We start from the raw sequence: 144,179 nt of genomic DNA on the forward strand, positions 1-144,179 counted from the left end.
TCTCTGTACTTGGCTACACTTGCTTTTTGTGGTCATGGGTTCAATTAGCATAATTTCTGCACATAATACATGTTCAATACCATTTTGGAAGACTAAATGAAGTGATTAGAAAGCATAAAGGCTTATAGGATGTGAACCTGATTTGTTAAAAGTCAATTGAGAACAACAACAAAGCAACTATTTTTAAATGTAAAGGACTAAAGTAGGAAAAGGCAAAGAGAGATGGAGCTGAGGCCATTACCCTTTTTGTTAGCCAATCTTAATGAACATTTGTGTTCATCAGACTTGAGGCAGAAAATCAAAGCAACTCCGAGTCTTGTAACAAAAGTCATTTAAGGAAGAAAGTTGGCTACAAAAGTGTTGAGGACGATGAGAAGGTAAATCAACGTAGAGAATCAAGGCAAGGTTAGCTAAAACTGGAAGCCGATCACCCTGAGGGCAGGAGGCACACTGTGAGGAGGTGCTGTTACCAGAACCAAGAAGCTGAAGCTCTTTGGAGGAAACCATAGTGAGAGCTTCCTGGCGGAAAACGAAACTGCTGGGGGTGATGGGGGAGGGCTGCCAGATGGAAACTGTAGCCACGGAGGCATAGTTGTTTCTAGAAGTCAAGGCCAAGGGAGTGAGAGAGAGCAGACATACCCTAGGATGTCTGCACTCTAGCCCTGCAATATCTAGCCAGTATTTCCCATTGTCCAGACCAAGGCATAAACCAGTGAAGTGGGGAGTCTGGAAAACACAGTCTGCAGGGATGGGCATTCCTGTGAAATAGATCAGAATTGGATGAAAGCCTGAGGAACAGATCTGGAGGCAAAACTGTTACTCCCCGTTCCATAACCCCTTGTTTTCCCCACTCCTTACATTCCAACCTCTCTGGTCTTTGTTCCATTCCTAAACACAGGATTAATGTTCATGCTGCTAGGTGCAGTGGCTCATGCCTGTAATCCCAACACTTTGGGAGGTCAAGGTGGATGAATCACTTGAGCTTAGGAGTTTGAGACCAGTCTGGGCAACATAGAGAGACACTAGTGTCCAAATAATAAATAAATAAATAAATTTATTTAAAAAATATGTCCATTCCTCTGAACCTTTCCCTATACTACTCCTGTATTCTGGAATGCAATCTATATTCTTTCATATTAGAATTTAACAAACTGTTCAGAACCCAAATGGAACGCCATCTCATGATATAACTTTTTTCATACTACTAACATATTCCATTGGCATTCCCTGTACTTAGTACTTTGATGATACTTCTCTTGTAGCAATAATTTCTGCTTTACAATATGGTGATTTATGTATATGTCTTTCTTTGCTAATATTAGAGGACATATTTAGCTACTGTTTTGACTGAAAATCCCCAAAGATTCAACACTTTCATTAGTATCAAAATGTCTGAAGTTCTTGTATTGTTATAACAAAAAGTGGGATTCTGAAAAAAATAAATAAATAAAGATCACCAAAACCACAGGAGTTGGAAAATGATTTTCCTCAATGATTCTCGAATTAATATTTTTTTTCGGTTTTTAATATAAAGTCATCCCATCAAATTATGATATTTTAAAATATTTGAGGTATACAGTCTAATTTTCTTTATTTCAGTAGTCTATTACTTATAATAAACTTAAGTCTCTTAAGTTTCTTTCCAAGAGTTTTAAATCACTCAGCCTGAGTTTTTAGAAATCTTGCCTTTTTATTTTCAATTTGAAAATAAAATATGAGATATCTATTAAGATTCCATTAAAAATAACGGGAGCTTAAAAATTGTGGGAGGAAGTATGTCTAACTGTACGAGGAAAAATAAAAGCCATGTTTTCCCACCTGAGAAATTTTACTCATAGAAAAGACACACTACCCATGTGGAAATTAAGTATTCAAGCATCTATAATTAATAGGCTGGATAATTAGGATGCTGGATATTTTCAATTAATCTAGGTATTATAGATATTCCCCCAGGCCTTACTAGCTTGAGTAGATAAAGAAGCAAAGAATATATGTTGAAATAATAATGCTAACACACACACACAAATAGAAACACACACACACATGCACACACATATGCATTCTCATCTTTGTCAGAACTTATGTACAACACAGTCAACTTTTCCTTTAAAACTATGAGTTCCAGATAAATTCTCTGGGTGCCTCAGAATTTGAATTGTTGAAACTGTTGCCCATTGGGTTCCTGCTTGCATATGTAGAGAAAGCTGCTCCCTAACTCCGAGAAAGCTGCTCCCTAACTCCAGTACCCAACAAGTGACTCCTTCTCTCTCACAAATCCTGATAATACTCAGGGTGGCAGTTGCCAGATTCAGTCCCAAAGTGCCATACCTCAAACAGTCCCATTCTCAGGAAAGCCCCTCTTTAGTTATCATCCCTGATGATACTCTGCTCCCCTGACAGCACTGCATCCTGAAGAGTCATCACAGAGAGCAGGTGTGCCCCTTTGTGTAAGGCTATGAGCCACTTCCATAAGACCTTACCTGATGTGCTCTGCCCCCACTCACAGTCCAGGGACTATGGCATATATTTTATCTTCTTGGGCACCATGGAGGACTTCTTTCAGATCAGAGATGGTAGGAAAAAGACTTTCTCCCTTAGGCATGGAGAAGTTGAAGCTGCAATAGATGTCAAGATTTTGCCTTCACTGTTTTTGGAGAATCCATCATCACTGGTGCAAGTCAAAGTTGTTTACAAAAATAAGTGCATTGATTTTTTTTGGAAAATTGTTTTCTTCTAAATACAGAGACGATTTTGTCTCATCTTCAAGACCAGACTACAGAGGATCAGAAAGGTGTAGCCAGTGCAGTTTTCTTTAATAAGAATGGAGGCTGTATATGTACCACATTTTCTGAATTCAGTCTATCATTGAAGGACATTTGGGTTGGTTCCAAGTCTTTGCTATTGTAAATAGTGCCACAATAAACATATGTGTGCATGTGTCTTTACAGTAGCATGATTTATAATCCTTTGGAATACTATGCAGTCATAAAAAAGGATGAGTTCATGTCCTTTGTAGGGACATGGATGAAGCTGGAAACCATCATTCTGAGCAAACTATCTCAAGGACAGAAAACTAAACACCGCATGTTCTCACTCACAGGTGGGAATTGAACAATGAGAACACTTGGAGACAGGAAGGGGAACATCACACACCGGGGCCTGTCATGGGGTGGGGGCAGGGAGGAGGGATGGCATTAGGAGAAATGCCTAATGTAAATGACAAGCTAATGGGAGCAGCAAACCAGCATGGCACATGTATACATATGTAACAAACCTGCACGTTGTGTACATGTACCCTAGAACTTAAGTGTAACTAAAAAAAAAAAAAAAAAAAAAAAAATGGAGGCTGATTCATTAGCACAAATGTTAGGGTTGGTTGGTATCTGCAGATGTAGCTTCAAAGTACATATTTCTCAGTATGTCAAATAAAAATGTTCTCAGTACTCTTGGAAGAGATAATTCACCTGTTCCACAACATTCTTTATTGAAAATCCATGTTCCGTGGCCTGTGTAAATACCTTAGGAAGGTCAGTTCTGTAGAAAGCTTGATCCTAATGATCACTGGGATGGTGAGGCTATACCTTTAGAGATGTGTGTTGGAGCTTTGAGTGCCCAGCTTGGATTAAAATGATACAGTCTGATTTCATCATAGCGATGCCAAGGACATGTACTTCAGCATTCATGTCTCTGTCAGTCATTCCAATATCACAATATCTAGAAACTTGCAATTACTCTGTAGTCTCCACAAACTTAAGATATTCTTTCAGAGTCTCAGTCTCTGGGTTTTGGAGGCTCACTGATTTACTGTTCTTATTTTGCTTCTTTTCCAGGTATATTTTGTTTTTAAAACATTTAGCTCTCATTTAAGATACATTTTCTATGTACTCCATATGCAATGAAAATATGCTTATCCTGAAAATCATGTAAGTGGTAAGTTACAAGGATGAACAACTATTCATATTCAAGAAAATTTATTCCTTCCATTCTTCATAATTATTATTCATGAGATTCTCCACTGTGCAGGGCATTGTTCCAGATTCCAGAGTCTGAAGAGTGTAGCATTAAAATGTGACTTTGGAAGCCTAGATTCAGCATTTTTCTCTATTGTTAAGTAGCCCTGTGATTCGAGGTTAGTTTCTTAACTTCTATAAGATTTGGGCTTCTTATTTGTAAAATAAAGGGGTTGAACTTTACAAGATTAATTCTAGGCTCCTTTCCAGGTCTGAAATTCTATGATATTACAACTATAAAAATCCTCATGTAAATATTTGCAAATACAGGATAAACAGTTAAAACTCTGTAATGTATAAACTTCTAACACATGAAGTTCTAAGTGATATAACTTGATTTGGAAAGTATCTTTGATGAGCTGGAGATAAAAAGAAGTACTGAAAAAAAGACTGGCAACCTATAAGTTGCAAATCATCTTTCTCTGACTTTTATCTCACCTTTCTCTGGTTTTGTATTCAAAACAAGTTTTATCACAATTTGTAGCTAAGTAGAATCAAAGTAGGATATAAAATCAATCATGTTTATTCTGTTTTCATACATCATTTAAAATTACCAAATGTACTAAGTGTCTGTAATTGGTCCCAGTTTATCATATTTGGGCTCAAACGACAAGACTGTATGTCCAGAGGCGTGAGAATACCATTTCATTCCTTCAACTTGGTTAGGTCTGTGTGACCAAGAAGAGGCAAGCTTGTAATTGGCGGTGACACCTGACAGTGGGAAGGAAAGGAGAATGATAGACCAAGCAGATAGTAAAAAAATGGACGAGCTGTAGGTGAGAGAAGGGCTGGTTGGGCTGGGAACATAACTGTACTGAGAAAGAATCATCTTAGTGCAACATCTTAGTGCAGGCCTGGGAACTTACATTAGCCATTGTTGATCTGGATGATGGCTAGGTGGCTCTGTTCAGCTGCTAATTTTATCTTTTATCTTTTTTGCTATTAGTCACAAAATGAATCAGTTGCATTAACAGCCAGTATAAGTCATAAAACAACAATACATTAACTATGTTATTTTCCCTGTACAACATTTATTATTGTTGTTTTCCCTCAATGCCAGTTATTATGAATACATTGCAGAAATTTAGAATAATATACAGGATTATGAGACAAAGACTCACAAGGGCTAATTGTATCCCATGTTCTCTTTTTAATTGTTACTTATTAATTTATACGATGCTTCAGGGTAGTCAAATCCCCTCACCAAAATCAAAGACAAGGAAAGCCATCAACCCATACTGAAATGAAATTTAAAATATCTAAAGAAATACATTGTTTACTTCATTCTTCCCAAGTGCCTGCCAAAAATACCTGGATATTCTAACATGTAGAGAATTAGGTAGAATCTTAGGTGTACAAGTCTCCAGTGAAAACAGCCTCCATCACTGGAATCTTTCCTAAAAATGACTCATTAGGAGGAGTTTTATCAAGTGTTAAAGGGGTGACCTGCTGTCTTCATGTGCTACTTCCTGGCTGGAGCTCTGAAGGTACATCAGAAAGAGCCCAATCAAAGCAAAACCATAAAGTCAGGTTTTTATTTGAAATGTTTTCATTTCATATTTCCTCATCTCTCTCTTCCTCCTGCCTTGTTATGGTCACTCCATCTTTTAGCACCTAGCACTTATGCCATATCATTTCCTTTTAGATCTCTGAAAATAATAATACCAATAGTAGCACTTTTATGTGATAAATGCTATAACAAATATTATCTTTATTATCCCTCCCAAGAGCTCTTGAGATGGGAACTATCATTGTTCCTACTTTTCAAATGAAGACTTAAAATCAGGAAGAGTTTTGTCCAAGGTCAGCTAGCTGATACCCAGGAAAGCCAGAACTTGAACACAAATTTGTATGATATTGTTGTTGGAGCATTATTCTCACACTGCGTTCCAGCCTTATTTGTGTGTCTTTCCCTCTGGATCAAGAATATGAGGTGTTTCCCCCCCCCCCACCAAGTGCTTGTTTTGAATAGAGTATTTTTACTAAGGAAATGCCCTTAACCAGATAAATATATCCCCAAATAGTTGAGATTGGAAGAAATAGTTTTGGCTGAAATTTTCTAAGAACTCCTCAAATCATATCCCCAATTCCACTGCTTTTCAAGCTAGCCCGTCTTCAAGTGTGAGACAGAGATAAGCCAAGAAACTAGAAAAAGCATGACTGCTAGATAACAAGACCAGTTCTCTCCAGTCAGTATATCTATATGACAGAGCAAGGTCATAAGCTACCTTTACCTTCTGGACACTTGAGCACAGTGGCTTTGCCTCCTGTAATTCACATGCTGCACATCACTCTGAGTTCTGCTGAGCTGGGCCCAGGACATGAGCAGTGCTACACGTGGCCAGAGCCCTGGCACTTTATTCCTGCTGACCTCATTTAGCCTAATTACTTTGTCCGCTGCTTTTGGAATAAGGTGTTTTAGAGACCCATATATGGTGTGTGTCAGAATTCTACCAGACAGCAGGGATGAGAGTTTTGGGAACTGATCAATGCATTCTACCCTTCCCCTGGAAAGAAATGAATCTAAATAAATGGAAAATCAAGGCTGAAAAAATTTGACATCTCTAGAAAAAACGGAAAGCATGAGACTCATCCATGTCTGAAAAATGCTGATACTGTGCTAGGAAATGGAGACATCAAGGTAAATAAGATCTGGTCCTTGATGGCATTCACATAAGGCATAAATTAAAGTTGTCAAAAAAGCATGGTCTATAGATATGTACATTTTCAGAACACATGAGTTTGTATTTTTCCTGCAGAACAATGATAATCATTTGTATGACATTTTCCTATTATTTGCTATTGATACTAAAAAAGAAAACTTAAAAATTCACTATCCCAGGTGTAAAACAACGATTAAATATAGTGTACTTACAGAGCTGTTCAAAAATCATAATTGTACAGAGCAGTGATTTTTTTCAAAGTCAAACTCATATAATTATTACCCCTGAGAAGTCTCTGTTTCGTCATCTCCTCTCACCCCATCCCCCTCAGTATTATGATTTCTATACCCTAGATTAATTAAAATTTTTACACTTTATATGAGTAGAGTCATGTTTGCATGCTTCTGTGTCTGGCTTTTTTTCACTCAACAGTATTTTAATTTATGTTATTATAAACCGGTACAACATTGAACAATTAATATTCATTTAAATTTAGTCTAATTACTCTGTCCACTGCCACTTTACTTCTACTGAAGCTCTTCAAAATAGCGACTTCATTCATTTTTACAATATCTTATCCATGATGCACTGTCTCCCTGTACGTTTACTTGATTCTATGGGACATAGTATCACACTTAACAGTGATTATTGAATTCATTTAAATGATTGAAATTAAAGAACATCTAGAGAGAGGAAAATAAAATAAGAAAGTGGTAAGGGCACACTGAAAGCAAAATCCTGAAAAGTAAAGTGAAGAGCCATAGCAATTAGATTCTCAGCATCAGGAGAATTTTCTCTGTTTATGCTTTGAATCTTGTCAATGTTCCCATCTCGTTAATTATATTCTGCAAGATTTTGTTTGAGGATTCCTTTTTCTCTATGAACCAGCAAAATCTTGCCAAATTGCCCTTTGTGTTTCATTAGCCATTCTTTGTTGGTTGACTTTCTTTTTTTCACACTCTAATCAATGTTCAGCCTTGTGATTTCTTCAAAAAATGTTCATCATGTGCAAGCCTATTGCTCTATTAGAATATTATGAGCTCTATTCAATCTATGAAACTATTATTTATTGCAGAATCTATTTCAAGTTAACAATCTCTCTATATGTTTAATTAAAGAATTTCTAAATTTTTTGCCTTATTCATGAGTCAGAACACTGTACTGCCTATGGCTTGCTCACAGCAAGGCCTGCTTTTAAGAAATCAATGACTCTCACACTGGGGTGTGCCACTTTTCCAATTTGGGAAAACGAGCATTCTATGGTTAGTAGAAGAAAACAATAAAAAGTGAAAGATGGAGGCAATTTGGTTTTGAGTACTTTGTCTGAAGCAAAACTCTATCTGCAATGGAAGCATGATAGAAAGGAAAATGGGGGGTATCCAATGGCAGTTCAGACCTAAGTAGTCATGGCACATTCACACAGTCTCTCAAAGACATTTCATCTTTTAAAGATCTCCTTGGAACACAATTCTCTTCCTATGTAGGTCATACTTTGGACTCTTCCGGGGCACACAGTTGTATTATCTCCAGAATTGTAAAATGCATCCTTTTGACATTCAGTGAAAATATTCTTTATACTATAAAGACCTCTCCCAGGATTTCCAGGCTAAGGTCACTTTTTGTTGGAATGAAGTAGATAGAGTTATTATTTGGCAATTCTAGTAGAAAAAATACTTGAGGCTATTTACTTTTTAAAAGAGAGAAAACATTTTCCACTTCTGATTTTAAAAGAGTAGTTTACCTCAGAATGAATTTCCTGTCTTGGGATAAACAACAAAAACTCTATACAATTTTTTTTTTAAATAAATAAAATAGCTATTTAAAAGCACTGGAGAAGAACCAAGGCAACTAGAAATAAGAAAAAATACACCAAGTTGGCCTGGCACCGTGGCTCACCCCTGTAATCTCAGCACTTTGGGAGGTCCAGGTGGGCAGATCAGGAGGTCAGGAGATGGTGACCATCCTAGCTAACACCGTGAAACCCCGTCTCTACTAAAAATACAAAAATTAGCTGATTAGCTGGGTGTGGTGGCACGTGCCTGTAATCCCAGCTACTCTGGAGGCTGAAGCAGGAGAATCGCTTGAACCCAGGAGTTGGAGATTGCAGTGTGCTGAGATCACGCCACTGCACTCCAGCCTGGTGACAGAGTGATACTTCGTCTCAAAACAAAAACAAAACAAAAACAAAACAACAAAAAACAAAAAGAAAAAATACACCAAGTTGAGTTCCTCTTTCTCTGCAACTTTTACTCCTTGAGGCATTTGCTGATTAACAGTTTTCAAAGTCAACAGCTAAACAAAAGCAGAGACTTAAAGCTTGCTCTAGTCTCATTTGGCTAGTGATATAAAAATAAGAATTCAGAGTCACTAAGGAACTCACAACTTCATGAGCAAGGTTTTGGAGAAAAGGCAGCCATAGAGAACAGAATCCATTGTTCTGCTAGCCTCTTGCCCTCATTACAGTACAAAATGAATAAGGATCCCCTTTGAAGATTCTCAGCTTGTTTTCTGTGGATATGCTTGGAGCTTTCTAACTCATTGTTATTAGGTTGGTGCAAAAGTAATTGCGATTTTTGTCATTGAACGTAAGGGCAAAAATTGCAATTAGTTTTGCACCAGCCTAATAGAATTAGCTTTCACAGACTGCCAGAAACCAGTCAAGACTTGCATGTGAAATGTCTAGTATAAGCCTGTTAATCTTTTTGTGTGGTTCAAGGTGAGTCTTGGAAAAGCAATAAGGGAACCTCAAGATTCTTGAGACCAGCATCTGTTGAAGAAAGGATTAAATGTATGAGAAAAGAGCAATGGGTTTTCCAGGGTGACAGGCTGCATTTGTTCTCATGTTTTCCCTGTAAACCCATTCACTGGGGTCTCTTGCTATAATTCTACCAAGGACTTCGTAGCACCTCACCTCTCTTTCATTAGTTTTTACCTAGGGCAGAGGTTAGCAATTTTTTTCTATGAGGTCTAGTTAGTAAATGTCTGCAGCTTTGTGAGCCAGGTAATCTCTGTTGCAACTACTTAGTGCTACAGTTGTATTATAAAAGCAGCCAGAGATAAAAAGTAAATAAATGGGCATGGCTGTGTTCCAATAAAACTTTATGAGCACTGAAATTTAAATTTAATATTTTCATGCATCATGAAATAATATTCTTCTTTTGAGTTTTCACCATTTAAAATGTAAAATCCACTCTTTGCTCTTAGGTTCTGTGAGAACAGGTGGTAGGGTAGATTTGGCCTAGGGCTCTGGATTTCTGACCCCTGCCTTGGAGCTTCAAGTCTTTCCTGATATTCAGGGTCCTCAGAAGAGTCAGTACTATTTTCCTTTAAAAAAGGCATTGTGGTTATATAGGGTTTGGCAGAAATATTCTGAGGACAATCTGTTTTTGGAATTAACTTCAGCTGCTTAATAACTACCTCGTCAAGAAAGGATGGCTTGTCAGTTTAGTGGTTATTCTCAGTGTTTGTTCCAGAAATAGCTTGCTTGATTTTTCTCCTTCAGAGTAATAGATTCTAAACATGAATGAGAAATTATTCCATATGACTCACGATTCTGTCAAGAAGGCAATGTGGAACGAGACAGGATTCTTTTGTTCTTGTTGAAGTTTTACATTTGTTAATGAATGACTTCTCTTTATGAATAGGTGTAAAACTTGACTGGATTCCTGCACACATTCAGTTGGATCATCAGTAAGAAAGTAAGTGACTGGCTGTCTGGTTGAAACAGCATGAAAATACTGACATTTGTCATCTCTTGACGAGTCAAATCAAAGAATAGTCTGATTAATGAGGAAATTAAACAAGAAAGGCAGGAGAAATGGCAATAAAATAATAAAAACATACGATAATACACATCCAACTGTGAGTCAGATTGTTATAGTACAGAAATGTACACTAGAGTTAAACAGATCCTTACAAATTCCTCCCCCAAATAATCACCAATTTATGCAAATGTTTTAAACTCAAGTGAGAATGTGTTACAAATGCATTTGAGGTGGACATAAAGATACCATCCCAAGGCAAGTTTCCAGCTTTGGAGAAGGAAAATCAGCACTGACATTTATAGCAGATTGGGAGATGGTTTTCTCTTTCAGAAACCGTATCCTCTTTTTCACTGAAAGAGTACTTCTAACAAAGGAATTAATTCAGCAGAGTTTCACTAACAAAGAAAAAACTTAGAACATACCAGTATGAGGGCAAAACGTTGCTTCAGTGCAGATATCTTTAGCAAGAAATTCAGTACTTGAGTGAAAAGACTTTCTGTACTTGCTTCCCACCAAAACTGTAAAATTGCTCATGTCAAACAGCAGGAGTGAGTTTTGGAAAAACAAGTAATTGAAAGGACCAGTAGATGGCATAAATAAGTCAGGATAGACTTGTTGGTTTGGTGAAAGAAACAAGGACAATTTGGCATCTCCTTACTTTTGTGTCTCCTTGTCTGTTTAAGCTTGCACTATTTGCCTCTGTGATCCTAGCACACTGAGCTACTACTATGACTTTAGTTCACACTTAAGAAGGATTCCCTGAGCACAAAGCCCAAAACTTAAAGAAATGGTGAGGTCAGAAGAGAGTTATACTTACTATCATTATTTTCCTACTTCCATCCTCATGCCTTTTTTTTCTTTCTCCCTCCTTTTCTTCTTTCTTTTCATTCTACCTCAAATGCAAATATCTGGGCCACATATACTCCTGGTTTGCTGATGTCATTGGTTGCTAATCCATCTCTGGTTTTTATTTCTCCCCTTTTCTGAGTCTGCAGCACTCATCTCCTTCACAGGTATTGACACTCATGCGTTTGATGTTTACCCTTGACAGTATATGTATGTACACTTATCAAATATGTAGTGTTTTGTGAAGGTGTGTATTTTTAGTTTTCATACATGGTGTTATGTTATTGATTTCTTTGTTTCTTTTTTTTTCACTCAATACCAGGTTTCTAAGAAACATTGAAGTTGCTGTTACTTCCAACTACTGCCTACTATTATTCTATAGGTGTACCTACTGCATTTTAATTGGCTATTCCTTTAGAGATGAATAACATAGGCCTTGGTTATTAGAGAGTAATCTTTTATTTTTTCTTTCCATTTCTTAGAATGTTTTAAGACTTTAGAAATACATTTTGTAAAATGGCTTTTAAAAAATTGATTAGCAGTAAATAAGGCGGAGAAAATAAGGGGGTGTGTGTGTGTGCTTGTTTGTGTGTGTGAAAAAGCCGCCTTACTCCCCCACTACAAATCTGCTCTCTTCCTTCAAGCCTTCTAAAAGAGTTTTCTGATTCTTATTACTACTAATTTTTACATTTTTATCTAGCATAAGTATGAAACACAAGGAAATATGTTTATTTCACCCTTATATTTTTGTCCTTCTTGTTCTAACAATGTATTTGAAGAAAGAACAAAAGTGAGAATGTTATAAAATTTAAAAACTGGTGTTTTGTAGCCCACATAATGACTATTCCTAATATGAATCTTCTCCACTTGTGTAATACATTTTATGGAAAATGAATATATACCCTGTAGCATTAAGCATCAGTAAAATACCTTTGTCAGATAGACAGGCAATAATGGGGTGGAAAGACCATATTCTTTATTAGAGACTAGGCATGGTGAAGTGTTTCTGTCAGGGCTGCTATCAGCTGCATTGTGTCCCCTCAAAATTTATGTGGAAGCCCTAACGTCCCATGTGACTATATTGGACATGGGGCTTTTAAGGAGACAGTTATGGTTAAATAAAGTCATAGGGTCCTGATTCAATAGAACTCATGTCCTTAAAAGAAGATGAAGAGACATCAGTGCGTGTTCTTTCTCTCTCTCTCTCTCTGCCATGTGACCACACAGCAAGAAGGAGACTCTCTACAAGCCAGGGAGGGAGTGTCCACCACAGCATGACCATGTTGTCACCCCACACAATATCTGCATAAAGGCCCAGGTAATAAATATTTTAGACTTATGTACATGACAGCATTGCAAGACTTATTCTGGAAAACCTCTCTAAAGAGTTGACAGTTGGTTGAGAAATCAATCACGAGCAGGAACCGGTTACCCAAAATTCAAGGTGTTCTTGGCAGAGTACACAGCAAGTGGAAAGGCTTTGAGGTGTGGGCGTGGCATCCAGCTTGTGGGGGCAGTGAGGTGCTCAGGACAATGATAGGGCCAGCGTGTCTGGTGTAGAGTGTGAGTGAAACAGATGAGATACGGAAGGAGAATGAGCACGGTGAGGTCATGATGAAGACACAGAAAAGAATGTGGATTTTATCATAAGGATTATGAGAAGATTTTGGAGCATATGTGTGTGTGTGTGTGTGTAGTAACTTTACATTTATTTGGGGGCATTTTAAAGCCTGAAAGTAACTTGATCTGACTTATTATTATTATTATTTAATAATGTTGTCTACTAAATGGAGTAGAAACTGGGAGCTGTGGTAGGAGGCAATTGCAAACCTGGAACACTGATGCTAGAAGGAACAGGTAGATTTCAGATATTATTTAGATACAGAATCATCAAGTCTTGTTGCTGGATTATAAGTGGAAGGCAAGGGAAAGGGAGGAATGAAACATTGTGTTTTGGTTTCAACAATTATAATAAGGGTGGTGTATTTCAAATGGGATAAATAGGGAAGGAATAGTGGTTTTTTTTCTGATGAGAAGGCAGTGAGAATTTATTCTGGACATGTTGTGGAATTAATGATTAGGCAGTTATACGTACAAGTCCACATGTCAGTAGAGAATGTGGGTTGTAGTGTGGTCAGAAGCAGAGAGATGGATGAAAAGCTATAGTACTATATGGGATGCCCCAAGAAAGGAATGAGCAGGGAAAAGAAAAGGAGGGACTTGTAGAAGCTGAGCGATGAAGGAGAAGCCATCAAAGGGCACCAAGAAGAAGCTGTCAGTGAGTCTGGAAGAACCCTTACAACAGAATAGCATACAATATGAAAGTGAAGAGCAGAGAGGATTTCAAGATGGAAAAAGAGGCCAATGCCTTTGGATGCTGCTGAGATGCTGCTGAGAGGTTATGAAGGATGAGGACAGAACGGTGATCACAGGATTTGGCAGTGGAGGTTGTTGGTGGACCTGACTAGAGTAGTTTCTCTGAAAGACAGGGATCAAAGTCCTAATGAGAAGAGAATGAGTGTATGGATTTGGAGGTGAGGAAGAAAATAGGATGAATTTCGAATTTGTCTGATAAGCCTGAGAGTGAAGTTGATCTCTACCACTTAATAACTGAATGATCTGGAAAAAAAAGCACTTAATCTCTTCATCTCTTTGAATTTCATCTTGCTTCTCTGTAAATTGTGAATAAAATACCACACACAAATGGTGTTATGAGGATTGAATGAGATAACGTAAGTATCTTAGTCCATTTGTACTGCTATAAGAAAATACTGTAGACTGGGCAATCCACAAAATCAAATTTATTTCCCACAGTTCTGAGGACTGGGAAGTCCAAGACCAGGGAGTTGGCAGATTTTGCATCTGGTGGGGGCTGCTCTTTGATTCCAAGATGGTGCCTTGTTGCTGCATCCTCCAGCGGGGAGAAACACTGTGTTGAAAGGAATGGAATGTGCAAAAAGGGGCAAATTTCCTCCATCAAGTCCTTTCCTAAGGGCACCTAATCCCATTCATGAAGGTAGAGTCTTTACGACTCAATCACTCCCTAAAGGTCACACCTCTTTACACTGTTGCACTGGGGATTAAGTTTCAACATTTTCAACATGAATTTTGGAGGGGATACCATCATTCAAAACATAGCAGTAGGTTAAGTACACAATGCACATAATAGGCACTTTACAAGTGTTATTTTCGTTTTCCTCTCACATTCGATTTATTTGATCCACCCACTCTCCAGGTAATGAATATTTCCAAAGTGCCACAGGTGGCCTTGGCATTTGCCAGAAAACTCTAGCATTGAGTACAAAAACAGCAAACAAAACAAAACAAACAAACAAAAACAGCCAAACAAACCAACAAACAAAAGAAGACTTTGCTTTATCTGTGCATCATGTGCAATAAGCATCGTCATTATTGATCCCTGGGTACCACAAACATGGGTGAGTAAGAGGACAGTCACAACATAGTCATAAAAACTCTTTGGGCTCTATCAAAAAGATCTGATGTAAGGTTTTTCACAACTAAGGCATACATTTGTACAGACTGAGTAACAATAGAACATGTAGAAGCCAAGGATGATGCACTTTCATTTGGTAAAGCGAGACTGGCATTGTCAAGTGGGTCCTGAGAAGTTCTAGGAACCTTGTGGTATGTTGCTATTTAATTGCATTGCACATGAACATAGAATAATTTAATGGCATTGTACATGCAGTAGAAAAACAGATTGGGAGGAGCCAGTGCATGTCCTTGCCTGAGTCTTCCACAGCATTGCTTTTCCAGGAGATTCTATTACGTAGCAGGCCCCATTGGTGCCTACAATCAAAGGAAAATGAGTTATTCCAATTGAGGAACTTGCCAAATTCAATTTACCTTCTTTTAAGCATGTCTCCTTATTTCTCTTTCTTCCCACTCCTGCACCTGCTACTAAGAAAAAAACATTCTCTTTAAGCTTTATAATTAAAAAATACTTTACTGATTAAAATATTTGTTTATGTAATAACAATAATAATAACTAATTACATCCAGCCCGATGAGTTTTATATCACATTTCAGCCAAGTAGGACTCGAAGCAGCTGAGCTATTAAATCCTGACAAGTGATAATGGAAAAGACTGCTCAGCCTTAACTATAGTGATGCTACCAGCAGCGCTATAATTATAATTTCCTCTTTCATTAAGGACCATAATTTGCCATTGATTTTTATGTAAAACCCCATTGACTTCGATAGAAATTCCTATGCATAGTAAAGGGAAAATATGGCCTTTGTTACTTACTTGAATGTTTCTAAAACATTTAAACATTTATTCTTTCTTTCTTTTTTCTTTTTTTTTTCTTGAGTCAGAGTCTCACTCTGTCACCCAGACTGGAGTGCAGTGGCGTGGTCTCGGCTCACTGCAACCTTCACCTCCTGGGTTCAAGTGATCCTCCCACCTCAGCCTCCTGAGTAGCTGAGATTATAGGTATCTTCCACCATGCTCGGCTAATTTTTGTATTTTTAGTAGAGATGGGGTTTCTCCATATTGGCCAGGCTGGTCTTGAACTCCTGACCTCAGTTGATCTGCCTGCCTCATCCTCCCAAAGTGCTGGGATTACAGGCAGGAGCCACAGTGCCCGGCCTGAACTTTTATTCTTTACAAGCATGCACAGTATGATTGGGGGCCATGCCACATAAATTTTCACCCTGTTCTTCCACATTTTTTTTTCTGTTAGAAAGTATACATCAAATTCCTGCAATTTTTCTTGAAATGTTTATTACTTTTTGAAATAAGTTTGTGTAGAATCATATTCCCAAAAGAAATACAGCATAGGTAACATCTGTTTGAAGATAGGCAAGTTCAAGAGAATAATCTTTTCTCACATTTCATGCCACGTTTTGCTCTGTTTTGTTTTTTTTGTGTATGTATGTTTGCATGTTTGATAATGTCTGAAGTCTATTAATTTCTTGAAGATGTTGAAACATGCTAGAAAAGAGACAAATTACCTTTTATCCCAACTATCCACTGACCATTCCAGTCACACACCTATCCCCACTCCACCTTCTTGCTCCCCTGCCAGATACAGACTCGGGCACTTACACCCCTTCTATTACACAGGAACAACTACATTTATTATGAGACAAGCATAGTGCTACAAATTCCATAATAACCAGCATGTAACCATCATGCTTTTGGTCCATTTTCACTTGCCATCAAAGTAGTAGAGCTTAGATCTCTTGTCAGTATTCCTTATATCTCTCTTTTCTATCTTTTTTTCCTGGTAAGAGCCTGACGCTTGAGAGAATTGGACCCCTGCCACCTTGCTAAGTAAAAGCGATTGCTTGGACAATCTTCATTGTCCTTCAATGGGAGGGAGGACCTGTCTCTATCACCTACTGAGCATCATGGAAGAAGGTCCTGGGGATTGTGCTTGACTGTGGATTCCACCTTTAGGAGAGGAGTTGATTCCAGGCCCATGCAGTCTTGTGAAAAAATGAAATATGATCCCCTGCTCTTTATGAGTTTTTTTTTTAAAGCAAAGTATGCCCAAGTTGTTAGAATTCACTGTGGTTTCAGGAGTATCAATCTACATGTGAATGGGGAGTTCTAGTTCCATTACAATCTTTCCTGGTAAATGTAGTAACCCAACACTCTGGGAAAAGTCACTAACTATTACAAGCTGAAGGCTGAGAATCACTATGTCTGCTATCAAGCCAACTCCAAATTTAAGTGCCAAACAATAGCTTATGCTTGCCCACTTGTCCATGGATAGCCTGGGGGTTATAGGCAGATCTAGGGTGAATGCAATTGTGTGACTCTGCTTCAACCTGCAGCTCCAGTTGGAATTGGCTACTTTTATCTTTCAAACTGTCATTGGAAGTTCAGGGGTACATGTGCAGGTTTGCTATATAGGTAAACCACGTGTTGCAGGAGTTTGAGGTACAAATTATTTTGTCACCCAGTTAATAAGCATAGTACCCAATAGGTCGTTTTTCAATCTTCAACCTCCTCCACACTACACCCTCAGGTAGGCCCTGGTGTCTGTTGTTCCCTTCTTTGTGTCCATATGTTTTGAATGTTTAGCTTCCAATTACAAGTGAGAATGTGTGATATTTGGTTTTCTGTGCCAGCATTAGTTTTCTTAGGATAATGGCTTCTAGTTCCATCCCCATTGCTGCAATGGACATGATCTCATTCTTTTGTTTTGGTGCATGTGTACCATATTTTCTTTATTCAGTCTACCATTGATGGGCATTTAGGTTGAGTCCATATCTTTGCTCTTACTAATAGTGCTGCAATTAACATATGCATGCATATGCCTTTATGGTAGAATAATTTATATTCCTTCAGTCTAATGTCCTCCCAACTGAACCATTTCAGCTTACTGCGAATAATTTATATTCCTTTGGGTATATGCCCAATAATGGAATTGCTAGGTCAAATGGTAATTCTGTTTTAAGTTATTTGATAAATTGCCTAACTTCTTTCCAGAATGGCTGAACCAGTTTACATTCCCACCAGCAATGCACAAGCATTGCATTTTCTCCACAACCTCACCAGTATCTGGTATTTTTTGACTTTTAGTGATAGTCATTCTGAAGGGTGTGAGATGTTATCTCACTGTGGTTTTTTGATTTGCATTTTTCTGATTAGCAATATTGAACATTTTTTCATATGCTCGTGGCTGCATGTATGTCTTCTTTTGAGAAGTGTCTGTTCATGTCCTTTGCCCACTTTTTAATGGGTTTGTTTGGTTTTTGCTTAACTTGTTTAAGTTTCTTATAGATTCTGGATGTTAGATCTTTATAATGTATAGTTTGCAAATATTTTCTCCCATTCTGTAGATTCTCTGTTTACTCTGTTGATAGTTTCTCTTGCTGTGCAGAAGGTCTTTAGTTTAACTGGCTCTCATTTGCCAATTTTTGTTTTTGTTTTGCTTTTGGCATCTTTGTCATGAAGTCTTTACTGGGTCCTATGTCCAGAATGGTACTAGGTTATCTTCTGGAATTTGTATAGTTTTTGGTTTAAGTTTTTAATGTATCTTGAGTTAATTTTTGTAGGTGGTGTAAAGAAGAGGTCTACTTTCAATCTTCTGCATATGGCTAGTCAATTATCCAAGTACCATTTATTGAATAGTGAGTCCTTTCCTCTTTGCTTATTTTTGTGGATTTTGTCAAATTTCAGATGGTTGTAGGTGTGTGGCACTTATTTTTGGTGTGGCACACCATTCTGTCCCCATTGGTCTATGTGTCTTTTTTTTTTTGTACCAGTAACATGTTGTTTTTGTTACTGTAGCCTTGTAGTGTAGTATGAAGTCAGGTAACATAATGTCCCCAGCTTTGTTCTTGTCTAGGATTTCCTTGCTAGGCAAGCTCTTTTTTGGTTCCGTATAAATTTTAAAATAGTTTTTTTCTAGTTTATGAAGAATTGGCAGTTTAATTGGAATAACATTTAATCTAAATTGCTTTGGGCAGTGTGGTCATTTTGATAATATTGATTCTTCCAATCCATGAGCATGAAATGTTCTTTCATTTGTTTGTGTCATCTCTGATTTCTTTCAGCAGTGTCTTGTAATTCTCACTGTAGAGGTCTTTCATCTCTTTGGTTAGCTGCATTCCCGGGTATTTTATTCTTTTTGTGTCTATTGTGAATGGGATTGCATTCTTTATTTGACTCTCAGTTCGGATATTGTTGGTGTATAGAAATGCTACTGACTTTTGTACATTGATATGTATCCTGAAATGTTGTCGATCGTACATTGATATGTATCCTGAAATGTTGTCGATCGTACATTGATATGTATCCTGAAATGTTGTTGAAGTTGTGTATCAGATCAAGGAGCTTTTGGGCAGAGACTACAGGGTTTTCTAGGCATAGTATCATATCAACCACAAACAGAGATAATTTGACTTCCTGTCTTCCTACTTGGCTGTCTTATATTTCTTTCTCTTGCCTGAATGATCAAGCCAGAACTTCCAGTACTATGTTGAATAGGAGTGGTGACAGAGGGCACTCTTGTCTTGTTCTGGTTTTCAAGGGACTGCCTCCAGCTTTTGTCTATTCAGTATGATGTTAGTTGTGGGTTTCTCATAAATGACCCTTATTATTTGGAAGTATGTTCCTTCAATGCCTAGTTTTTTGAGGGCTTTTAACAAGAAGGGATGCTGAATTTTATCAGAGGTCTGTTGTGTATCTATTGTGATAGTCATGTGATTTTTGCTTTTAGTTCTGTTTATGTGGGGAATAAGATTTACTGATTTACATATGTTGAACCAACCTTGTATCCCAGGGATAAAGCCTACTTGATCACGGCAGATTAGCTTTTTGATGTGTTGCTGGATTTGGTGTACTAGTATTTTGTTGAGGAGTTATGCAGCTATGTTCATCAAGGATACTGGCATGAAGTTTCCTTTTTTGTTATATCTCTGCCAGATTTTGATATCAGGTTGATGCTTGCCTCATATAATGAGTTAGGGAGCAGTTCTTCCTCCTCAATGTTTTGGATTAGTTACACTAGGGATAGTTCCAACTCTTCCTTATACATCTGGTAGAATTTTGCTATGAATCCATCTGGTCCTGAAATTTTACTAGTAGGCTATTTTTACTGATTCAATTTTGAAACCCATTATTCATCTGTTCAAGAATTCAGTCTCTTCCTGATTAAATCTTGGGAGGTTGTATGTTTCCAGGAACTTAGTCATTTCTTCTAGGATCTCTAACTTGAGTGTACAGAGGTGTTTTTTAATAGTCTCTGAGAGATTTTTTATTTCTGTGGGGTCAGTGGTAACATCCCCTTTGTCATTTCTGATTGTGTTTATTTGTATCTTCTCTCTCTCTCTTTTAAATTAGTCTAGCTAGTGGTCTAGCTATCTTACTAATTCCTTCAAAGAACCAGCTCCTGGATTAATTGATTTTTCATATTTTTTTTCATGTTTCAATTTCCTTTAATTCAGCTCTGATTTTGGTTATTTCTTGTCTTCTGTTAGCTTTGGGGTTATTTTATTCTTGTTTCTCTAGTTCCTCTAGATATGACGTTAGATTATTAATTTCAGATCTTTCTGACTTTTTGTTGTGACCATATAGTGCTATAAACTTTCCTCTTAACACTGCTTTGGCTATATTACAGAGATTCTAGCATGTTGTATCTTTTTTTTTTTCTTATTAGTTTTAAAGGATTTCTTGATTTCTGCCTTAATTTCATTATTTATCTAGAAGTCACTCAGGAGCATGTTGGTTAATTTCCATTTAATTGTATGGCTTTGAGTGATTTTCTTAGCATTGATTTCTATTTTTATTGCACTTTAGTCTGAGGGTGTAGTTGGTACAATTTTTTAAAATATTTGTTGAGAGTTGTTTTATGCCCAATTGTGTGGTCTACTTTAGAGTACGTGCTATGTGCAGATGAGGAGAATGTATACTCTGTTGTTTTGGGGTGGAGAGTTCTGTACATGTCTATTAGGTCCATTTCCTCAAGTGTTGTGTTAAGGTCCCAAATATCTTTGTAGTTTTCTGCCTCAATGATTTCTCTAATACTGTCAGTGGGGAGTTAAGGTCTCCCACTATTATTATGTGGTTATCTAAATATCTTCATAAATCTCTAAAAACTTGCTTTATGTATCTAGGTGTTCCTGTGTTGGGTGTGTATATAGTTAAGATAGTTGGGTTTTATTGCTGAATTGAGCCCTTTACCATTATGTACTTCCTTTCTTTGTCTTTTTTGATCTTTGTTAATTCAAAGTCCATGTTGTCTGAAATTAGAATAGCAACACCCGCTTTTCCTTTTTTTCCATTTGCATGGTAGATTTTTCTCCACCCCTTTATTTTGAGCCTGTGAGTGTCACTGTATGTGACATGGGTCTCTTGAAGACAGCATACCATTGGGTTTTGCTTCTTTATCCAACTTTCCATTCTGTGCCTTAAATTGGGGCATTTAGCCCATTTGCACCAAAGGTTAGTATTGGTATGTGTGTATGTGATACTGACATCATGATATTAGCTGGTTATTATGAGACTTATTTGGGTGGTTGCTTTATAGTGTCACTGATCTATATACTCGTGTATGTTTGTAGTGGCTGGTAAAAGTCTTTCCTTTCCATATTTAGCACTCTTCTCAGGACCTCTTGTAAGGCAACTCTGATGGTAATGAATTCCTTTAGCATTTGCTTATCTGAAAAGGATCTTATGTCTTCTTTGCTTGTAAAGCTTAGTTTCACCCGATATGAAATTCTTAGTTGAAAATTCTTCCTTTAAGAATGCTGAATATAGGCCCCAAATCTCTTCTGGTTTGTAGGATTTATGCCAACAGGTCTGCGGTCAGCCTGATGTGGTTGTCTTTGTAGGTGACCTGCCCCCTTGTCTTTAGCTGCCTTTAACATTTTTTCTTTTATTAAGATGATGGAGAATCTGATGACTATGTCAGATTCTTCTATCTCAGATGGTCTTCTTATATAGTATTTTGCAGGGGTTCTCTACGTTTCCTGAATTTGAATGTTGGTCTTTCTAGCAAGGTTGGAAAAATTTTCATGATGATATCCTGAAATATATTTTCCAAGTTTCTTCATTTCTTTTTCTGTCTCAGAGGCATGCCAATGAGTCATAGATTGTGTGTTTTTACATAATCACTTATTTCTCAAAGGTTTTGTTCATTCTTCTTTGTTGTTTTTCTTTATTTTTTTCTAGCCAAGTTATTTCAGAGAGCCAGTCTTCAAGCTTTGAGATTCCTTGCTCAGCTTGGTCAACTCTGCTGTTAATATTTGCAGTTGCATTTTGAAATTCTTGTAGAATTTTTCAGCTCTATCAGATCAGTTTGGCTCTTTCTTACAACAGCCATTTCATTTATCAGCTCTTGTATTGTTTTATTGTAATTCTTAGATTCCTTGGATTGGATTTCAACTTTCTCCTGTATGTTGATCATCTTCCTTCATATCCATATTCTGAATTCTATTTCTGTCATTTTGGCCATCTCATCCTGGTTAGGAACCTTTGATGAGGAACTTGTGTGATTGTTTAGGGGTAAGAAGACACTTTGGCTTTTTGAGTTGCCAGAATTCTTGTGTTAGTTCTTTCTCATCTTTGTGAGCTGATGTTCCTTCAATATTTGAAGTTGGCGACACTTGCATTTTATTTTCTTCTATCCTATTAAACATCCTTGAGGACTTGATCACTATATAAACTGGGTTCAACAGCCTGGCTTTACTTCTGGAGGATTTTAGGGGGCCAAGACTCAGCTCAGAACTGCTGAACTATATGCTCTAACTCTGGGTGGCTGGTATAGGGCCCCTGGCTTTGTTCCGTGGTCCCTGGAGGTTAGAAACCTGGGTGGTAGAGGTTGATCTGACTGCTGATCATAACACTCTGATGGGTGGCACCAGTCATACTGCTTCATAGCATGGTGGCAGTAGGATCCATCCTCTATTGCACATGCCAACAGCAGCTGCAGTGCCACAGAATGCATGCTCATTGGCATGCATGCTGCAGAGGGGTGCTGGAGGGTATTCCCAGAGGTGGTGGCAGCACAGTGCAGTGGGACAGGGAGCCAGGGGTGGCAGGGAGTCCCACTGACATCAGTACATGCATTCAAGAGGGCAGCAGTGTTAGCAAGAGGGCTGGCAGGGTACTGGTGGCATGGAACTGTGTGTGCCCTCTGTGCCTGGCTTCACAAGGGTAACAGCTGTCTCTGGGGGTGGGGGCAGATTTGCTGGTCTTCCTTCCTAGTTTCCCATACAAGGCAGTGTCAGTCAGGGCAGGGGTGCTGGTGGGTAATGGGCTTGTGGTTTCCATGGCTGTGAACTCCTCCAACAACAATGGTCGGGTGGAAGGGTTGGAGTTGGGAGGGGCATTGGAAGGGGAATTTGGGAGGGTTGGAGAGGTGGGGTGCACTCAGGCCAGCAGCTGTGGCATGATGGGGTGCATGGGCACATGAGTGCTGGTGGGAAAGGGAGACAAAGTCCACCTGTGGGAACTGCCTGCAGCAAAGCAGTGTCAGGTTGGCCACGGGTGAGGCAGGCAAAGAGGTTCTGGGGAGGCTGTGGTGGCGGGAAGGTGTGGTAGGCTTGTGTCTGTCATCAGGTGCATGCTACTGGAGCTCTCTGCTGGTCAAGTAAGGTCACCAGAGCAGGAGCTATGATATGGACCCCTAGGAGGACCCCTACCTGGGCATCCGAGGCTGCACTACAAGCAGGCACTGTCAGGCTGCTCTCACGGACCCCTGCATGACTGAAGAGGCCAGTGGACCCCGGGGTGCTTAGGTCGAACTGACCTCCACTCATAGGCAATACTACCCTGCAGTGTTCAAGTCCAACAGCTTCCTTGGGGCTAAAGTCTAGGGAAGAAAGGGGAGCCTTGGGCTATGGACATCCCCAGCAGTGCTCCACTACCGACACTCCTGCACCAACCTCACTGGGCTCCACCCTGGCTGAAGTTCTGCCCCCATCAGTTCTCTAAGCAGCTCTCCTTGCCAGCCCAGGGGACCACAGTGTCTCCTGCTGGCAGGACTCCAGAGGCCTGTGGCCAGAGCAGGTTACTCTCCTTGCCTTCTCAACTCACCCCTTGCCCAGGAGTCCTTGGGGGCTAGGAACCAATCCCGGTGTATTACAGCCCCACACAGGATTTCCACCTTCCTCCCACTTTAGCTTGGCATCTGTGTCCTCACTCTGTCCACTCTCAGTGCCTTCTGTCTGAAGATTTGCTTGGAGTGTACCAGTCTTCCCAGTGTCACAGTATCTTGGTGGCAGATGTTCCTCCTAGCTGCATCTGTTTGACCACTTGCCTCTTACCTCTGGAATTGGCTCCTTTTGAGAGTTGAGCTCACATCTGCTTCACTTGTGTTTATTCTGGGCCCAGGTTGAAGGGATACAGATGCTCTGGGGATGCTCTTGTTATGGTGATATCAGAGGCACAGGAATGCAAGACCAATTCTTGCTCCCAAGCATCTGGCAAGTGTCTTATTGTGTGTCACATCTGGTAATAACTTGTTTATCAAAACAAGGTGTGTGGTTTATTCTGAAGTTAAGGTCAGGAGAGAAGTGTATCACTTCCACTGAGGTGGGGAAGGGGAGAGGAGTAATTATTTGTGAACAATAAGAATAAAAGCAGATTTTTTTCTAGATGTTTACATTTCCATTTTATACATTGGTACATCCAGAAAGGAGGGTTTCAATATAATAAATTTTGTAGGGAATATTTTGAATTGTGAAAATGGGGTGGTAAGGAAAAATGAAAATCAAGGTTTCAAAGTGATAATTAAGTGAATATCATGGAAAACATTCTTACATTGATTTAATTGTTTCTTTCTTTCTCATCTAATGTCTTGATAATATTTATTGATGAGGTAAAGCATTATAGGCATTACTGCTGGGGTCCAGACAGGCTAGATGCATGCAAAAAATCAGAAGTAGAATCTCTGAGTGAAAAAACTCTATCTCATTTTATGTAATGTCTTATCAAAAAGAGGAGCATAGCAGATAATGATTTTTATAGAATAAAAAGCCATTTGTGCAAAAATATAACTTATTTTCCTATAACCAGTCTCAATTTCCATCTCAAGCCATATTCCCATCTGATGGAAGGGAAGGTGTTTTGTTTTCCTTTTACACTTGCAGTTAATTCAGTCAAATTTGGAGATTTTTTTTTTTTCATTTCAAATTTAGACTAAAATGAAATCGCTGTTTTCACTCTCTTCTTTCTTCCCTTTGATTATAATTCTCAGTCCTGGGGCAATGACCTGATGTTGTAGTGTCAATGGACAGAAGGACTTTCCCTGTGCTGGAATCTGTTGAGATGTTTAAACCATCTGTTGGGCCCTTTACGTCATTTGGAATTCAAGTGTACAACAAGGATCTGCAGACAAATTCTTCCATCCTAACTCTGAGAATCTTTATTTTGGCACAGCTCATTTCTATAAACTCATGCAATACAAGAGAAATACAAAGCAGGAAAAACATTCTGCAAACCTCAGACTCCTGTTGGGCTGGGCTGGTATTCTATGAGGATGCACTCTTCATGGGCATTTCTATGCAGTTGCTCTTGATACTCCCCTCTGCTGTCCCCCATGACCCCAGAAGGGCAACAAGAAATATAGCTCTCTGCTCACAGGTCCCCAACTTATCTTGGCTTTAAATCATTCCTCCCCAGGGACTCAAGATAGAAGGCAGGGCACAAGACACTTGGGCCAGTGACTAAGGCCCCTTCTCATCCAGCTCTTCTTCCTTTCAAGTTTTGATGATCTTTATTAAGTAGGGTATGGAGGCAATGTTACCTTATTATTATTTTAAATAATTCTATTCTTACACAGGGATTTACCAAAGGATTGGTTTGACCTTTAAAAGCAAGAATTTTACATATTTCTTAAAATGACTTGCCCCTACGGTAATGAGCTACCCTAAGGAAAGATGATCACAAGGCAAAAAGCAAGGAAGAGAAAAACATGCCAGTTAATATGTTACCATATCAACCAATCTTAGCACTTTTAGGAGATGAGAAAAATAATATTTCGACAATAATGGTTTACAGTAATAAGACTCTTGTTTTCAAGTATTTTCACATCATCTCATTTAATTCTCACAATGGCTTTCTGGGGCTGGACTCATTTGCTGATGTGGAAGTGTGGTTATATTTTCATTTAATATGCTGTGTCTCCTGAGACTGTTTCTTTAGCAGGGTTAGAAAATACAAGTATACATGTTGCTGAAGTTTCCTTGGAGAAAATCTTCCATCTTTTTACAAATTTTTTTTTCTTAATTTTAAATTTTAAATTGTTAGATGGCATTGTACATTTCATGAGGCTTTGCCAGGTATACAGAAAGATATAGATATTTAGCTTTGCTCAAAGAATCAACACCAAAGGCTATTTAAGTTCACAAGAATACCATTCTTTCTTCTCTACTTTGTGTTTGCTCACAATATTAGCTTATACAATGGGGTGCTCCAGCTGAGCTTAAACCTAGATTCAGAGCTGCTGGTCAGCTGACATATTGGCCCAGGGCTCCGCAGCTCCATTTTGCCTGAATTGATGTAGGATAAATAAGGTACTTACACCTTACACAGCACTTATGAAACTTCTCAGAAGGAAGCTTCTACAAAGAAGCTTTATAAGAGCTGGGGGATAGAAGTAGGAGAGACAGGAAAATGGAATAGGATGAAGCAGTAAGATGAAAGGGATTAATTACAAGGTGCTGTGTCTATTACCCAGTCCTGCCCTTTTGAGTAGTTCTGAGCCTTAGAGAAAGAGAGCTGTCATTAAATAATGGAAGGAGCTTCTGTCAGGAGGGACTTTATAAGATTCTGCTCCAGGTCTCAGGTGATAAAATATATGGAATGAGGAGAGGGTGTTCCCTCAGTATCTGCCTGTAGCAGCCTGGCTTTCTCTTAGATAACACTCAGAAGATGCAATTGTGAGCGCAGCTTAATAGTTTTCGTCGAAGTCCATCCTGGGTTCAGCCTCTTGCATAGTTATAGAGGCTGAAAAGGCTGTGAGGAAAAACAGGAAGAAAGGCTCATCATAGTTTCACAGAAAGGGAAGCAAGTCATTTTCTTTTCTTAAAAACTGAGTGGATCATTTGAGGTCAGGAGTTCGAGACTAGCCTGGCCAACATGGTGAGATCCCGTCTTTACTAACAATCCAAAAAATATCCAGGCATGGTGGCAGGTGCCTGTAATCCCAGCTACTCAGGAGACTGAGGCAGGGAATCACTTGAACCCAGGAGGTGGAGGTGGCAGTGAGCCGATATCACGCCACTGCACTCCGGCCTGGGCAACAGAACGAGACTCTGTCTCAAAACAAAAGAAAACAACAACAACAACAACAAAACTGTTGTTTAATAGAGCCTAGTTCAAATCCTGTCCCAACAGTATGTTAACCATATGACCTTAGTCATTAACCATGTGATCACTTTCTGTGACTCAATTAATATTTATTTCTAAATTGTAATAAGGTAACTTCAGCAAGATGACTGACTAGAGGTGTCTAATGCACATCCCCTCCACAAAAGGTGACCAAAATAATGAATAAACAACTACATTTTGACTAGAGTAACTAAAGGAGACTGCTAAAGTACACCAAGGGAATGGAAGAAAGTCTTTGGAGCACAGAAACTCAGGATGGCTCTCCTGGTACCAGAATTGCCGCTATGCACCAACAGTCAAATTGTAGCAGTGCCCCACTCTCCAAGGGACTGAGCCTCTGGAACACTCTTTCTTTCCTGGAACCTCGCCAGTGTTGTGCCCAGATTTCCAGGATTAAAATCTTAGCTACAGCCCTGCCCTCTGGGTTTGAACTACTTACAAGTGCCTCAGAGTCACAGTCTTCAGACTTTTAGAGGGGCTGTCTCCACTCATGCCTCAGAGAGTTAGCCTGTGCTGATGTCAAAGGTGCCACAGTAGTTCACAAGACACTGAGCCCAGATCCAAAGCCACTCTGAGCACCTGTGTCCTGAAACACAGTACTGCTGTGGCTGCCTGGGCCTGTGTCAGACCCAACACCAACTGGGATCCCTTCAGCTATGTATTCCTACTGTGCGGAAAATGAGAACAGGAGGATTCTTAAAGCCCTTGCTACCAAGGACCCTAAGAACCTACTCTACCACCAATACTGCCATAAACTCCTGCGGCCTCGGCCACTGAGTCATTCAGAAATTGGAAATTTGGAAATTGAACAACATGCTCCCGAAAAACCAATGGGTTGAATACAAAGTTACAGTTAGATAGGAGGAATAATTTCTAGCCTTCTATACCACTGTAGGATGACTATAGTCAACAATAATATATTACATAGTTTCAAATAGCTAGGAGGAAGATATTGAATATTCTCAATGTAAAGAAATGATAAATGTTTAAGATTATCTATATGCTAATTATCATGATCTGATCACTACATGTATTGAAACATCACTACATATGCCATAAATACATGTTAATTAAAAATAAAAATATATTGAGATAAGCAACAATAAAAGCACAACACATTGAAAACTATGGAATGCAGCAAAAGCAGTTTTAAGAGGGACGTTTATAGCAATAAGTGCTATAAAATTTGGAATGTTTCCATTTTAATGTATTTATAATATGTTATATTATAATGTGTTATATTATATAGTAATACATGATTATTATGTATTAGTATATTATTTATGTATTGATATAATTATATATTAATATTCTATATCGTTGATATATATTATCATACAATAAATATATAATACGTTAAAGAAGAAATATTCCAAATAGATAGAATAACAGTACATCTCAAGGGACTAAAATAAACCAAATTAAACACAAAGTTAGCAGAAGGAAGAATATAATGAAGATCAGAACATAAGTAAATCAAATAGAAAACTGAAAAAAAATCAAAAAAATCAGTAAAACCTATAGTTGGTGATTTGAAAAATTTAAAAACATCTACTAACCCCTAGCTAAAATAATCAAGAAAGAGAAAATACTCAAATAAATAAAATCAGAAATGAAAGTGGAAACATTACAAAGGATGCCCCAGAAATAAAAATTATTTTAAGAAACTATTATGAGAAATTCTATGCCAACAAATTGGATAACAGAGGAAATAGTTAAATTCTTAGAAAAATATATAATGTATTATAGCATGAGTCATTAAGAAATAGAAAGCATGACCAAATCAATAACAAATAAAGAAATTGGAGGATTAATTATAAACCTCCCAACAAAGACAACACAGGAGCAGATAGCATCATGGCTGAATTCTACCCATCATTCAGAGAATTATTACCAATACCTCTTAAACTCTTTTAGAAATTGGGATATAGGGAATACTATAAAACACATTTTATGAGGCCAGCATTGCCTTGATACCTAAACCAGACAAAACACCACAAGAAAACTACAAGCCAATATCTCTGATGACATTGGCAGAAAAATTCTCAAAAATATTAGCAAACCAAATTCAATAGTACGTCGAAAAGATTATATATCATGACCAAGTAGGATTTATTCCTGACATGCAAGCCTGGTTTCCTATATGCAAATCAATCCATGTGACACATTACATTAACAGAAAGAAAGATAAAAACCATGCGATCATCTTAATTAACACAGAAAAAAGCATTTGACAAAGTTCAGCATTCTTTCTTGATAAAAATTCCTAATAGTTTATGTATAGAAGGAAAGTTCCATATAATACAAGCCATTTATGAAAAACCTACAGCTAGCATAATCAACAGGGAACAACTGAAAGCTTTTTCACTGAAATCTAGTACAAGGCAAGGCTGCCTACTTTCAACACTTCTATTCAACATAATACTGGAAGTGCTGGAAAGAGCAATTAGACCAGAAAAAGAAAAAGAAAAAAAGGCATCCAATTCAGAAAGAAAGTAAAATTATCTCTGTTTGTAAATGACATGATCGTATATGTAGAATCCCCAACCCCCAAAGATTTCTTTAAAAACCTTAGAACTAGTGAATGAATTAAGTAAAGTTAAAGGATATGAAATCAATATCCAAAGAATTAGTAGCATTTCTATACATGAATAATGAACTAGCTAGAAGAGAAATCAAGAAAACTATTCATTTATAACACAATAAAAAAACTTAAATACTTGGGAATAAATTTAATCAAGGAAGTGAAAGATTTCTATACTGAAAACTACGAAACATTGATAAAAGAAATGGAAACAGATACAAATAAATGGAAAGATATGTTCATGGATGGAAATAATTAATGTTGCTAAAATGTGCATTCTACTCAAAGCAATATACAGAGTTAATGCACTGAATTTGTTGATCACTTTGGATATTATGGACATTTAATTCCAATGGTGTACTTCACAGAAATATAAAAACAATCCTAAATTTATATAGAACCATAAAAAACCCAAATAGTGAAAGCAATATTTACAAAGAAAAAGTTGGAGGAAATACATTTTTAACTTTATTAGAAAATGCAAAGCTATAGTAATCAAAACAATATGGTCCTGTATACAAACAGAAATACAGAGTAATGGAATATGTTAGAAAGTCCAGAAATGAATTCAAACATATATGCTCTACTACTTTTCAGCAGGGTCACCAAGAGAACACAATGCAGAAACTATAGTCTCTTCAATAATTTGTGTTGGTAAAACTGGATTTCTGTATGGAAAAAAATGAAATTGGCTACTTATCTTACACCCTAGACAAAAATCAACTCAAAAGGGATAGAAGACCTAAATGTATGACCTGTAATCACAAAACTCCTAGAAAAGAACACAGGAGAAAAGCTCCTTGACATTGGCCTTGGCAACAATTTTTCGAATATCACACCTAACCTCAGATTACAAAGACAAAATAAATAAATGGGACTACATGAAACTCAAAAGCAAAGCAAACAATTAATAAAATGAAAAGGCAACCCACAGACTGGGGAAAAGGTATTTTCAAATCACATACTTAGTAATGTGTTAATATTCAAAATTTGTAAGGAACTCCTAACAACTCAATAAAAGACAAATGACCCAATTTAAAAATGAGCCAAGAGCCTGAACAAATATTTCTCTAAATAAAACATAAAAATGGCCAACAGATGTGTGAAAAGGTGATCAACATCCTAATTATATGAGAAATGCAAATTAAAACCACTATGAGATATCACCCTACACCTGTTAAGATGACCATTATAAAAAAGACAAGATTGGTATAACCATTACAGAAAATAGTATGAAGTTTCATTAAAAAAAATTAAAAATAGACCTGCCATATGACCTAGCCATCCCTTTTCTGGGTATATATTCAAAGGAAATAAGATCACCACCTAGTAAGGATATCTGCACTCCCAAGTTCACTGCAGCATTATTCAGAATTATCCAAGGTAGGAAATTAATATAAGTGCCTGTTCATGGATGAATAGATAAGAAAAATGTAATACACACACACACACACACACACACACACACACGAAAATTAATCAGCCTTAAAAAAGAAGATCCTGCCATTTGCCACAACATAAATGGACCTGGAGGACATTATGCTAAGTTAAATAAGCCAGACACAGAAAGACAAATATTGCATTATCTCACTTATATGTGGACCTTTTTTATAAGGTCAAATATACAGACATAGAGAATAAAATAGTGGTTACCATGGGCAGCAGGGAGTTTGGGTGGGAAGGAAATGGGAAGATGCTGGTCAAAGCTGTAAAGTAACTGGTACATGGGATGAACAAGTCTAAAGATCTAAATGAGGACCAATTAAATTGTATTGTATTAGAGATTTTTGTTAACTAAGTGAATTTTAGCTGCTCTTGTCACACACAGAAAAACTATGTGAGATGACAAATATGTTAACTTGCTTCACTATAATTACTATTTTACCATCTCTATGTATCCCATAAGACCACGTTGTAGGCCAGGCATGGTGGCTCACACCTGTAATCCCAGCACTTTGGGAGGCCGAGGAAGGCGGATCATCTGAGATCGGGAGTTCAAGATCAGCCTGACCAACATGGAGAAACCCCGTCTCTACTAAAAATACAAAAAATTAGCTTGGCATGGTGGTGCATGGCTGTAATTCTAGCTACTCGGGAGGCTGAGGCAGGAGAATCGCTTGAACCTGGGAGGCGGAGGTTGCGGTGAGCTGAGACCGTGCCATTGCATTCCAGCCTGGGCAACAAGAGAGAAACTCTGTCTCAAAAATACATACATACATACATACATACATACATTTAAAAAATCATGTTGTAGACCTCAAATATACACAATAAATTTTATTTTTTAAAATAGTGGTAAGAACACCCGCCTCATTGTTTAGTTAAGATTAAATGGGTAAATACAGGAAATAAACCAATTGTGAATTTAGGGAAAATACGGCATCATATGGCTGTGGGTATCAGGAGTTGGAACCATTTCCTTGCTTCCTTCCTTTCTTTATTCCTTCTTTACTTATTAAGCATTATCATCTTCCACAATTTTTTGATAAAATAAGATTGTTTTATGTTTTAATTGACCCAACATGCCCCCTCTTCAAATATTACTTATATTTCTCGATTTTTATTTCTCTATTTTAAAAATAAACTTTTTATTTTGGAATACTTTTAGATTTTCCGAAAAGGTGCAATGATTGTGAAGAGAATTTCCCACTGCCCTTTACCCAGTTTCCCCTAAAGTTAATGTCTTTCTTAATCATGGCACTTTTCTCAAAACTAAGAGAGAGAGACTAACGTTGGTACATTGCTGTCAGTTAAAGGAGAGACTCTATTTGGATTCCACCAGTGTTCCTCTAGTGTCATTTTTCTTTTCTAGGCTATCACATCACATCTGGTTATTTCCATTTTTAAATAAAAATATCTTCAGAAAATATAAGTCTTAGGAAAAATAAAAACAAACTCTGATATCAATTTATGTATAACACAATGATTTTCATAAATTAGGCAATTGAAATGACAAGAAATTAGAAAGTTTTGATTCCTAAATCCCGTTAATACAACTGTATACTATGTGTGTAATGTCTGAATCAGCTTTTATCTTTCTAAAATATTAGACAAAATAAGCAGAGCAAGTCCAGAAAATATACTTGTTTATTCAGCCAGGATTTTGTAAGGTAACCTTCAGAAGAGATATGGTGTGATTATAAATGCTATTTATTATGTAGAATCATTTAAGTGTTCGGATTTCACCTTAATTGGGATAAATGTTATCTTTTACTTTTAATTTATCTAACTAAACGAGTACTAAAAATAATATATACATTCTAATATTACATCATAATTTGGCTTTAATTTCATTTTTGGTGCTTCAGTATTGGGTGACATTGGTAAAGTTACTTAACTTCCTTTTGCTCAAATTTGCTCATATAAAAATTAAGAGATTGATATAGATCGTCTCAAAGGTCCAATTAATTTTAGAAATCTCCTGGATAGGTAAAGGCTACGGTCCAGTGGGGTTAAATGATGCATCTAGGTAACTCAGTGAGTAAGTGGCTGATTCTGAGACAAAATAAGGACTTAGGACTGTAAGACCAGTGTGTTTTCTATCCCATGGAGTCCTCCTTTGTGAAATACTCTAGGAATAGGAAACATACATGTAGCTCATTAGAGATGGAGAAACACACTTACTTGAAAAATCAAAATGAGCTTTGGATTACCTGCTCTATAGCAGCAATTTTACTTCATTTCCTCCAAGTTTTGAACTATTCTAATGGTTTTATTGTTGATAGTGTTATTTCTATGGCTTCTTTTATTCTTAAAAAAGCAAGCAAACTTCCATTAAACTCAAATAACTTTTGGCCATTTGTGGCCTACAAGAAGACACCATATGACTACCTTTTTGGAAGGGGAAATTGAATACTGGAGAAAGTTAAATGTGTGCATACCATCACCCAAGAGACTACTGCTTTGTGACTGATGGACGGCAAGTCTCTAAGTTTACTCCTGTGTAATTGCTAATGCCTCTCCGCTGAGAGCAGTTGTCTGGTCTCAGCACTCTAGTTGCAAAGCATTCCATGGTTAACTGCTTCTTATTTTTTTCCCTGAAAGTAACATATGCAATAGTGAGGCACTCCTATTACTGACAAAACAAGGAACTAGCTGTGTTTTCAAATGCCCATGGTCTTGACTCTCATTTTTCACAAAGGCAAATGAAGATCTAAATTCTGAGGTCTGTGGGGGATGCACTTGGGTTTCATTAGGGCTGATGTACAGAGGCATCCATGCAATCTGTCTTTCTTATAAAGATGTGCAGTCCATCACAGGGCAATGGCACTAATGAGTCTTCCAAACAATCAGGATCATACTTTTTAATAAGGATTGGAAAATGAGATCTGCTGTTTATTGCCTGTCAGAGAGGAAAAGGAGTGTGAAAGATATACAAAGTCTTGCCTCATGTAAATTGGTACTTGCCTTTCTAAATGACATTTTTTGCTAGCAAAGTATACAAAGATGCCTTAACAGGTACTGCAGAGAGCTTTATGGTCTGCTGGTTTGAAGCAAGTAATCATAAAATATCTGAACTTGGGGTGGGATAAAGTAGGGTCAGGAGAAAGTAAAAACTGCTGTTGTTTTGTCTTTTCACAGACTCCTTTATTGCCATAAGAAACTGTAATTTTGACTGAGAATGCTGCCAACATTTCAGGCATTCTGTAGAATCTGCCCACTATTTACTGGAATGAACCAGAGCCAACTTAACCTGATAATTAATTGTTTATCAACAGAATGGAGCTTGATAAATATGGAGGTAATGGGACACCCAGAAGTTAGGGGTCATTTGTCCAGATGAAAAATAACAGATCAGAGGGAACCACATTGCCAGTACCCAATTTCATCCTCATTATGAAGACAAACTTTGATCTTAGCTTAAAAAATGCTCTGGGCAAACTGTGCTAGAGAAATGTGAATTGGATGTCTAACATCTCATACAGTGGGTATGAGTTGGTCAATCTGACAAATGGAGAAGAATATTAAAAGAAGCAAACACAGAGTCAAATTCCTTTAGAGATCAGGAACTAGAATTATATCCATTTACTGATAATCAAAATACAGTTTTTGTAGCACAGAAAGTCCCTGAATGCTTCAGGGTAACTCTAACCAGTCCCAATTACTGATGGGCATTATACTTTAAGATTAGTTCCAGGGTTAGGAGTAAAAAGTTGGTATGTTTTTCTCTTCTATGCTGGGAAATATGAAAGAAAAAATGCAGTATTTTGAGTAGGCTAAGTATAAAATACTTCTTACAATGAAATATTAAGCTAACCATCTCTTGTTTCTTTTCATCTGAGTATGAGTTTAAAAGAGGATACTACGATTATATTTTTATATAGGAAACAGGTGAATTTCTCAATAATCTTATGCTCAACTTGATTGCTCTATTGATAAGAAAGGAGGACTTATGAATGTATATTTTATGAGTAATGCATTTGTTAAGCACAGGCTGTCCATAATGCATTAGGTTTTATGTGAATTGCACTGGATTTATCATTCTTTTAGAGCATATTAAAATATTTAAAATACTTTACTACCTCCATTATTACCCCTTTGTAGCTGGGGCATTACTCCATGGTAATAGTGCCTTGGAATTGATCAACTTTTAAGATGCTGTGCAAGGGGGAAAATGGTCAGTATGGCATGCACAATCATTAATCAATGTTTCTAGCCTCCGTTTTCTATTTTTTTCCTTGAACAAGTTTTTTTTTTCATGTAGTCTTCTAGTCATTCAAGTTCAGTGACAGATATGTGAAGAAAGTAGGATGATTAGAAATTAACAGTAAAGGAAATAAACAGACCTAAAAATAGCTTGTAGAGGTAGAGTCAAATGTCTCCCAGACAAAAGTAGTATCAAGCTTGATAGGGTGACATGTTCCTTGAAAAAGTGAAGCACCCTCCTGATTGTTCTTTGTTGAGCACAAACAAACTCCTACAGGCAACTGGAATTGGCTTCCACAGTCAACCTTAAAAAGGGGACCATTCTGGAAACGAAGCACCAGCCACCTGTTTTTCCTTAATAATTGCCTGCTTATTAGCTAACATATTAGCTCTAATTTTGTTTTAAGTTTATTCCTACGGATAAACCCTTTGGAGTTTTTGAGAGTTTTATAAACTTCTAATTAAAATTTCCTATATATTTTCAAATCTGGCACCACATTTGTCAGTTTTAGCATTAAGTTGACTATGCGACTTTATTATCTGCAGCCTGAATAAGCCGTATCCTTTAATCTAAATGGAATAATATGATTAATCCTTCCAATAAAAAAATCTCAACTGTTTGGAGGTTTATCAAGGTGTAGAGAAGAGTATTAGAGCCTTCATTTAGATTACGTTTGCATAACTAGAATGTGCAAAGCTTCCCTGATATTTTTTCCTGGCTTTTCTATTTATGAGAAGCATATTGCATATGAAGAAAGCTTAAAACAATTTAAAACAATCCAAATTACACTACCAATTTGGGTCAAGACTCCCAGCATCATCTATTTGCGGAATTAAGTGATATTGATGTCATCGTAGAGTTACAATTTTCTGACTGATCTGACCGGAAGGTTTTGAAACATCATAAAATACCATATTACTCCAATATGATGTCTGTCATACACAACGTAATGTTGAGAAAGAGATGTCTAGAAAACATTGGTTCTCCTTGCCAGATCCTGAGTCATTTCATTCCCCTGCCTCTCTTCTCTTCTTCCCTTTATTGCAGATTTTGAACAAGGTTGGCATTGTGTCTTCCTGTGCACAGAAAGATTTGATTGCCAGGGGAGACATATCACTATGTCTCCATAAAAGAAAAGATGACAGCTCTTTCCATTACCATTTCCATATCAATGACTTTTATCTGAATTATTCTAATAATTGCCACTGTGATAGAATATCAGACTGTTTATAGGTCTGCCTATTATGAGCACATTCGAATGTTTTAAATTCCATGGGGGCCCGAACTGCCTGTTCTATTTACCATTATACAGCCATTGGAGGCATAGTTACCGGCACATCTATACACTTAAGAAGTATTTGTGGAAATGTATGAATGAATGAATTATGTAGCTGTTCTTTGCCATATTTCCTCAATCAGAGTAATTGTGTGGAGTAGACATCTCTGTTTCAGTTGCTATGACTGCACCACAAACCTAAAGCTTAGTGATTTAAAACATCATGTATTTTGCTTACATCACAAAAACTGGCATTCTGGGCAGGGCTCTGTGAGGATATCTTACTTCCTTTTCACTCATCATGGCTGAGGGAGTTCATGGTTGAGTGCAAGAATCTTCTGAAAACTTCTGACTTACCTGTCTAGAGGTTTGACTCAAATGGCTGAGAGCTGGAACAACTAGGGCTCTCTGGGCATTTCTGTCTCAAAGTGGTCTCTGCTGCACCAAAACTTCATTATAGCTAGACTTCTTACAAAGTGGTTCAGAGCTTCAAAGGTGTGTATTTCAAGAAACAGATGGAAGCTGAATTGTATTTTGTATCTTTGCCTTGACAGTTATCACATCATTTAAATTCTGTACAATATTACACATAACATCATTTTAGCTCTGTACAGCAGTGCTATACTCGGCTGGTGGAGGCAGATACAAAAGTCCATGCAAGATAAAGCAGAAGACACAGAGATCCCACCGCTCAGTGGAGGAGCATGACGTTACATGGTAAGCAGGGCCACATATGAATGAGCCATCTTTGGAAAAATGCAATCTGTTATAATTGTCAACCTCATGTTGTTATTTTACTTGGAGATAATACAAGGATTCTTAGTCAGAATTCCAGAGATTCCTCCTTTTATTCTAGAAATGGAAAAGCATTAAAAGCTTAAGTGAATAATAATTTTATTTTCACAAGACCATTTTGGATACTAGCCAATGTGAATTTCTCACTTTGTATTTCTAGGGAGATGCAAGATCATTTACATTTTATTAAAACCTTCACTTTTTTTTTTTTTTTTGAGACGGAGTCTCACGCTGTTGCCCAGGCTGGAGTGCAGTGGCGCGATCTCGGCTCACTGCAAGCTCCGCCTCCCGGGTTCCCGCCATTCTCCTGCCTCAGCCTCCTGAGTAGCTGGGACTACAGGCGCCCGCCACCGCGCCCGGCTAATTTTTTTTGTATTTTTAGTAGAGACGGGGTTTCACTGTGGTCTCGATCTCCTGACCTTGTGATCCGCCCGCCTCGGCCTCCCAAAGTGCTGGGATTACAGGCTTGAGCCACCGCGCCCGGCCAAAACCTTCACATTTTAATTTTTGATAAATTTTAGCTTTTAGAAGAATAGAGAAAATGGAATAAAAGCATTCATATTCTATATTACTATTATCTAAAGAACATATTATATAAGAACATGAAATAGAATAAATATCTGAAGAACATGACAATTTGATGGCAAACTTTGAAATCATTTTCTGCTATATTATTAGTCAAGTGCTCATCCAATCCTTTAAAATATGTCATAGTGCTGTGATAGTATGCATTGTTATTATACCCTTGGGCTTTAACACAGGTCGAATTGTACTCTACAGATAGTGCCTCTGGCCAGAAAAAATAATCTTCACCACAGTTGTAGGATATAGAATAGCATTTGTCAAACTGTATTTAAAAGAAATGTTTGGTAGCTCATGTCTGTAATCCCAGCACTTTGGGATGCGGAGGTAGGAGGATCACTTGAGCCTAGGAGTTTGAGACCAGCCTGTGCAACATAGGGAGAGACCTCATCTCTACAAAAAATAAAAAATTAGCCAGATATGTTGGTGTGTGCTTGTGGTTCCAGCTACTTGAGAGGCTGAAGTAGGAGGATCACTTGAACAGGGGAGGTCAAGGCTACAGTGAGTCATAATCAAACTGCTTCACTCCAGCCTGGATGACAGGGTAAGAACTTGTCTCAAAAGTAGATAAATGAATAAAATGAATAAAAAAGAGAAATGTTTGTTGGATTTATATGCTAGTCATACAAATTAGTGTGCCAGCTTATAATGGAAGAGTTCACTGACACTGATTGTAGTAAAATCAGAAAATAATTTTTAAAGGCTGCCTATCTATAGATTGTTAGCTTTTGCAACTTTAGAATTTTCATGTTTAATTGACTTTCCACATTTTAAATAAAATAATTAAATGTTCTTCAATTTAAATTTTAAGAAATAATAATGGAAGTGCAAGAATACTTGCATGATGGCAGAGAGTTAGCTTTACTTATGCCTCTACACCAAACTTCAAACTCTGCAATCAGGCAAATCACTTAACTTTTTATGTACTTGGGTTTTCAGAGTAACTGAATGAATGGATGAATGAATAAATGAAAGAAGAGTTAATGAGCAGTGTATTAGTACATTTCACTTTGCTATAAAGGAACACCTAATGCCGGGTAATTTATAAAAGAGGTTTATTTGGCTTATGGTTCTGCAGGTTGTACAAGAAACATGGAGCCAGTATCTGCCTCAGGCGAGGGCCTCAGGAAGCTTTCAATATTGGCAGAAGGAGAAGGGGGAGCAGGCATTCACATGGAGAGTGAGGGAGCAAGAGAGAGGAGAGGAGGTGCCAAGCTCTTTAAACAACCAGCTCTCCTGTGAACTAATACAGTAGAGAGCTCACTCATTAACACAGAGAACCCCAAGCCATTCATGACAGATCTGCCTTCATCTATGACCCAAAGACCTCCGACTAGGCCCCACCTCCAACATTCAGGGTCACATTTCAACATGAGATTCAGAGGGGGCAAATGTCCACACTATGTCAAACATGCCAGGGGGATCACAGATCTAATCCATAAGAGACTATCCAACATGGTTAGGGAATAGAACCTTAGTGGAAAAAAAAAAAGAAAAATATGTTTTATTATTTTCAGGGAAAAATTGAATGTAAATGAAAGGAATGTACTCTGATCATTTCTTTTGGGTGGGGCATGAAATCCAACTAGACCTTGAAACCGAATTGTTTTCTAAGATGGCAGGGCCTTGGTTTCATACAGTAAAGGTGATGAGAAGGGACCAAAGTATTCAATTTTGGAGCACTTAATAGAAGAGAAGTGAAGCTCTCTACCATGTAAATTTCATTCTTTACTTTTCCTTCAGTGATGTTTGGTTTCCCCTGTCTCCCTCCCTACATCCTCCCTCCCTTTTCCCTTTCAGCTAACATTTCTTGGTCATTTACCTTGTGCCAGGCACTGTTATCAAAACTTTCCATAGAGTAACCCATTTATAAATAAACACTGGACACTTACTTAATGAATATTTGTTAGCCTGCATAGGCACTGCGTTGGAGCAGTTACATCTGTTACCTCATTTAGTAAGAAATTTTTACTTTTGTCTTGCTCCTGGTCTGGTCTCAGACTTACTAACATCTTGTGCTGAATGAACGGGAACTTCTCTTAGAGCTCAGCTTCCTCACTTCTTCAGGTTTTCCTTGACGACTCATCTTTTAGGCCCTTGACAGGCTAAATTTCCAACAAAAACACACAAACACATTCAGGTACCAATAGAAGAACAATGACAGATACCATTACCATCACCAATACAAGGAGGAGATTAGTTTCTTTGCCAGCTAAGGCATTATGTAAGGTGAGATATAATACATGTTCTGGCATTATGGCCAGAACCATGACAAAAGATGAGACAAGTGAAACGTCAAGATCAAAGCAAAACTAGAGTGAAAAATGAACTATTAATTGGTGCTGGGAAGTTAGGAAAGGCGTGGCAGAGATTAGGAACCAGAGCTAATGGGAACAAATTATTACCGTAGTATGAATGAACATTTGTTAAGGAAAATACAATAAATGTTTCAAAACTACACAGACTTTGGATAAATTGTTTTTAGACATATGTAAGTATAAAGTTGAAAGTTAAAATGATGTTCTTCATGTTTTTCAAGTGAAAAATATGTCTCTTGTTGAGACAGGAGCCTCTTCTCAGTTTTTCTTTATATTCCTAGCATCTAATGTATTCTTGGCATGCAGTGGAAGGTTAATAAATATTTGGGAAGGAATAAATGATGAAACTCATTTGTACAAGGATTAAGAATACATAGGATAACATTAAAATCAGGAATAATTAAAATTTAAAGTATTGTCTATTAAGATATCACTCTATTTCTCAGTAGTTGATACGTATGAGTAAAATATGGACAGTATTTTCTGATTCTTTTTGTATATTCATATTCCCCTTTTCATTCATTTATTTCAAACTCTCTATTTTAGCATTTGCCATTATCTCTGGCTAGAACAGTGATTGTTAACTGTGGGTTCACATCAGAATAACAGTATTTAAATTTTATAAGGTCCATGCATCCTCTGTATTTTAAAAAGGATTATAGATCATTGTCATAATCGCTTCTTGTTAAAAACCACTAGGCTAACACATCTTTTCCCAGTTCAAACATATAGCTGAGTCCTACTTGTTTTTTTCTTTCTTTCTTTTTTTTTTTTTTGAGATTTAGCAGATGGCTAATATTCAATGTAATCAAAAATTTTAGATATTTTTCTGTTGGTGTTTATGAACAAACACAGATGAACAATACCAGTAATAATAGACATATTCAAAGCATAAAAGAAGCCTCAGGTGCATTAAAATTTTCAATGAACACTATCGAGTATTAAAATTCAGGTAGATAGGGGCAGATACTGTCCTTTTATTGCACATTAACTCCAGCATATTAATGTGAAGCTTATGTGTCCTAAAGAAAAAAAAATTCTTAGTTTTACAGCATTAAATATTGCATTATACAGCATTAATATATTACAACACACTTGAAAGTAAACTATGATACTTTGATAGTGAACTTTCATTTTCAAGAGAAAATTATTTAAAAATGGAGAAGTCTATAATATTCTAAGAGATCTTACTACCTTACAAATTGTAGTCATATGTGGCTTAATTAACTAGTTTCAAGTTCCTTTTTTGTAGAAGACAATAAAGACAATCCACTTTCATATTCAGAATTACTTATCAATATCAGCATGATATCCAAAGTTAAATGGTAATTCAATGATGCAAAATATATTTTTTATTTTCTGGAACAGAAGAAGTAGTATAGTTGATAGTATTATTTCCAACAAACTAAATAGCTGTAATTATACTTTTGTTATCTGGAAACATTTTATAAATGCCTTTGAAGTAGAGAGTCTAATTTTATAGTCAGGACTCTGAATAAAATCAATATGCTTGATAAATGCACTCTACAGTTGTCAAGAAATGGTCCAGTTAAAGGCCAAATGGTATACAGCAGAAATTAATCCTTATGATCATTCATTAAAAAAAAATGAATAAAGGGTTTTAGTTAACTAGTGAAAAACAACAGTCTCTAGCTTTGAATAGTACAGTACAGTTGATTTGTATTTCTAGTATTATATGTTATGGTTCCTATTGTGAATTTTGAAACTTTGCTAATAGATGTAAGTTTATGGTCATGCACAGATATATTTTTAAACCATCATTAAACTAGCTTGATGTTTATGATGGATCAGTAAATAGGTACACTAGGTCTTCCAGTTTAAACCTAGTTGGTGTTCGTATATTGTTCCTTTTATTTACATATTAATCTTTCATAAATGCATGAGTTCCTAAAATTGACATGCTCTCATGATAAAATATGAGAAAGTTGTGGATCTCCCCTTTAAGGAACCGAAGGACTGGTAGCTTGATGAGAGAATTTAAACAATAATTACAAAAGAATCCAATGGAAATATATAACAACCCTGCCATATGCTTTGCATGGTCTTGGGAGCCAGATGAAGGACATTTTCAGCAAGGGGCAGAGAAGATTCAAGTAGAGACACATCACAGATAAAAGTGCATGTGTGTAGTTACCTGCAGATCAGACCATCTGAACTATATGAAGCAACAAGATTGCCAAACTGAATTGTTAACTTTCTAGTCAAATCAAAGTATTTTTTTAAGGATAAGGATAGAACATAGGCAGAGTACCAGTTCATCTGAGTTTTGATATTTTTGTACTAAAGGTCAGCTGTTCTCCTATCCACTGGCTCTTGAGTACAATGTGAGTCATTGTGAAAGTGAGCACCTCTTGCATCTTCTTAAAGAATCAACTTGTTCACAAGCATTAATTTTCAACCAAGAATTAACTCAAACTTTGGTAGGAGAGGTCAGGCATTGGTGAATTTAAATATATCACAACAAATTAAATGATTTTAAATGTTCATTCTTTCCAAACTCCTTCCTTTGCCAAGTCAACTAATGGGAATGATGATGGGTTGGGGATGTGGGCAGAGAGCAATCTATGTTGCTCTTTCCTTGCCTAGCATCCATGCAGACTTCTGGTTTTGCTGTTTTTAAATAAACACTTTTTATCAAAATTACTTTTGGAAAGCCAATTTTCTTCCTCTTTTGTTATGCACAGCAATTCAGCTTTATTCAGCTCCTGAGATTAAATTTAGCTGCTGAAGTCTCCACACGGTGGTCAATGAAACACACAATTCTACTGGTTACCTAGACCCACCCTCCTAGGAGGCAGTTTAATCATCACTTTTTATTATGTGATCATTTCTTTGGTGGCACACTACAAATGATATTTATTTAAATAAACACATTTATTTAAAAAAATTAAATGCCTGTTAATTTCCTTTAAAATTTAATGTTCTTCTTAAGAAGAATTTTGGTGCATGACATTTTGTCCATCTTATTGCTTACTGCATGCATCTCAAGGACCTACCTGTGTCCTCTCTTACTATATTCACACAGATCTAACGGTCCCCTAAGTTAGGAACTATTAATATGAGCAAATGAGCACTTCTGTTTCCAAAGGTACTTACAATCAATGCAATTAATTAAGTTACTAGTTTAAGTCAGATATTTCTGTGTGGCTAACATGTGTCAAACCTAACTTCCCCACCAAGAAAGTAGATGTACAGTTCTCTTTGCAAAATCTGTTACATGCATGCTTATATGGTGTGGGTGTGTATTCTAGTAGAATTTATTTAAATAACGGAATGGAAGTAAAAGTATGAGACCTAGGATCTGATGTTGTACAGTATTAAACAGGACTGAGAGAATAACCCAGTGGGAAGAAATATGGGGAGCAAACTAAATTCCTCATAGAAAACTTTCTCATGTTCCCTGACATTCTCTCTGTCCCTATCATATTCCAGATTACAAGGCTACTGGAAGGCATTTACTTTAGCTTGTTTGACACCAAAATCTCTGCGTTCCTAGAAACTCACCTTAGTGTTTAGTACATATAGCTACTCTGTATTTATTTACTGAGTGAAGGAAATATGGTTGAGATGGGAGAGGCAGGTAGGTAAAAAATGCCAGACTCTTGGAAGTAAAAGAGAGATGGGGACAGGCTAGGCAACAAGTGCCTGGAGTGGAGGTGGAATGGGAAGACTGTGGGATGGAAGTGGAGCCAGAATTGCCATCTGTGGGCAAGGAGAAGGAGATTACAGGAGACTGCTCCATGCCTGGCTAATTTTTGTATTTTTAGTAGAGATGGAATTTTGCCATATTGGTCAGGCTGGTCTGGAACTCCTGACCTCAGGTGATCTGCCCACCTTAGCCTCCCAAAATGCTGGGATCACAGGCATGAGCCACTGTGCCTGACCAATATAAGCTCCTTTCTGATGAAAATTTTACATAGCTTTTATTAATCACTGAAATTGTAATTCTATTTTACTTCTTCTATAGAAATTAATTATAATGCAAATTTTATTCCTAAAATTTCTTAATGACCACTCAAATACACTCCTCTGCAGTAAGTATACATAAAAATAATTGTATTTGATTTTTAAATTCTTTTAACCAAAAACTTTAAATATTGAAACTTTCTGCAAATTGAGATTTTATAATTATTAATAGATAATGAATCAAAAGCATATATATAGAGGTTCAAATGTTGATGAACTATTATTAAGCATAAAAAGTAAAATACATCTCTTAATGAGATACGTAAGGCCTTCCTCCAATTATTTTAAGATGAGTGATGGATATGCTGTTTTATATAAAATGGGGAAGGACAATTGTGAAAGAGGAGGTAAGAAAGAAAAACTAGGGACAAAGAAACTCTCGGGCAAATGATTTGAGAGAGGAACATTATATATAGAAATTAAAGATCTGGAAATGAATTTCTTAAATCTTTCTGTAAAAATCACTCCTCGGACAATTTTTACATATTTCACTTTGAAAACATCTAGATCTCAAACTTACTGGTCATGGCACACAATCAAATGAGGCAAAAGACTCTGCAACCCACACATCTTGCCCTGTCCTAGTGGGGCTGTGGGTGTCTAAGTATGGGCACATACGTAGGCACATTAAGAGCTTACTTGAATTCCTTACTGAACTCTTAAAATAACAATGCTCAGAAAATGTTAGAGATACTTAATTTGGTATATAAATACCAAATTTAGAAGTAACATATTTACTGGGAAGTTTCTTTAATCATACAAAAAATGAATGTTTGGAATTGTATGTCTTTCACTATTAAGAATAAAAAATGGACTTGCATTTTTGAATTAATCTGTGGCTCTGCAGGAGGACATCATCATAGCGAACAATGATCCTCAGGACAAGCTTTGAAAATTACTGATCTATTATAATCGATGGACTGCATGGTTGCCAAACAATCCTTTGTAAATATCATATTTTTTCCCCTTTAAAACAGAGTTAATAACAAGTTGACTCAAAGGTCTGGTCTCTAAGTATTTTCCTTTTTCTCTGATTCCTCACTAGTACACTAAAGGCATTCTAAGGCCATACCGAAGCAAAACAATGACTCAAAAAAGGATTTCCTGAGATCCAGAAACTTGCCAACAGAACTTATTTTGTCAGCTCTCATAAACCATATAAAACTTGAATTACTATAGACCCTAGACATAGACTTTTTGGATTTTAATCCCAGCTCTTCCATTTATTAATTCTGTGTGACTTTGTGTTAAGTTATTTGTGACTCAATGTCTCTATCTGTAAAATGAGACTTAATTGAGTTCATATTTATTTAAAGACAAATGTGTAGAGTAGTTCTCAGTACATATTAAGTGGTATATAAGGGTTTATTTATTTTAAAATATGTATATGTTCATATAACACTCATCACATTTTATATTTTATTTACAAACCACTCTCACATTAAGTACATTATTTCATTATTTTATTTTACAACATAGAAATTTCAAGAAAGTACAGCTCATTTATTTGTCTTAAAACAAATAAGTACAAACTGACATATTTGAAACTTAAATCCAGATTTTCTAGTTCCATGTTAAGAGATCTTTTTACCAAATGTGTATCTGAATTCATTTTACTAATGGAGTTGTTTTGTTACTTTCAAATTGATTTTTGTATTTAAAGTTTTAGCTTACAGAGCACTTTCATGCGGGTAAAGCAGACATACTTGAGTTGGAAATGTCTAGATCTCAAACTTATTGGTCGTGGTACACCTATGCAGGTTTTTCACCATCCTTGTAGCTAATTAGAGATTACACTTGGCTGAGTTTTCCTGGTTCCTAGTCCCACCTAGGTCACTTAAAAAGCCATTATCCAGAAAAGGAAAGATAATTTCAAGCAATACCTGGTGATACTTATATATGAAGTAAAAGGTCTCTTCCACACCTATTTCACTGTCCAGAAATACAATTTTCCAAGTTTCTAGATAAAACTTTTGGTTAATAGAAAACAATATACTCAAAAGCCATATATTCTCTTTCTGCCTCAAGTTTTTTCTAATATAAATGCCATTACAATTTGTCTGGTTGGTAACTATTTTCTCTAACTGTTTGAAGTAAATGATTTTGATAGGGACAGGAGGCAGGAAAATTCTGGACCAAAGAGAGCAGGTGCCCAGTTAGGGCCCCACCCTCAAGACTGGAACCAGGGCCCAAAGTGGAACAAACATTCCTCTTTTCCCTCTTGAATATTGCCTTTTCCAAAACTACCCATGGTCTGCCCTGCCCCCAACCCCCATCCTGTGCCCATAAAAACCCCAGGCCTCGCTGGCAGAGGGAGGAGAAGAAGGGAAGCAGCTGGACGTGGAAGACTGTGGTTGGACATTGCAGAGAAGCAGCTTGACTTCAGAGGGACGGCTTGACGGCAGATCTTTGAAGAGTCCTATGCCGGACTCTGGGAAGATTACCTTCCCGCTCCAGCACCTTTTCAGCTCCCCTTCCCACTGTGAGCCACTTTCATTGGCAATAAAATTCTTTGCATTTACCATCACCAGTCTGTTCATGTGACCTCATTCCTCCTGGATGCCCGATAATTACTCACGTGTGAGTACAAAAGGCCGTCACACTGATCCTCCACTGAGCTGTTAACACTTAAGCCATCTGCGGACGCAAAGCTAAAAGAGCACTGATTATAACACTCTTTTTGGGGCTCCAGGGGTCATGGGCACCCCCACAAATGCTGCCGAGTTTGTTCCTGCCGGTGTCCAAAAGTGCTCGCCCTGGCCCCCGCACCCACTCACCTGCGTGCTCCCTCCCACTAGGGGTTGAGTGCAGCAGCTTGGAGTGAGTGGAGTTCGTCCCTGTCAGCACCTGTGCACTCCAGTTCCTGCCCTCGAAGGGGTCAGGGAAACAAAATGACTCCTGGTCTAGAAAGATACTAACCTGTCTTTTAGAATCTTAAAGTTTCCTTTCTTAATTTCTGCTATGTTAATTTGGAAATTATCTATAAATGATCTCTCCACTCTAACTGGTTGGAATTCAAATGTCTCCCAGCCTTGTGTGAACTTTGAGTTTGCTCAGCTTATAGGACCCTGGTAGTTTTTGCCCAGCTTCGTGGAGTTCTATCTTCAAGCCAAACTTCCTGCGTGGGATAGAATTCAGCAACAAACTCAAGGAGACTTACTGTGTTCTTTCTCTTCCTAGCTGCCTTCTTTCTAATACACTGCTCCATAAGTCACTTCAATCTCACTGAACTCTGGTCTCTGCCTCCTCAATATTGTGAGCCTGCCCTGCTCTGCTTGGGTTCTCCTTTTCTGTGCCATGCCTTGAGGCAAAAAGCTTGGGTGCTAATAAGGCTGATCTTGTTTGTTTTCCTTCTTTTAGGGATCTAAGTCTGTAAGAGGACTTTGAGCTAAGGGATCAAAGTCCTCTGTTGCTTGTTGTCTCATGTTTGAAAATAACAGTTTCATATGTTTCTGGTGGGATGGCAAGTCTGCTGCCTCTTACTCCACTGTGGTGTCTGTCGAAACAAATAATAAAACTTTGGCTTGTGCTTTGCCTGTCTTTGTTATTTTTTAAATTTCATTTTACTATTTGTTCTTATTCTACTTTAAAAATATATCAGTCTGTGAGAGAAGGAAAATATAAAACTGCTTTTAAACACAATAGTTTAAATGTTAATGTGCATACAGATCACCTGGGAGATCTTGTTAAAATTCAGATTCGGATTTAGCAGGGGGCTGGAGTCTGAGAGTCTGACAACCTTCCTCGTGATGTCAATGCTGCCAGTCCAAGCACCACATTTCATGTAGCAATGCTCTATGCAGCAGGAAAACCAAGATTTGAATTCAGACCCATGATAAGCATTGATAACTGGTAGTTCATGTCACCAAAGCAGCCAAACGCATGAAGAAACATTAAGACAGCCCAGGTAAGGGAAGAGACACCTGTTTCTTTTTTCTCCCTTCTCCCTAAACCAACCTTGGAGGAGCCGATCTTAAAAGTGGGGAGTGGCTGGGGGTGGGGGATGGGAAGAGATGATTCAGGTGAAGATCATGTCTTACCTTTACTTGACTATGCCAAGGAGTCAGGGTCCCAGCTCAAGGCTGTACTGTGGCAATTCGCTGGCAGCACATGAAACCCTGATGGAATTCGACTCTATTAAACTTTTAAATACTGAAAGTGATAGAATTGCCCACAATACCATCAAAGCACAGGAAGATTATACAGAATATTACTAAAAACAGTGATTAGAAAAAAATTATTTCATATTTATGCTTCTCAATCTTAAAACTATTCAAAAATGTAGTTATATATATACATTTGCCTTGAGAAAAATTTTCAACTGCATTTCAAAGTTCGTATAAAAATGAAGTAAACTATAAAATTATTTTTAAATGTTACCAAAAAGCTGTGTTTTTGCAACTCAAAATTAAAAACATCCTGTTTAGAATAAAACACACACATGAACACACACACACATTTTATAATGGAGTCAAATCAGCATTTTTATGATTGGCATCTCTTATCTGTTTAAGGTCGGTCACTTTGTTTATAATGTGTTTACTTTTTTAATACAAACTTATTCAGCTTGCAAGTTATTGAGAGATGTGGTGGTGAAATCTAGGTAATAGAAAACATACAATGTAAGGTTGATTAACTCTAAAGAGAAAAGTTATTTTGTGACAGTGCATAGGCAACAGGATTGGATAATTTTGTGGATGCATAAATTGAATTACAATTATTGCCAAAGGCAAGCAGAACCATTAGAAAGCACATCAAAAAAGTAACCAAACCAGACACACTACCAGCGTTTTTAATGGGTGTGTCAATTGTCCGTGAAGATGTTGCTGCAAAACAACTTGGTGAGGATCTCTTTCTGCTGTGCTTCAGGAAAGGGAACTAGAAAGATATGTATTCCATTGACTTAGAAAACAGTGCATAATTTTGGAGGTTAAGTGAGCCAGCCCATGCAAACATGTAGAAGAGTATGTGCACACGTGTGTGCACACATAAAGAAAGCTTTGTTGTGCTTATTTTTTTGATATTCAGAGTGGAAATATTTGTCCATCAGCCTTCAGCCAGAAAGCTATATTCCCTAAAAAAATACCCGTAGAGAATATTGCTTTTCTCTCCGAATTCTGACATTCTAAACCCTTTTAAAACTTTCCTATATGAGAAAGAGAAAAGGTGACTACTGTTTTGTTGAGATAGATCTACTCCCATTCTTGCTCAACTTTAGTTCCATCTCTTCTGAGAGGTTTTTCGGGCCATTTCAGTATAAAGTGATCTATTTCTTTATCATTTTCACTCATTTATCCCTTATCTATCTATCATCTATCTATCAATCATCTATCACTTTCATTTAAACACTGCTGAGTATCAGTAATTATTACTCTTTGTGCTATTTTCCAAAATAGCTCTTCCAGGGTAAGGAATTAGTCATTTTGGGGTATCTTAGAGCACTTTCTGTGGTACCCAACATACAATAAGTACTTAATAATCATCATGTTGAGCTCTGAGTATATGCTAGATATTGCTACATTACTCACATTTCCATTAATTCTTATGGTAACAGTGAGGTAGCTATTTTCTCCATTTTCCAGATGAGAAAACTGAGGCTCAGAGAGGTTAAATGGCTTGCTAAACCCATCCATTGTGTTAGAATTTTAGTCTGACTCCAAAATTTTATCCCAATGATATCTGACTTTTCTGGTACCTCTATAGGCATTATCTAATAAATTAGGAGATCAAGTTGTAGATTCTCTAAATAGCTCACTGATTTTGCACTAGTCACTTTATTGCTATCAACTTTAGTTTACCTTGCTCTAAGACAAAAATAAATCCACAGAGCCTACATATGGGTGAACTTGAGAAATAATATTTATTGAACACCTTTTATGTACCACAAACTATACTAGTCAACCTGTTACATACATCTCCCTTAATTCTCCCAATGCCCCTAAAAAGCATACATTAGTATTTTAAATATTAGATTCAGGAGGTGCCTGTACAGAGTTCCATGGGTGTATTGCATAACGGTCAGGTTTGAGCCTCCGGTGTACCCATCACCCAAATAGGGAACATTGCAATCAACAGGTAATTCTCAACCCTCACTTCTCTCCCACTCTCCCCACTTTTGGAGTCCCTAGTGTCTATTATTTTCAAAAGGCATATATTATTCCTGTTTTATAGTTACCGAAAGTGAGATTCAAAGAAGTTAAGTAAATTTCTCAAATATTCAGCCTGAAAGTGATAAAGAGGCCAGGCGTGCTGGCTCACGCTTGTAATCCCAGAACTTTGCGATGTCGAGGAGGGTGGATCACAAGGTCAAGAGATCCAGACCATCTTGGCTAACACGGTGAAACCCCGTCTCTACTAAAAATATAAAAAATTAGCCAGGCGTGGTGGCGGGCTCCTGTAGTCCCAGCTACTCGGGAGGCTGAGGCAGAAGAATGTCCTGAACCCGGGAGGTGGAGCTGGCAGTGAGCCGAGATCGCGCCCCTGCACTCTAACCTGGGCAACAGAGCGAGACTCCGTCTCAAAAAAAAAAAAAAAAAAAAAAAAAAAAAAAAAAAAAAAAAGAGAGAGAGGAAAAAAGAAAGAAAGAAAGAAAGTGATAAAGAGTCCGGATTTCAGCCGAGGTCTATCTGGCCCTAAAATAATTGTCTTTCAATTCCTCCATGTCAACAACTGGAGGAAAAACTGCTGCCAAGCTAATATTGATGTAGATAAATCACTTCTTATTTAGAGAGAAATGATAGGTTTCCTTAATCCACTTATATTCCGTATCTCTGTTAGGGCTCAGATTAGCCTTACTTTAAAAAATATTATCCCTGTTGAAAATGTGGTTTAAAGCGGAAGCTAATCAAGTCAGAGTGATTGTAATAAAAAAGATGCAAATTTACCAACATATCTGTCTCTAGATAAAATTGTAACTTGTGTTACTTTTGAGATTCAGCAAAGTGTAGGCAATATCTTACATATCTATTTCAGGGAAATCTGTGAATGCCTTTGACATCATTAAAAACCTTTAGTTTTCCAGTTTACAACTAATATTAGTAGGTATCAGTAAGGTGTTAACATGTTTTGTAAGCCCTACCAAAGACATGTAGTGAAGAAATCAAGCTTTCATTCTATAAGCAGACTTTCCACTTGCCCTCTAAATCTAACTTTTTCTTTTAACTGCAGAATTTTTTTCCAGCAACTAATTAGTCAGGGATGGATTTAGGTATTGTTATTACTTGTCTATTTTACTCACTCCAATCTGGCATATGACTTTCTTTTTCCATTTAATTATAGAGTATTACATCTGAATTCAGGGTAGTGAGCTGCATTTATGCTGCTGTTAAAATAGTGTAGACTCAGAAAACCAATTTCCTGTTTGGGGAAAAGAATGAACAAACCTATAACTATTTCTCTCAGGATGTCTCCTAGTGCAATTTTCACCTTGAATTAAACCTTTAAGTCAAAATCTGCAAACACTGCCAGAAATTTTTGGCTTAATATCATATAGCAGTTAAGATTATTTTCTTTTAAAAGATAAGTTAACAAATCTTTTAATTAACAGGAAGTTACTACTGCTTGCCTTTATGTGAATATGCTTTATTTAGCATTAAGGCGGTTCTACAAAAAGCCATTATAAAAATATACATTTTTCTTTATCACATGAAGGTCATCCTAGCTGCTAATCTAACTTTATTGAGAAGGTCTTTTGTGCAACTGATAAACAGAGAATGTGCTTATTTCAACTTCTCCCCACGTCCCGACAGAAAATTTTTCCTCAAGGCAATATTAAACACGTAAAGTGAAGAACTGATGCAAAATTGGCCTTTACATTGTGCAATCTAAATAACTTCTCTACAATAGTTTGCTAATGAATATAGCCCAGGAGTTCATTAAGATCTACATGGCAAGTAGTAGCAACAATCTGAATAGTGTACAGTTCTTAAGGACCACTAAAGACCCTTAGCAAGCCAGAGCCTGAGTTCCTCTGCCAAGCATGTTGAGAACATAGCATTCATAACCAGAAGTGAGATAACTCCTGCTGCACTAGTTAAATCTGGAAAAAATGCCAAGGGTATGAACTATTCCTAGGCCAACCATCCAGTGCCTGCTTGTACCACACCTGACCATGAGCAATATTTTGGCTATAATTTATCTATTGTAAAAGCGGTTTACAGTTAATTTTATGAAAAGTTGAGCACAGTTTTGTTCTGCTCTACTGCTTCCAGGTAGATGTGTGAGACTACTGGAACATGTCAGCACTCATTGGTCTCCTACGGGTCTGTATCACCTTACCTGTACATTAAGGTAAGATTGGAGGATGTGACATTCTCGATATCACTTGCTAGACTGAATACACAATCTTCTAGCAATCTATTTTGCTAACTTGAAACAACTTTGTTGCTTACAGATAAAATTATACATTTCATATTTATTCTTGAAAGCATGGGATTCAATCTCTACCAAGGGTTAAGCCTAGTAAACAATGTTCAAGCTAAAGTTACCTGAGGGAGGCAGACATATCTCGAGTTAATATAGCTAATCCTATAAAGAAGGCTCTTGGCAATTGCATTGATTTCATTTTACTGAGAGTGATTTTGAGACATTAAAAAGTAATTGAATATTTTACTCCCTTTACACACTCTGAAACATCTAAAAAGGACAAGGATATTTAGGAGCTATAGTACATAAAATGATACACACTCTATAGTCACAGTTGAATACTTTTGTACATTTTCATTCTGCTGTCTTTGCAGAAAATGCATTAACAATCAAAATGTGTCTTTTTTTTGTTTTCCCTTTTCTTCTTCTCTCTCTTTAGTTTTATAAAAGGATGCTAGCACCAGTAAGCAAACTCTGTGTATTGCATTCTTGGAGAATAAATTTCTAACTGTGGTCAATATATTTCCCGCTGTGTTAGGTTAATAGCTCCTTTCCATTGTTTACTGCAGAAAATGCATTTCACTAAGATCGTTCCTGTTTCATTAACTTACTTAAAAAACGAAAAAGCAGTAACTTCATATGTTAAAAAAAAGTATATTTAAGATGCACATTCCAGTTTTTTTTTTTTTTTGAGACGGAGTCTTGCTCTGTCGCCCAGGCTGGAGTGCAGTGGTGCGATCCCAGCTCACTGCAAGCTCCACCTCCCGGGTTCACACCATTCTCCTGCCTCAGCCTCTCGAGTAGCTGGGATTACAGGCGCCCACCACCAAACCCAGCTATTTTTTTTTTTTTGTATTTTTAGTAGAGATGGGGTTTCACCATGTTAGCCAGGATTGTCTCCATCTCCTGACCTTGTGATCCACCCACCTTGGCCTCCCAAAGTGTTGGGATTATAGGCGTAAGCCACCGTGCCCGGCCGCACATTCCAGTTTCTACATGAAGAAAGTAGTCTGAATGAACATCGCCGGTCCAAAGTTTTTCTGGAGACTTGTGTTATAGCAGAGGGGAGAGAAATCTCTCTTCCCTGGTGTGAAAAATATTATGGTCACTATTTGCAATACATGATCTGAGCTCCCAGGGCAATAGCTCCTTAGAGACAAAACTATATCAGTTTATACACACACACACACACACACACACACATACACACACACTCATTGAGTAGGGGCAGTTTCTGTTTTCGCCATGTGAAGTCCCTAAGATCTCAGCAGACAATTACATCTTGCATGAACGTGAACTCAGAACAAGAACTCCTTATTATCAGGAGGATGGCACCATTCATTCATTAATTCATTCAAGAAATACTGAGTGTCTTTTATGTGCTGCACATCATTCTAGGTATTACAGATAGAGTGATGAAAGACAAAGTTCCTGTATTCTAATGAGGGCCACAAATAATAAATAAGTAAAATTCAACAATAGAACTTCCGGTTATATCCTACCTAAAAAGCAGAGTAATGGGGAAGAGAGTGACATCTAGTTTGGAGGCATGGCCAAAGACTACCCCAAAGAGGTGACATTTGGGCAACTGTGGGCAAAATGAAGGAGTCAGTGATGTGACTATTTGGGACAAGCATATTTCATGCATAGGAGACCCCCCAGTAATAAAGGTGTAGAAAAAGAGCTTGTTTTGTGTGTTTGAGGACCAGCCAAAGGCAAGAATGGCTGGGGTGCAGTGGCTAATGTGTGAAGACTAGAGAGTAAGTTGCAGGACACAGTGACAGCAAAGAGAATGGTGGGAGGATCTTTTAATACTCCAGGAGAAAGTACGTCACTTGGACACCGGTGCTAATCATGGGTGCAGTAAGAAATCATGCTGATTTAGAAAATATTTTCAAGTAGAGTCAAAAAAGTCTTATAAAGTGTGAAAAGAGAAAGAGGAGCAGTGGTGCCATTAATTGAGATTAGGAAGACCATGGATGTATTAGACCACTCTTGTGTTACTGTAAAGGAATACCTAAGACGAGGTAATTTATAAAGAAAAGGGGTTTAATTGGATCACAGTTCTGCAGGCTGTACAAGCATGGCATTAATATCTGCTTGGCTTCCTGGCAAATTTGAAGGTATTTCCTGAGGCCCAGGCAGATAATGAAGCAGGAGCAGGCACATCACACGGTGAGAGGGGGAGCGAGAGAGAGAGAGAGGGTGAGGAGGTGCCACACTCTTAAACAGCCAGATCTTGCCTGAACGTGAATTCAGAGCAGGAACTCCTCATTATCACGAGGATGGCACCAAGCCATTCATGAGGAATCCATTCCCATGACCCAAATATCTCCCACCAGGCCTTACCTCCAGCATCGAGGATTACATTTCAACATGGGATTTGGGGAAGACAAACATCCAAACCATATCAGTGGGTGAGGCTCTTTTGTTGTTTCCAGTGGACAGCAGAAGTCTTATGTTGACCATGCCAAGTTTGGGAAGTTCAGTTGGCATAAAAGTGGAGATGCCAAGTAGGTATTGGCTATTTGTGTTTGGAATTCTGGGGGAAGGTTGGGGCTGGGGATATAAACGTAGGAGTCACCTGCCTATTGGTAGTATTTAGCTCCTTGCGACTGATGTGATCAGGGGAGGCAGTGAGACGGAAGAGGTCTGGAAACTGAACAGATATGCTGACTTGGGAGGTCTGGAAGAAGAAGAGAAACCCTGAAGGAGGTTTCACATTGTGAGGACTGATGTCTAATCATGCTGCTGGCCATTCAGATCATACAGTGCATCAGAAAACTATTTTACCTAGTCTTTGAACTATCATGGTTGGAGGGAAAGAATTCTCCATAACTACTAATTCAAGCAATTAAAGAGGGAAGAAACTCTTCAAGTCAGACAGGGTGAATGCCAGAAGATGCACAATCAAAACAACCCTCCTTCTGCACCTCCTTCAAATTAAAGACTGAGACTTCACTTGGTACCATATTCTATAAATTAGTTCCAGAAAAAATATTACTTGAAACTTGTATACATAAGAATTTCTAAGCTAAATCCCAAGATAACTGAATATAGTTTTTAATTTTTACTTCAAATTTAGTCATTTTTAGTGAATCCTTGTATTATTTCTGAAATACCAACGTAGGAGAGTTCCCTTAAGAAGTTATAATCGATTGAATTCAATATTCTATTTCTGATGTTTACAATAGGCAAAATCAGTTGACTTGGTCCTTTATCAGGATAATATCTTACTGTAACTTTTTCTTCTGGGGGTGCACTAAACATTTTACGTGCTCCAAGCAAATTGTCTAAGGAGACGTATCTCTTTGTCAGGATCCTTTGTTAAGATTGCTTTAAGAACAGGAAAAAGAGCACTTAAAAAATATAAAAGAAACCCTGTAGTTATACTAAATGGAGTTATTTTCTTACCACTGAGTTTGCCCTTCATTTGTCTAAGAGTTTTTTACAAGGCTTGAGAAAGCTGACATCTCTCTCTGTTCTTTAATTCTTTGTTTATGAGCTAGTGTAATCAAACAAGAATGTACACAGCATGGCGAGTGGTAAACAACCATTGCTTTGTTATCATAGCTTATAAAATTACAGAATTTCTCAGGAGGTTCACATCATTGTTTGGCACAGAGCATTTTCCCATTAATTAAGAAAAAGATTCACTTAGAGAGATTCAGTAAGCACATTTTAATTATTTCTTCAACATTGTCTAAAACCAAATGAATAAGAAGGTTATGTATTCCAAATTCATTTTAAAGACTTTTAAGTCCACATATCTTTTGGCCCACATTGTTTACATTAGCCTCATTTTTATTATCCATTTGTGGCAGTAAATTCTTAGCAACTAAAGCTGTTGCTATCCCTGCAATGTTCTGTAGAGATGCTACATTTGAAGCATAGCTGACTTTGGAAGCCAAGTGAACGATCTAGTCAAAATGAAGCTCATCTCCACTCTTAAAGATGATCAGTGTGTTTGACACCTGTCTCAGGAACTCTGCAAAGAACCGTCTATGACTTGGATTTGACTCTATGGAAACAGTGGATACTCCTATGGAAACTAAGAAACTAAAAATTTACTGGACAGTCTTTAAAACTTGGGTGCTAGATTTGATATCCTGGAACTGCTATTCAAGCTGCTACATATTTGATTCCAAAGGAGAATTCTACTCATGTATTTGCCCACAACATCTCCTGCTATTTAAATATTGAAACACCAGACTAAGTATTCTTACTGTTACAAAGGACAAGACTGATGAAAAAAATACATGCATATACAGCCCTTATCTGATAAAATTCCTGTTTCCATGTTTAACCCATGAATATCTTTCTCAATTTTGTTTTATACTGGGGAATTTAAGATAATGCTAACTGCAGAAATTGATTGACTAGGAAATGTTCACTACTAGTATGGTTTGGCTGTGTCCCCACTCAAATCTCATCTTGAATTGTAACTACCACAATTCCCATGTGTCATGAAAGGAATCCGGTGGGAGGTAATTGAATCACAGGGGTGGGTTTTCCTGTGCTGTTCTCATGATAGTGAATAAGTCTCAGGATATCTGATGGTTTTAAAAATAGGAGTTTCCCTGCATAAGCTCTCTCTCTCTTTGCCTGCTACCATACATGTAAGACGTGACTTCCTCTTCCTTTCCTTGCACCATGATTGTGAGACTTCCCCAGCAATGTGGAACTATAAGTCCATTAAATCTCTTTCTTTTGTAAATTGCTCAGTCTTAGGTGTGTCTTTATCAGCAGCATGAAAACAGACTAACACAATAAATTGGTACTGGGAGTGGGGCACTGCTGAAAAGATAGCCGAAAATGTGGAAACCACTTTGGAACTGGGTAACAGGTAGAGGTTGGAACAGTCTGGAAGGCTCAGAAGAAGATAGGAAAATGTAGGAAAGTTTGGAACTTCCTAGAGACTTGTTGAATGACTTTGCCCAAAATGCTGATAACCATATGGACACTAAAGTCCAGGCTGAAGTGGTCTCAGATGGAAATGAGGAACTTGTTAGGAACTGGAGAATATGTGACTCTTGCTATGTTTTAGCAAGGAGACTGGTGGCATTTTACCCCACCCTAGAGATTTGTGGAACTTTGAACTTGACAGAGATGATTTAGGGTATCTGGAGGAGGAAATGTCTTTCTTTCTTTTCTCTTTTTCTTTTCTGAGATGAAGTCTTGCTCTGTTGCCTAGGCTGGAGTGCAGTGGCATGATCTTGGCTCATTGCAATGTCCGCCTCCCGGGTTCAAGCAATTCTCCCACCTCAGCCTCCCGAATAGCTGGGATTACAGGTGCATACCACCACGCCTGGCTCATTTTTGTGTTTTTAGTAGAGACAGGGTTTCATCATGTTGGCCAGGCTGATCTCGAATTCCTGACCTGGTGATCCTCCCACCTCAGCCTCCCAAAGTTCTGGGATTACAGGCATGAGCCACCACACCTGGCCACTGGAGGAAGAAATTCCTAAGCAGCAAAGTATTCAAGGGGTGACTTGGGTGCTGTTAACAACATTCAGTTTTATAAGGGAAGCAGAGGACAAAAGTTTGGAAAATTTGAAGCCTGACAATGCAATAGAAAAGAAAATCCCATTTTCTGAGGAGAAATTCAAACTGGCTGCAGAAATTTGCATAAGTAACGAGGAGCTGAATGTTAATCCTCAAAACAATGGGGAAAGTATCTCCAGGGTATGTCAGAGGTCTTCATGGATACCCCTCCCATCACAGGCCCAGAAGTTTAGGAGGAAAAAATGGTTTCATGGGCTGAGCCCAGCATCCTTTTGCAGTTTGCAGTCTAGAAACTTGATGCCCTACATCCTAGCTGCTCCAGCCATGGCTAAAAGGGGCCAAGGTATAGCTCAGGCTATTGCTTCAGAAGGTGCAAGCCCCACGTCTTGGCAGCTTCTATGTGGTGTTGAGTCTGTGGGTACACAAAAGTCAAGAATTGAGGTTTGGGAACCTCTGCCTAGATTTCAGAGGATGTATAGAAATGCCTGGGTGTCCAGGCAGAAGTTTGCTATAAGGGTGGGGCTTTCATGGAGAACCTCTGCTAGGGAAGTGTGGAAGGGAAATGTGGGGTCACATGGCCCATGCAGAGTCCCTACTGAGGACTGCCTAGTGGAGCTGGAAGAAGAGGGCCACTGTCCTCCAGACTCCAGAATGGTCTGTCTCCAGACCCCAGCTTACACTGTGTGCCTAGAAAAGTCACAGACACTCAATGCCGACCTATGCAAGCAGCTGGGAGGGAGGTTGTACCCTGCAAAGCCACAGAGGTGGAGCTGCCGAAGCCCATGGGAACCTACCTCTTGCATCAGTGTGTCCTGGATGTGAGACATAGAGTCAAAGGAGATCATTTTGGAGCTTTAAGATTTGACTGTCAGGCCAGGTGTGGTGGCTCATGCCTGTAATCCCAGCACTTTGGGAGGCCGAGGCGGGTGGATCATGAGGTCAGGAGATCGAGAACATCCTGGCTAACATGGTGAAACCCTGTCTCTACTAAAAATACAAAAATTAGCCAGGCATGGTGGTGCATACCTGTAGTCCCAGCTACTTGGGAGGCTGAGGCAGGAGAATGGTGTGAACCTGGAAGGCAGAACTTGCAGTGAGCCGAGATTGTGCCACTGCACTCCAACCTGGGTGACAGAGTGAGACTCTGTCTCAAAAAAAAAAAAAAAAAATTGACTGTCCAACTGGATTTTGGACTTGCATGGGGCCTGTAGTCCCTTTGGTTTGGTCAATTTCTCCCATTTGGAATGGCTGTATTTACCCAATGCCTGTACCCCCATTGTATCCAGGAAGTAACTAGCTTGCTTTTGATTTTACAGGCTCATGGGTGGAAGGGACTTGCCTTGTCTCAGATGAGACATTGAACCGTAAACTTTTGAGTTAATGCTGAAGTGAGTTAAGACTTTGGGGGACATTTGGGAAGGCATGATTGGTTCTGAAATGTGAGGACATGAGATTTGGGAAGGGTCAGGGGTTGAATGATATGGTTTGACTGTGTCCCTACCCAAATCTTATCTTGAATTGTAACTCCCACAATTCTTATATGTTGTGGGAGGAACCTGGTGGGGAGGTAATTGAATGATTGGGGCAAGTCTTTCCCGTGCTGTTCTCGTTATAGTGAATACGTCTCAGGAGATCTGACAGTTTTAAAAATGGGAGTTTCCCTGCACAAGCTCTCTTTTTGCCTGTTGCCATTCATGTAAGATGTGACCTGCTCTTCCTTGCCTTCCACCCTGATAGTGAGGCTTCTCCAGCCACATGGAACTGTAAGTCCATTAAACCTCTTTCTTTTGTAAATTGCCCAGTTGTCTTGGGTATGTATTTATCTGCAGCATGAAAATGCATTAATACAACTACTTAGTAAAATCAATGTTGATTTCTGTCACATAAAATCCAAATGGGATGTTCTTGATTGGCAGGTAGCCTTCTATAATAAGGACCCAACCTCCTTCCACCTTGGGGCTCTGTCCTTCTTTAGATCCATGGATTTTCTTTTGAATTTTGTTCATGGAGAGGCAAGGAGAAGGTGGAGAAGGCTCACTTGCTTCTTTATCAATTTACCTGGGAAGTGTTACTCCTTACTTCTGCCAACACCTTCATTAAGTACCAGTCACATGGTTCCAGTGATCTGCCAAGGAGAATGGGAAATGCAGCCCATTATTTGGCTGTTTCCAAGTAAAATCTCCACACAGTGCAACAGAATTATGAATCTATGATTTTCCCTGACTTATCTGTCTCAAACATCCTTTACAATCGAGACCATCCTGGTTAACATGGTGAAACCCCATCTCTACTAAAAATACAAAAAACTAGCTGGGTGTGGTGGCGGGTGCCTGTAGCCCCAGCTACTCAGGAGGCTGAGGCAGGAGAATGATGTGAACCCAGGAGGCGGATGTTGCAGTGAGCCAAGATTGCGCTGCTGCACTCCAGCCTGGGAGACAGAGCGAAACTCTATCTCAAAAACAGACAAACAAACAAACAAACAAAAACAAAAACAAAAAAGCATCCTTTACACATACTGAAGTGAGGGTATTTCGTTCAAAGCAAATTTGGTTGGTTTTTATGTTTAAGGACATCAAAAACTAATTGTTACTTACTATGCTCATTACCTGGGTGATGGGATCATCATTCATATCCCAAACCTCAGCATCACACAATATACCCATAAAACAAACCTGCACGTGTATCTCCAAATCTAAAAGAAAAGTGGAAGTTAAAATAAAAAATTAAAATGTTACTCCATTAAAAAAGGAAAAAGAATGTGTGCTTTATATTTTGTTTTCTTTTTTTTTAAATTAGCAGACCAAGAGTCCATTAATTTATTCATTCTGGTTTCTGATTAAAACAACTCCCATGTGCTTTGTAAACTCTCCAGTATAATTGCCCATGTGCATTAGACTTCACCAGTCTTCAACATTGGTTTTTCCCAGAAATATGAAGTAATCTTTTTTAGTATCTGAGTCATATTTAATGGCTTTCTCTTCTGCAAGAAAACAGAATCTGTGTAGTTAGGGTACGCTGTGCATTAAAGACATTATTCAGACACCTTGATAGATAATTAAAAAATGTGTTTTTTAAAAGGATTTTTTTTTAATTTAAAATAGTTTTTTCCTTTTTTAAGGAAATATTTAGAGTTAGTGCAGCATTAATTTCCGGATGATTTAACCTATACAAATATTCAGCAGAGGAAAAAAGTCACATTAATCAAGAGACAGTATCTTGTAATTTGTGGCTTTAATTGATTGGTGGTGGTGGGGAAGTATGTGCTCTTTTCTCAGACATTTATTCTCAGCTTCCATTTGAAATTCTAGCTTTTAGGGATTTACTCCATTGATCTTGGAACTTTACAAGAGCCACACAATAAAATGCAATATAAATATTCCTGTACAATAAATATTACTATCATTTAAGATTTACCCTATGAAAAGGCTCCTGGAAGCATAGGCCCCAGTGTAGAGGCCTGAGGAAGAAAATGATCTGAAGGAGCTGCGTAGGATGCTGGAGATGGAAGGATGGTGCCAGTGGCGACTTTCCCCTGTTCTCTAATTGCACTTTAAGTGGGGCTGATTGATTTGGAGTACAGTGAACAAGTGTCAGTGAGAAAAGCAAAGCTACTACTTAATTTTCTCCAAATACATTTCTCCAAATACATTTTCTAAATGCCCACTATTTGCTAGACATTTTGCTAGAATATGAAATAATGAATATGAAATAATGAAGAAGAACATAATAATTCTTGTACTTCTGGAGCTTATCGTTTAGGGTAATTAAAATGGAAATACCTATCCCAGTAAATTGAATCAATAATAACAACAAATAATAGTGAAAATGGGATGATAATACTAGTAGTTTCAGTTTCATTTGAACTGTTTTTGTCTTCCAGTAATGCATTTTAATTTACATATGTAACATTTATATATACATACATATATATATATATGTACTGCTCATTGATACATTTGTATACAGTTAGCAATAGGATGAAAGGCAGGGCAGTGTTATTCACAGGATCCAGAATAATACTTGGTATATAACAGGCACTCAATCAGTGACACTGTATGGATAAAAAACATAGTCCTGGATGGAAAATCAGAAGACTACAGTTTCTACAGAGATTCTACCAGTTTTTTCTTTGTGACATAATAAGTGACTCCCAGTTTTAGTTTTCTAATCTATGTAATGGAATAAAAATACCCATTCTCCACACCTTACAAAGTAGCAGTTCCTTAGGTGGGAAAAAGATAGCAGATATGTAAGACTTGTGAGTGTTATTATAGCCAGTAAACAGTCAAACTGGAGTATTTTCTTACTTAACTAAGATATTTCTCTTTTTTGAAATAAGCTTTCTGATGGACACATTTCAGTGAAGTGAAAATAATTTCATTTTAGAAAATTTAATCGCATTACCATCAGACAAGTATTTTCGTGAAATTTCTAAGAACCTAGCATCTTTTAGAAATTTAGCCTAATAGAGGTGACTTGGGGCTCTATAAGAATCTCAGTGCATCTTTCCCACTCCTTTCCCATTTATGGACAGATGTTTCCCAAGGAAATCCTTGGTTCACCCTTCTACTGTCTGGAATGCATAAAAGAATAAACTATCACTTGAAGGCAATCTGACAACAGACTAAGAGACAGGAGCACACTCAGAAATTTGAGATTAAGATAGAAGAGGCATGTTTTATTCAAAGTTCAATATCCATTTATTTTGAGGATAAGGGTGTCTGTGTTGTGACTCATGCATGCTGTGAAAAAATGCCAAGTGTCTTGATAACTAATGTTAGTAAGGAAAGATTCACCAAGAGGGGGCAGAAGCTCATGAAATGCTAATCGTTGAATTCAAGAGTGAGAATCAATTTCAGATTTTCATGTTTTTGGAACATTTCAAATGACTTAATATTTTAGTGAAAAATCCATATATTCTGAGAGTAATGATAAACATATTTCTTTGCTTCGATTCATCTCTGAGGTTTCCTTCCTTTCTTACTGCTTTGGCTTTCCCATTTTGCTTTTGTCTTCTTGCTGCCTCTCATCTTCCCTCTAAGCATTCAGATTAAAATTCCGTTCCTTTACCTTCTTTAAAAAATATGATTATAAATGTGCTCCTTTTATCATAAATGATGAAAAAGCATAAACTTTAAGCCAGAAAGACAGTACTTCCTTTGAAGCCCCTCCTTTAACAAATGATTTTTCAGAGTTTTGAAAAACCCAAAAAGAGAGTGTGTTTTTTCCAGCCATTGAAGATACGACAAATGGTACATCCTGAGAGTGAACGGAAGAGTCATTTTAGAAAGTTTGAAGAACAAATACTCAGGCTTAGTTAGGGACTGCACACTAACAAGAGGTGCAAGGCAGTTAGGTGAATGACAATGGATCAAATTAATCCTATAAAATGACAAGGACAAACACTGGGGACCTTCATTGTGAAATGTCTTGGAGTAAAGGCTTAGCAAGAAGTCAGTCTTGCATAAACATAAAAGCCAAACTCTTAAAAAATACTTTACCAAAGATGATTTATTTTTATGCAAGAATGGTTCTTTAGAAATTATTTTAGATCTTTTTCTTGAATATCAATATTGATTTAGCTAATAGGACATGTCTTTTTTTCATCTTTATAAAACAATGACTTCAAAAGAGGAGAAGGGTACTCAGAAGGAGCAATCACAGACTGTGAGCACAGAATGATTTCAAAAACTTCTGCATTTGAACACAAAAGTGAGTCAATAAAACCATAGCCTCCTTCAACTTGTAATTCAAACACATAAAATAATTTGACTTCAATAGGCAAGGCAAATTCTCACTTACTTGGAAATTTCTCAGGTACTACAGAAAGTCAAGGAGAGGACTTAAAGGGAAGAAAACGTTTGACTAATGATTAATAAAACTGTTGTTGCTCCAAAGTATTGTTGAAAGTGGAATCTTTTCAACATCTGAAATATATCTTGATACAAAATGCAATCCTGTTGAATAACTGCAGAAGAAGTGTTGGCTCTGTATTAATAAATCTGTATTTAATGCATAAATAGATGGATTTAATATCTTTGTATTAGACAGTTTTGAAAGAAACTTGGTATAGTCAAATTAAATTCATATATTGTTTCATTTGCATCTTGAGTCTGGTAAATGTAGCTATAGAGAAAACATTTTTTTTAAAAAAAGCAACTGTGCCACTTGCTCTTTTTAAATTGCTTTGCTGCATTTTTAAGAGTTTTAAAAATGGGCACTTGATGTGCATAAAACAGCAACTGTTGCTCATTCTGTCTTTACCTCTACTCCAGCAAAGATATGTTTTGAAAAGGAATACATTAGAAATACATCAAAATACATAATGCAATGGAAATGAGCTTTACTATTTTTTAATCCTCCATTCCAAGCATTTTGTTTGCCCTGCAGAAGAAAATGCCTCTCACAAAATCCTCACAGCCACCTATCACTGTGGCCACATTCATGGCTCCATCTAGGCAATTGGCATGGAAAAGGAAATATGATAGAACTGTAAAGAACAGGCTATCCATCATTCTAATAATAGCAACGTTTTGATTGAGAATAAACACAGTTGAATTATTTGTAAGGACGTGGAATAGATGAGCTGGTTAGAAAGAACACTTCTTCAGATGACTTTTTCCTTCTTCCTCTTTCCTCTATGCCACAATAATTCAAGAAGGTCATTTCAGCTAATAAAAAGAGCAAAGTGAAACACTAAAAATAAAACACTTGGATTGCAAAGATGTACTGAGACTTCTTAAAGAAGTTTGAAAGATCAAAACTTTAAATAGAATATATTACAAACCACAGAATTTGGGATTAATCAATGATCAAAAGATCTCTGAGAATTTTGAAAAGGAAGCTGATGAACAATTGTTCCACATCAGTAATATACTCCAACTTATTTTTAAAGAAAGCGAAACAGTGCTATGAGATTTTGCAATTCCTTTTCCCTTTGTTATTTTTTGTTCAAATATACAAATATTTAAATATTTTTAAAAATATAAAAATTATATTTGATATATTTACAATGTGTGTATATATCTATAATATATGTTAGAAAAATAAATAATAAACATTGGTGAACCAATCAACCAACTCACGAACTGAAACGTTAACATGACTTTCATCTACTCATATACACTTTGCATGCCCATCCTCCTACCTTTCCACCAGAGAAAATGACTGTAGTTATTTATTTACATACACACACACACACACAAACACACACACACGCTCATAGACACACAAACACATATATGTAGCTTTTTTGACATATGCATGTAAGTCAAAGTCAAATATAACCTAATATTATTTCTGTTGAGATTTATAAAAATAGTTTCATATCTTCCGTGGTCTTATAGGACTTTTCTGTTTAACATCCTAAGATGGATCCATATTTTTACAAATAGTTGTGTTTCATTCACTTTAACTGCTTTCTCATATTTAATTGAGTAAATATAACACTATTAACTTATTTATTCCTTTGTCATTGTACATCTTTGTAGCTTCCATATTTTATTATTAATCATACTGTTAGGAATATTCTTGCATGTATCTTAAGCACATATATAAGTTTTTCTAGGGTTACTACATAAAGGTAGAATTATCGGTTTGCAAGGCACATGAATGTGTAACTTTACAAAATAATATCAACAGGTTTTCCAAAAAAATGTGCAAATTTGCAGTCTTGGCAGCAATTTGTATGAATTTCTGATGATTCACATTCTCCCCAGATTGTTATATTTCTTAATTTTTTTCCACTCTAGGGGGTATACATAATAATTACAAAATGATTTTATTAGTAATCCCTGTCTCATTATAGTCTAAATTACATTTCATTTATTGCACATTTAACAAATATTCTTTGAATGCCTACTATCTCGACCTGCCAGACCTGTATTGATTCTAACAAGAAGGTGCTGTGTCTGAGAGACTGAAGAAGAGCCCCAGAGCCAGAGAATGAGACATAAGGTTTATCAAAGGAACTTACATATAAGGCAGTCCAGTGGTGACAGCCTAGACAGGAGAACCGTTTGTAAAAAGATGCAGTTTTGTACCATTTGTAAAAAGTCTAAAGTTTATATAGTTTAGATACATCCACATTCTCAGGGGATGCTTAAGTTATGGCTATCAGGTATCTCTAAAATGCAGAGTCATTCTCAGTATCCTTCATTTAAGTTATTGCTGTCAGGTATGTCTGCCATGCATATGTTCCAGGAACTGCTAATTATGCTGTAGATATAACAGTAATAAAAAAAATCCCTGCCCTCATGAAGATTAAGTTCAAATAGGGCAGAGACTGAAAATAAACATAATAAATAAGTGAATTATATAGTACATAAGAAGGTAACAAATGTCATTGAGAAAAATAAAGTGAGATAGGACTCCCACAGCAGAGAACCAGTTGAAATTTTAAATATAATAGGGTTGACTTTTGTAGTAAGCCATTCTTGCATTGCTATAAAGAAATACCTGAGATTGAGTAATTTATAAAGAAAGCCAGTTTAATTGGTCCATGGTTCTGCAGGCTGTACAGTAATCATAGTACTGACATCTGTTTTGGGGGAGGCCTAAGGAAGCTTCTAAGCATGGCAGAAGGTAAAGCGGGAACAGGCATATCACATGGCCAGAGCAGGAGCTCTTGTGAGGAAGAAAGTGGAGTGGGCGAGGTTGGGGGTAGATGCCACATACTTTTTAACTACCAGATCTCTTGTGAACTCAGAGTGAGAGCTCACTTAACACCAAGGGGATGCCCAAGCCATTCACGGGCGATCCACCAGATGACCCAAACACTTCCCACCAAGTCCCACTTCCAACACTGGGGATTACATTTCAACATGAGATTTGGGTAAGGACAAATATCTAAACTACATCAACTTTTCTGAGAAATAATTTTAGCAAGGACATGAAGTAGATGAAGGCTTTAGCGATGTAGAGGAAACAGCTAGAGCAGGAAGGATACTGGTGTGTTTGAGGAATAGCTAGGAAGTCATTATGTTAGGAGCAAAGTGAATGAGAAGAGAGTGACAGGAGATGTGATTGATAGGTAATTGTGGGGCCAGTTCCTCTAGCATCTTGCAGGCAATTTAAAGGATTTTAGCATTTATTTGGTGAAACGTGAATCTACTGAGGAATTTTGAGCACAATATTGACATGTTCCGAGGCTATGGGTAGAAGTATGGAGACCAGCTGGGAGAAAATTAGAAAAAATGTGAAAGATGCTGGTGGATTAGGCTAGGGTAATAAAAGGGGCAGTGGTAGAAACTGAGAAGAGTATATATATATACACACACCTATATACACACGCATACACATATACACACTTTTAACATATTGGGTCTTTATATTCTTGAACACAGAATACCCCTGTTTCTTTAGATCTTTAATATCTTTCAATAAGGTTTACATTTTCTATACTCATATTTCTACACACTTTGTTTCCATTATTGTAAATAGTCTCTTGCTCTCCCTCTTTTCTTTCACCCTCTGCTTTAACCATTGTTTGTTTATTCCTTATGTATTGAGATACCACTTGTTTTTGAATAGGAATCTTATGGCAAGCCACCATACTGAATTCTCATTATTTCTATAAATTTGTCTGTAGATAATTTTGGATATTTTATGTGGTCAGTCATGTCATTTATGAATAGTAACCATTTTCTTCTTTTAAATATTCTTCAAAAATGTATGCCTTTAATTTAATTTGTTTTTCTTACTATATTGGAAAGGATCCTCAATAAAAGTAGCAGTTGTTTGCAATCCTTAATTTATTTCAGATTTTGAAGGGAACACATTTAATGTTTTGCTACTAAGAGGATATTTGTGATATACTTTGATACCTGTCTTTTTTCAGGCTAAGCAGGTGCCTCTCTTCTTAGTTTCCTATTGTTACCGTACACAAGAGGTGTTGAATTGTATAACATTTCCGCATTTCTTAGATGACCATGTGGATTTTTTCCTTTAATCTAGTCATGTAATTTTAATATATTTTCAATGCTAAAAGGGTATTTGTATTCCCAAGATAAGCCCAACTTGGGCATGGTATATTTTTGAATATTATTTTGGATTCAGTTTGTAAATCTATTGTTTATAATTTATATCTGCTTTTATAAATGAAATAAAGCTATGAGTTTCCTTGCTAAAACTGTCCTTTTCTCATTTATAAATGATTTCAGTATTACTACTTCTTGGCTGTCAAATCCAGTATATGGAATTTGTCCATACTAAACTTGTGAACAGTATCTTAATTACTCCTGTGGGTTTTCTACACACTGACATAGCATTCAGAAGCTTTGTGTTTGGGCCACTAGGGTCTTTTAAGATACCAAATACTTGATTAATCTAATGAAATCAGCACCCAGTCAATATATGTTGGGTCCCCTGCACTTTTGTAATTCATAAATGACTATTATTAATATTTTATGCTTATAGATGAGCAGCATAAGAATGATTTTTCTATTGGGCTGAGATGTAACAAGTTCAATATTGTAGGAAGGTGGCATTTTGAACATTTGATTGTTAAGTCGGCATCACTGTGTAAAGTTTCTACTATTTTGTTTGTGTTTTTTTCTTGGTAACAATTTTGCATATGCACCTTTCCTAGACCCCTGCCCTAGCCATCTGGGCATCTGTTGTTATGTCTGCTTGCTTTTAGATTATCTTTTCTAAGTTAACAGTCTTATTAGTAGTAACTACTTGACTAGTTTACCCTAAGGTCAGAGATTTAAGTTGAAAGGTGCTTCAGATTATTGTCATTTCTAGCTTTCACCAGAGCACAGGATTTGTCAAATAAATATGAATAATTAGGCCCAGAAAACTTTAAAATAACAACTTAGAAGAAAATTTAAACCACCAGCTTCATAATGTTAAGAAGTTGTTTAAATGGATTAATTATGCTCTTCACAATGTGGACTTAAACAGTTGCTTTAGACAAGTGGCACTGGGTTTGAAAACTTCAAAAATGTGTTTCTTTGACAAATTGAAGTGCTTCTTATATAGCATTGCCAGATAAAAGCCCCTGCACCTTCTCAGTTATTTCAGGACCAGCTTGAGGCTGAAGAAAAGGCAAGATCCCAGAGATCATGGCAGACTTCATTTGTCTCTTCCAGAAGAGAACCTTCCCCCTACGGATACCGGAAAGGCTGGATACCTCGGTTATCAGAGGATTTTGGAGATGGAGGTGCTTTTCCAGGGATTCATGTGGCTCAGTATCCACTGGATATGGGACGAAAGACAAAAAATGTCTAATGCGCTGGCCATTCAGGTGGATTCTGAAGGAAAAATTAAACATGATGTAATCACTAGACAAGGACAGTCAAAAGACGAGATCATTTACAGCAAATACACTGTCCTGGTTTCAAAGGATGTTATGAATGCAAATGACCCAGACTTGCAAAGGCCCGATGAAGAAGCTATAAAAGACATAACAGAAAAGACAAGAGTAGCCTTATAAAAAGCTGTATCACAGAAGGTCGCTGCTATCATGCCAGTTCGGGCAGCTGACAAACTGACTCCTGCTCAGTATATCCGATACACACCATCTCAGCAAGGAGTGGCTTCCAACTCTGGAGCTAAACAGAGGGTTAGTCAGATGGTAGAAGTGCAGAAAGATCCAACGGAGCCTCCAAGGTTCAAGATTAATAAGAAAATTCCCGGAGGACCACCTTCTTCTCCTGTACCTGTCATGCATTCTCCTAGCTGAAAGATGGCTGTAAAGGAACAACAAGAGTGCAAGTTTCCTCCTTGTATTTCTAACTGGAAAAATGCAAAAGGTTATACAATTCCATTAGACAAACGTCTGGCTGCCGATGGAAGAGGACTACAGACAGTACACATAAATGAAAATGTTGCCAAACTGGCCGAAGCCCTCTACATTGCTGATCAGAAAGTTTGTGAAGCTGTGGAAATGCGTGCCCAAGTAGAGAGAAAAATGGTCTAGAAAGAAAAGGGAAAACATGAAGAGAAACTTAGAGAAATGGCTCAGAAAGCCAGGGAACAAAGAGCTGGGATCAAAACTCATGTGGAAAAAGAGGATAGGGAGGCACGTGAGAGGGATGAAGTCCGGCATGACAGGCGACAAGAGAGACAGCATGGCAGGAATCTTTCCAGGGCAGCTCCTGATAAAAGGTCGAAACTTAAGAGAAGTGAAAATGGGGATATCAGCGAAGTCATTGCTCTCGGTGTTCCTAATCCTTGAACTTCCAATGAAGGTCAGTACGACCAAAGACTCATCAACCAATCCAAGGGTATGGACCGTGGATTTGCAGGTGGAGAAGACGAAATTTATAATGTTTGTGATCAAGCCTGGAGAGGTGGTAAAGATATGGCCCACAGTATTTATAGGCCCAGTAAAAATCTGGACAAGGACATGTATGGCGATGACCTAGAAGCAAGAATAAAGACCAACAGATTTGTTCCCAACAAGGAGTTTTCTGGTTCAGGTTGTAGGCAGAGAGGCTGAGAAGGATCAGTTTAGTTTGGGGAAGATCCTTTTGGTTTGGACAAATGTTTGGAAGAAGAGAAACAGCACGGTGGCTCTAAAAGACCCTGAGATAGCCTCCGCCCCATGGAATATGAGCATGATGGCAAGAAGAGGAGGAAGGATTAGACACAATTTTCTTCGAAGTGAATGAACTATTATTATCCATAACCCTAATGATGCAAGTCATATGGGGGAACACTTTGTAAATGGTCAGGACAAAAACTGAATCTGGGTGCCAGATCCTAGCACTACTTTTTTGCTGGAGAACGGAGGGAATAGAAAATTCTACTTTGAAGTATGTTTTTTAAAAAGTGGATTGTGTTTGTGCTTCTCCCACCTTTCAGCATTTATAGAACATGCTGCTCCACATACAGAATCAAGACCACTTCCTTTTATGCAACATTAATAGTTTGGGGTTAATATTTTGTGTGAGAACAGCTGCATACGAGTAAAGTTACCTCAACCACAGTGAGTAGGAGGGTGTTCACATATTGTAACGGTCCTGCCAAATAAATTTTGTCCCTATTGTGCTCTGTTTTAATTTGGAGTGGGCAAAGTAAGCTCTTGCTTGGTGCTACTATTTGTTTTAAATAAAAATATTTAGACAACAAAAATGAGATATACAATATTTGGGACATATAAAAAATATTTATTTGTCTGAAATTCAAATTTATCTTGGTGTCCTATATTTTTGTTTACTAAATCTGGCAACCTTATTTCTATGTAGATTAAAAACAAAAATAAGCTTTCATAAAAGCAATGTGCAATTGTGAAGCAGCGCTTAACTCATCTGACTTAGTATATTATGTAATTACTTCAATTGGTTAGAATCTAATTAGTAACAAGAAAGCAACACAAGTCAATTTGGGATATTTTGTTCATGTGCATTCTTTATGAATATTTAACTAGAATGCTAGACAACTTTGGTGTATGGAATATCTTTTACACATAAAATGGAAGTAAGTAAGACAATAAAAACAAGTTACAAGAAAAGGAGTTGCTGGTATTAGGTCAGGATCTTCTCACTTAACAAGGATCAGGAAGTGAGAACTTATTTCAGTTGTCTGGGTCTAAATTCACTTTGAGCAACTAACTCAAGATGATTATGATGTAGATGTATTAAAGATGGATATTAGTGGAGGAAGAGGACAGAACTCCACAACACAGCAATTACCTGAAAAATAGACTCAGGAGTTCAAGACCAGAGAAAACTTGATTAAAAGCAGGTGAAACAGCTGATATTTTCAACTATTCCCTATCGTCATCAGTGCAGGCCCAGCTCACTTAATTTCCATTTCTATCATCTGATAAGAATTCCTGGAATATTTCAAAGTGGGAGTGATGATAAATACTCTGTTTCTGTCAATAAATTAATTCTCAGTTTCTGAGAAGTTTATTTTCTTTTTTTTTTTTAAATTTATTTATTATTATTATACTTTAAGTTGTAGGGTACATGTGCATAACGTGCAGGTTTGTTACATATGTATACTTGTGCCATGTTGGTGTGCTGCACCCATCAACTCGTCAGCACCCATCAACTCATCATTTACATCAGGTATAACTCCGAATGCAATCCCTCCCCCCTCCCCCCTCCCCATGATAGGCCCCTGTGTGTGATGTTCCCCTTCCTGAGTCTAAGTGATCTTATTGTTCAGTTCCCACCTATGAGTGAGAACATGCGGTGTTTGGTTTTCTGTTCTTGTGATAGTTTGCTAAGAATGATGGTTTCCAGCTGCATCCATGTCCCTACAAAGGACGCAAACTCATCCTTTTTGATGGCTGCATAGTATTCCATGGTGTATATGTGCCACATTTTCTTAATCCAATCTGTCACTGATGGACATTTGGGTTGATTCCAAGTCTTTGCTATTGTGAATAGTGCTGCAATAAACATACGTGTGCATGTGTCTTTATAGCAGCATAATTTATAATCCTTTGGGTATATACCCAGTAATGGGATGGCTGGGTCATATGGTACATCTAGTTCTAGATCCTTGAGGAATCGCCATACTGTTTTCCATAATGGTTGAACTAGTTTACAATCCCACCAACAGTGTAAAAGTGTTCCTATTTCTCCACATCCTCTCCAGCACCTGTTGTTTCCTGACTTTTTAATGATTGCCATTCTAACTGGTGTGAGATGGTATCTCATTGTGCTTTTGATTTGCATTTCTCTGATGGCCAGTGATGATGAGCATTTTTTCATGTGTCTGTTGGCTGTATGAATGTCTTCTTTTGAGAAATGTCTGTTCATATCCTTTGCCCACTTTTTGATGGGGTTGTTTGTTTTTTTCTTGTAAATTTGTTTGAGTTCTTTGTAGGTTCTGGATATTAGCCCTTTGTCAGATGAGTAGATTGCAAAAATTTTCTCCCATTCTGTAGGTTGCCTGTTCACTCTGATGGTAGTTTCTTTTGCTGTGCAGAAGCTCTTTAGTTTAATGAGATCCCATTTGTCAATTTTGGCTTTTGCTGCCGTTGCTTTTGGTGTTTTAGACATGAAGTCTTTGCCCATGCCTATGCCCTGAATGGTACTACCTAGGTTTTCCTCTAGGATTTTTATGGTATTAGGTCTAACATTTAAGTCTCTAATCCATCTTGAATTAATTTTCGTATAAGGAGTAAGGAAAGGATCCAGTTTCAGCTTTCTACTTATGGCTAGCCAATTTTCCCAGCACCATTTATTAAATAGGGAATCCTTTCCCCATTTCTTGTTTCTCTCAGGTTTGTCAAAGATCAGATGGCTGTAGATGTGTGGTATTATTTCTGAGGACTCTGTTCTGTTCCATTGGTCTATATCTCTGTTTTGGTACCAGTACCATGCTGTTTTGGTTACTGTAGCCTTGTAGTATAGTTTGAAGTCAGGTAGCATGATGCCTCCAGCTTTGTTCTTTTGACTTAGGATTGTCTTGGAGATGTGGGCTCTTTTTTGGTTCCATATGAACTTTAAAGCAGTTTTTTCCAATTCTGTGAAGAAACTCATTGGTAGCTTGATGGGGATGGCATTGAATCTATAAATTACCTTGGGCAGTATGGCCATTTTCACAATATTGATTCTTCCTATCCATGAGCATGGTATGTTCTTCCATTTGTTTGTGTCCTCTTTTATTTCACTGAGCAGTGGTTTGTAGTTCTCCTTGAAGAGGTCCTTTACATCCCTTGTAAGTTGGATTCCTAGGTATTTTATTCTCTTTGAAGCAATTGTGAATGGAAGTTCATTCCTGATTTGGCTCTCTGTTTGTCTGTTACTGGTGTATAAGAATGCTTGTGATTTTTGCACATTAATTTTGTATCCTGAGACTTTGCTGAAGTTCCTTATCAGCTTAAGGAGATTTTGGGCTGAGACAATGGGGTTTTCTAAATATACAATCATGTCATCTGCCAACAGGGACAGTTTGACTTCTTCTTTTCCTAACTGAATACCCTTGATTTCTTTCTCTTGCCTAATTGCCCTAGCCAGAACTTCCAACACTATGTTGAATAGGAGTGGTGAGAGAGGGCATCCCTGTCTTGTGCCAGTTTTCAAAGGGAATTTTTCCAGTTTTTGCCCATTCAGTATGATATTGGCTGTGGGTTTGTCATAAATAGCTGTTATTATTTTGAGGTACGTTCCATCAATACCGAATTTATTGAGCGTTTTTAGCATGAAGGGCTGTTGAATTTTGTCAAAAGCCTTTTCTGCATCTATTGAGATAATCATGTGGTTCTTGTCTTTGGTTCTGTTTATATGCTGGATTATGTTTATTGATTTGCGAATGTTGAACCAGCCTTGCATCCCAGGGATGAAGCCCACTTGATCATGGTGGATAAGCTTTTTGATGTGTTGCTGAATCCGGTTTGCCAGTATTTTATTGAGGATTTTTGCATCGATGTTCATCAGGGATATTGGTCTAAAATTCTCTTTTTTTGTTGTGTCTCTGCCAGGCTTTGGTATCAGGATGATGTTGGCCTCATAAAATGAGTTAGGGAGGATTCCCTCTTTTTCTATTGATTGGAATAGTTTCAGAAGGAATGGCAGCAATTCCTCCTTGTACCTCTGGTAGAATTCAGCTGTGAATCCATCTGGTCCTGGACTTTTTTTGGTTGGTAGGCTATTAATTATTGCCTCAATTTCAGAGCCTGCTATTGGTCTATTCAGGGATTCAACTTCTTCATGGTTTAGTCTTGGAAGAGTGTAAGTGTCCAGGAAATTATCCATTTCTTCTAGATTTTCCAGTTTATTTGCGTAGAGGTGTTTATAGTATTCTCTGATGGTAGTTTGTATTTCTGTGGGGTCGGTGGTGATATCCCCTTTATCATTTTTAATTGCGTCGATTTGATTCTTCTCTCTTTTCTTCTTTATTAGTCTTGCTAGTGGTCTGTCAATTTTGTTGATCTTTTCAAAAAACCAACTCCTGGATTCATTGATTTTTTGGAGAGTTTTTTGTGTCTCTATCTCCTTCAGTTCTGCTCTGATCTTAGTTATTTCTAGCCTTCTGCTAGCTTTCGAATGTGTTTGCTCTTGCTTCTCTAGTTCTTTTAATTGTGATGTTAGAGTGTCAATTTTAGATCTTTCCTGCTTTCTCTTGTGGGCATTTAGTGCTATAAATTTCCCTCTACACACTGCTTTAAATGTGTCCCAGAGATTCTGGTATGTTGTATCTTTGTTCTCATTGGTTTCAAAGAACATCTTTATTTCTGCCTTCATTTCGTTATGTACCCAGTAGTCATTCAGGAGCAGGTTGTTCAGTTTCCATGTAGTTGAGCGGTTTCGATTGAGTTTCTTAGTCCTGAGATCTAGTTTGATTGCACTGTGGTCTGAGAGACAGTTTGTTATAATTTCTGTTCTTGTACATTTGCTGAGGAGTGCTTTACTTCCAATTATGTGGTCTATTTTGGAGTAAGTACGATGTGGTGCTGAGAAGAATGTATATTCTGTTGATTTGGGGTGGAGAGTTCTATAGATGTCTATTAGGTCTGCTTGCTGCAGAGATGAGTTCAATTCCTGGATATCCTTGTTAACTTTCTGTCTCGTTGATCTGTCTAATGTTGACAGTGGAGTGTTGAAGTCTCCCATTATTATTGTATGGGAGTCTAAGTCTCTTTGTAAGTGTCTAAGGACTTGCTTTATGAATCTGGGTGCTCCTGTATTGGGTGCATATATATTTAGGATAGTTAGCTCTTCCTGTTGAATTGATCCCTTTACCATTATGTAATGGCCTTCTTCGTCTCTTTTGATCTTTGATGGTTTAAAGTCTGTTTTATCAGAGACTAGTATTGCAACCCCCGCTTTTTTTTGTTCTCCATTTGCTTGGTAAATCTTCCTCCATCCCTTTATTTTGAGCCTATGTATGTCTCTGCGTGTGAGATGGGTCTCCTGAATACAGCAGACTGATGGGTCTTGACTCTTTATCCAGTTTGCCAGTCTGTGTCTTTTAATTGGAGCATTTAGTCCATTTACATTTAAGGTTAAGATTGTTATGTGTGAACTTGATCCTGCCATTATGATATTAACTGGTTATTTTGCTCGTTAGTTGATGCAGTTTCTTCCTAGCCTCGATGGTCTTTACATTTTGGCATGTTTTTGCAATGGCTGGTACCGGTTGTTCCTTTCCATGTTGAGTGCTTCCTTCAGGGTCTCTTGTAAGGCAGGCCTAGTGGTGACAAAATCTCTAAGCATTTGCTTATCTGTAAAGGATTTTATTTCTCCTTCACTTATGAAACTTAGTTTGGCTGGATATGAAATTCTGGGTTGAAAATTCTTTTCTTTAAGAATGTTGAATATTGACCCCCACTCTCTTCTGGCTTGGAGAGTTTCTGCCGAGAGATCTGCTGTTAGTCTGATGGGCTTCCCTTTGTGGGTAACCCGACCTTTCTCTCTGGCTGCCCTTAAGATTTTTTCCTTCATTTCAACTTTGGTGAATCTGGCAATTATGTGTCTTGGAGTTGCTCTTCTCGAGGAGTATCTTTGTGGCGTTCTCTGTATTTCCTGGATTTGAATGTTGGCCTGCCCTACTAGGTTGGGGAAGTTCTCCTGGATGATATCCTGAAGAGTGTTTTCCAACTTGGTTCCATTTTCCCCCTCACTTTCAGGCACCCCAATCAGACGTAGATTTGGTCTTTTTACATAATCCCATACTTCTTGCAGGCTTTGTTCATTTCTTTTTTTTTCTTTTTTCTTTTGGTTTCTCTTCTCGCTTCATTTCATTCATTTGATCCTCAATCGCAGATACTCTTTCTTCCAGTTGATCGAGTCGGTTACTGAAGCTTGTGCATTTGTCACGTATTTCTCGTGTCATGGTTTTCATCTTTTTCATTTCGTTTAGGACCTTCTCTGCATTAATTACTCTAGCCATCAATTCTTCCACTTTTTTTTCAAGATTTTTAGTTTCTTTGCGCTGGGTACGTAATTCCTCCTTTAGCTCTGAGAAATTTGATGGACTGAAGCCTTCTTCTCTCATCTCGTCAAAGTCATTCTCCGTCCAGCTTTGATCCGTTGCTGGCGATGAGCTGCGCTCCTTTGCCGGGGGAGATGCGCTCTTATTTTTTGAATTTCCAGCTTTTCTGCCCTGCTTTTTCCCCATCTTTGTGGTTTTATCTGCCTCTGGTCTTTGATGATGGTGATGTACTGATGGGGTTTTGGTGTAGGTGTCCTTCCTGTTTGATAGTTTTCCTTCTAACAGTCAGGACCCTCAGCTGTAGGTCTGTTGGAGATTGCTTGAGGTCCACTCCAGACCCTGTTTGCCTGGGTATCAGCAGCAGAGGCAGCAGAAGATAGAATATTTCTGAACAGCGAGTGTACCTGTCTGATTCTTGCTTTGGAAGCTTCCTCTCAGGGGTGTACTCCACCCTGTGAGGTGTGGGGTGTCAGACTGCCCCTAGTGGGGGATGTCTCCCAGTTAGGCTACTCAGGGGTCAGAGACCCACTTGAGCAGGGAGTCTGTCCCTTCTCAGATCTCAACCTCCGTGTTGGGAGATCCACTGCTCTCTTCAAAGCTGTCAGACAGAGTCGTTTGCGTCTGCAGAGGTTTAGGCTGTGTTTGTTATTGCCCTGTCCCCAGAGGTGGAGTCTACAGAGACAGGCAGGTTTCCTTGAGCTGCTGTGAGCTCCACCCAGTTTGAGCTTCCCAGCAGCTTTGTTTACCTACTTAAGCCTCAGCAATGGCGGGCGCCCCTCCCCCAGCCTCGCTGCTGCCTTGCCGGTAGATCACAGACTGCTGCGCTAGCAATGAGGGAGGCTCCGTGGGTGTGGGACCCTCCCGGCCAGGTGTGGGATATGATCTCCTGGTGTGCCTGTTTGCTTAAAGCAGTATTGGGGTGGGAGTTACCCGATTTTCCAGGTGTTGTGTGTCTCAGTTCCCCTGGCTAGGAAAAGGGATTTCCTTCCCCCTTGCGCTTCCCAGGTGAGGCAATGCCTCGCCCTGCTTCAGCTCTCGCTGGTCGGGCTGCAGCAGCTGACCAGCACCGATCGTCCGGCACTCCCCAGTGAGATGAACCCAGTACCTCAGTTGAAAATGCAGAAATCACCGGTCTTCTGTGTCGCTCGCGCTGGGAGTTGGAGACTGGAGCTGTTCCTATTCGGCCATCTTGCTCTGCCCCCCGAGAAGTTTATTTTCTAAATAAAAATTTTTAAATTCCCTTTTCTATAAACAAACTCACAATTATGTTGTAAAGAACAATTCCTAGTAATTTTCTTTGGAATTTGTGTTAAAACAAATGGAAAAGTCACATAATGACTGAAATAGCTTTTTAAATAGCCATGGGCTGAATATGCAAATGATATCATACAGTTAATTATCTCAGGTAATAGTATAGTTTGAGAATAGATGAGAGAACCTTTACTAAATTTCAGTGATTAGGTAGGTTTTTTATTATGATTTGGTAAAAGCCATCCTCCACCTCCCAGTAAGACTCTTCCACCCTGGGTTTAACTTTCGTTTCTGAAAGTCAGAGCAAAACAAAAAATAAAACAAAAACAATATGTAAAAATAATCAATATCAAGTTTCTCATTTTATGTTAATTTTTAAAAGAATATTTAAGATAAAATGCACAGTGCATTTATTATAATATTTGATCTTCTAATGTGCTTTAATTAGAAATGGAAGGCTATTACCAGGAAGTTGAATTCCAGTCTGTTTTCAACAATTTCTCATGTTGGTAGAAGATTAAACATCAACATATTGAATAGCAGAATATTCTTAAACCCTATGATATTAATGTTAACTCTAACTATAAAGCACTCTTGCTAATGAACAGCAAACGTCTCACTGTCCAAACTCATTCATGTATTTTGGAAATAATGTTTTTCGTTATGTAACATATGTATCTTTTTATTTATTTATTTATTTATATTTTTGACATTTTTTTCCAATTTTATAATAATTTTTTATTTGTCTTCAATGGTCTCATATGTGAATATACTAAAATACTTTATGGCAAATTATCTGTTAACATAGGGTTTATAAGTATCATTGTGGAAAACTTCAGTTAAATATTGCTCATTATATATTAATAGAGATACTTATTACCTAATACACATTACTTTTACTATAACAAACTTGTCTCTAAAGAGTATTGTTGAGCAGGAAGCACTTGTTTCATATTTTGATTCTGGCAGTGCTATGGTCAATCACAATGCAAAAAAGTCTAGGAATCTAGAAGTGTTTTTTGTTAACACCTTTGAATTAGGGGTGGAAAAAACTTTTCAATCTGCTATTTAATTTTCCAGAGGGAAAATTTAAGGATCTTCATTTGGCCCATGAATTGATTACTAATTACTTATTTGACATTTAATAAATTCTAACTGCTATGTTGGATAATTTACAATATGGTCTGTATCCTCAAAGGACTTTCCTATTTATTTGGAAAACAAGACAAAGATTTGTGGCCAAGTCAGGTGTACATTTAACTGTGTTAAATAGGACAGTATTATCTTATGAAGTGATAAAATCCTAATTTAATTATAATTAAAGAATAAGGTGCTTATAACTTACTAGCTGGGAAGTAGAGACAACCAGGTCAAAAGGAATTAGACAAAGTCATCAAAGGAGGCTTCACAGAGAAGGTAGGACTTGAGCTATGTCAGACAGAATATTTAAATATGAAGTAGGGAGGAAAGCACAGTTTATTGAATAAGTATTTCTCTAGCCAAGCAGCCTCAGAACCTTGGAATCATCTTTAAATTCTTTTTTTCCTTTGCCTTCTCATATGGTTTGGCTGTGTCCCCACCCAAATCTCATCTTGAATTGTAGTTCCCATAGTCCCCACATGTTGTGGAAGGTACCCAGTGGGAAGTAATTGAATCATGGGGGTGGGTTTTTCCCGTGCTGTTCTCATGATAGTGAATATGTCTCATGAGATCTGATGGTTTTATGAAGGGGAGTTCCCCTGCACATGCTCTCTTGCCTGCCACCATGTAAGACATGACTTTGCTCCTCATTGGCCTTCTGCTACAATTATGAGGCTTCCCCAGTCATGTGGAACCATGAGTCAATTAAACCTCTTTCCTTTATAAATTACCCAGTCTCAAGTTTGTCTTTATTAGCAGTGTGAGAACAGACTAATACAGTAAATTGGTATCAGGAGTGGGGGACTGCTGTAAAGATACCTCAAAATGTGGAGGCGACTTTGGAACTGGGTAATATAGGCAGAGGGTAGAACAGTTTGGAGGGCTCAGAAGAAGACAGGAAAATAGGGAAAGTTTGGAACTTCCTAGAGATCTGGAGGGCTCAGAAGACAGGAAGATGTGGGAAAATTTGGAACTTCCCACCTAGAGACTTGTTGAATGGCTTTGACCAAAATGCTGCCAGTGGTATGGACAATATGGCCCAGGCTGAGGTGGTCTCAAATGGAGATGAGGAACCTGTTGGGAACTGGAGTAAGGGTCACTCTTGCTATGCAAAGAGACTGGTGGCATTTTGCCCTTGCCCTAGATATATGTGGAACTTTGAACTTGAGAGAGATGATTTAAGGTATATGGGGGAAGAAATTTCTAAGCAGCAAAGCATTAGAAAGGAAACAGAGCATAAAAGTTTGAAAAATTTGAAGCCTAATGATGAAATTAAAAACAAAATCCCATTTTCTGGGGAGAAATTCGAGCTGGCTGCAGATATTTGGATAAGTAATAAGGAGCTGAATAATAATCACCAAGACAATGGGGAAAATATCCCCAGGGCATGCCAGAGACCTTGTGGCAGTCGCTCCCATCCAGGCCCAGGGGCCTAGGAGAAAAAATGGTTTCGTGGGACAGGTCCAGGGCCCCCCTGCTCTGTGCAGCCTAGGGGCTTGGTGTCCTGTGTCCCAGCCACTCCAGCCATGGCTAAAACGGGCCAAGATACATCTCGGCCCATGGCTTTAGAGGGTGCAAACCCTAATCCTTGGCAGCTTCCATATGGTATTGAGCCTGCGGGTGCACAGAAGTCAAAAATTGAGGTTTGTGAACCTCCACCTAGTTTACAGAGGACGTATGGAAATGCCTGAATGTCCAGGTAGGAGTTTGCTGCAGGGGTGCAACCCACATGGAGTGCCTCTGCTAGGGCAGTGAGGAAGGGAAATGTGGGGTTGGAGCACCTACACAGAGTCCCCACTGGGGCACTGCCTAGTGGAGCTGTGAGAAGAGGGCCACCATTCTCTAGACCCCAGAATTGTAGATCCACTGACAGCTTGCACTGCACACCTAGAAAGGTCTAAGACACTCAATGCCAGCCCATGAAGGCAGCCGGGAGGGAGGCTGTACCTTACAAAGCCACAGGAGTGGAGTTCCCAAGGCCTTGGGAGCCCACCTCTTGCATCAGTGTGACCTGGATGTGAGACATGGAGTCAAAAGAGATCATTTCTGAGATTTGAGGTTTGACTGCCCTGCTGGATTTTAGACTTGCATGGGGCCTGTAGCTCATTAATTTTGGCCAATTTCTTCCATTTGGAAAGGCTGTATTTACCTAATGCCTATACCTCCATTGCATTTAGGAAGTAACTAACTTGCTTTTGATTTTACAGGCTCATAGGTGGAAGGAACTTGTCTTGTCTCAAATGAGACTTTAGACTGTGGACTTTTGAGTTAATGCTGAAATGAGTTAAGACTTTGGGGGACGGTTGGAAAGGCATGACTGGTTTTCAAAACTGAGGACATGAGATTTGGGTGGGGTCAGGGTAGAATCACATTGTTTGGCTGTGGTCCTACCCAAATCTCATCTTGAATTATAGCTCCCATAATTCCCACTTGCCATGGGAAGGGCCCAGTCAGAGGTAACTGTGTCATGCGGGTGGGATTTTCCTGTGCTGTTTTCACGATAGTGAATGAATCTCACAAAATCTGATGGTTATATAAAGGGGAGCTCCCCTGTACATGCTCTCTTGCCTGCTGCCATGTAAGATGTGACTTTGCTCCTCATTAGTTTTCCACCATGATTGTGATACCTCCCCAGTCATGTAGAACCACAAGTGAATTAAATCTCTTTCCTTTATAAATTACCCAGTCTCAGGTATGTTTTTATTAGTGGCATGAGAACAGACTAATACACCCTCACATTTAATCATTTGTCAAGCTTGTTGGGTTCCACCTCCCCAGTGTCACATCCATCTAGTTCTTCCCATTCTCATGATCTCTAGGCTAAGCCCTGTTATCTCAGTTAGAGCTCTGAAAGAAGCTTCTAACTCGACTCCTTGGCTCTACCATGTGGTTTGTGCTCCTGGTTCTCCTTTCAACATTGCTGGCTCATGCTCTTACAACACAGTAGAGCTATGTCTCTCCATGCTATGTCACAAATTAAGTGCAGTCTCAACTCTGGAATTTTGTAGTCACTATAGCAGGATCACAGCCTCTTTCAAGGTCTATAGGCCATTGTTTTCCTGCACATATATTTCATACTTGTGATTCATTCAACTCAGTTGCTGTGCTATGTGCAGTCTGCAAATGTTAAGACAGAGTTCTTAACTTTAAGAAGAAACCTAGTATGTGACGTAATTACTTGACACAATTATAGTCCAGTGGGGTTAGTGGAATAACACAGATATAAACATGGCAGCACAGGAAGGTAAACATCACCTAGCTGGGGTTAGAGGAGTTGGTTTACAAGAAAAACTTCTAGAAGGAAGTATTTTTGTTATTAACTAAAAAGAATAGCCATGTTTTTTCAATGCTCATCATCATGTGTCAAGTATTTTATATGAATTGAATCATTTAATTATCACAACAATTTTGTGAGGAAGTTACCGTTGTTATCCACCATTTACAGATGAGAAAAAAAGCAAAATCCCAAAAACAAACAAAAAGAGCAAGACACAAAAATGTTAGGCAACTTGCTCACAGCCCTAGAAGTAGAGGTTGATGCTACAGGATTTGAACTTCAGCAGGCTGGTCCCAGAGTCTGCAGGTTTAATCAGTTTGTTATGCCTCTTTCTTACCTGATTAGCACTATTCTACTTCTGACCTGTTCATATTGTTCCTCTTTGTGATGCCTACCCCCACCATCCAGACTTGTCTCCTTATTGAATTCCTACTTATCTTTTATGGTTAATTGCCAAGGTTACCTTTACTTATGACCACACAAATGTACGTTTTCTACTCTTCTACTCTATAGCTCTTTAACACGCTTCAGCTATTTATCAGATTCTAACATATATTGTGTTAGTCCGTTCTTCTGTTACAGGAGCAAGAGAGAGATAAAGGAGGTCCCAGATTCTTTAAAACAACCTTATTTCTCCTGCAGTAACTGAGTGAAGACTCACTACCATCAAGGAGATAGTGTTAAGCCACTCATGATAGACCCATGATCCAAACAACCCATGATCCAAGCACCTCCCACCAGGCCCCACCTCCAACATTGGAAATCACATTTCCAGTTGATATTTGGAGGGGACAAACATTCAAACCACATCTTACTGTTATGATCTCTACACTTATCTGCTTTTTATGATATTATAAACTTCTTGACTACATCTTTATTCACTCATTTATTCAGCTGAATTCATTCATTCAACTCAGTTACTGTGCTACATACAGTCTGCACAACATGTTAAGTAAAGATAGAGTTCTTAATGTTAAGAAAAACCCTAGCATGGGATGTAATTACATTAAACATTTATAACCCAGTGGGTTAGTGGAATGACATAGATACAAACATGGCAGCACAAGAAGGTGAATTTCACCTAGCTGGGAGTAGAGGAGTTGATCAACAAGAAAAACTTCCAGAGGGAGTTAATGTTGAGTCGAGGTTTTAGTATTGAATTGACAGGTGAAGAGATGGATAATGTAATCAGCAGTGCTACTAGACCATGTTCCTGCATATAGTAGGTTCTTAACAAATATGCATAGAATATAATCAAATTAAAATTGTTACATGAGTTGTTTTGTTTGTCATTCATATATTCTGCTGCCATGCAGACACAGTGAGAAGGACTTTAAAGCCATTGATCAGAAAAGACTTTATAACAATGAAAAGTTTCATTTTTTTTTTTTAAATCTTCTGTCAAGCAGTCTCACAATTGCACATCATGTTTAATAGTTTGGCAAATATTATGGGCTTTGTAGCTTTTATTTTCTTTAAAAGCTCTGTATTTTTTTAGAGATTCCTAGATAAATACGTGATAGCACTCCATGCAGAGTGCACAGAACAGAACATTCAAGGATAAATCCTAACAAGCTGAGGGGATAAAAGATTTTTAAAAAATCAACTTGCATTTCAGGTTTGTCTGGACAAAAAAAGAAAAAGAAGAAAAAGAATAGAAATGACTTTTATTTAGTCCATTCAATAATTTAAATTACTGGAGAACAGTAGTGGTGTAGTCCCCAGGCAGAAAATTCTCCCATTTATTTTTAAAAATAATTTTTTATGCCAATGGTCTGTTTCTACCACTTAATGAAAGCTGAAGATCGATGCTTCCCTGGTGAGCACAAAGAGTTGGCCAAATATGACTGTAACACAGGTGACACATGTCAATACCTGTGGAATTATACAGCATAATAAAAATAGACAGCTAGAGTTGGCTCTGGTATTTTAACATAAAAAATACATTGTAAAGATATGAGAGACTGTCTGCTCCGAAAGATTTTTGCACCAGGAAAAGTATTGTAGATACTTCCAGTATAAATGTACTTATATACTTTTAAAAAAATAATATTGTCAAAAAGTGTCTATAATATTGAATGTATGCATAAGATTTCTACATGAAATTTATTTAAATAACTTTTTGTTAACATAGTATTAAAGAAAAGAACAGTACTTTCCATGGCATATGCCCACATTTGTACTTTAATCATAGCAACCTCATTTTCCAAAGGTTTATTTACGTAAGTGCTTTCTTTGTAAATGTTACGTTAGAAAAAAATATACACATTCACATAACCTTTTAAATCAACGACTGCTGGCAAAATGAATGGGGGAGACCAAAGAAATGTGCCAAAGTGGTTTGTAAACGTAGTTAGCCTTAGTACTGTTTATAAAATTTATTTTAACTTTGATGCCTGATTACATTGCAACACTTTTTCAAGAATCCATCTGGTGCTATAAGTATAGTGAGTAATCTGTGCTGAAAAGGGAATTTGGAAGGTGTTAAGTACATTGCCTCATGCAGATCTTTGACTAGGCTTTTCAGGCAGATGTACTTCTGAGTGATTAAAATCTGGTGAACTTGACCTTTTCTCTTCATCTTGTGCACTGGAGGCCAACTTTTCCAGAGTGGGCCTCCACACCAGGACCTTTTTAGTGGATGTAAATGAGAACAAAGAAACCTCCTCCTAACATGGTGAAAGGTCTTGTCATCAGACAGACTATTTTTCACTTTCCAGATGCATTATTTAAAGGAACTGATGAAATTGACCAATTGTTTTGATCTTGGATGAACAAAGTCTGCAAAGATAATGCTGGAAAAAAACAGCGAGAGCAGTCATAAACTTCCTAATGACTAAGGTAAACTTTTAATTAGTCATTCAAATTATTTTTAAATTATCAAACTCACTTTTATCATCCAGATGTCATATTTTCGTAATTCACTTGGTAAATCTTTACTTCGGTTTGGCTTGTTAATACGAACTTAAATGTTGTAATTGAGTATGAAAAAATAGTTATTTTCACTACTTAAGTTCTGGATTATCTTTATAGATGCTTTACTTTAGAAATACAATTATATTTAAAACTGAGAGAGATACCAGCAAAACCAATTTCAATCACTTTTCATGTTGACTTTCTGAGGGCAAATAAATAAAATTCTTCCTCTATTACATTCTTTTTTTTTTAACCCCCTGGGCCAAATTCTTTGTCTAGATTACACTACCATCTGTTTTCATTTGTTTGGTATTTAGTTACAATTGTTTCACAGGGTATATTTTTGAATAATAATTAATAGAAGTAAATCAAACCTTTCAGAGAAATAATTCTTATATGTGGAATAGCAAAACCAGATGAATATATGTCTGGAAATATCAAGTTAATTTTCAAAGTAAGGACTAGGGATTTTGCCTTGTGGCCTTGATCAAGGTCAATAGGACTCATGTGGTCAAGTCTTGGCATAGTGTTCTGAAAATGCTATCTCCTACCAAAAGTTAAGGTAACTGGAACCAGGTAAAAGACATCAAGAAAACACAGGGGCATAAAAGGAAGAAAACCTAGTAACCCATATTTTGTAAAACTAGAATAAGATGTTGTGTTAAATCATTTAGTATTTTTGGCAGTATATTGGAGGTAAAATGTTATACTCCAAAGCAACCATGACTAATTCTTCTACCTGCTGTTCCCTGGGTTTCTATATTATTTCACTGCTGTTTTCTTTCCTTGGCTCTGCAGAGGGCAGCTTTCCTCTTGGGAAAAAGTGATGAGGAGTCCAATTTTTCATTTTTCAATATGGTCTAAAAATTTCATCTGCATACCGATCTCACTTTGAAACCTGTGGAGTCTCTGACCCCAGAAGAAGTATTTAACTAAATGAGAAACAGCTTGTGGGAAAATGACAGGAGAATCATTTTATCATGCTAATGTACATTTCAAATCCAAATGCAAAACATGATGGTCAATAGAGGCAAAATCATCTGGCAAAGGCCATAATGCCAGGAAATATTGTCAAAAACTCATTCCGTTCGTTGTAGCCAGTGTCTCCATTAGACATAGAGGGTAATAAAAAAAGCAAATGTTAATGTCATTAAATTAACCAAATTAATGTTGAGTTACTATTATTTAGCATAATTCAATACTTGTTTGAACTCTTAATGAACAGTTTAACAGGATCTATAATTTTTTATTGCTTATGGCTAGAAATAGCTTTGCAGAATTACAAATAGTGCATCTTATTACATTATATTATAGAAGGTTATCTACCTTACTTATATGTTATTATAGAATGATAATTATTTGCAGGCATAGTCAGAAACATGGTCATCCCCTGAGAACATTATTTTCCTTACAGATCTGTCCAGCGGAAGGCTCACTACCTAAGGTTTTTCCCTTTTTTTTGAAATAGGAAGTGTTACCATTTTCCCAGACTTACATTTTACTTTAAAATTTACAAAAACTTTCACAACATGAATCTGAAACCATTTGCTACCCTTCTGTATCTTCTTTGTCATTTGCCTTTCATTAACATTGATGTAAAGTAAGTTTACATAAACAAAAAATGCAAGTTCTCATGTACATTTCAGAGATTTATTGAGGATGTTGATTCCTATCTCACAGTCTTTCGTATCCCTCTACTTTATATTATGCTGTGTGATTTCACCATATAAATCTCCCCCAAATATTCAGACTCTTATCACTCCTTATTTCCTCTATGCCGTGACTCATATCACCATGAACTTTTTCCTCCCCTGAAACTGAGCATCCACACATTAGGATTAGAAAGCTTAAGCTCCATTACCTTCTTTTCTGAGTACAGCATCATTTCTTTTCAGACACACCTGCACACCTATTCTTTGATCTTATTGAAACTTTCAGTCCTTTGACACCCAACTATTTCTTCTAGCCTCTGGGTTTATTTTAGGCATTCCTTCCTTTTCAAAACACTTAGTTAATCGCTTCAAGAGTCCTTTAGCTACCAGCCTCAATTCCTTTGTCTCCTTGCCTTTCTGTGTCCTTCCCTGTAATCTTGCAAACTTTTAAAGCTTGTCTTCTTCTTCCTGTGTACAAGGACAGGCAATCACAAAATGTAACAGGTACTGTCATTTATTTCAACAGTTACATTCATCCTTCCTTGAACATGTAAAGCACCTAAGTCTGCCAGCTCCCCTGCAGACTTAGACCACTGCAATCTTGATTCCTATTTCAAAGAGACAAGTAGAAGCCGCCAGGTAAGAACTTAAAGCACATTAAAAGCACACAGAAAAAAAAAAATACCACATGTTAAAACACATTGAAAACACATAGATAAATGCACAAGAAATAAAAAATGTATCTCAAGATTACACATTACATTGTATGTCATCAGTTTATCTTTACAATAACCTTGTGTGTGTCCGTGTTTAAGCCTTAGCTTTACCAGTGAAATTCAGGCTCAACAATATTGAGGGTTTTGTCTAATGCCACACTCCTAGTGGTAGAGATCAAGCAATTTCAAGTTTTTAGGTTAATTCCACCATATTTTGTTAATGATCTTTTCACATGCAAATTTTCAAATGAAAAGGTACGCTCCTTATTCATTGTATTTATCACAATGCTTAGCCTAAAACCTTATAAATAATTATGTATTCTATATATCTTACAACAAAGCAGTATATAAAAGCCATCTGCTTTACAGCAACCATATCCATTTCTTGACTAATCATGAAAATTCTAATTGGACACTACTGCTCTTAAAATAAAGTGAAGAAGTGACACTTATTGGATTGTCTGCCCTTATTCTTAATTTTTTTCTTCAGTTTGCAGTTATGTACAACTACAATCTTGCCATCTAGATAGACTAAACGGATAAAACAATCTCTACAGGAAAGATACACATGTGGAAATCATTAGGATCATGTGGAAATTATTTAAGATTTTGAGCTCAGGTAAGAGGCACATACGTTATTTATTGTACGTGATTTGTTTTAGTCCTGCCTTTTAGACACAACTTGGTGTTGCTAGCAAATAAGCTGACTAATCTAAAATGTGAAAATTCTATAGTGGAATCTGGGTTTTAACCATGACACAATGATCTGGTACTTTAAATGCTTCACACACAACATAAAATCACGCAAACTACACTAACAAAATCCAACTTACACAAGTATAACAGAAACCCCTTTCTAATGGCAGCCAATGAAGGTTGGCATGATCTTTTTAATGTTTAAAATGAGTAATGGCTTACATTACTGAACTGCAAAACTATACTGCTGACTCTTAATGACTTTCTTGACTGTTAAAAGATTTCCCTCACATTCTCCAAATGCCTGAAATTATAGAAAAAGAAACATCTAAAATACTAAGATTATATTAAAAACTACACCTGGAGAAAACGTTTTCAGTAGTCCTAAAACCACTATGCTATGCAAATGAAACAATTTTATTTTAAAAAAAATCTCAGGCCGGGCACAGTGGCTTGGGCCTGTAATCCCAGCACTTTAAGAGGCCAAAGTGGGCAGATCAGGAGGTCAAGAGATTGAGACAATCCTGGCCAACACAGTGAAATCCCATCTCTACTAAAAATGCAAAAATTAGCTGGTCATGGTGGTGCACACCTGTAGTCCCACTACTTGGGAAGCTGAAGCAGGAGAATTGCTTGAACCCAGGATGCAGAGGTTACAGTGAGCCAAGATTGCGCCACTGCATGCCAGCAACCTGGGGGGGGGGGGAATCTCATGAAGAGAACTTATTTCATGAACCAAAGTATCTAAATGGAGATATAAAAAATGCTGTAATTTTTTAAAGTTTCTCTATTAAATAAAAGATTTTTTTCCAAATTACTTTTCTTATACAGTTGTGAAATTATTATTTGCAGGTATTGCTTTTCAGTCCTATTGTGGATATTTCTTTTCCATGAAACAACAATGTAATAACATTACTCTCTTGCCTGAAGTATTAACAGCTCAAAAGTAATTTTTCTGCTTTAATTTTTTTCTGCTAGTTTTTGGGGTGTCATTGCTCTTCCATTCTCAGTAAGTGTCATGTTTGATTGAATGCATTTTCATAAACTCTTTTAGCCTTTGTTAAGTGTGCATCTTTATTTTAGAGGCTAAATTACACCAAAAAGATTTAATACACATTTTAAATCCAGGGCACTATTAAGAGAAATACTTTGATGCCAAGATAGTAGCGTTCTGATTGAAAATTGATACTTACGTTATTTACCGAGTAAGTACTCAAGAACATTTTCTTTCATAAGATGTAAAAAGAAAAGGAAACCACATTAGCAAAAGTGTGCCTGAATTTTAAAACCACCCTGTACAGTGTGAATCAAGTTACTAATTGCCTAATATGATATACAGTCTGATACGAGAAATGCTGGCAATCTCAACCATAAAACTGATGTCATTAAACCATTATAAGCAGAACACTGTGCATCTTTGTCCTATTAACATACATAATTAGAGTCCTTTTGTTCATTTCATGGCAATTATAATATTTTTTCAATTGCACCAGCCAGATCATTTGCATTTCTTTACATTCTGTAGTATCAGTTCACTAGATGTGTTAATAAAGAATAGTTAAATATGAGGTGACAAGAGGATCAACAAATGCAACAAATGACTGTATTTTGCTATCATTTGGGGAAAACTGTTCAAGGTATTAGAAAGAACTAGGCCAGATGGTGAAGTGCTTTATCAGAGTTTAAATTACATTGATGTAGTTTGATATATAGAGTAATACCTGCTAAAATGTTAGAAACAAAAATCACAACAAAATCACATCTAACCTCAGAAATATTTGCCTGTCCTAGGGTTGAGTATTGTTCCAAATGTATTGCTTTCTGCTGTGATAATTTTCGGAAAGAGAGAGAGGTTTACATGTCATCATTTCACTTTGAATTAGATTGATAGCTTGTTCCATCAGGATTTGCAGCAGCAGCAGAATTTGCCAGTATTATATTCTAAGATTTAAAAAATGACTCTAGAGAGATTATGAGGCAGATACAAAATTATACATCTTAGAGTGAATGACTCCTCTGCTAAATTTTTACTGGAAATATCTTTTTGACTGGTATGCTCTTAGGTCCATCTGACTTTCATCTAATAACTCTATTAATTGTTTATATGAATTTTTTTCATCTAATAAGCAGATAGAAATTCGATTTTGAGAAAATCTCACCCACCTCAAAATCCTTACTCTTCCTCCAATTATATTTTACTGGATTGAACTTCAAAGAGGAGTCTTGGATGCATCATAGTGAATATGTATAATATCAAGAAAATGGATTTAATTAGGCAGAACAAGTAAAAAGTAAACATGGAGATTTTCAAATTGATAAAATTTGCCTGATATTGATTGATTGATTTTTTATGGTTAAACAGTACGCCATTGTGCACATAAATAACACATTTTCCATATTCATTCTTCTGTTGATAGACACTTGGATTGCCTCAAAATCTTAGCTATTATAAACAATGCTGCAACAAACATAGGAATGCAGATATCTTTTTGATATACTAATTTTCTTTCTTTTGGATATATACCCACAGGGAGATTGCTGGATCATATGGTAGCTCAGTTTTTAGTTATCTGAGCAACCTCCAAACTGTTCTCCACAGTGGTTGTACTAATTTACATTCCCACCAACAGTGTACAAGGGTTCCCTTTTCTCCACATCGTTGCCAACATGTGTTATTGCCTGTCTTTTGGATATAAACCATTTTAGCTGGGGTGAGATGTTATCTCATTTTACCTTTCATTTGCATTGTTCCAATGATTAATGATGTTGAGCGCATTTTCATATGCCTGCTTGCCATTTATATGCTGTCTTTTCAGAAATATCTAGTCAAGGTTAGCTCTTGGATGAAATGTTTTGTAAATATTTATTAGATCCATTTGTTCTATAGTACTGATGAAGTCAAACTTTTCTTTGCTGATTTTCTGTACGGAAGATCTGTCCAATGCTGAAAGTGGCATGTTGAAGTCTCCAGTTACTATTGTATTGGGGCCTATCTCTCTCTTTAGCTGTAACAATATTTCCTTTATATATCTGGGTGCTCTAATATATATATCTGGGTGTGTCTACATTTAAAATTGTTATATCTTCTTACTGAATTGACCTCTTTATAATTATAAATATAGAATGACCTTCTTTGTCTCTTATAGTTTTTGTCTTAAAATCTATTTTGTCTGATATAAGTACAGCTTTTTTGTTTGTTTGTTTCCATTGGCATGGAATGTCTTTTTCCATCCCTTTATTTTCAGTCTATGTGTGTCTTTATAGGTGAAGTGGGCTTCTTGTAGGCAAAAAATCCATGGGTCTTGTTTTTTCATCCACTCAGCCAGTCTATGTCTTTTTATTGGAGAGTTTAGTCCGTGTACATTCACTGTTGTTATTGAGAGGAAAACACTCCTGTTATTTTGTCATTTGTTTCTGGTTGTCTTATAGTCTTTTCTTCATTCTTTCCTTTCTTCCTGTCTTCCTCTAGTGAAGGTGATTTTCTCTGGTTTTATGATTTAGTTTCTTGCTTTTTGTTTTTTGTATATCCATTGTATGTTTTTTTGTTTTGATGGCATCATGAGGCTTGCAAATACTATTTTATAACTCATCATTTTAATCTGATAGCAACTTAACACTATTTGCATAAACAAACTAATCAGCAAAAATAAAACTAATAAAAACTCTATGCCTTAACTTCATCCCCCTGCTTTTTAACTTTTTGTTGTTTCTACTTATGTGTTATTGTACTGACTATGTCTTGAATAGTTGTTGTAGTTATTATTTTGATTGGTTTATCATTTAGTCTTTCTACTTAAGAGTGGTTTACACATCAGAGTTACAGTGTTATAATATTCTGTGTTTCTCTGTGGACTTATGATTACTAGTGAGTTTTATACCTTCAGGTGATTATTTATTGCTCATCAATGTCCTTTTCTTTCTTGTAGCACAGTTCTAGTGTTAATGAAATCTCTCAGCTTTTGTTTGCCTGGGAAAGTCTTTATTTCTCTTTCATGTTTGAAGGAAATTTTTGTCAGATATACTACTCTAGGGTAAACCTTTTTTCCTTCAGCACTTTAAATATGTCATGCCACTCTGTCCTGGCCTGTAACAATTTCTGCTTGGTTCTTTTGTTTTTTTTTCCATGCTACAGTGAACACTTGGAGATGCATTTTATTTTTTTATTTTTATTTTTGACTTATAATGCCATAGGTTAGTTTTATTTATGTTTGGGCTAGATGTAATTAGAATCATACATTATTTATTCTTTCAGGTATGGCTTTCTTCTTTATTTTTTTTAAAATTATTTCTTTATTTTATTTTTTATTTTCTGTCCCAGGATGTGCAGGTTTGCTACATAGGTAACCATGTGCCACGGTGGTTTGCTGTACCTACTGAAGTTCTTTCTTAATCATTTCAATATCTTTGTTGAATTTATCTCATAGAATTCTTAATTTCTTCTCTGTGTTATTCTGAATTCATTTGAGTTTCCCCAACACATCTCTTTTGAATTCCTTGTCTGAATGGTCACATATCTCTGTTTCTCCAGGACTGGTCCCTGATGCCTTATTTAGTTCATGTGGTGAGGTCTTATTTTCCTGGATGATGTTGATGCTAGTAGATATTCTTCAGTGTCTGGGGATTAAAGAGTTAGGTATTGAGAAAAGAGGCAAGATGTCCAATTAAAGGCAGTTATTGTGTGTGGCACTCATGGAGAGAAACAAAAGGGATGAGTGAATATAACACCTTTAACTGAAATATTCAGGTACTTGTGTTGGGAATAATGAGGAAAACAACTCGACTCGTGGAGAATGAAGAAATGCAGGGCAGGGTGATGGCACACCTGGGAGCAACACGAAGCCAAGAGAACCCCCACCCCTAGACAAGCGAAGCAGTGAGTGAATGTGCGATCCTGGGAAACCACACTACCCTCATGGATCTTTGCAACTCTTGGATTGGGAGATGCCCTCATAAGCCCACGCCACCAGGAACTTGGGTCCAACATACAGAGCTGTGTGAGACCCAGGAACTTTATATACTCTGGCCCCAAGATCCCCAACAGAGGTGACTAAAACTTAGGCAAGGTGGGAGGTCTATACATATCCTTGGGAAGGGGGCTGAATCCAGGGGGCTGAGCAGTGTCTGTCTGCAGGCCCCAATTCCATGGCATCTCACAAGATAAGACCTGCTGGCTTGGAATGCTAACCAGCCACTGGCAACAGGGCAGAACCTACCTGAGATGGGATGGGGCCCCTGGGGTCAGGGGCAGCCTTGTCAGCTTGGCTGTTTGGTTGATTCAGACAATCCAGCCTATGGGCTTTGGAGAGTCCAAACAGTCCAGATGAGGAAGGGTCCTCTCAGCACAACACAGTTGCTTTGCCAGACTATAGCTAGACTGCTTCACTGAGCTGGATCTCGATTCACTCCTCCTCACTGGGTGGGACCTCCCAGCTGGGGCCTCCAGCTACCTCCACCCACATGTATTCTATGGACAGAACTCTGATGGAGTGCCCAGGGAGAGGGGTGAGCTGCCATCTTGGCTGTTTGAATGACTCAGCCATTCCAGCTTGTGGTCTTTGGAGAGTCCAAGCTGATCAGGGCAGAGGTGGTTCACTAGCATGGCACAGCTGTTTTGTCAAGGTGTGGCCAGACTGCTTCTATAAACGGGACCCAGATTCATTCCTCCTCACTGGGTGAATCCTTCAAGCTGGGGCCTCAGGCCACTACTGCCCATGTTCTATGGCCAACAGAGTTCTAATTTCTTCCTGGGATGAAGTACCTGGGGAGGAGAGCAGGCCACCACCTTTACTGTTTGGGCATCTCAGCTGGTCCCACCTTTGGGCCTTGGAGAACCCAAGCCAACTGGGGGCTGAAGGGATCCCCAACACAGCAGAGCCTCTCTACCAAAATGCAACCCGACTGCTTCTTTAAGCAAGTCCCTGATCCTGTTCCCCTTGACTGAGTGAGACCTCCCAACTGAGATCTCCAGCTACCTCCTACAGGCACATTCAGGCGGGCAAGAGGTCAGTACCCCTTGGGACAGAGCTCCTAGAGGAAGAGGTAGCCTGCCATCTTTGCTTTTTTGCAGCCTTCACTGATGATATCTCCAGATACTGGAGAAACCAAGGCAACTAGGTACTGGAGTGCACCCTCAGCAAAATGCAGCAGCCCCACAGAAGAGTGGCTAGACTGTTAAAAGAAAAACAAACAAACAACAACAACAACAACAACACACACACACACACACACACACACACACACCCCATCCAGAGGTCAGCACCCTCAATGATTGAAGGTAGATAAACCCACAAATATGAGAAAGAATCACCTCAAAAATGCTGAAAACTAAAACAGCCAGAGTGCCCCCTTGCTCTAAGTAACTGCAACACATCTCCAGCAAGGGTTCAGAATTGGGCTCAGGCTGAGATGGCTGACATGACAGAAGTAAGCTTCAGAATGTGGATAAAAATGAAATTCGCTGAGCTAAAAAAGTACATTGTAACACAATGCAAAGAAGCTAAAAATAATGATAAAACAATGCAGGAACTGACAGCCAAAATAGCCAATATGGAAAGGAACATAACCAGTCTGATAGAGCTGAAAAACATACTACAAGAACTTCACAATGCAATCACAAGTATTAATAGCAGAATAGAGTAAGTGAAGGAAAGAATCTCAGAGCTTGAAGATTGTCTTTCTGAAAGAAGAGAGTCAGACAAGAATAGAAAAACAAAGAATAAAAAGGAAGAAACAAAGTCTCTGAGAAATATGGGATTACATAAAAAGACCAGCTCTACAACTGATTGGGGTACCTGAAAGAGATGGAGAGAATGAAACCTATATAGAAAATGTGTTTCAGGATGTCATCCAGAAGAACTTCCCCAATCTTGCTATACAGGGCAAGATTCAAATTCAGGAAATGTAGAGAACCCCAGAAAGATACTCCATGAGAAGATCATCCTGAAGACAAATAATTATCAGATTCTCCAAGGTCAAAATGAAAGAAAAAAAAGGTTAAGGGCAGTCGGAGAGAAAGGCCAGGTCACCTATAAAGTGAAGCCAATCAGACTAACAGTGGATCTCTCAGTAGAAACCCAACAAGCCAGAAGAGATTGGGAGCTAATATTCAACATTCTTAAATACAAGAATTTCCAACCCAGAATTTCATATTTGGCTAAACTAAGCCTCATAAGCGAAGGTGAACTAAGATCATTTTCAAACAAGCAAATGCTGAGGAAATTCATTAAAGCTAGACTTGCTTTGCAAGAGCTCCTAAAGGACACACTAAATATGGAAAGAAAAAACTGTTACCAGCCACTATAAAAACACACTGAAGTAAACAGGCCATTGACACTATGAAGCAACCACATAAAACAAGTCCATAAAATAATCAGCTAGCATCATGACTATAGGATTAAATCCACACATAACATACTAACCTTAAATGTAAATGGGCTAAATGCCCCAATTAAAAGACACAGAATGGAAGCTGGATAAAGAACCAAGACCCATCAGTACGCTGTCTTCAAGATACCCATCTCACATGCAAAGACACACATAGGCTGAAAATAAAGGGATGAAGAAAAGTTTACCAAGCAAATGGAAAACAGAAAAATGTGGAGATTGCAATCCTAGTTTCTGACAAAACAGACTTTAAATCAGCAAAGATTGAAAAAGACAAAGAAGGGCATTACGTAATGGTAAACAGTTCAATTAAAAAAGAAGAGCTAAGTGTCCTAAATATCTGTGCACCCAACACAGTCACTCTCAGGTTCAGAGAGCAAGTTCTCAGAGACCTTCAAAGAGACTTAGACTCACACACATTAATAATGGGAAACTTTAACACCCCACTGCTAATATTATACAGATCTCTGAGACAGAAAATTAACAGATATTCAGGAGCTGAACTCAGCTTTGGATCAAGTGGACCTGATAGATATCTACAGAGCTTTCTACCCCAAAACAACAGAATATAAGTTCTTCTCATTACCATCCAGCACTTGCTGTAAAATTGATCACATAATTGGAAGTAAAACATTTCTCAGCAAATGCAAAATTACTGAAATCATAAGAAACATTCCCTTGGACCACAGTGCAATCAAATTAGAACTCAAGATTAAGAAATTAACTCAAAACCATACAACTACATGGAAATTAAATAAGCTTCTCCTGAATTACTTTTGGGTAAATAAGGAAATTAAGGCAGAAATAAAGAGATTCTTCAAAACTAATGAGAACAAAAATACAATGTACTAAAATCCTGGGATACAGTTAACACAGTGTTAAGAAAGAAATTTATAGCACTAAATGCCCACATCAAAAAGTTAATAAAATTTCAAGTTAACAAAATAACATTCCAAATAATAGAACTAGAGAACCAAGAGCAAAGAAACCCCAAAGCTAGCAGAAGACAAGGAATAACCAAGATCACAGCTAAGCTGAAGGAGATAGAGACACTAAAAACCCTTTAAAAAAGTCGAGAAATCAAGGACCTGGTTTTTTGAAGAAAACAATAAAATAGATCACTAGCTAGACTAATAAAAAATAAAAGAGAGAATATTCAAATCAACAGACTCAGAAATGATAGGGGGGATATTACCACTGACCCCATAGAAATACAAACAACCACCAGAGAATACTATAAACACCTCTATGTAAATAAGCTAGAAAATCTAAAAGAAATAGATAAATTCCTAGACACATATACCCTCCCGAAGACTGAATCAGGAAGAAATTGAATCCCTGAATAGACCAGTAATGAGTTCTGAAATTGAGGTAGTAATAAATAGCCTACTAGGCCAAAAAAAAAAAAAAAAATGCAGAACCAGACAGATAAACATCTGAATTCTACCAGAGGTACAAAGAAGAGCTGGTATCATTTCTACTGAAACTATTCCAAACAATTGAAAAAGAGGGACTCATCTCTAACTCATTCTCAGCATAACCTTGATACCAAAACCTGGCAGAGATATAACCAAAAAAAAAAAAAAGAAAAAAGAAGCTTTAGGCCAATATTCTTGATGAACATTGATGCAAAAATCCTCAATCAAATCCTGGGAAACTGAATACAGCAGCCCATCAAAAAGCTTCTCGACCTACAAGTAGGCTTCACTCCTGGAATGCAAGACTGGTTCAACATATACAAGTCAATAAATGTGATTTGTCACATTAATAGAACTAAAGACAAAAACCACATAATTATCTCAATAGATGCAGAAAAAAACCTTCAATAAAATTCAGCATCCCTTCATGTTAAAAATTCTCAATATACTGGTTGTTAAAGGAATATATCTCAAAATAATAAGAGCTATATATGACAAACCCACATCCAATATCATACTGAATGGGCAAAAGCTAGAAGCATTCCCCTTGAAAACTGACACAAGACAAAGTTGCCCTCTCACTAATCCTATTCAATATAGTATTGGAAGTTCTGCCACGGATAATCAGGCAAAAGAAATAAATAAACAAGTCTCAAATAAAAAGAGAGAAGGTCAAACTATTCCTGTTTCCAGAAGACAAGATTCTGTATCTAGAAAATCCCATTGTCTGAGCCCAAAAAGTCTCAGGATACAAAATCAATGTGCAAAAATCACTAGCATTTCTATACACCAGCAACAGGCAAGCCAAGGGTCAAATCACACATGAACTCCCATTCACAACTGAAACAACAAGAATAAAATTCCTATGGATACAGCTAACAAGGGAAGTGAAGGAATTCCTCAAGGAGAATGCAAACCACTGCTCAAAGAAATCAGAAATGACACCAAAAAATGGAAAAACATTCCATGCTCATGGATAGTAAGAATTAATATCATGAAAATGGCCATACTGCCCCAAGCAATTTATAGATTCAATGTTATTCCTATTAAACTACCATTGGCATTCTTCACAGATTTAGGAAAAAACTATTTTAAAATTTGTATAGAACCAAAAAAGAGGCCTAATACCCAAGACAATTATAAGCAAAAAGAACAAAGCTGGAGGCATTACACTACCTGACTTCAAACTATACTTCAGGGCTACAGTAACTAAAACAGTGTGACACTGGTATAAGAATAGACACATAAATCAATGGAACAGAATAGAGAACCCAGAAATAAGACTGCACACCAACAACCAACAACCCTCTGATGTTTGACACACCTGACAGAAACAAGCAGTGGGGAAAGGATTTCCTATTTAATAAATGGTGCTGGGAGAACTGGCCAGCCATATGCAGAAAATTGAAACTGAACCCCTTTCTTGCACTATATATTACACAAAAATCAACTCAAGATGGATTAAAGACTTAAATGTAAAACCCAAAAACACAAAAACCCTAGAAAAAAACCTAGGCAATACCATTTGGGACATAGGTGTGGGCAAAAGTTACATGACAAAGACACCAAAAGCAATTGCAACAAAAGCAAAAATTGATAAATGGGATCTAATTAAAGAGCTTCTGCACAGCAAAATAAACTATCAACAGAGTAAGTAGACAACCTACAGAATGGGAGAAAACATTTGCAATCTGTCCATCTGACAAAGGTCTAATATCCAGCATCTATAAGGAAATTAAATTTCTAAGAAAAAAATAACATTAAAAATGTAAGAAAAGGACGTGAACAGACCTGCTTCTCAAAAGGAGTGAAGACATCACTCCCTTGGCTGCCCCAGCTTGTGTCTCAGAATGTCACGTGACCCCTAAGTACACTGTCTCTGGGCCTAGTTCAGCATTAGGACTCGCCTAAGTCTTGCAGTCCTTATGGCCTAGACTGCCTTTCAAGTTTACTTGGAGACACAGCATTGTAGCCCTTTGTGGTGAAGTTTGTGAGCACTCAAGTTCGGGCCTCTGGGATTCGTGATTCCCTTCTGGCTAGGTCTGCTTTAAATGCTCCCTCTGTGGGCAGGTGTCAGCTGAGTTTGGTCTGGTTTTCCTTTCTGCTCTAACAGAACAGCACTGAGTTCAACGCCTCACAATTGCTGTGTTCTCCCTACCCTGGCACTCAGTGAGGCTCTCTGCACTTTGCTGCCACTTCTGGGGGTTGGGGAGAGGTGGCATCAGTGATTCAGGACTGTTTTTTCTATCTCTTCTGTGCCTCTTTCAGTGATATGCAGTTGAAACTAAGTACTTTGAGTGTTCATCTGATGTTTGTTTTTTATGAAAGTGTTTTTTTTTTTTTTCTATGTAGATAGTTGTTAACTTTGTGTCCTTGCAGGGGGAACAATTGGTGAAGCTTTCTATCCCACCATCTTGATCCCTGCCTGGTATTGACTTACATCAAAATGTTTTTCTTTACATTTGTTTCTACCTCAGACACCTCAATGTTTCTTAGAGTGCCCAGGAAGCATTCTCTCCTCCTCAACACCACCAATGGGGTTTAACATTATCAATGTTATTCCAGTATTTATTGGTACAGGAGCAAATTAATCTGAGAATATATTTATACTGAGTTATAAAGGACTGGATATGTTATACTTGCCAAAATTGTAATTAAATAATAGATTTTCAAAAGACCTAGAGAGAAGACTAATTAAAAGGAGAAAAAGATTACTAACAGTAGAGGAATTCTGTGGACCTTGGGAGCCAAATAGCAGTCATTTAATTCCATTATGCAGTCAGCATTACTCTGCTTATGCATAAAACTTGTGTTGATATATCCTCTCTTTGAAAAAGTTTGATCAGTATATATAGTTATTGGTATTTTCAGTAATAACGCATAAACTTGAGTTTAAACGTAATTATTGCATTGCCACATCATTATTTCTTCTGAATCTTTACAAATTAGTTCCCAGAATAATGAACTTTTTCTTTTCATGTATGTTCTTTTGTCTCCTATAATCCAAATGCAAATTTCTTTCTTTTTGTTTATAAGCTGTAGTTAATTTCCTCAAGGCATTGGGTAGAATACATAGTAAATTATCCGTGTATGGGGGACAGTAAGGGAAGAGAAAAAGAGACACTGCTTGGTAATCCAGGGAATTCTGGATCTTACCCAAGACTACCAAGACGTTACCTCTACAAGTTTGCAAGAGTCATAGCATTGCTGGGCTTGGGCTTCCTCCTAATGCAGACTCAGTTGTAGTGACCAAAGACTTAGATCACAACACTCATTTTTCATTGAATATTTGGGAAGCCTTCTCAAAAGATCAGTCACAAACAAGCCCAGACTGTGAAGATTACAAAAAACACCTAACTCTTCAATGCCTAGATACTGATAAACATCCACAAGCATCAAGGCCATTTAGGAAAACATGACCTCAACAAATAAGCTAATTAAACCTCCAGCGACTAATTTTACAGTGACAGAGATATGTGACTTTTCATACGGATAATTCAAAATAAGGAATTTTTTGTTTCTGTTTTAAGGAAGCGCAACAAAATTCAAAATAACAGAGAAAGAATTCCGAATCCTATCAGATAAATTTAACAAACATTGAAGTAATTTTTTAAAAATCAAGCAGAAATTCTAGAACTGAAAAATGGGACTGACATACTGAATAATGCATCAGAATCTTAACAGCAGAATCGATCAGCAGAAGAAAGAATTAGTGAGCTTGAAGATAGGCTATTTGAAAATTCAAAGAGGAGACAAAAGAAAGAATAAAAAGAATGAAGCACACCAACTTGTCAATAAATGTGCAAATAAATTGTGTTCAATGGAGGGTCAGTTGGTTTCCTTCACTCCCATCCTCCATGTACTTCCATGGAATAAAGCGGTTTTGAGTTATTTTATTTTAACATTCTTTTATTTCATGTACATTTCTGGGTCTTTGATTTCTCCTTTGAACTGGTTGAGACATCTTACCAGTTTACCTTATTCTACACTTTTGACATGTATGCATTTGGTATTTGTATAATGGACATGCAGCATGTTTGTTTTTTTTGTTTGTTGTTGTTTGTTTTTTGAGACACAGTGTTACTCTGTCACCCAGGCTGGGATGCAGTGGCATAACCTCATCTCACTGCAACCTCTGCTTCCCAGGCTCCAGTGATCCTCCCACCTTAGCCTCCAGAGTAGCTGGGATTACACGTGTACGCAATGATGCCCAGGTAACTTTTGAGTATTTGTAGAGATGGGGTGTTGTCATGTTTCTCAGGCTGGTCTCGAACTCCTGAGCTCAAGCCATCTGCCCGCCTTGGCCTCCCTAAGTGCTGGGATTACAGGTGTGAGCAACTGTGCCTGGCCAGACATGCAGGTCTTTTAAGATGTGTCACTTATTGCAAAAGCACACAGAGCATCTTTTCGTGTAAGAAATAGTAACAGTCTCATGTTGGTTGGGTCACGTTACAAAAACAGGTATAAATTGAAGTAAATTATAGTAAATTACATTACTTGTAATAGATCTCTCTTCATATTTCTTGTTTTGTACTTCATAAGGTGAGTATTCCCTGGTTTTAAGAATAAAAACTAAATACTAAACTAAGAAGGAGTTTTTTTTTTAATTACCATGATATCTGATGAAGTAATGTGTTCTCACTGTATCTTATATTTTTGTATGAAGAAATAAGATATTCAATTTAATTCAAATAAACTGAATTCAACTCAAATCAACATTCCTCTGCTGGTGTTCTACAGGTGTTGCAAAGATGCTTTAAATTTAAAAAAATAAAATTATTCTTTTCATCCACATTAGGTATGTTTTGTGTAGTTTTTAGAGATTTTTATGAAAAATTATTTCAGAATTGCAATGGACTTTTCAGACTTGTATATAAGCAATAACCAGTAACCAATTATTAGCATTTCTCCTGGGCAGTGTCTTCTTATAAAAAAGAGAATAGTTTTTTTTACCTCTGGTCTTACTCAGACATAGATACTTTTCAGCTATTTATGCCAGTCCCTTAGCCTTCATTAGCACCAAATTGTTATTCACAATGAAGAGAAAATATCTACCAATGGAAAACATGTTGACATAGTGAAATGATCCATTCTAGCTATTAAATTCTGGAAGATAAGACTAAATATACAGGTATCTAATTTGAGGGGATATTTTCATGCTCAATTGCAACTGTTTGAAAATGTTTTAAGGAAGTACTTATATTTGTAATTACCTTGAGTGAATATAAATGAACAAATACTTTCAAAAGACTTACGCCATTAGACAATTTCCGATGACTTTTTTTTTTTTAAGAAAAGCGTATGGTTTTGCATATCTAATGCTCTGGCACCTTGAAATGGAAGGGATCAAATATTAGTCACCTCTAGTTGCTGTAATGAAATACCACATGAATTTCTTGTAAATAATAGAAATTTATTTTCTTGTCGTTCTGGAGGCTGGTTACAGGAGAAAGTTCTTCAGTTGTGTTTTGTGAGATTTTGGTGCACCCATTACCCAAGCAGTATACACTGCACCATATTCGTGTATATTTATCCCTAGTCCCCCTCCCACCTTTCCCCCCAAGTCCCAAAAGTCCATTGTATCTTTTTTTTTTTTTTTTTTTTTTGGAGGCAGAGTCTCACTCTGTGGCCAGGCTGGAGTGCAGTAGCGCGATATCTGCTCATTGCAACCTCTACCTCCCAGGTTCAAGCGATTCTCCTGCCTCAGCCTCCCGAGTAGCTGGGACTATAGGCGTGCACCACCATGCCTAGATAATTTTTGTATTTTTAGTGGGGGCGAGGTATCACCATGTTGGCCAGGATGGTCTCGATATCTAGACCTCGTGATCTGCCCGCCTTGGCCTCTCAAAGTGTTGGGATTACAGGCCGTGAGCCACCGCGCCCGGCCCATTGTATCTTTCTTACGCCTTTGCGTCCTCATAGCTTAGCTCCCATGTATCAGTGAGAATATACGATGTTTGGTTTTCCATTCCTGAGTTACTTCACTTAGAATAATAGTCTCCGATTTCATCCAGGTCACTGCAAATGCTGTTAATTCATTCCTTTTATGGCTGAGTAGTATTCCATCGTATATATATACCACAGTTTCTTTATCCACTCATTAATTGATGGGCATTTGGGTTGGAACACTTCTCCACTGCTAGTGGGAATGTAAATTAGTGCAGCCACTATGGAAAACAGTGTGGAGATTTGTTAAAGAACTAAAAAGTAAAACTACCATTTGATCCTGCAATCCCACTACTGGGTATCTACCAAGAAGAAAAGAAGTCATTATTCGAAAAAGACACTTGCACACGCATGTTTATAGCAGCGCAATTCACAATTGTAATTGGATTTCTTTAAGTGTGTCTTTTTCAGTATCTCTCATGTTTCTGGTATAGATGCTATATATGTTAATCTTGTTCCTGAGGTCTGATTTTATTTTTTGTTATCAAAGTGGGAATCAAATAGTTTTGTAGTACATATAAATTAAAGAGAAAGTTCACGTAAGTATATTTGCCAGTCATCTCAAAATGCTATATTCTCCTTCATGGTTTTGAAAATAATTCAGGGTTTTCTCTTCCTCATTGCTTTCCCACCAATTGACAGTATTATCTTCTTAGTCATTTTCCTGACCTTTGAAATTACTCCTTTGAGGTCTTCTAAAAAATTTTATGGGCTCTGCTGCTTTTTGGTGGCCTCGTTGTATCATTTATTCTATTATTGGGACAACTTACAAAAGAAAGCACATAAATTGACCCATATACATATCCTACCATTGGGGAGTTTCTATGCAAATGTTATTTATTGGGAGCTGTTACTAAGAACTGTAAGAAAAATAGTTGGTATTGATGCAGCTAGTATGGTTCCTGTAGTTATCATACTCAGCCACATAAATCATAGCTATATGTAGCCAAAGATCCATGAACAAAACTTCCAGTAACATCATCATAATTCAAAAGGCAGATTTTTGAAGCCAGATAGACTTGAATTTAAATTCTAGCTTTACCACACATGAATTTAACCTTGTGGAAGGTTAACCTATCTAAACTCCTGTTTCTTCATTGGTAGCTGATAAAACTAAGAATCATGGATATAACCACCTAGTAGAGTTGCCTAAGAAACGGTTAGAATTCCATAAATTGTTAGTATTAATGAGTTTCTGTTGCACATGTGTTAGGCTAGGCTACTCCTTGACTTTCATAGAGGTAAGGATTGTGACACAAATTCTAAACTCTAGATAGGCATGACTTTGTAGCAAGTACTAAAATAGTAAATATTTTACTTTTATAAGATAAATGTAAACCTTTTAAAAGTTTCATTACATTTGTATTTATGAAATACCATCCTATATCAACTATAGAGAGAAGATTGCAAGAAGGCAATAGTGGCAGCAGAGGCTCCAGTTAGGAGGCTACTAGTCCAAATACACTGTGATGAAAACTTGCAAAAGGTGCTGATGGGATAATGTAGATAAATTTTAGAAGTATTTATAAAATAATTTTATTTATAATTTTTAAACTATTCTTTTAATTTTAATCTATAATTTATAGTCTATAATTTATAAAATTATTTTATAAATAATGGAGGTATTTATAAAATAATTAAATAATTAAATGATATTCAGTCATAGGAGATAGGGCAATAGAGTGTAGATTCAAAGATAACACTGAAGTTTTTCACTAAAGCAACATTTGGCTGTGCTATCATTTACTAAGAAAGAAAATAGAGTAAAATCAGGTTTGAGGATGAAGTGAATTTATTCCTTTTTGATTGATACACAATTGATATGTAATAAAACCCACAAGTGTTAAGAGTTTGGTTCGATGTGCTTGATTATTTTAGGTACTGGTGTTATCACAACACAAGACAACAGATAGAACATTCTCAATAAATTTTTTCATGTCTCTTTCCAGTCAGTTTCAAGCCTTCTTTCCAGGCAAGAATTTTCTCACTTTGCCATTCTAGTAGTGTGAAAAGATAGCCCTTTTTTCTATTTGTTTTAATTTGTATTTCCCTGATCACAAATGATGTTGAGTGTCTTTTCATGTGCTATTTTCCATTTGAATATCTTATTTTGGGAATTGTCTATCGAAATAATTTATCTATTTAAACTTGAATTAATCATCTTTTGTTTGCTGTAGGAGTATTTATACATTCTAGATATAAATGTTTTGTCATATCTATTTCTTGTGAATATTTTTTTCCAGTCTGTGGCTTATCCATTTTTAAAATGGAATCTTTGCATGGGCAGACATTCTTCAGTTAATCAATTGTGCTTATTTTAACATCTGTGGTTTTTTATCTGTTCTGATAAAAGAAACTTGCCTGTTCTAAGGCTATGAAGACATTATAGTATGATTTTTTTGGAAGTTTTCTGGTTCTGGGTTTTTAATTTAGGCCTATACTATGGTTTGAATGTGTTTCCCAAAGTTCCTGTGCTGAAAACTTAATCCCCAATGCAACAGTGTTCACATGTGGACCTTTAAGAAATGATTGGGTCATGAAGGCAGAGATGAATTAATGCTGTTATCATGGGAGTGAATTCCTGATAAAAGGACAAGTTCGGCTCCCTCCCCCAGCCTTTACTTCTCTTGCATGTGTGCACATGCCAGTGCTCTCTTGCCCTTTCACCTTCTGCCATGAGATGATGCAAAAATGGGAAGAAGGCTCTCACAAGATGTGAGCCCCTCGACCTTGGACTTCCCAGCCTCCAGAACGATAAGAAATATATTTATGTACTTTACAAATTGCCCAATGTCAGGTATTCCATAATAGCAGCACAAAAAGAACTGATAGCCTATAATTTACTTTTAACTTACTGTTTTGTATAGTGTGAAACAGGAGTTTAGTTTCATATTTTTCTTATGAATATTTTTAGTTGTTTCATCAACATCAGTCAAAAAGAAAAAGAAAACACCATTTCTTACCCAATTTACTTAGCAATGGACTAGAAATGTGTGTCTATTTCTGGACTCTTTTTTCTGCTCATTGATTGCTTTGTCCATCTTATGCCAGTATCACACTGTCACAATTATTATAGCTGTATTGTAAGTTTTGAAATCAATTTGTCTAACTCTAACTCTCTTCAAATTTTTTAAAGATGATTTTCGATATTCTAGGTCTTTGCTTTTCCATATGAACTTTATAATCTTTTTACCAATTTCTACTAGAAACCTACTTGAATTTTGTGAAAGATCATATTGAATCCATAAGACAATTTTGAAATTAACACCTAAAAATATTGAGCTTTCCAACTTATAATCATGGCAAATCTGTATCTTTATTTAAGTCTTAAGTAATTTCTTTAGGCAATGTTATTATTTTTAATATAAAGATTATATATATATTTTGTTGGGTTTAACTGTAATATTTAATTTTTACTATGACTTTCAGTGGTGTTGGTTATTAATGTAGATATAAGTACAATTTATTTTTATATATTTATCTTCAATTCTGTGATCTTCATCAATTCACTTGTTAATTTTAGTTTTGTAGACTCTACATACTCTACATACACCATTTTATTATCTTCAAATAAATACATTTTTGCTTATTTTCTGTTATATATCTTTCTACTTATTTTTAAACACTTTGAACTTTTATTTCATTGGCTGGACATTCAGTACAATGCTGAATAGAAATAGTGAATGTAAATATTCTGGTCTTGTTTTCTATCTTAGAGGAAAGAGCTTACTATTTCATGATAAAGTGTAATGTTAACATTAGAATTTTCATAAATTCTCCTTATCTGATTAGAAGAGTTTACTTCTATTCTTAGTTTGATGAATTGTTGCTGTTTGTTAATAATGAATGGGTGTTGAATTCTGCCAAGTGCCTTTTCTGTCTTTCTTGAGATAGCTGATTGTCTTTCTTTTTTATTGTGTCAATGTATTTTGGGGGATCTGAGTTTAAGTGAGGTCATAGAATGGGCCCTAATCTGATAGGATTGAGGTACTTATGAGAAAGGGATTTTAGAGCACTTTCTCTCTTCATGGGTACACACAGAGAAAAGGCCATGTGAAAACATGGCAAACAGGTGCCTTTTGCTGGTTGAGGAGAGAGGCCTCCCTTCTGGCACCTTGATCTTGGACTTCTAACCTCCACATCAATAACAAGATGAGTTAGTCTACAATATTTTATGGCAGCCTGAGCAGACTAATACAAGCAGCAATAGTGTGAAAGCTGCAGTGGGGATCCTGTTCTACCTCTCATTCCTAAAGTGCATAAAATCTGAGAAAATTATTTCATTCATTAATTCATCAGCAAATACATATTATAAATCTACTATACCAAGGGCTAGGCCAGGATATATGTTGGTGGAACAAATCATACATAGATCCTGTTCTCATGGCTATAGTGAGCTATATGGACATCAAACCAATGACATCAGCTGTAAATTCATAATTACATATTATGTTGAATCCAACGAAGGGAAAGATCAGAATATTGGAAGGAAAATTACTGAGTGGCTCTGTGTGTAGAAGGGGCTATGCAGTGGGAAGTGAAGAGTACATAGATGGATGAGGAAAAGCCTCCAAGAGAAAGGAGCATTTCAAATAGGGCTTGAAAATGAGTGGTAATTTAAGAAAGGTTCAGGGGATGAGCATTTTAAGTTGAGGAAGGAGTCTGAGAATGGAGTGAACTTTGTTACAATGAAGAAACTGAACAAGGACCCAAATGTGGGTAGTGCAGTGAATAAGAGTAGAGAGAGCTGTGAGATGATGCTGGAGAGAAGGGAGGACCCATAGTGTGCAAGGCGGGGAGCCATACTTAGAGTATGATGTGCTCATACAGTGGGGAGACACTGCAGGATCTAAAGCAGGAAACTGCCTGTCTGATACAGGAATTAGGAAATTCTTTTACTCCGTAAAATAAAGAATAATGTGCAATTATGCAAAAGAAAGCATATTATTATAGGAATGAGAAGAGAGAGACAGAAAAACATGACTAGAACAGCTCACATGTTGGCAGAAATTAAGAATAAAAAAATCCATGTCTTGTTCAACAAGAATGCTTACAACACTTGTCTTCCCCATCCCCCACCTAAAACATGGCTGGAGAGAAACACTACGTGCTGATTAATATTTATATCCATGATTATAACCTCAAATAAGCCTGTAGAGCTTCCTGAAAACCCTAATCCATTTCCCTAGACCATTAATTTTTTTTCATTCTCCTGGATCAGAGATTAAACTATGGCCGGTGAGCCAAATCTAGATCTAGATCTCTACTGTTTTTAAAAGTAAAATTATACTGAAATGCAACCATGCTCATTTGTTTATTTATTATCTATAGCTGCTTTTATACTATAACACAGAAGTCGAGTAGCTATGACAGAGACTACATCATTGACAATGCCTAAAATATTTAATATCTGGTCTTTGCCGGAAGCTTGTAGATCTCTTTCTTAGATGGCTATTACATATATCCTCTGCATGTGAAACTGCAAGTCTCCCTAGTCTCCATATTCTCATCTGATGACCTTGCCTTTTATTTCAAATGAGAGTAGATGAGAACATAGAAAAAATTTCACCTTATTCTAACACTAAGTATATTACCTTCTTATATGTCTGCTGATATATTCTTTACCTCCTCACTTACAGAAGCAAAGATATTGCTTCAGTAATCTGTCTCTCAAAATTTTATTTTATATTGTATCATTTCTAAATTCCTAAAATACGTTTCTCCTCTTTTATCCCAAATCTCCCTTCAGCCACTACCCAATTTCCCCCTTTTCTGCTGTTTTTTTGAACTTTGTCATTCTTGATAAGAATTTCTCAAAAGGGTTATATTTTCTCACTGTCTCCCTTTCTGCTTCTTCCATTCTGTCATAAAACACTCTAATAAGAGTATTCTTGTCAACGCCAGTAAAGATTTCCTTGTCACTCAGTTCACTGGTCAATTCTCACTTGCCCTTTAAGAAATATTTGACAATTCACCATTCCTTTTCCCTTGAAGCACTTTCTTCACTTAGCAACTCAGAACCTTCTTGATCCTCAGAACCTTCTCTTACTTCACAGTCTTCTGATTTTCTGTGTCCCTTGACATTTTTTCTTTTTACTTCTGGTCTTGTAACATTGTTGTCCCAAGACTTAGTCCTCTCACCTCTCCTCTCTTTATCTACAATCTCCTTATCTTATCCAGTCTCTCGACATCAAATGTCATCTGTGTTGATGATTCTCATATTTACTTCCTTGAATTCCATATTCTTATTTCTCTATTAGACTGTCTAACACTGCAAATTAAATTTTTCCCCAAACAAATTTTGGATATCCCCCTAAAATGTAACATTCCTCATTTTAGTGACTGGAACATCAATTATTATAGTTTGCTTAGGTCAAAAGCTCTGAAGGTTTTTTTGTTTGCTTGTTTTATTTTTTGATTTGAGAGTTTTTGTTTTTTTCTTATGTCTGAAACTCAATCTATCAGAAAATCCTACCAAATTTCTCCAATATTTATCTTGTATTCAATCACTTCCTAATAAATCTGCTTCTATCATTTTATTCAAGCTAAATTATTTTTTATGTGGATTTTTATAATATCCTTCTTTGTGGTCTCTCTGCTACCAACCTTGTCTCTCTATCCTCTGTTCTCTTTACAGCTATCAAAGTTATGGCATTTAAATACTCAAAACTCTACAGTGGCTCCATGGGACACCCATGTAGAAACCAAACCCTTACTTTGTGTAATACAGTCACAACAAGAAACAAATGGCACATTCAAATTAGCAATTTTTGTAAAGTTTAATCAAGAGTCTATTTAAAAAGATATGGGCAAGGAAAAAGGGAAATTTCAGGGGGTAGATAATGCAGGACCATAGTATTAATGATAGCAGAAGCCAAAACCATCCCCAGGCCCTAAGGGGTGAGAGGAGGAAACTATTACTGGAACCCAGAGAAAGAGAAGGCCACTTGTTAGGAGCTGTGATCTTTAGTGGGAGGCAAAGCCAGCCTGTGAGAAACATGCAGAGAGAGTGCTGGGAGGTTACATACCTCGTCTTCACTCTCCTACCTCCCTCTAATCTCTTGTCTATTCTTATTGCCCAAACCCAATCAAAGCCAGCCTGTTGATGTGTTCCATGAATGAGCACAGATCAAGGTCTAGAAGAGTGGGGCATATATCTGGAAAAGCAAATGGAAGACATCCAGTTCACAGTGCACTATAAAGCCATACAGGATTTGCTGTACTCCTTCAGCTGTTATACCCACCCATCTCCTTGCTCACACCCACCTGCTTACTTTTCCCACTTAAAGAGCACATTTCTACTTTGGACTCTGCTTTTCCTCCTTCCTCTCTCTGGCACTCTTTTTCCTTCGATTATCTGTTTTAAGGTCATTTCGTTAGATAAATTTTCCTAACTTGTACAAAAACACAACTTATTCACTCTATTGCCCTAGTGAGATTGTTTTATAGCAGTTTACTTCACAACATGGCATATACTTATTTGTTCTTTACCCTCCTCACCCCAACCCGCTGAAATGTAGTCATCTTGAAGAAATGACTATATCTGATTTGTTTATTGTTGAATCCCTGGAAGCAGAAAAGTACTTGATATAGGGTAAATAAAATCAATTGTTATTATTCATGATAGTTATTTTCTATAAAATTCCTTGAACAGTGAATTAGTGAATACTAAGCCACTGTTCCTATGAGAAATGCAGTATTATGTTCCTAATAGTCTGTGGTCACAATATTTTTGCCCATCAATCAACACATAGTCTTGTTTTATCTATGTTTCTGTTTAAAGACACTTTATGTGTTTCTGACAAATAATTAATTATAGGCAGTATTTTTTCAAAGTAATAAAACATCAAACAAGAAGAGTATAAAATTTTCCGGACACTGAGTAACATGACCATAAATTCCTTTGGCTTTCAGTCTTACAACAATGCTGTCCACTTTACCATTTTCAATAGTTGTCATCTTATGTCATCATCCACAATTTAGCAGATTTTTCGTCTTTTCCACAGGCTCATCATGCACATTAGAACTTTCCAGAGCAACTCCATGTACATATTGGCAAATTTCCTCGTCCTTTTCTGAGACGTGATATATTGTTGATTTGCTAACATAGAATTCATGGCCAACAGCTCTACAAGTCATGCGCTTATGTATGACTTTTATCCCAAATCGGACGCTTGTGTATCACATGTATTTGTATCACATGAATTATGTATCACATGAATGACGCTTATGTATCACATGTATTTCTGCTTTAAGGCACATCACAGCCCTCTAGTGCTTAGGAGCACTACACAGCACTTCAACATTATGCTTGGGGACCATCTAAACAATAAAATTATCACCAAAAAGCACAAAATTGCAAAAAAAAGCCATGATAGTAAATAGGCTGAAAAAAAGACATCTGTTTACACTATCAGAGCTGAAACAAGAAGGCAGAGTATTGTTCAGTCAACTTCAGCTGGGAATGTGTACATCAAATCTTTTGTATATCCATTAGTGATCACAAAAATGCCCTAAGTATTGATTTTGAAGGTAAAAATACATTTTAGTGAGCAGGCAAATTCACTAACATAGGACATACAAATAACCAGGATTGACTGTACCAAAAATATTTATTAAATTAAAGAATATTTAGTAAGTGTATACTCCGCTCTTAAGATGTTCTCCTAAGTCTTTTAATGCGCAAATTCAAATAGAGTAGTTCTTGGCTTCTAATCAAGAAAACTGTGAATTCTAAGTGGAAAATTCTGAGTCATTCTCTGTATTCCTTAGCAAGTCTCAGTGAGATCAATCCCCAGTTAGATGAAGCAGGACTACTTTGGTTACATATCCTTATTTTGCCTTTTATTCTTCTTCATTTCACTCTCCTTCTAACTCACTCATGTTTCCTGGGCTAAGACACTGAGACTACAGGGAAACTGGAGCAAAAGACTAAAAATCAAAAGGAAAAATAGATAATGGATACATAATTATAGATTATCCAGATATTGACATTATCAGACATAGATTTCAAAATAATCATAATTAATATGTTCAAGAAAAATAGAAAGATTAATAATTTCACCAGAAAACAAAAATCTATTAAAAATAGACATCTTTGAAAAGAAAATACAATAATTGATTTTAACTCTTTAATGATCAAATTAACCCTATATTAGACTGAGGTAAAGTAATACCAATAGAAAATAGATAGATTGAAAAACAGAAAGAAAAAATAGAAAATTGAGAAATGAGAAGAGATAGATGGGACATTGGGAAAATACTTAATTTACATATAATTGGAATCCTAGAAGGATGGGCAGAGAAAACTTGAAGAAAATCAAATATAGATTCAATATGCTTTATGAGCTCTGAGCAAGATAAATTTTTTGAAAATCACATGTAAGCACATGATAGGTAAATTGTTTAATACCAAGGACCGACAGAAAATCTTAAAAGGTAGGCTATGAAAGGGAGCGATAATAAGAGTTTAAGCTGGCACTTAAACAGAAACAATATAATCTAGAAATCAACTAAATGGCATTTACAAAATTCAGAATGAAAATAAAAATAGATGTCCATTTAAGCAATTCTAAATCTAGTGAAAATAGCCTTCCAAAATAAGATGTATTAGAAAGTAAATGATAATTTATCATTCCTGCCCAATCACACATACATACATTTATGTATGCAAGCACCAACATATACACACACGGGAGAGATATATCATCATGCAAGTGGAAAATTAGCCTAGAAGATGTAAGCACAATGATTCAAGAAATTAAAAGCACTAGAAACACTTTGGGAGGCCTAGGCAGGCGGATCCTGAGGTCAGGAGATCAATACCATCCTGCCCAACAGGGTGAAACCCAGCCTCTACTAAAATACAAAAATTAGCCAGGCACGATGACATGTGCCTGTAGTCCCAGTTATTCAGGAGTCTGAGGCAGGAGAATCGCTTGAATCTGGGAGGTGGAGGTTGCAGTGAGTCGAGATTGCGCCACTGCACTCCAGCCTGGGCGACAGAGTGAGACTCTGTCTCAAAAGAAAAAAAAAAAGACACTACAAAAGTAATTTGTCTTTAAATTTAAACAAATATTGACTATTTAAAACAACAATAATAAAATCTGCTGTAGATTAATATAATCAGAATATAAATTCATGATAATAACACAGAAGGTAGGAGGAAGCAAATGGGTTAGAAAATCTGTAAGGTCCTCCATTGTCTGGGAAGTGAAAAAGGTACTAATTTATGGTGAACTAAAAAAGTTTTATGATGTATGTTTGAATTACAATATTAAGCACTAAAAATAAACTAATTTATTATTAAAAGTAACTTTGTAAAGATAAAAATAGAATAAATATATTAAGTAACTTCCCATAAAGCAAAAATGAAGAAACAAGGGGGAAAATAAAAGAAGAAACACATAATTTGATACTAGTATTTTTAAAATCAAATATATGATAAATTAAATCTAAATGTAATAAATATTCCATTTCATAGACAAAGTAATAAAAATGAAGAAAACAAACCAATTACATGATGCTTATAAAAGACGTTTACTAAATTCAGGTAGTTGAAAATAGAAGAATGGAAGAAAACTTATCATGCAAATACTAACTGAAAGAGACCTCTTGTAGTTCTGCTAATATAAATAAATATACACTTTAAAGTAAGATGTATTACCAAAGACAAAAAGGGAATTATAATTTGATAAAGAGGTCAGTTCAACAGAAAGTTATAATAATTGTAAACCTGTACACATTTAATAATAGAACCTCAAAATGCGTTAGTGAAAAACTAACAGAATTAAACATAGGAATACATACCTCTGCATTCATAAATTCAGATATTATCACAGTTCCATGAATAAATATTAGACCAAGAAAAAAGTAAGAATATAGGCAATATGAACAATATAATTAAAAAACTTTATGTTACCATGTGAAAAACACTCTACTCAAATGCTGAAGAATAAATATTGTTTTCAAATGTCTATGAAACATTTGTAAATGAGAAAATAAGAAGACAAATTTTTTTCTTTTTTTTATTATACTTTAAGTTCTAGGGTACATGTGCACAAACTTTTTAATTCTTTAAGTTTCAATGGGTTGAAGCCCCACTTAATATTTGGAATATTTCCCTGACAAAATTATCTCATTATAAATATTTAAAAAGATAATTAGACAATATCAGAATGAGAGCAATTATAATATTTGCTTCTAAGTAAGCCATGGATTAAAGAAAAGAAAATAAATCATTATGGAAATTAGATGCTAGCTTGAGTTGAATCATCACAAAAACACAATATATCAAAACTGAGATGCCAGTAGAGCGGTGCTCAGAAAAAAACTTATATTTCTAAGTTTCCATCTATGAAAATGACGTAGACTGAAATCAGTGATCAGAGCATCCATCCCGATGTTTTAGCATAACAAAAAATCAAGCTAAATCCATATTAGGAAGGAAAGATAACATAGGAGACAAAGATACCATACGGAAGTTCAAGAAATCTTTAATTTGGTTCTTTGAAATACTAATAACATTGATTAAACCCTTAGGAAGATTTGATGAAGGATAAAAAAGAGTTATTGTACAAATTGCCAATGTCATATAAGAGTAAGTATGATTCCAGATTCAAAAGACATTAAAATATAAAATAACATTATGAGATATTTATGCCATTGAATCTGAAAATTCATAAGAAACAAACAAATGTCATGAGATAAAACTTTTCAAACATAATGAGAAATAGAAACTCTTAATATATTTCTACATTAAAATTTGATTTTTATAGTTTAAGTCCTTCCAACAATGAAAACTCACCGTCCATCTGTCTTTGCCAATGAATGCTGTCAAACATTAGAGGAAGACATGAAATACCAATCGTGCTCAAATTCTTTCAAAGAATAGAAAAAGGGGGAACATTTTCCATTTCATTTTATGAGATAACTATAGTAATGGCACCAAATCTTACAAGAACATTGAAAGAAAAAAATCTGTCATAAGCATTAATGCAAAAACTTCTAGCAAAATATTAACAAATTGAACAAAGTAATATATAAAAGGGATAAAACATAAAGATGAGTCGGGTTTCTTCCAGGAAGCACAGTTTGATTTAAAGTTTGAAAATTAATATAGTCTATCTCATTTCAAGGACAAAGAAGGAAATATATTTGATTACCTATGTAGATGCAGAAAACACATTCATATCTGATAACATTCACACCTATTAATGATTTTTCAAATTGTTAAAAACTTGAATATCTAAAGAAAATCCCTTATTCAGATATGATAAAGCTGTATCAAACTTCATAGTTAATAATGACATATTGAAAGCTTTCCCCCTGAGAATGGGAATGAGACAAAGACATGCTATTATTACTTGTACTCACAGTGCCCACTGCAATAAGGCAAAAAAAAAAAAAAAAAGCATCTGCATCTGGATTAGACAGGAAGACATCATATGATCATAATTTGCAGAAGAGATTATTGTGAACATGGAAAATATAAAAGAATACATAAACAAAATATTGGCATAAACAGTGAATTTAGTACAATTGCTGGATACAAAAGTCTATATGCAAAAATTAATTATGAAGAAGAGACAAATATTCCATGAAGAATTCCAAATAAATTATGTAGATCCTTCACCTTAAGTGTGAGCTGAGCATAGTGAATTCTTTCCAAAGAATTCAATATAAAAAGGGAGGAAGAGAGTAATATTATAGTGGGAACCGCTATTGTAATGGAAAAACCTGACAAATACTACTTCAGTCAGATAAGCAAAGTCCACATCAAAGGCAATAAATCATGTTGATATATAGACCTTTGACATGATGTGAGCCCAACTTTCAACGAAAATTTTAAACAGATCTGATCCAAGATCCAGAAGCATTTCTTTGAAGATGTATAGCAGTGGATGGCACATGGCTTTACCAGTACAATCCTGAAGACAAAGCACAATCTGATAATGGCTATCAAAAAGCGGAAGTGCTCCAGTCAAAGCAAAAATGGACCAGTTAAGAGCAAAAGTCATGGTAACAGGTTTTTGGGTATGCTTGAGACATTTTGCCTGTTGAATTTCTGGAGTGCCAAATAATAACAACATCTCCTTATTATAAGACAATTTGAAGAAAGTTAGCCAGAGCTTTCAGAGAAAAATAGTCAGGAAACCACTACTGAAGAGTACTTCTCTACCACAACAATACCTCTATGGGAAAATTACTAAGCATCCACCTTACAGTCCTGATGTGCCTCCTTCTGACTTCTTTTGGCTTTCTAATCTTAAAAAACAAACAAACAAACAAACAAAAAAAACAAAAAAAAGTCTTTAAAAGGTACTGCTGTTTTTCTTCAGTTACTAATGTAAAGAGACCACACTCACATGGTCAAATTTCCAAGACCATTACTTCTTTAGAGATGGACTTAGTGGCTTATATAATTGCTTTAAAAAGTGTCTTGAACTTGATGGAGCTTATGTTGAGAAATAAAGCTTATAATTTTTATTTTTATCTTTTAATTGAATTTTTCCATGAACTTTTTGAAGTTTCCTCATACAAGCAAAATCAGTTAAAAGAGAAATAAAATAGCAAACCTTTTAAAGTATCAGGAAAGATATCCAGAGATAAGTCTGATTAAAGATTTGTAAGTCTTCCATACAGAAATCCACAAAACGTTACTGAGATAAATTGAAAAAGACATAAATAAATGGAAAAGTATATTATGTTGGTGAATTTGAAGATACAATATCGAAAAAGTCAATTCTCCACAAATTAATCAGTAGGTTCATTAGAATTGTATTCAAATCCTAGCAGACATTTTGACACTGAGAAACTATATAAAATTTTCTCAACGTGCCAAGGTATAGAAAGCCTATAGGCAATCTTCAGGAACAGTGTTGGAGGACTTACAGTACCAGATACCATGACGTATACAACACAGTCATTAAAAAACAATTTTTACAATAGCCAAATGTTCCTCATTAGTAGCATGGATAAATGAATTCTCATATTCATGTAATTTAATGTTATACAATACAAAAATGATCAAATTAATGCTACATATGACAATCAGGTTAATCTCACAGCCACAATATTAGTGCAGGAAGTCAGACACAGGAGATTCCACACTAAGTGATATCATTATAAAGATACGAAGAATGGTGAAAACTAATCCATAGTGATACAAAATCAGGATATTGTTTACATTTGAGTGGGTAATTAATAGGATGTAGCGGGACACAGTGAGGCTTCCCATAGACACTAGTGCCTATTCCAATCTATAGTTTCATGCAGTTGCTAGAAGAAGCTTTAAATAATGCAAAAACTGTCCTTTTCTGTCTTGATCTGGGTGGCAGTTAGAAGGCTGTGTTTAAGTGTTAAAAATTCTACTTAAACACAAAGGAAAGGAAAATATGAGCCAAAAATATTATACGCACCCAAATTACAAGTTGACATTTAAGTATAAGAGAAAGAAAAATAACTAAAATAAAAGTTTCATGTTACTTTAAATTTAGCACAACACATACCAAACTATGAAAAAATAGCAAACAAAATAAGTGCAACAATTAAAACATTAAAGAATTAAATGTCATAATGCACTGCTATAATTTCAATGAAAGCATTTATTTAAAAGTCAGAATCCAGACAAGTGTCTGGAATGACTACTGTTAAATAACCTTGCTCTGGAGTTACTAACCAATAAAACTGTAAAGAAAAGCAAAATGGAGAACAGATATTAGAAAGTAGAATAAACATTTATCAATATTTTAAGATCATAAATTATATTCCTAGAAAAAAATATTGGAAATGGTAAGAAATCCAGTAAAATGGTTGAAAAAAATTTTTTAAATGATTTCCGAATAAGCGTTAAGCAGTAAAAAGTATAAAGATATATGGTAGAAGAAATAAAGAACTACTAAAAATAACATATACAAAAATAAATGCACTAAGAAATGTGCAGATTCTATCTGAAGACAACTTTTAAAAATACATTTTAAAATGTGTTCCTTTTATCCAGAAATTTTATTAACAAAAATAGACTCATTATGTATGCAAATATGTCTTTTCATCCACAAAACTTACACACAACCACAAATACACATATAAAAACATAAAAGCATACACTCTCAAAGCTATGTTATCCTTACTGTGCTAGCTAAGAAAACAAAATAAAAAACAGGAAGAAACCTAAATGTTAATCAGCAGGAAATTTGACTTTGAGTTCATGTTCAGAGTTAGTGCTTTGTGATGGGGAAAACAATAAAAACAATAGTACTTACTACGTAGAGCTGTCATGAAGGATGAATGAATAAAAGTAGGTAAAGCATTTAGTACAATGCTTCACACAAAGAAAGGACTTTTTTTTTTTTTTGAGAAAGAGTCTCACTCTGTTGCCCAGGCTGGAGTTCAGTGGCGGGATCTCAGCTCACCGTAACCTCCGCCTCCTGGGTTCAAGTGATTCTCCTGCCTCAGCCTCCCGAGTAGCTGGGACTACAGGCATGCTCCACCACTCCCAGCTAATTTTTGTATTTTTGGTAGAGATGGGGTTTACCATGTTGGCCAGGAAGGTCTCGATTTCTTGACCTTGTGATCCACCCACCTCAGCCTCCCAAAGTGCTAGGATTACAGGCATGAGCCACTGCCCCCAGCAGAAAGAACTTTTTAATAATAATAATAATAATCAAAGGAATGGAACACAGTACACCTATGAATGCTGAGATGAAATCTCTCTAAGAAATGTTAGTAAGTATATGAAAAAGCAAGGAACAGAACAATGTATAAGTGTGAGCCACTTCATAGAATTTGTTGAAGAATATAACTGCATATATATGTGAATACATGTATAGAAAGATGTATGTATATATGCAATAAGAGGTAAAAATTCTTTCACTTTTCATTTTGCGTCTTTTAGAATTTTTAATTCACTGTATTAGGGATTTATTTTACTTTCTAGAAGCCATAAACTCCAATTGTATCTTAAATATAAGTGAAAATGAATTTAATATTAATTTAATTTTTAAAAGCCTAATTATATAAGTGATACTGTGTAAATTAACATAGGTGTAGAGAGTTCTGAAATGACACATGTAAACATTTTAAAATATTTTTTAAAAACTTAATGTGACAGAAATTTCTAGACTATTGAATTATAAGCAGCAGAATAAATCATCATATACATTTGTGAGAAAATTGGTGGATGCTCTAAGTAGCTGATGGTGGAATTTCAGCAGAAAGATTGATGGGAAAATAATCTAATTTATGTGTATTGTGGCTACGACTAATATTTACATTCAGAATACTGAAAAATACCATCTATTCAGCATTATCTCATCTCAACCTATCACTTAACCACAATTCATGCTGCTGTCATGAAGTAGTAGATGTAGTAACTAATATTTTTAAGGGGAATATTGTCAGGAAAAAGATACTTTTAGAAAATGATTTTAAAAATTAGAGGTTTTGATCATGGTACAATGGTATTGACACGAGTTTGGTTGAGAATCCCAGGTGCATATCCACCATATTGTTGCAAATCTGAACCTTTTTGGCCCCAGTAAGTGAAAAGACTTGAAATGGTCTTTGAGGTTCTAATTGACTGGTTTGATTAGGAGCTCACTGAACAATTTATTATGGTGATGCAAGAGAATAAGAAAGAAAAGCCATCTAAACAAAGAACATTAACCTCAGAGGGAGTTTCTAAAGACTTTATCCTGGTCTGAGCCACGACCTACTTCATCAGCCACGTGGCTGATATAGACATATTGAACCACTCAACTCTAGACATCTTCCTTCAAATATTTTTTGAAGGAGCTATCCTTGTGGATATATATCTATATAAAAATACAGGTTCAGATATAGATATAAAATATATTATTTCATAAAGCACTGGGACTCTGCAATCTTCCATATTTCCAAAAGTTAAGTAATGCTGCTTTTACAATGAAGAGATTGAAGGGGCTCTGTTCATATACTTGTCCACAGTACAGAATTTAGAGTGAAGACATAGTCTTATAAATGATGGGAAATACCAATGCTAGCATGCAATAAGATTTTTTTTTTTTTTTTTTTTTTTTGCTGAATATATAGGTAGTATAAACCCTTGAAATGAGTAAACAGAAAACTACATGAATTATGTTAAATATCAAGCAACACTGAACTCTTTGCTCTTGCATTTGTTTCTGCTTATGAAATAAGTTGATTAAATAATCTAAAGCTGTATGGCTTTGTACAATTGAATTGATCTCGGAATAAACTGCTGTGCATTCAAAATTATGCTCTATTGTCTCCCTGAGCACAAAGCAGAAGAAATCCCTCAAGCCCAAGGTTGGCTTGAGCTGAGAATTGTCTGGCTACAGTGTGAAATGGAATTTAGGCTTCTGCGTTTAAAAAAAAAAAAAAAAAAAGTCTTAGTTACATTCTGCATAAGTAAGCAAAACATGATGTAACTTAATTATTTGTCCAAAGTTTGAAAACATTATCAAAGAAGGTAATTCCAGCTTTCAAATTGGATATATTTTCTTACCCTAATAAAACTGGGTTTCAGATCTGTGCCAATGATTTCTACTTTACTTTTTGTTTACATCCCAGCTCTTCCAAGTACTGTTGTGGAAATACACTAGAAATGTACTTTTATATTTAGAATCATAAATCACCCTTTCTGGAAGTTAGGTTCTGAAAAATAAAATACAAGTCCAGAATTATAAGCATGTTCAGTTCTACTTAATGAAATATGAGAAATATTAATAGCTTAAAATAATGGATGTGCTTTTGTTTCCCTGAAGAACACATGCAAATGTGAAAGCCATACTTACATTGAACTGCCTACATACTTTACCCTCTGTGTTAAATTAAATCACGAAAACATTATATATCATACATACTAATATAATAAAATCCAATAATTTATTGAGATAGAAATAGTACCTACTCTAATAAAATCATAGAGTCCATGAACATCCTGGAAAGTAGAAAATATTGCAATTAAACGAGATTAAAAAGAATCATTTATTTTCTCCACTGTATTATAGTATTATTCATTTTTTGTATTACATATATTTTGTCAATTTTGTCTTCCTTTAACTGATATTCTTCATTTTAAAAAGCACATCAAAATAGTTTTTTTATTTCATTATTATTAATACACTGAAGAATTTCCTAAAGATCTATTAGATTTTCATATGAGATGCTGAAACTTTTATGTTTATTAATATTCCAAAAACCAATAGTCTGTCTAATGTGTTATCCATCATGCACTCTTCAAAAAACTGTTCAAAACAAATTTAGTGTTACTCACAAACTCAAGGGGCAAAAAAAGAAGAGCTAAAATATAACACCTTATATTAATACGATGCTTATTGTGAATAATCTAAGTTCATTTTAGAAATAAATATTTAGCCAAATGTTTTGGAACTAAACTGTAATAAATACACATGTTTTTAGAGTCAATATAGATCCATAATTACAGGGAGGGCAGATACTGCTTTGCTTTCATCAAAGTATTTGCTCCATTTTTCTGAATATTAAATTTATCTATAATATTTGCATTTTTAAATAATTTCTAGTCACGGTCATATGATATTATAATTATTAGTGTATTTAGAGAGCTCAAAAATAAGAAAATCATATTCTTATTTCAGTAGTCATTTTTACGCAAATTTAGATTGTTTAGTAATCTAACAAATGATTACAAAATCTAGATGTCATTGAATTAACAACAAAATTTGTTTATGTGATTTTTCAGCCTACGAACACATTTGATTCTCAGAGAATACTGAGGGTGAATTAGATAATAAACAAACACAACAGCACATGTTAACTATGTGCTCTCAGTCAGGTGGTGTGGCCAGAAATCATATGCCTTTTGTCATTCATTACTCTCAAGAACACAGTGACACAGACATTACTATTATCCTCGATGCACAGGTGTAGAAACTGAGGCACATAAACAATTAAGAAACACGATTAAGTTTACACAGTTAGTAAATGATGAAGCAATAAAAATGAAAGGTATGTCTCCACTTGAAAGATAAAACTAAAGTGCAAAAGGCAAGTTGCTTGGGGAAATTCTCCCTACTGCAAGTAGGCAGTAGGTCAGAAACAAGAATCTAGGTGTCTTATTCCAAGTCTTACACTTTTTCTATTACTTTACACAGTTTGGGCTTAAACTAAATGCTATGTTCTGAATTATTTTGTAAATTACATTTAAATTGCATAGGAAATTGTGACTCATATTGACATAAATTAAGATATGAATCTCTGTTATTCATTCTCTATTATTTACATGAAAATTTATAGTGGCCATAAATCAGACTTTTTATCCTCCAGTAAATCAAAACTACCATTTATGGAGTATTTAGCTTCTAAAGGCTTAGCTTATATTATCTCATTCAATGATGATTAGAAACTCTATGAAGAAGATACAATTACTGCATTTTACATTAAAAATGTAATCACAAATTTTAAAAAAGTAAAGGTCAAATGACCAATAAGTTTTAGAGGCATAATTGAAATCCACAATTTTTCTAATTGAAAAGCAACTTAACTACTTAACGACTATTCTGTGAAGGCTCTAAAGTATACCAAAAAAACACAGGATGTAAAATAACTTTAAATCAAAAGTAACAACTTTTAATTTTTAAAAATCTTAGATCCGGGGTTATATGTACAGGTTTGTTACATAGGTATATTGTATAATCCTAGGGTTTGGGCTCCTATGGAACCCACCACCCAAATAGTGAACACAGTACCCAAGGTAGTTTTTCAGCCCTTGTCCCTCTCTCTCCATCACTTCTCTTGGAGTCCCAGGTGTCTGTCATTTTCATCTTTATGTGTTCATGTGTACCTGTTGTTGAGTTGAAAACAAAATCCAGCAAGGGCACACCAAAAGAAAAAAAAAAAAGAAAAGAAAAAAAAAGAAAACCCATGAACCAATATACCTGATGAACACAGATATGAAAATCCTCAACAAAATACTAGCAAACTAAATCCAGCAGCACATCCAAAAGATAATTCAATACTATCAAGTGGGCTGTATTCCTCACATGCAAGGATGGTTCAACATATGCAAATCAGTAAATTTAATTGACTACATAAACAGAATTTGAAACTAAGACCATATAATTATCTCAATAGATACAGAAAAAGCATGAGATAAAATCCAGCATCCCTTCATGATGAAAATCTTCAATAAACTAGGCATAGAAGAAACATACCTCAAAATAATGAGCGCTATCTATGACAAAAGCATAGTCAACATCACATTGAATGGGCAAAAATTGGAAGCATTCCCCGTAAGAACTGCAAAGAAACAAAGATGTCCACCCTCGCCACTCCTATTCAATATAGTAGTGGAAGTCCTAGCCAGAGCAATCAGGTAAGAGAAGAAATAAAAGGCATCTAAATAGGAAAAGAGGAGGTCAAATTATGTTTACTGGCCATATGATTCTATACCTAGAAAACTCTAATGATTCCTCCAAATGACTCATAGATCTGATAGACAGCTTCAGTAAAGTTTCATGATACAAAATCAATGTACAAAAATCAGTCGCATTTCTATACACCAATAATGTTAACTGAACAAATCAAGAATGCAATCCAACTTACAACAGCCAAATACACAAAATAAAGTACCTAGGAATACATTTAACCAAAAAGGTGAAAGATATCTACAAGAAAAATTACAAAATGCTGGTGAAAGAAATAACAGAAGACATAAATAAGTGGAAAAACAATCACTGTTTGTGGATTGGAAGGCTCAATATTGTTAAAATGACCATAGTGCCCAAAGCAATCTACATATCAATGGTATTCCTGCAAAATTACCATAATCTTTAACAGAATTGGGAAAGAGAATTCCAAAATTCATATAGAACCAAAAAGGGCCTGAATAATGAAGCAATCCTAAGCAGAAAGAACAAAGCCAGAGGCACTGCATTATCTAACTTGAAACTATACTACAAAGATATAGCAACCAAAACATCATGATATTGGTGCAAAAGCAGATACATAGATCAATGGAACTGAATAGAGAACTCAGAAATAAACTGACACACCTGCCACTAACTGACCTTCAAAAACCTGACAAAAATAAGCACTAGGGAAAAGATACCCTATTTGATAAATGGTTCTGGGAAAGCTGGCTAGCCATATGCAGGGAATGACACTGGACTCTTACTTCTCACCATATGCAAAACTAACTCAAGACGGATTACAGACTTAAATGTAAGACCTTAAACTATTAAAACCCTAGAAGAAAACTTAGGAAAAATTCTTCTGGACATTACCCTCCCAAGTATGGGAGAAAATATTTGCAATCTATGCCTCCAACAAAGGACTAAGATCCAGAATCTGTAGAGAACTTAAAGAAATAAACAAGAAAAAACAACCCCATTAAAAAGTAGGCAAAGGGCATGAACAGACACTTTCAAAAGAAAACATACAAGAGGCCTACAAACACATGAAAAAGTGCTCGACATCACTGATAACAGAGAAATGTAAATTAAAATCCTAATGAGATACCATCTCAGACCAGTCAGAGTGGCTATTAGTAAAAAGTCAAAAAATAACAGATGTTGGCAGGATGTGGAGAAAATGGAACACATATACTGTTGGTTGGAATGTAAATTAGTTCAGCTCCTATGGAAAATAGTATGGAGATTTCTCAAAGAACTAAATATAGAACTACTATTCAATCTAGCAGTCCTACTACTGGGTGTCAACCAAAAGGAAAAGAAATCATTTTATCAAAAAGACACCCGAACTCATACTTATCATAGCACTATACATGACAGAAAAGTCATGAAATCAACCTAAGTGCTCATTAACAGTAGATTGGGTGAAGGAATTGTTCTATATACATGCCATGGAATATTGTACAGCTATGAAAAGGAATAAAAGCATGTCCTTTACAGCAACGTGGATGTAGCAGGAGGCTGTTATCCTCTTAGTTTTTAAAATTATTTGCTTTTAAAATGTGTAATAGCCAATAACATCTAAGAAATGTTGGCAATTTTAATTTTGAAACTAGTGTAGGTTGTGTTATTTTGTTCCATTTTTATGAAAGACAAATGAATTTTCAAACACAAACTTACCCTAAGAAGTCTTAGCTCATTTACGTTCTATTTGTCTTCATCACTTAATTCAAGCTCCCATATTCCAGTTGTCAAAGGACTGACACATGGGGCCTTGAGTTTCCCACACTTATGATTGACCATTTTGGAGGTCCTTGATTAGAAAGAAATGAGAAATGCATTTTTAGTTTAGGTTCACATTTCTATGTGCTTTTTTTTGTATTTATAGAACTACATTTAAAATAAATGAGGTAAAGTTTTTAATATAATAAAAATGTTACTAAGAAAATCAGAAGAAAAAATGGTTATCCTTCTAGCCAGTGATATCAATGGACCCCCCAAGATCTTCCCACATGAAGAAGTGACTGTGTAAACCAGACGCGTTATTTTCAAGGATGATAGCAGCATAAACAACCTTACTGAATGAGTGAAGTATTAACATTGCCTTCCAGTCCCAATGTTAAATATTAATCTTATCATAAGCTTATGTAAGAGGTACTCTTTAAAGCTTTATTTTACAGAAGCTAATGAAGCCATGAATGTTCATTAACTTGCCTAAAATCACATAGCCAGTAAGAAGCAGAGTATGAAAAGTAACAGAAAATGTGTATAAGTGTTACCTTATCCATAAGATTGTGTTTAAAAACACTCCAGTGTAAATATTCACAGGTGGCTGTAAGAGTGAAGATTTACACAGATTTTACTCTAAGCTTCAGACAAGAGAGCACGCTAAACTCTCAGTATGTCGAATAACTTTTTAATGCAATTTTTTTTCAACAGGTACTGAGAGTTACCTACCAGCATTATTCTCATTAAGCCCTTATTTTCCATTTCTTTAAGTTTGAAACTCCATTTTTTCCACTAAATAATTGATATATTACACAAACATACAAAGTATGAATTAAGCTAAATTAACCTTGTTTATTGCCTCCTATCTTCCTGAGACCTAGTAAGGAAGAAACTGGAGGATTCTCAGATAAAAAAGGGAGTTAAATGTTATAGCTGCTCATCACTCCAGGCAGGGTTTAGTGAAGAGTGGGTAAGGTCACTGTAACAACTGAGGAGTCCTTAAAAAAAAAAAAAAAAAAAAAACCGGACCCAGCATTTTCTAATCAGAAGATCAGAACCTCCGTCAGTTCATCTCATCAGCCGCCACGGCGACAGCCGGGGCACATTTGAAGGACTCAGGGACAAACGCGCTCATCCTGCTGTCTTCTGCAGTCCTGGAGATGGTTCTTGGGTCTCTCATTTTATAGGCCAGCTATGTGTACACCAAAAAGTGACTGAGGCAGGTCTCAATCAAGATTTATTTAGTAAATCAAGGTTTATTAAATTGAACAAGTCGAGGTTTATTTAGCCAAGGTTGAGGACATGCTCTGGAAATAAAGATACAAGTCACAGGAACATCTATGACCTGTGTTTTTTCTAAAGGTGGTTTTGGGAACTTCAGTGTTAAAAGGATAAAGAGAATGCAGGAAAGAAAAAGAGAAAGGGAGGGAGGGAGACAGTGAGGCAGATGACTACATTCTTGTGAGGCTCTGATTAACTTCAGAAAAATCTACGTTTTACATACAATAAAGTAAGCATGTGTAAAGAAGGAATAGAGAAAATGAGACTACAACACAGGGTTGTGAAATTACAACTATATATTTGGGAACAAAAAGAACAGATTTTGTGTGACTCAGTTCCCAAGGTTAACTGTCCTTTTGTCATAGTGAGTTTGGTTCCTGAGTTCAATTTTCTTTGACACTGAAGGCATGTGGCCAGGTGACAGCACTTGTACTGCTTAATCCTTGAAGAATGACCAAGTGGAAGTAAACCATCATCATTTGAAAATATCTCACCTGAAAGCCAATGGCAGTTTTATTTTATTTATTTATGTATTTATTTTTGAGACAGAGTCTCGCTTATTACACAGGCTGGAGTGCAGTGACCAATCTTGGCTCACTGCAACCTCCGCCTCACAATTGTCATGCCTCAGCCTCCCTAGTGCTGGGGCCACAGGTGTGTGCCTGGCTAATTTTTGTGTTTTTAATAGAGATGGATTTCACCATGTTGGCCGGGCTGGTCTCAAACTCCTGGCCTCAAGTGATTTGCCTGCTTTGGCCTCCCAAAGTTTTGGGATTACAGGCATGAGCCACCGTGCCTGGCCTGCCCTTTTATCTCAAACATAGCATTTGTACCTAAATGGAAATTCTTGTGAGACAGTAATTTTATATAATCCAGCTTAATAGCTAGGGTCTATTGTTGGAGACCATTTTGTGATCAAAAAGAGAAAGTATCATATCAAAGTGATGCTTCGTTGATTCTATATTTAACACATTTTTTATTTGCCACCTCAGATTTTCTTGGACTCACCAGTCTAGTGTTCCATCTGGCTGTAAAAAGTTCAACTTGGCAATGCCTCACTTCAGTTTTTGCTGAGTGCCTCTCACCTCCTGTCCTGTGGCTTTCCGGTTGACACCAAGGCATGAGGCGCTACAAAACTTTACTGGGTTTCCACATATGAGCAATTTTATGAGAATGTAATGATCTTGATTCTTCCTAGAGAAAAGCGGGTACAAGTTTCACAAGTCACAGAGTTCTCTTCAATGTAGAAGTTAACCATACTCTGAGAAAACAAGGCAAAAGGGTTAATAAAATGTACTGCAAGCCCCACTGTTGCCACTGACCTTGAGGCTCTAATTATAGTCTCAATCTCTCCTCTCCCTTTCATTCTAGATTTTCCACTCTTTCAGCCAAGCAAGTCTTGCACAACTGTGTAATAGGATAATACATACACTTATCCCAGAGGTAGAAGTAAAAGTCTCTTATTTACATTGCCCTTGTTGGACCATGGTTTCTGCAGTTGCCCATTTGTCATTATTATTGGGGATAAAAGCACCAAGAATTCCATGGTTTCCAGATATGCACACCCTACTCATTGTATAGCAGCAGCCCAAACTTTTGATTACTTGAACCAGTATTTATTTTTCTGCCCACTTGACTATGTACATGAAGAGCTCAAAGTGGCCAAATTCTGATAGGTGTGCAATTATATCTCACTGTTGTTTTAATTTGCATTTTCTTAATGAGTAATAATATTGAATATTATTATTATTGTTATTATTTTTGAGACAGAGTCTCACTCTTGTACCCCAGGCTGGAGTACATCTCGGCTCACTCCAACCTCCACCTCCTGGACTCAAGCGATTCTCCTGCCTCAGCCTCCCAAGTAGCTGGAATTACAGGCACCCACCACCATACCTGGCTAATTTTTTTTTGTACTTTTTATAGAGATTGGGTTTCACCATGTTGGCCAGGCTGGTCACAAACTCCTGACCTCAGGTGATCCACCCGCCTCGGCCTCCCAAAGTGCTGGGATTACAGGAGTGAGCCAGGGCACCCGACCAATATTGAATATTATTTAATGCTTAATATCATGTGTTTATTTGCCATCTATATGTCCTATTTGATTAAATGCTTGTTATGCTTTTTGTACATTTTCTAATTAAATTGTTCTTCTTTTCCTTTTAGTATGACCCAAGTATTAGTGAACGTCTTGTGATCCTTCCTGTAATATAGCAAGACAGGCAGTCTCAGAAAGAACTAGCGTAACACTGTTTTGCTTCCACTTCCCTAACATGTGGGAGGCTCTCTGTTTAGTAGGAGGCTACCACAAAGAAGTTTCTAATTCACTTCCCTGATTATGTATAGGATTTCCCACCTCACCCCTACCCCCACAACTTACGGTACAGGTGAAGGATATAAAACCATGACTTACTGCACCCCAGAGATGGTTTCTCCCCAGCAGAGCAATGCCTTAATTGTGCTATCACCTGACCCCTCAAGTTCTTTGTCATTCTACAGGATTAGGGTCATAGGGAGCTGAAACCATGCTGATCTTGCTTTTGCTTTACTTTGTGTAAGTAGTAAACTGTCTAAATTCATTTAGATTCATTGTCTTTTACTAACCGAACCTATGGAAACATGGCAAGCCAATCCAGGAGCCACCACCATGCTGCTACTTACAACTGCTTGATCACTTGACAGTATTCATTAACCTTTTACCCAAATACCATTTCACTTACCTATACTCACATTTGCTTACGTCTTTACCAATAACTTTGCCTCTGCAAATCTCTGTTCTACACTGAAACTAGAATGGCTTCTCTAAAATGAAAATCTGATATTGCCTCCACACTTAACATCTTTCAGATGAAGATAGTAAACATTTTCATTTTACCACAGTTTGCACTGACTTCCATGCTTTTGACCACCTCTGATACCTCTGGTTTTGTTTTTGTTTTTTTTTTAGATGGAGCCTCGCTCTGTTGCCCAGGCTGGAGTGCAATGGCATGCTTTCAGCTTACTGCAACCTCCACCCCCCAGGTTCAAGTGATTCTCCTGCCTCAGCCTGGGCAGCTGGGATTACAACTGAATAGCGGGGATTACAGGCATGCGCCACCACACTTGGCTAATTTTTGTGTTTTTACTTGACACAGGATTTCGCCATGTTGACCAGGCTGATCTTGAACTCCTAACCTTAGGTGATCTGCCTGCCTCAGTCTCCCAAAGTTCTAGGATTATAGGTGTGAGCCACTGCGCCCTGCCAACACCTCATTTCTTGACACTCTCCATCTTATACTGTAAGTTCTAGTGGAATTAAATATATTCTTCGTTTTTGAGGCAAGATGCAAATGCCAAGTTTTAGATATTGAAAATGTTTAATCCTTAACAATCCTGAGTACAAAATATGGCAGCAAGATATGAGGCTGTGTAAGAAAGCAAAGCAATGTTGGATTCATTTAGAATACTGTGGTCTTGCCTTAATGCTCTTTGACATAATGAGCTGAGTGTGTATCTCTAAAATATATCCAGCAACCCATGATTTGCATGCACAAATACCACATTTACCTATAGAATGAGTGACAGAAGACTTTAAGTCCAGAGCCACATCCTAGTCCCTTTTTCTTATGTTTCCAGGAAAACAGTGACTTGTTAATTTCTTCTCATATATACTTTATATATATATATATGTACATAAGAAAATATAATTTCATGTATATATAAAACCTCAGGGGTGAATAAAACCTGGAGCTGATTCTGAAACATTTTCAACTGAGCAGTATATGTGGACATGGCTGTAGGATTAATTAGGGTCTGTTTCAGCTAACCATTTGCTGCAGTGTTTGAAAAGCCAGCAAATGACTCATGCTGGCATGTGTCAGCATAACACACTAGACTGCAAAATTGGTATCTTTTTCATCTTTGACATTACATACTCTGCCCTTCTTACTTTCTTCAAATTCTGAGAAACTAAGTGACTCTTTGTAAACATTTTCCAAATATTTGTTTTCAATATAAGATGTCTAAAGACAAAAACAAAAATAGGATTTTCAATGAATTTTCCCCTCAAATAAAATGTTCCTTGTTGGAAACATTATAGAATAATGTTCCATAAAAGTATAAATGATCTTGAAGAGACATGTTTCGAGGTTAAGATGTTATTTTAACATTTGTGAGTGAAAATATGATACTCCTCCTTAGTGATAAGGAAAGCTGACACTTGTGAATCACCCATTTTAATACATTAATGTGCATCTGACGCTTGGCAACATTCGCAGAAAAAATACGAATGAACAGAGCATAAATGTGTAAGAATGAATGCAGGATGCTTTGAATTGCAAAATCCCCTAGATATGAAATGAAAATGCATTTTAATTATCACTTTAGAAATACTGCTTTCACACGGGTGTTATTTCTCGTAAACATATTCTCTTCAGGTAACAGAGTCACGTTAATGGCTGTTGAAATTCAGCAGATATTACTGTTACTTCTCTGACTCCATTCGTGATACTGAATTATGGCTTAGTGATACCACTTTCATGTGTTGTTTAGGAACAAAGATGGGATTAGGGAAATTGCTCCCAAGCCACCATAGTAAATTTTCACCAAAACGATCAAGCAGGCAGCTATGGTAAATGACATTACCTTTTACTTTGACATCTGAATACAATATCATTAGAATGAAAATGACTTCATGTCATATCCCCAAATATATGTTCCATTTTAGAATCCTTTGTTGCTAGTTATATTTCCTAATATTCGTGTATTCTGTGTCTCTGTACTATTATTTAGAAAGAATCAGCACTTTTTAAAAAGCATAGATTCAGGTGGTACATGTGCAGGTTTGTTACATGAGTGTATTGCATAATAAAAATCAGCACTTTTAACATGGTCTCTTTTTCTTTTAATATTTGGTGACATTAGTACACAGTCAGAAACATTTTCCTGAAGTGGCTAGTATTTAGATTGTCACTTAGATTGTCACAGTATAGGGATAAAGGTGACATACAATTTTAATGTCTACAACTAATTCTGTGTATTCTCTGTAGATTCCATATATTTTTCCAAATCCTCCAAAACACTCATCAACATAAATTGCAGCTAAATTTTTAAGTGAGGGCTTACACTTTAAAGAAATAATTACGTGACCATGATGCAGCCCAGTCCAATTTAGTATAAATTGTAGCACTGATTACATGCATGTATTTTACTCACTTATCATTTGAGAAAATATTTTTGGAAAAGTGTGTTGGTAATCATCATGTCAGAACCCAAACCGTAACAGTAATCATCTGGCTTGGGGTTTGTGTTTTAACATAAATGCCTTGTCTACAGTGAATGTTCCTGATTGCAATCTGCCATGAGGTTCATCAGCTATTCTCTTGGCTGCTTCTCTCAGAGTATCCTGGTAAACCATTACACTTCAGTTTCATAGTAAAGGTAATTTTGTCTTATGGGGAAGTTTTTAATGTCAGAAGGCCAAAATATAGCCTAGAATAAAATTAATCATATTCATGTTCTACAGAATTTTCTCTTGTAACATAACAATATTGTGCAATTCCTTTGCTATTATGAAAATATGAGACTATAGGAGTCTTTCTCTCCCAGGCATTTTGCATTAAGATTTTGACATGAGAAAGTAGGAGATTGGGATGTTAGCTCTGACTTTGTCATCTTGTAATGATGTTATCTTATTTAAATCATATTAATGCTTACAGACTTTAGTTTTTCCATATATAATATGAAAGTAGTTGGACAAGGTCACCAATAAGATTTATTTAGTCCTTAAACATTCTAATATAGAGAAGTTGCTTATGTAGAAGATTTTTTTAAAAGTTAAACCACAAATTTGGTGTTGCTTATCTTGTGGTTTGAAAGTAAGGTCATTAAAATTTTTTGTTGGTCTATTGAAATCAGGGCTACTTCCTTAAAATTTAATTACAGTAATCTATACACTGTGTTTCAATTAAACAATGATAAAACATTACTGCTATGGAAGTACATTTTGAAGAGAAATACATTTTTTTTTCCTGATAGATTTAATATAGCACAAGATTTACCTTTTTGGATGGTATCTGTATATTATTTTTCTACCTAGAATTGACATTTTGTAGAACACAATAACATTGGGGAATGGTGACAATGCCTAAGTCAGCAGTTGAATATGTCAATAGATTTCACATGTATAGAATGTGATGCCTATTTTTTAAATCTCCATGTCACTGTGACACATGATCAGGATCATACTGGGTCAGAAGAGAGATAAGCATTTTAACACCCAAAGGACTCTTGGTCCTACATCAATTCTCTTTTGATTTAGCAACACAAATAGGGATTTGATTTTACTCTAGAAAATGTAAAACTACCTAATATTTTAAAGTAAAATGACTTTAGAGAGATATTATTTAATCTGATAATTACAAAATAACAATCACTGATTAATTTATATACTTTGAAGTATTCTTTGGCTCATGTAACATAGAGTTTATCTAGTTATTGTTCGATTTTGTTTACTTTTTATTTCAAGTGTTATCCAGTGGAGCAATGATTCAATGACACCAACTGTCTATATGTCAGAGTAATCTGCTTCTGTCTTTATCCATGTTGAGTTAGAGTCAGGCAGAATTTCTCTTTGGATCTATAGGAGATTATGTCCACTTATGTCTGATCTTACAAAAGGGGCATTCTTGGCCGGGTGCAGTGGCTCATGCCTGTAATCCCAGCACTTTAGGAGGTCAAGGTGGGCGGATCACGAGGTCAGGAGATCGAGACCATCCTGGCTAACACGGTGAAACCCCGTCTCCACCAAAAATACAAAAAATTAGCAAGGTGTGGTGGTGGGCACCTGTAGTCCCAGCTACTCGGGAGGCTGAGGCAGGAGAATGACGTGAACCCCGGAGGCGGAGCTTGCAGTGAGCTGAGATCGCGCCACTGCACTTCAGCCTGGGTGACAGAGCAAGACTCCATCTCAAAAAAAAAAAAAAAAAGAAAGAAAGAAAAAGGAGCATTCTTAACCACAAAAGAAACTTATGTAATCCTCTAACATAGAGTTCTGCTCATTTATTGACAGATTTTCTACACATTAGCTTATCTCAATAATGAGTCTAAAAGTTTTTCAGAGAAAGATAGTAAAGAAGGAGAATATTAATTTTTTATCCATGATTATTTATTATTGGTGATTTAGTAGACAGAATTTCCAAATTACCACAACTTAAATCAAGATAACTAGTTTACTTGCCATAGCTTCAAATTATCCTGAAATTATATGTATGTGTATATGTGTGTATACATATATGCAATAACTAGTAAATAATATTTATAGTGAGTATTAATCATTTAAAGACAGGAAATTATTTTCTAGTTACTGAACCTCAGAAGAAATAATGTTTAAAAAGATCCAAACTTGTGTCTTTTGAAATAAGATTATACTAGGATAACACCTTATCAAATCACATGCATCTTAATTCTAAATGAGCATATGGAATTGAAGGTAGAATTGAGAAAAAAAGCAGGGGTTGCAATCCTAGTCTCTGATAAGACAGACTTTTGACTGGGCGCGGTGGCTCATACTTGTAATCCCAGCGCTTTGGGTGGCCTAGGCGGGCAGATCACAAGGTCAGGAGATGGAGACCATCCTGGCCAATATGGTGAAACCCCGTCTCTACTAAAAATACAACAAATTAGCTGGGCATGGTGGCAGGCGCCTGTAGTCCCAGCTACTCGAGAGGCTGAGGCAGCAGAATGGCATGAACCCCGGAGGCGGAGCTTATAGTGAGCAGATATGGTGCTACTGCACTCCAGCCAGGGCAACAAACAAACAGACAAACAAACAAAAAATCAGACTTTAACTAACAAAGATCAAAAAGACAAAGAAGGGCATTACATAATGGTAAAGGGATCAATGCAACAAGAAGAGCTAACTATCTTAAATATATATGCACCCAATACAGGAGTACCCAGATTCATAAAGCAAGTTCTTACAGAAGTACAAAAGGACTTAGACTCCCCACAATAATAGTGGGAGACTTTAACACCCCACTGTCAATATTAGATGATCAATGAGACAGAAAATTAACAAGGATATTCAGGACTTGAACTCAGCTCTAGACCAAGCAGACCTAATAGACATTGACAGAACTCTCCACCCCAGATCAACAGATTATACATTCTTCTCAGTACTACATCACACTTATTCTAAAATTGACCACATAATTGGAAGTAAAATACTCCTCAGCAAATGCAAAAGAACAGAAATCATAACAGTCTCTCAGACCAAAGTGCAATCAAATTAGAACTCAGGATTAAGAAACTCACTCAAAACCACACAACTACATGGAAATTGAACAACCTGCTCCTGAATGACTACTGGGTAAATAGCAAAATTAAGGCAGAAATAAATAAGTTCTTTGAAACCAATGAGAACAAAGACACAACCTACCAGAATCTTTGGGACACAGCTAAAGCAGCATTTAGAGGGAAATTCATAGCACTAAATGCCCACACGAGAAAGCAGGAAAGATCTAAAATCAACACCCTAATATCACAATTAAAAGAACTAGAGAAGGAAGAGCAAACAAATTCAAAAGCTAGAAGAAGACAAGAAACAACTAAGATCAGAGCAGAACTGAAGGAGATAGAGACAAGAAAAACCCTTCAAAAAATCAATGAATCCAGGAGCTGCTTTTTTGAAAAGATTAACAAAATAGATAGACTGCTATCCAGACTAATAAACAAGGAAAGAGAGAAGAATCAAACAGACACAATAAAAAAATCATAGAGGGGATATCACCACTGATACCACAGAAATAAAAACTATAATCAGAGAATAATATAAACACCTCTGTGCAAATAAACTAGAAAATCTAGAAGAAATGGCTAAATTTCTGGACACATACACCTTCCCAAGACTAAACCAGGAAGAAGTCACATCCCTAAAAAGACCAACAACAAGTTCTGAAATTGAGGTAGTAATTAATAGCCTACCAACCAAAAAAAACCCAGGACCAGATGGATTCACAGCCAAATTCTACCAGAGGTACAAAGAGGAGATGGTACCATTTCTTCCAAAATTATTTCAAACAATAGAAAAAGAGGGACTCCTCCCTAACTCATTTTATGAGGCCAGCATCACCCTGATACCAAAACCTGGCAGAGACACAACAAAAAAGGAAAATTTCAGGCCAATATCCTTGATGAACATCGATGTGAAAATCTCCAATAAAATACTGGCAATCCGAATCCAGCAGCACATCAAAAAGTTTGTCCACCATAATTAAGTCGACATCATCCCTGGGATGCAAGGCTGGTTCAACACACGCAAATCAATAAATGTAATCCACCACATAAACAGAACCAATGACAAAAACCACATGACTATCTCAATAGATACAGAAAAGGCCTTCAATAAAATTCAACACTGCTTCATGCTAAAGACTTTCAATAAGCCAGGTATTGATGGAATGTATCTTAAAATAATAAGAGCTATTTATGACAAACCCACAGCCAATATCATACTGAATGGGCAAAAGCTGGAAGCACTCCCTTTGAAAACCGCCACAAGACAAGGATGCCCTCTCTAACCACTCCTATTCTACCACTCCTATTCCACTCCTATTCTACTCCAAGTTCTGGCCAGGGCAATCAGGGAAGAGAAAGAATTAAAGGGTATTCAAATAGGAAGAGAGGAAGTCAAATGGTCTCTTTTGGCAGATGATATGATTGTATATTTATAAAACTCTATTGTTTCAGCCCCAAATCTCCTTAAGCTGATAAGCAACTTCTGCAAAGTCTCAGGATAAAAATCAACGTAGAAAGATCATAAGTATTCCTATACACCAATAATAGACAAACAGAGAGCCAAATCATGAGTGAACTCCCATTCACAATTGCTACAAAGAGAATAAAATACCTTGGAATAAAACTTACAAGGGATGTGAAGGGCCTCTTCTAGGAGAACTGCAAATCACTGCTCAAGTAAATAAGAGAGGACACAAACAAATGGAAAAACATTCCATGCTCATGGATAGGAAGAATCAATATTGTGAAAATGGCCATACTGCCCAAAGTAATTTATAGATTCAATGCTATCCCCATCAAGCTACCATCGACTTTCTTCACAGAATTAGAAAAAAAACTACCTTAAATTTTATATGGAACCAAAAAAAAGCTGGTATAGCCAAGACAATTCTAACCAAAAGGAACAAAGCTGGAGGCATCACATTACCTGATTTCAAACTATACTACAAGGCTACAGTAACCAAAACAGCATGGTACTGCTACCAAAACAGATATATAGACCAGTGGAACAGAATAGAGGCCTCAGAAATAATGTTGCACATCTACAACCATCTGATTTTTGACAAATCTGACAAAACCAAGCAATGGAGAAAGGATTACTTATTTAATAAATGATGTTGGGATAACTGGCTAGCCAGATGCAGAAAACTGAAACTGGGCCCGTTCCTTACATCTGATACAAAAATTAACTCAAGATGGATTAAAGACTTAAACATAAGACCTAAGACCATAAAAACTCTGGAAGAAAACCTAAGCAATACCATTCAGGACATAGGCAAGGGCAAAGGCTTCATGACTAAAACACCAAAAGCAATGGCAACAAAAGCCAAAATTGACAAATGGTATCTAATTAAACTAAAGAACTTCTGCACAGCAAAAGAAAACTATCATCAGAGTGAACAAGCAACCTATAGAATGGGAGAAAATTTTTTCAATCTATCCGTTTGACAAAGGGCTAATATCCAGAATCTACAAAGAACTTGAACAAATTTACAAGAAAAAAAGAGCAACCCCATCAAAAGTGGTGAAGAATATAAACAGACACTTCTCACAAGAAGACATTTATGTGGCCAACGAACATTAAAAAAGCTCATCATCACTGCTCATTAGAGAAATGCAAATCAAAACCACAATGAGATACCATCTCATGCCAGTTAGAATGGCGATCACTAAAAAGTCAGGAAACAACAGATGCTGGAGAAGATGTGGAGAAATAGGAACGCTTTTACACTGTTGGTGGGAGTGTAAATTAGTTCAACCATTGTGGAGGACAGTGTGGTGATTCTTCAAGGATCTTTAACCAGAGATACCATTTGACCCAGCCAACCCATTACTGGGTATATACCCAAAGGATTATAAATCATTGTACTATAATGATACATGCACACGAATGTTTATTGCAGCACTATTCACAATAGCAAAGACTTGGAACCAACCCAAAGGCCCATCAATGGTAGAATGGATAAAGAAAATGTGGTACATATACACCATGAAAACTGTAAAAAAGAATGAGTTCATGTCCTTTGCAGGGACATGGATGCAGCTGGAAACCATCATTCTCAGCAAACTAATACAGGAACAGAAAAACCACACACCGCATGTTCTCAATCGTAAGGAGGAATTGAACAATGAGAGCACATGGACACATGGAGGGGAACATCACATACCAGGGCCTGTTGAGGGGTGGGGGTCTAGGGGAGGGATAGCATTAGGAGAAATACATAATGTAGATGATGGGTTGATGGGTGCAGCAAACCACCATGTGATGTGTATACTTATGTAACAAACCGGCACATTCTGCACATGTATCCCAGAACTTAAAATATAGTATTTTTTAAAAAAGAAAACATCATTACACAAAAAGCAAGCGTGATTTAACATCACACATTTTATGCAATTTTCTCTTTAAAAAATTAAGATAAAAATTTTATCATCTGCTTTATAGTTTAAAACATTTCATAAAATTCACCATAGATGATAAAAAAAATTAACAAATTAGAACCAGAATGGAACTTCTTCTATCTCATTGTGAATGACAGATATCATTGTTAGTACTAAAATATTAGAAACATTCCTTTAGACCCAGGTAAAAGTCAGAGATGCCCAACATCACTTCTAGTAAATCACAGCGAGTGTTCTAGACAGCACAGAAGGACAATAAAAGGCACAGGATTGGAAAGAAAGAAGCACAGGTTTAATTACTTATACATGGTTACCTACATAGAATGATGGAACAAAATATTTAAATTGACCAACAATTGAAATAAGATTTTGCGATGTTTCCATAGATAGAATGTAAATATACAACAACCACTAGTATGGCTTTTGCAATGATAAATATAACAAAAATACGTAACACTTTCACAGAAAAATTAAGAACGTTAAATTTGTCCCGATATGAAAATATTGTTTATCTCTAAGTTGATCAAGAGAATCAATGCAGTTCCAATCCAAATCCAAGCAGGGTTTTTTCATGAAATCTGATAAGCTAATTTATAATTTTATATAGATAAGCAAGAAGAAAATAGTCTTAATGCTGTTAAGGAAAAGAACTAGGTGAGAAAGTTTGTTTTTCCAGGTATCAAGACTAATTATAATATTATGATAATTATGATAGTGTATGGTTAGCAAAGGGATAAGTGGAAGAAAATACAAAATGTAGAGTCAAACCCACACATGTACTGAAACTTACTATATAAGAGAGCTGACTCTGCAGGGAGATATCTTATGGATGGACTATTTAATAATTAGTAGAAAGAAAACTGGTAATCCATATAGGAAAAAATATAATAAAATTGGATCTGTACCATATATCATAGACACAAAGCAAGTTCAGTGGATTAAAAGTTGTTGTAAATGGCAAAACACAGTAGTCTTATAAGATAATTTAGGAGAATATGTTTACACCCTCAAAGTATTAAAGGTTTTCTTAAAGAAGATATACAAAGCAAACTCAAAACAAAAATAATTAATATATTTTATGATAATAAAATTAAGAAATTATACTCCTCCAAAGACACATTAAAATAAAGTAAAAAGATACATTACAACCAGCAGAAACTCTGTGTAATACATAGAACCACAGAAAGATATTTTGACTACATAAAAACTATAAATCAAAAATAAGACAATTGACAGTAAACAGAAGATAGATACAGCAATTTCAGAAAAAGCAGGAGTCATTAGTAAACCTATTTAAAGAAACTCAGAATCATTTATAATGAAATAATTGCAAATTACATCGCATATATAGTCTTTTATATACAAATGACTAGCAAACATTAAAATATCGATGGCAGCAAACATTGGGGAAGATGTAGAGCAAAGGGAACTTACATGTTTCTGACAAGAGTTACAAATTTCTTTGTAAATTAATTTGGCATTTTCTTGTAATGTTGAGATCTACACTTGTTTAATTTGTATGCTCAAGACAAATGCTTGATTATATTTACCAGGAGACATAAAGAAGAGTATTTATACTATCATTTTTTGTGAAGAAAAAAGTCTGCAAACAACCCAGATACCCATTTATAGAATGATGGATATTCTATCATATAGAACAAAGGATATTCATATGATGAATATAGAATACTAGGATATTCATATAATGAATATAGAATATTAGGTTACTCATATAATAGATTACACTACAACAGTGAGAAATGAGAGCTATAGCTACAACATTAAGAAAAAATGAATAAAGAAAACTTCAATATTGAGTGGAAAATAAGTTATCAAATTATATTTTAAACTATTTTAATTTGAAAAATATACAAGTATAAAATTTTAGAATATGTTTATTGAGAAATATATTCATACTTAGAAAAGAGAGAAAAGTGAAAAACACAAAATTCTGAATTGTACTGACAATTGGGGGACTATGGGATGAATAAATTGGTGTCTTAGGTTGGGTGGTAGGTATATGTCCTTGATTTTTGTTATTTTTATAATTATATATGTGTATGCACACATGCATGTATATGTATATATGTATGTATGTATAAGTATATTTGTCAAAATACATAGATAATGGATAGTAAATAGTATTGTTTCAACATATTTTCATGTGGCAAGATGTAAATTTGATTAGATAAATTTAAATCAGCAGTACAGTGATGATCCTATTGAGACAGTTTTGCTGAAGAGATAAAGACAAAAGCAAAAGTTAATGAATTATAAAAATAAAATTAACAAATATCCTCACAATTATTGTTTTAAAGCAATAAAATAAAATAAAATGTGTCACCTAATCAAAAAAGCAGAAATACAAGAAAATGTCTAATTTAGAAAAAAGAAGACATTAAGCTCTATTGTTTTAAACAATAGAAACCTACTGGAGTTCCTTCACAAATTTCTGGCAAATAAATGGTCAGGAAATGAGGCCTTAGTGCAACCAGATCACTGAAGCACTTACACTGAAGGGATGCCCTGGGATAAAAGTGTTATAAACAATTATGTTGGAAGCGTTCCATGTTGATTTTAAAAAAAAACAACAACAACAATTTTTTCCCACATCTATTCTCAATAATAGAGGTTCAAGAAGCTAACACTGAAAATCAGGTCATTAATATGTGTTAAATACAAACAGAGTTTACACTCTGCCAAAAGAAAATTTGGTTTGCTTTTAAGTGGTCCTGCTAGCTTTATGTTTCACTAGATTTCAAAACACTCTTTAGTATAAGATTACCTATAGTTCTTTTATATTTGTGGTAAAAAATATATATATATAAAATTGGTCAGCTGCTTTTAGGAACAATTCCATAGACTTCTGTTAGAGATATATACTTGGAAACAATTGTGCTTAGTCTTGGCAGTTATCATTGATATACAATGTACCACTGAACTCAATTGTCCTGGATGCTCTTTTCAATCATGAATAGAAAAGACAGATAATTCTTGAGAACTGATGAGATAAAGATAGAAACTTTTTGCTTCTATCTTTATTTCATCAATTATCAATAATTAACTATCTTTTCGATTCATGATTGAAATGTTATTATGATAAGTTAAAATTACCAGTATAAAACAGATGGTGATAACTTATCTTCATGTAAATTATTGACTATAGAACCTGAATGATATCTGGGTCCACCAAACAAAGATACTATGAAGTGAACAATCTAAAAAAAAAAAAAAAAAAAAAGGTAATGGAAGAATGGTACAGTAGTCTGGGAAGACAATGAGGTTTTCAAGGAAGAAATGCTTAAGTAAGTTTGTTTGCCTTCATCTATAGTAGTAGAATTACATAGGAAGAAAGAAAGAAGATAACAGTCATGTGCATACTTTCACTAAAATAGGTTGAGATGTCACGATAATTTTTATATGATGGGGTATACAGAATAATATTTTAACCAAGAAAATTTAATTACTTTAAATTCAAAATGAATACACCTCAAATACAGAATTCATCACCTTATGGTTCAGGACCACAATAAATGTTACTCTTCAACATAGTATAGAAATGCTTTCAACATTATCAGACAGAACACCACATTTTATACAAGTATCTTGGAAATCAAGACAATATAATCTACTTATAAAAAATTTAAATACAATCAATATGATACCTTGCATTCCTAAATGAAGAAGGCCGGAATAATAGTGAAAAAACAATTTCTGTAATTCAGGTAAGATGTAATGAGAATCAATCAAAGACAATGTCACTGGGGTAGGTTTTGTGATGAGATAAATAAGGCGATCTGGTGGAATAATGATAAATTCATGTTTCAGCTTGGAACTGTGAAAGTGTGTTGATAATTGAGATAGCTACTTCAATGAAGAAAGATATGCTGAAGAAAATTCATCAGAGAATATTTTGGACTAATAGAAGTATATATTGGCAATTTGGTAGAGATGCACAGAAAACAGGATAGAGATGCAGAATCAAGTGACATCCTGATACAGCTCGTGGTGAATCATATTACTTAATGAAAGAGGAAGACAAAAAGTGGACCAAGATGAAAACCCAGGGAAAGCCCATACTTAAGAATTAAAATAAGTAAGAAGGACAAATGATAAATATTCAAAGAAAGGAGTCAGAGAAAGGAAGATAATAAGAAAAATACAGTATCTCATATGCCTTGGAAGGGAGTATTTCAAAAGGAAGGGTGCAATAAATAATATCAAATGTTTCATAAAGAATGGGTAAAAAGAAAACTAAGAATCTGAATATTTTGTCACATAATTTTCAAAGAATAGTGTGGGTAAAAGATAAATTACGGTATTTTTGGCTTGAAATGTACAAAGAAATCACAGGAACCATAACAGTTTTTAAAATGCAGGATCCAGAATAATGAGATACAACAAAATGAACATGGATTTAAGGAATTACAAAAAGTATCCTATGCAAAATGGTAGTCCAAAAGATATTTTATTCTCATATCTCAAAGAGGTTTTAGCCAGAATAATTTAGTCTTTGGGATCTTTAGAATGTAATAACTTGACCCTCATTTTTTCCTGTTATTACCTACAGTGAGAAGACCAAAGGGACCAATTTATTAACCAAAAATACAGAGTCACCCATTAAAGCTGGATTGAAGATAATGGCTTGGACTTTCCCTCTGTTTTCACCAGCTCAATCTGAAGCAGAGTAGCAAGACAACTTCAGCTCTCTCTTGCAGGGCAGAAAACCACGCTCCAATGAACTTTTCCATATGGAAAAAGAAACCTTAAGGAAAAAGAACTCGATCATCAGGCAAGTAAGGCCAAAGTGGGAGAAAGTAAGGTACTGTACTCCAACTCACCAAATAAAGAATACACATTTGTGAGTGAATAGGGATGGGAAGAGAAAGATGTTTATGGCTCTTAAATTCTCTTCCACCATTCAGATTTATGCTTAAAGAGTAAATCACGGGTGATCAGTTCTCTGCAGAGGTGTTTTTCCTGGTTTATCAGGGGAATCCTTTTCTAACCTTCATGAACTATAGTCCAATTGCCAAAATCTACTTTTTGGTGCATACTCTTAGGGCCAGAAATTATCAATTAAGCTTCTCCATAGGCAAGTTCTGAAATAGGGTTAGAATAAAATATTGATTAATTTCAGAACACACTGTCTCTTTGGCCAAAATGTAACACTTTTCTTTCAAATCAGATTATCCCAGTTATATTGTCTAATAAAACACCAGAGATTAGGAAATAAACCCAAATAACAGCATCAAAATACTCTAAATAGTACACTGTTCTATTAAAACGTGCTAAATTTGAGCAATATAAATCATTTGTGCTCAATTTCCAGGAAGAAATTAGATTCCAAAAAACTAATTTTGAAATTAAATTTCAAAGGAATTAAAGTCCAAACATGTGCTTTCCCCAATTTTTCAAGCAGTTTAGTCTCAGCCAAAGGCATCTCGCGCAGATGCTTGGTGAGATACGGGGATCCTGCGGTGTCTGTATGGCCTAGTCTATCATCCACTTAAAGGACTGACATTTCTTCAGCATCTCAAGAGTTGAATTAATTCAATACTGAGTATTGAGGGGAGTTGAGTTACAGAGAAAATATTTTAAAAAAAGTAATAATAATAATAATAAAAAAAATCTTTTCCAGATTTAACCAGGATGGCAGTCATCCTATGCTACTTGTTTAGAGTCTATGATCCGTGAAACTGAATTCAACT

The 144,179-nt window shown here is 36.5% G+C and overlaps 1 pseudogene; it reads left to right on the top strand.

Moving 5' to 3' along the window:
- The first annotated feature begins 13,519 nt into the window (after positions 1-13,519).
- Positions 13,520-70,772, top strand: LOC126948913 (SNW domain-containing protein 1-like; annotated as a pseudogene).
- Positions 70,773-144,179: the final 73,407 nt, after the last annotated feature.

The sequence above is a fragment of the Macaca thibetana genome, chromosome 1 (genome assembly GCF_024542745.1).
Source record: "Macaca thibetana thibetana isolate TM-01 chromosome 1, ASM2454274v1, whole genome shotgun sequence".
NCBI classification, from domain to species: domain Eukaryota; kingdom Metazoa; phylum Chordata; class Mammalia; order Primates; family Cercopithecidae; genus Macaca; species Macaca thibetana.